Raw genomic sequence first — 143,759 nt, forward strand, 5'->3', positions numbered from 1 at the left:
ATCAAAGGGGGTTGGAGTCAGCAGCTGAGGATCCCGCCACCCCCAGTCCCGGAAGAGCGTGAAGAGGTTGGGTTAGTGCTGTTGTGAGGCCGCTCGCTCGGGACGACGGGAACGGACGGGGCTCCCTCCCTGGTTAGTGCTGTTGTGAGGCCGCTCGCTGGGGATGATGGCGTTGGGGAAGAAGAAAATTACCAAAGCAGAAGAAGCCGTGGAACAGGACGAGCCTCACCTGTGCCTCGCCGCGCCGAGGGGGAGAGGGGGGTCGATCGGTCGGGGGCCGTTGGCCAGATCTGCGGTTGCGACGACGCGAGGAGGCGTGAAGGTGGGGTGGGATCGGCCCTTGTGCTGGAGCACCGTGTCCAGCCGCATCTCCACGCCGAAGCTGCCCGTGTCGTTCTCCGCCCGAAACTCACCCACCCCGGGTCTGGTCAGCTTGATGGGCTTGCCCACGCCGCCGACTCTCACGCTCTGTGTCGCCGTCTTCCGCGCCTTGTGCTTGAACCCCGGCACGGACGCAGAGTCGTCGAAGCGGGTGCCGTTGAAGGAGAAGGTCACGGCGAGCGCGCCGTACTCGATGGCCCGGTACATGTTGGGGTTCCGGAGCGACACCGTGGCGGTGACGTTGAAGGAGATGATGGAGTTAGACGCCGGGTCGGCGGGCGCCAGCGCGAACCGCTGTAGCACGGCGTCGTCGGCCGTGGCCTTGGGCGGGAACACCACGCCGAAGGCGAGCACCAGGATGGTGATGAGGCTAGGGTTTTTTGGATCTGAACAGGAGAGGAAAAACAAGGATCGCGAGCGGGTGTGCAGGGGGGGCGTGTATGCATCGGACGACCGAGGGACTCTATAGCGTATCGGACGGACCAGATCACTGGAAGGCAGAACATGTCAGAGGCAGCCTACCCCTTACCGCCTTAATATAGTAGTATAGATGTTTGCCATACCTCTAAATCAATCGCGAATGAACCTCGTCAGTCAGACATCTCCTCCCTGAGACTGACCCGACTGGCTCAACCATGACCAAGGCCTTATAAAACCATCTGCACCAGGCTGCAAGGACTCTTGGAAACTGTACAGTTTTGTAGCTTTGTGTGTTGGAAGAACAAAAAAGATAGATCAGGTGATGGTCATGGTTTTCCTGCATTGGCCATTTTTAGGTCTTCTCTATCCCTTAGTTTTTTCTTCCAACTCTGTCTTTGCTGTTTCAAGACCCCCTTGTTTTAGATTGCTCAATGCCAAGTCAAAGTGAACTTTTTATCCCTTGTCGAACAATATTTGCTAAAGCAAAAAAAAAAGAGTGGGGGGAAATAATTAGATGTGCAAGAATAGTATGAGGCTGTCCTTGCTCCTGCGCCATGGCATTTAGCTGCAAGATGTCGGGGAAGGAGAAGGCCAGGGCCTGCAGGACACAAAGGTTGAAGGCAAGGGAGAGAGAGGAAGAAGAAAGGCAGGAGGAGAGGCGGAACGACCCGTCTCCCTCCACCTCTCTCTGCCTTCTCCTCCTGCGCCGCCATCCTCACATCCCGTCGTCGCACCACCCACTGACCGGCCGGTTGCACCCTTATAGTACCGGACGGTGGCGCGATGCAAGGAGGCCCACTCAGCCCGGACGAGTACCGGGTGGCGTCGCCGCCGGCGCTGCTGCACCAGCCGGCGCCCGTCATCGTCGTGGCCATCGACCGGGACCGCAACAGCCAACTGGCCGCGAAGTGGGTGGTGGACCACCTCCTCTCCGGCGCCTCTCAGATCGTCCTCCTCCACGTGGCCGCCCACTACCCCGCCAACCGTACGTCGTTCGTTTCCCCCATTGGATGATGCAGCAGGACAGGAGGAGGAGAAGCTGAGCTCTGGCTTCCTTGAACTGAACGTATGCGCAGATGGGTTCGCCATGGCCGAGACGACGCAGAGCGCGCTGGAGGCTGAAATGAAGGAGATCTTTGTCCCCTACAGAGGATTCTTCAACCGGAATGGGGTAAATGTAATGTAACAACAGCGCAAAAAACATTCGAAATTTCTATGGCCTGCTGCATAAAGCGCATCAACTAGATGACTGTACTGTGGGTGAAATCGTTGCTGCGAGCAGGTGGATGTCTTCGAGGTAGTGTTGGAAGAGGCAGACGTGTCCAAGGCCATTCTAGGTTACATCACTGCAAACAAGATCCAGAGCATTGCGCTCGGCGGAGCCAGCAGAAATGCATTCACCAAGTACGCAAATCACCGATTTTCTCTCTCTCTCTCTCTCTCTCCCGTTATTTAGATCGCACCGTCAGTTGAAATGCGTCTCTCGCCTCGGGCAGAAAATTCAAGAACGCGGACGTGCCGTCGACCCTGATGAAGTGCGCGCCGGACTACTGCAACATCTACGTCGTGGCCAAGGGCAAGTCCGTCAATGTCCGGCTCGCCAAGTGCGGCGTCCCGCCCATGCACGGTGGCGCCGACAGCCCTTCGGACACCGACTCCGTCCGGGAATCGGGGCTGTACATTCGGCGTGGCTCCAGGGGACACGGACACCTGCCGCCGGTGATGCCTGACGCCAGGCGCTCCATGGACGGGCGCAGCACCCTGCCGGAGCTCACCACGCGCCCACCGTTCCGCGAGCGCTCGCTCCCGTCCTCGGCCACCAAGAACGTCGTCGTCCTGCCGGGAAAGGACTACTCCGAGGCGCCCTCCCGCTCCGCGAGGCACGACTCGTTCGGCGGCGACCTCGACTTCGGCCCGAGCACGCGCTTCTCCTCCATGGACTTCGGCGACAACCTCGACCTCACCGCCAGCCCCGCTCGGGAGCCCATGTCACCGGCCACCGGCGTGAGTGATTTCTGTGCTATCCAACCCACCGGACACCGTTGCCCCTGACCTACGCATGCGGGCGCAGGCGCAACGGGATATTGAGGTCGAGATGCGGCGCCTCCGGCTGGAACTCAAGCAGACCATGGACATGTACAACGCGGCGTGCAAGGAGGCCATCAACGCCAAGCAGCGGGCCAAGGAGATGCAGCTGATGAAACTGGAGGAGGAGCGTCGGCTGGAGGAGGCCAGGCACGCCGAGGAGACTGCTCTGGCACTGGCCGAGATGGAGAAGGCCAAGTGCCGCGCGGCCATGGAGGCAGCCGAGGCGGCGCAGAGACTGGCCGACCTGGAGGCGCAGCGGCGCCGCAACGCCGAGGTGCGCGCGCGCCGGGAGGCCGACGAGAAGGTGCGCGCACTGGATGCCATCTCCAACCACGACTTCCGGTACCGCAAGTACCACATCGACGAGATCGAGATGGCCACGGAGCGCTTCTCCGACGAGCTCAAGATCGGCGAGGGCGGCTACGGCCCCGTCTACCGCGCCTCCCTGGACCACACCCCCGTCGCCATCAAGGTGCTCCGGCCCGACGCGCACCAGGGGAGGAAGCAGTTCCAGCAGGAGGTGGAGGTGCTCAGCTGCATCCGCCACCCCAACATGGTGCTCCTCCTCGGTGCGTGCCCCGAGTACGGCTGCCTCGTGTACGAGTACATGGAGCACGGCAGCCTCGAGGACCGGCTGTTCCGTCGGGGCGGCACGCCGCCGATCCCGTGGGCGCAGCGGTTCCGGATCGCGGCGGAGATCGCGACGGCGCTGCTGTTCCTGCACCAGACAAAGCCGGAGCCGCTGGTGCACCGGGACCTGAAGCCGGCCAACATCCTGCTGGACCGCAACTACGTGAGCAAGATCAGCGACGTCGGGCTGGCGCGTCTGGTGCCGCCGTCGGTGGCGGACAGCGTGACGCAGTACCGGCTGACGGCGACGGCGGGCACCTTCTGCTACATCGACCCGGAGTACCAGCAGACGGGGAAGCTGGGCGTCAAGTCGGACATCTACTCGCTCGGCGTGCTCCTGCTGCAGGTGGTCACCGCGCGGCCACCCATGGGGCTCACGCACCACGTCGAGAAGGCCATCGACGCGGGCACCTTCGCGCAGATGCTCGACATCACCGTCAAGGACTGGCCCGTCGAGGAGGCGCTCGGCTACGCAAAGCTCGCGCTCAAGTGCACGGAGATGCGGCGGAGGGACCGGCCGGACCTCGCAACCGTCGTACTGCCGGAGCTCAACCGGTTAAGGAACCTCGGCCACGCGTACGAGGCACGCATGAGCGCCGTCGGGACCAACAGTGGAAGTGGCGAAAGTAATGACCAGGTCAGCGGGAGCTCGCCGACGGCGGGTGGTTCATGGAGAACGGCGGAGAGCTAGCGGGTGGTACGGCGTGGCCATGAGTCAGTTAGAGAGCGAGCTTGTGATGGGGAGAGTTCTTTTGTTGGACGGAGAGTTCAAAATCCAAAAATCTTGGTGTATGTACAGTTGTCTATGAGGAATACTAACACGTCTTGCAGTGCTTCTGCCTCTCATCACTTCGACTTTTGATCCTGTACGTCGTCTTCCACGGCTCCATTCACCTCATCGACGAGATTTGTCGCTGTTGCGGTGGGCCATTTGCCGGCTGCACGGGCGTTCTTGCCGGTCGGCGGCGTGGTCGTCCGCTATAGTCGTCTGTCGTCCCTCCTGTCCTGTTCCACGGAGTCGCCCCGACGGAATGGTCGCGTCGCTCCGTCCACCCGCGCTTCATCCTCGAGGCTGCGGTTCTACCCCTGCTCTGGTGCCCCCATGTCCCATGCGACCCCACTTGCAGTTGCTCCGAGGGTGGACCTAGGAATTGGCCTGGTCGGCTGCCGGTGTTGGTTCTGTTCGCCGAACTCGTCGACATGGCGTCACACGTCACAGCAGTCCACGGTATGGGCATAGGTGCCGTGCTCCTGCCATTAGAGGCCGGTGAGACTTTTTTACTTCTTCCAGCCCCCCTGCCACCTGCTTCTTGCTCGGTATTGCAGATTTGGTTTTCTCGGTGGTCGCCGTTGCCGTCTGTGGTGGGATGGTTCCGTTCTTGCTCATGTCGTTCGTCATCTAGGTCGTGTGGAGGCAGGGGGCAATGCCCCCTAATATGCTTCCTTAATTCTATATGGGCTGTTAGTTTCTTCGGCTAATTCTCATATAAATGGTGTAAAAAAATGTTTCTAACAACCTCCCTAATCTAATTTGGTCTTCCCTAATCTCAGATCATGGCTTTGCCCCCGGAGGCAAGCGTGTCTCCAGGTTTGTTTGGCATATATACTTTTTCCTGTATATAGCGTGATGAAGCACGATATGTGGAGGATGACATTGGGATGAAGGTTCTGGATCTCCACCTGGTAGTAGTGGAGGAGCCCGTGCACGAACGAATGAAGGGGCGATCCGAACCCACGCTCGTAGAAGTACGCGAACACAATCACTTCATCGTCCCTATGGCGGGGCACTTCGCCCTCGGCTTCTAGCCTCCACCTCGAGACATCTTGGCGGGGGGAGGGGGGAGGAACCCCTTCTTCTCCAAGCTATGACGGCGACTCTCATGGATCGCACGGGGGGAAATGACACCATGCAAGCAAAATGGAGAGGTGCAAAGGAGAGAGAAGGCAAAAGTAGTCCAAGAGGGCAGACTCACAAACCCGAGAATGCGGTGAGCAAAAATAACCCCGAGCACACTCTGTCGGTACCCTGAATCAGGGGTACCCTCTTCTACGGTATGAAGGCATTGCACCCGTACCTCCAGGTCATACGGAGAGCGGCTCCCGACCCCACCACATGGGCAGGACTAGGGGCACCACGTGGCAAGGGAAGATAATACACCCCGAGGTGCATCGATGGGTCCGGACCTCCAAGGGACACCGGACCCCTGTACGAACGGGTTTGGGGTTCTCAGAAGGACATGCCGAGTCCCTCGAATAAGCTCCAGGCTCCCCCCAGTAAGGTCCGGGTCTTGGCAAGGTTCCGAGACGAGGAGGACCCTGGCATGGGTAGGGGTCCGGTGCCGGCACAGTGTCCATGCCTTGCCCTACGCTTCCCGCTCAGGCGAAGGCCCGCTGCTGCCGCGTGGCATGCGACCCGTGATATAAGCAAGCAGGCCGAGCCTGAAGCAAGGTCCATACAGCCATGCAGCCTTTGCATTTATTGCGGAGAGGACGCGCCGCCTGCCACCACGCTGACGGGCGACGTACCCTATCGGCATTTAATGCGCCCTGTCCCATTCGCTGGCAGACGGTGTCAGACCCATCCAGCAGACGACACGTTTGATTAGTCTCCTGGCAAACAGTGCGCCCGTGCCGAGCGGCGCGCTGTACTCATCTTTCCTTCTACAAGAAGCTTCCCCTGCACGCCGAGGATACAAAGATCTCGTGCGTCAGGGCACAAGAAGATTGTCTCGGCAACAGACATTAGCGGCTCCGTCCCTGGGCCCACCTATCGGGGCCTGGAACCTTTGTGCATCCCCCCTTCAGCTATAAAAGGGGAAGCATGCGACGTTACACACACACAATCTGAGATCACACCTTAGACTTACAAGCTCACAAGCAATACACCTCACAGTGGAGTAGGGTATTACGCTCCAGCGGCCCGAACCACTCTAAATCCTTGTGTGTTCTTGAGTATTTCCCGTTCATTCCAATGATCAAGCAAAACGCCTAAGCCCCTCCTCATCTCAGGATTTAGGGTGGGTGCACTCCGCCACCCGGCCGAAGATTTGCTCTCCGACATTTGGCGTGCCAGGTAGGGGCCTAGGTATTAGGTTTTTGCTTTATCCCTTGCCCAAGCATGATGGTGCAGATCATTGAGCACCGCGCCGAGACTTCGGTAGACTTTGCGGTGGAGGGAGAAGCTGCTTCCTCCACACCACAGGTTCCTGGTCGCCCAGTACCAAGTACTCCTGTTGTGCACGCCGCACGGCAGCACACAGCAGCGCAAACGTCCCGGACTCCATCAAGGGCGTCTCCGGGGGCGTTGTCGACAGCCAGGGAGTTATTGTGACACCCTCCAAGCTCCACGGCTTCACCAAGAGCCATGAAGCAATGGCGGGACGACGTCGACCGACTGCTCGGTATGGCACATTCTACCTCGACCAGGTCGAAGACACGGTCATCCCGGCGCCAACACGAGGCGTCAGCATCTGTGCGCTCGCCCTCAGTAAGGGGCGCCCAGACCAACGACCTCCGGGCAGAGCTCAACCACAGACGTGCGGGAAAGGATGCCCGGGTCTCCTTGGAAAGGGCCCGTGAGCGCCGCCAGAACATCGATGGTCGCGACCTCGATCAAGACTTCGCTGCGGTTGCACCGCAGACACCAATGGGCACCCAGTCCCAAACGGGTGTCCCTTTGGCCGGTGTGGGCTACGCCGCTCTTGCAGATCATCTCCGCGTGGCATCCTGGCCACCCAAGTTCCGGCCGCACCTGCCGGAAAAATAAGACGGAACGACGAACCCGTCGGAGTTCCTGCAGGTGTACGTTACCGCCATCACGTCAGCAGGTGGAAACACCGCTGTGATGGCAACATATTTTCATGTGGCCTTGTCTGGACCTGCCCGGACCTGGCTCATGAACCTCACCCCATGATCAGTCTACTCCTGGGAGGAACTCTGCGCGCGGTTCGTGGCGAACTTTACCAGTGCTTACCAGCAGCACGGTGTGGAGGCCCACCTCCATGCGGTGAGGCAGGAGCCCGGGGAGACCCTCCGGAAGTTCATCTCCCGCTTCACCAAGGTGCGAGGTACGATACCTCGTATTTCTGATGCTTCTATCATCAAGGCCTTCTGACAGGGAGTACATGATGAAAAAATGTTGGAGAAGTTGGCCACACATGACGTGGAAACTGTCCCCACGCTCTTCGCTCTGGCCGACAAGTGCGCTAGAGCCGCCGAGGGCCGTGCATGGCACTCGACCCCACAAACTGGAGCTGTCCAGTTGGGTGGCTCGAGGGCCGTCCTCCGGGACGGAAAGAAGAAGAAGGACCGCGACTACCAGAAGTCGTGGTCCACCGCTCTGGTGGTCGCAGCCGCGACCGGAGGCCAGGGCGACCGCAACAAACGCCCGCGGCCGCAGAAGGGTAGCAGCGGTTCATGCCATGTGCACCCGAACGGTCGCCACAGCGACGCGGAGTGTCGCGAGATCATTGACCTCGCAAAACGCGTCAACGAGCGGCGCGAGCAGTCTCCCCGCCTCGCCGTCGGCCCGACAAGGAAAAGGTGGACGACGGCAAGGTGGTCGCGGCTGAGCGGGACCTCGGGTATCAGTCGCCCAAGGGGGACCAGAAGGATATCTTCGCCGGAGGTTCCTACTCCGGTGAAGACAACTAGACGGACCCCAGAGGGACCCCGCGTTCCCCGGTCTACGGAGCTGAAGCACGCCTTCCTCCGGAGGCCCTTCCGGATTCCCCACGGGTCCGGGCTGCGGACAGGTACATGCAAAAGTGGCCACAGCCAGAGACGAGGGCTCCCGTGTCAAATGCATGTGGGAACCCTGTAAGTGCAATCAACCCCAAGTGAGGGTTTTGGTGATTTAATGACAAAACAAATAAGGGTACTAACAGTTTTTGTTCTCAGTGTTTGATTAGAAAGAAACAGGAACTTAAGGAAGCACCAAGGACTTCATGCAACGGACGTATAAAAATTTATGTAAAATCTTGTGTTGCATGATGTAATTCTTCCTTATTCTTTTCCGCACAGGTATATGTGTTTGCTATAGCTCAAGTCCCCAAATTCAAAAGCTATTTTTGAAAACCAAAAATCACTCTAACATTATTTGGTTGACCATGGTTAGGGTTGAGAAACCTAGAGTGTTCTTGCTGAAAAGCAGCTGAACTTCTTCAACTGCAGCTAAGCTTTCCAGCTGAACTTAACTTCAGCTGTGATGAGCTTTTCAGCTGAGCTGGACTTCAGCTGAGTTGAACTTTCAACTCCAGCTGAACTTCAACTTCAGCTGTGGACCTCTTTGACCATACCCAGCTGAACTTGCCCCCGGGCAGCTGAGCTGGGGTTTTCTCTCCAAAACTCTCTGGTCTAGACCAGTTAAACTGGTCCTGGGGGGCAGCTCAACTGGTCTCTGACCCCTCTGACTTCTGATCTGCAGTCTGGCAGTCAGACTGGCAGTCAGGTCACCAGGGGTGTCAGGGGGCGGTTCAACCGGTCCTGACCTGTCTGACCCGCCTGCAGGTCAGTCTGCCAGTCAGTCTGGCAGTCAGACTGGCAGACAGTCTGGTGACCTGTCAGGGGGCGGTTCAACCGCCCTAGGGGCGGCTCAACCGGTTTTCTGCGAGGTTTCTGGTCAAACGGCTAGTTTTTGAGCCGTGACTATAAATAGAACCCTCTCTCTCCCTTCTTCAATGCGACTGGACACTCACACATTTATTGCTCACCTAACTTGAGACAAAGCACTCATCTCTCCCATCTCTCTCACACTTAAATCTTCCTCAAGATTCAACCTTGTTGGAGGAGCTCTTGGGTGTGAGGTTTGTGCTTGTGCTCACGATTTGGCTTTCCTCTCCCATCTCTTTCTACAAAGACTTGAGCTTGTGCAAACCCCTCTTGTGCTTTCTTGGTGTTCTTGAAACCCAGGTTTCAAGATCTTTTGAGGTTGCTTGGGAGTCTCCAAATTTGTGGACGACCCCAAGAAGTTTGTATCACCCGCTCTTTGAGCTGAGATAATAAGAGATTGCCTTGACCTTTGTGGTCGGCTTTTGGAGGATTAGGGTTGAAAAAGACCCGGCCCTTTGTGGGCTCCTCAATGGGGAGTAGGACACCTTTGTGGTGTGGCCGAACCTCGGATTAAATCTTGTGTCTTGTGTTCTTGCTTGTCTTTAACTTAAAATATTTTTACTCGCAAGATTGACATAAAGATTTTTCCGTAGAGTTTATCTAAAAGTGAAATAGCCTTTACATATTCATCTTTTCATTCTAACTTAGCTATATCTTACTTCTCACAAGAACTCGCGAAATACTTTTTCGAGTAGATTTTAGTCCAAAGTTTATAAAACAGTTGGATTGGTTCAGAGTGGTTCAACTTGCGCACGTAGCTATTGAACTGGCCTGCACCAGTCGAACTGTGTATTTAACAATCTTTCGAAGTTTGTTGTGAAAATTTTCAGATTAGCCTATTCACCCCCTCTAGGCTACTTTCAATTGGTATCAAAGCTTCGTACCTCGTTTTACGCTTAACCGCGTGAGGAAACGATCATGTCTACTCAACGGGACCATGTGGATCCTCTCCTCGAGGAAATCCCCATCACATCTTCCGGTGAGGAAGTGGACCCCAAGGTCCTCGACCTCGCCATGAAGATTGCCGAGAAGATGTTCCTCAAAATGAAAGAGGAAGATGCTAAGAAAAAGGCCGAAGAAGAAGAATCAAGAAGAAAGGCCGAAGAAGATAAAGGTAAAGGAAAATTTGATTACAATGACGATCTAGTGAATCTTTTGGTGTCGAAGGTGTTGAGCAAGGTAAGTCTCAACACCGAGGGATCATCTACCAAAAGCAAAGGTAACGAATTTAGTAAAGTTCAATTCGATTACTCTAGAAATTTTATCCCCAACTTCTCTTCCGCCCCACTTGGAAAGTTACCAACTCTTAGTGAGTTGAACTATGACGAGTGGGCCGACAAGATGAAGTCGCATTTAATCGGTGTGCATCCTAGTCTTTGGGAGATTGTTAATGTAGGTATGTATAAGCCCGCCCAAGGAGAAGAGATGACTCCGGAAATGATGCAAGAGGTTCATCGCAATGCTCAAGCAGTGAGCATAATTAAAGGAAGTCTTTGTCCGGAAGAATACCGGAAAGTTCAAGGAAGAGAAGATGCCCGTGACATTTGGAATATTCTTAAAATGTCACATGAAGGAGATCCTAAAGCTAAGAGACATAGAGTTGAAGCTTTGGAGAGTGAGCTTGCAAGATATGATTGGACAAAGGGTGAGTCGCTTCAATCACTCTTTGATCGGTTGATGGTGTTAGTAAACAAAATAAGAGTGCTTGGGAGTGAAGATTGGAGTGACTCCAAAGTCACAAGATTATTCATGAGAGCATATAAAGAAAAGGATAAGAGTCTTGCAAGGATGATAAGGGATCGTGATGACTATGAGGATATGACGCCTCATCAATTATTTGCAAAGATTCAACAACACGAGTCCGAAGAAGCCCCTATCAAGACAAGAGACTCTCATGCCTTGATCACTAATGAACAAGACACCCCCAAGAAGAACAAAGACCACAAAGCAAAGAAAGTGGTCGAGACCTCAAGTGATGAAGATAGCTCAAGTGATGAAGACACAACTATGTTCATCAAAACATTCAAGAAATTTGTAAGGAAAAATGACAAGTTCCAAAGGAAAGGAAAGAAGAGGGCATGCTATGAATGTGGCCAAACCGGTCATTTCATAGCGGATTGTCCTAACAGGAAGGAACAAGAAGCCAAGAAGGAATACAAGAAGGACAAGTTCAAAAAGGGAGGCAAGACCAAGGGATACTTCAAGAAGAAGAAATATGGTCAAGCCCATATTGGTGAAGAATGGAACTCCGATGAAGAGAGTTCTAGCTCCGAGGAAGAGGAAGTGGTGGCAAACGTGGCCATCCAATCTACATCAAGCTCGCAACTCTTCACCAACCTACAAGACGACTCCTACACTCCAACTTGCCTCATGGCAAAAGGAGATAAGGTAACCTTATTTAGTAATGATTTTCCAAATGATGACGATGATGAACAAATTGCCATGAAAAATAAAATGATTAAAGAATTTGGCTTGAATGGATACGATGTTATCACTAAATTAATGGAGAAGCTAGATAAAAGAAAAGCTACTCTTGATGCTCAAGAAGACTTGCTTATCCTTGAAAAGGAAAGAAACCTAGAGCTTCAAGAATTGCTACACAATAAAGATGAAATGCTAGATGTCTTGACTAAGGAAGTATCTTTAGTCAAGATAACTATAGAGAATAAAGATAAAGAAGTAATTAATATGAAAACCTCTATAGCTAATCTTGCAAATGAAAAGAATGCACTTGAAACAAGCATGTTAAGCTTGAGTGTTCAAAATCAAGAACTTCAAGTGCAACTTGAAAATTGCAAGAACATCAATGCCTCATCTTTAGTGATTGAATCTAAGTCTAGCTCCTTAAATGATAATTTTTGCAAACATTGTGCCAAATATCATGCTTCTTGTTGTCTAACTAACCATGCAAGGAAGAATAGCTCACAGGTGAAGGTCAAAGGAATATTGAAAAGATGCTCTAGCAATGATGGGTTAAAGAAAGTTGAACCCAAGTACAAATCCCTAAAGCCCAACAATGGAAGAAGGGGGCTTGGGTTCAACTCATCCAAGGAAAACCCTAGCACAGTGCATAAGGGGTGGAGATCCCCCAAGTTCATAGAGGGAACCACCCTATATGATGTCTTGGGGAGGATTCACTCCTCAAATGACAAGTTACCTCAAGTAAAGGTAAACTTGAGTTCCACAAAGAGTAAGATGAAGGAAGTGGGATCCTCAAGTGGACAACAATTTAATGCTCCCATTTCACATTCTTACCTTTGTGATTATATGTTGACTTGGGATTCAGGGAAACTAGTTGTTAAATATGTGGGTGCCTACACTAAAAGAAAAGTCATGAAAAGAAGTGTGTGGGTACCTAAGGCTATAACTAACACTGCAGGACCCAATTCAATTTGGGTACCTAAAAGCATAGCCTAAATTTGTTTTGCAGGTCTACTCCTCTGGTGGGTCAAGTTGGGTGCTTGACAGTGGATGTACAAATCACATGACCGGGGAGGAAGACATGTTTCATTCCTTGCAACTAACTCAAGAAGCACAAGAAATTGTGTTTGGAGATAGTGGCAAGAGTAAGGTGATTGGTATTGGTAAAATTCCTATCTCTGACCAACAATCACTTTCAAATGTTTTATTGGTAGATTCTTTAAGCTACAATTTGTTGTTCGTTTCACAACTTTGTGGAATGGGTTATAATTGTTTATTTTCTGATGTGGATGTGAAGATCCTTAGAAGGGAGGACTCCTCAGTTGCCTTTACGGGTCGCTTGAAGGGCAAGCTTTATCTTGTTGATTTCACAACAAGTAAAGTGACGCCTGAGACTTGTTTAGTGGCAAAGTCCGACAAGGGTTGGCTATGGCATCGCCGGCTAGCCCATATCGGTATGAGGAACTTGGCCAAACTTTAAAAGGATAATCACATCATTGGACTAACAAATGTTGTATTTGAGAAAGATAGGGTTTGTGGCGCATGCCAAGCAGGAAAGCAACATGGAGTCCCACATCAATCAAAGAATGTGGTCACAACAAAGAGGCCATTGGAGCTTCTTCACATGGACCTCTTCGGACCTGTGGCTTACATTAGCATTGGTGGTAGTAAGTATGGTTTAGTCATTGTTGATGATTTTTCTCGATTCACCTGGGTTTTCTTTTTGAGTGATAAAGGTGAAACTCAAGAAATATTGAAGAAATTCATGAGAAGAGCTCAAAATGAGTTTGAGCTCAAAATCAAGAAAGTGAGAAGTGATAATAGGACGGAATTCAAGAACACATGTGTCGAAGAATTTTTAGGCGAAGAAGGAATCAAACATGAGTTCTCTGTTCCTTACACTCCACAACAAAATGGTGTTGTGGAAAGAAAGAACCGAACTTTAATTGAAGCAGCTAGAACCAGGTTGGATGAGTACAAGACACCTGACAACTTTTGGGCAGAGGCGGTCAACACCGCCTGTCATGCAATCAACCGTCTCTATCTTCACAAGATCTACAAAAAGACTGCTTATGAGCTTCTCACTGGTAACAAACCTAAAGTTGATTATTTTAGAGTATTTGGTTGTAAGTGTTTTATTCTTAACAAGAAAGTCAAGAGCTCAAAGTTTGCTCCTAGAGTGAACGAGGGTTTCTTGCTTGGTTATGCATCAAATGCGCATGGATATCGCGTTTTCGAAAATACCACCGGTCTTGTTGAAATAGCGATAGACGTAACATTTGATGAGTCTAATGGCTCGCAAGGGCATGTTTCTAATGGCACTGCAGGAAATGAAGAACTACCTTGTGAGGCCATAAAGAAACTTGCAATAGGTGAAGTGAGACCTCAAGAAAAGGATTATGAGGAAGGAACTTTGTGGATGACCAATGAGGTTGTTGATGTGGGTGCAAAGGTGGTGGGTGACAAATCCTCCACCCAAGCAAACCCATCAACCTCAAGTCATCCAAGCCTTGAAGAAAATAATCAATTCCAAAGGATGCCAACTGTGGTAGAAGATGAACACGAAAGTGTTAATGGTGAAGTGCCTCTTGATCAAGTGAATGATGAGGAGGAGCTAATACAAAGACAATCATCAGTGCCTCATCCTAGAGTCCATCATACCATTCAAAGGGACCATCCGGTGGACAACATCCTGGGTAGCATCAGGAGAGGGGTAACAACTCGATCTCGTTTAGCTAATTTTTGTGAATTTTACTCGTTTGTTTCCTCTCTTGAGCCACTTAAGGTTGAAGAAGCATTGGGTGATCCGGATTGGATAATTGCCATGCAAGAGGAGTTGAACAACTTCTCCCGGAATGAAGTTTGGTCCTTAGTCCAAAGACCCAAACAAAATGTGATTGGGACAAAATGGGTCTTTAGGAACAAACAAGATGAACATGGCGTGGTTACAAGAAACAAAGCACGGTTCGTTGCCCAAGGCTACACTCAAGTGGAAGGACTTGATTTTGGTGAAACATATGCGCCGGTAGCAAGGTTAGAGTCAATTAGAATATTAATTGCCTATGCTACTAACCATGATTTCAAGCTATATCAAATGGATGTCAAGAGCGCATTTCTAAATGGACCACTACAAGAGAGGGTCTATGTGGAGCAACCACCGGGCTTTGAAGATCCAAAGAAGCCAAATCATGTTTACCTACTTCACAAGGCACTCTACGGGCTTAAACAAGCCCCTAGAGCTTGGTATGATTGCCTTAAAGATTTCTTGCTTAAAAATGGTTTTGAAATAGGAAAAGTAGACTCTACTTTATTCACTCGCAAAGTTGACAATCAATTATTTGTTTGTCAAATATATGTCGACGATATTATATTTGGCAATACTGATGAAACTTTTTGTGAGGAATTTAGTAGGGTTATGACAAATAGGTTTGAGATGTCCATGATGGGTGAGCTCAAGTACTTCCTGGGTTTTCAAGTTAAACAACTCAATGAAGGAACCTTTCTGTGCCAAACCAAGTATACACAAGACATGCTCAAAAAGTTTGGCATGGAAAAGGCAAAGCACGCCAAGACACCAATGGCTTCAAGTGGTCATCTCGACTTAAATGAAGAAGGTAAAATTGTAGATCAAAAGCTTTATAGATCAATGATAGGATCTCTACTATATTTGTGTGCATCTAGGCCAGATATCATGCTTAGTGTGTGCATGTGTGCCCGTTTTCAAGCTAACCCAAAAGAGTGTCACTTAGTGGCCGTTAAGAGAATTTTGAGATATCTAGTTCACACCCAAAATCTAGGTCTCTGGTATCCTAAGAGCTCCTTTTTCGATTTATTTGGCTACTCTAATTCAGACTATGCCGGTTGTAAAGTAGATCGAAAAAGCACCTCGGGGACTTGCCAATTCCTTGGGCGGTCCCTGGTGTCTTGGAGCTCTAAGAAGCAAAACTGTGTTGCACTTTCCACTGCCGAGGCCGAGTACATAGCTGCTGGTGCTTGTTGTGCCCAGTTGCTATGGATGAAGCAAACCTTGAGAGATTTTGGCTGTGAGTTTAAAAGAATCCCACTACTTTGTGACAATGAGAGCGCCATTAAACTAGCCAACAATCATGTGCAACATTCTAGAACCAAACACATAGATATAAGACACCATTTTCTGAGGGACCACGAAGCAAAAGGAGATATCAAATTATGTCATGTAAACACAGAAAATCAACTAGCCGATATCTTCACAAAAACCTCTCGATGAGACTAGATTTTGCTTTCTTAGGAGTGAACTAAATATCTTGGATTCTCGTAACTTAACTTGAAAATGGACACACAGATTGTTTGATTCACTATTTTTTTGATTGATAGTTTTAAAGCTTTGTGATGATCTTTCAAAACTTGGTGGAAATGTTAAAATTTGAAAGAATTTTAGTGCTAAGTTTTTTTAATTTTTTCACTTGAAGCAACTTGCTTGGCCAGCTGAACTTCGGAGCTGAACTTTAGCTCAGCTGTTTTTAACCAGAATTAACCAGGACTATCCTGGCCAAAACCGGTTGAACCGGTATTGAGGACCGGTTGAACCGGTCTGGCTCTGACCGGTCAGCCGCAGGTCTGTCCGCGTAGATTTTTGCAGCCGTGTCAGCCGTGTCAGCACTTTTCTCAGCCGCGCAGCAGCTTTTGCAGCCGACTGGTCACCTCTGCGCAGTACTTTTTTGAGTTTTGTGGCCCTTTTGGAATCTGATGCTTTAATTAATGTCATGTCAGGTCGCGTCAGTCACTTTTTGGAACACCTTTTCAGAAACCTGTGCAGTACTTTTTCAGCTTTTACTGTTTGAAGAATCTGCTTTTTACTGCGCAGTCGCGTCAGAAATTTAAATTTTTTGGCATTTTCCCTCTGACCGTTTCTGGCCCTCTGGCCGCGCTGGTCAGATGCGGTTGAACCGGCCCTTGGAGGGCGGTTGAACCGGTCCTGTGGACCAGCTCAACTGCCTATTTATATGTCGCTCCCCTTCTCTTCCCTCACTCCAACCATTCTCGCCTTAGTCTCTCCGCAGTGTTTAGAGCCTCCTCTCTCACTCACCTCAACCGGTTCATAGTTCCAAAACCTCTCCAATCATGGTGCGTCGTCGCAACCCTTCCGTGATTGAGTTTAGCAGCGACTCGGATGAGATTCAGGAGGAATCTCCCGTCCCCTCTCCTCCGCCTCGTCGCTCCCTCTCTAAGAGAGGACACGGCTCTGGTAGGATGGATGGAGAGGGTTCTTCCATGCCCTCGCAGCCGGCTCGTGGGAGGCGCCAAAAGGTTGGCGCCACTCGACCTCGTCGCAGCACTTTTTCCTCTAGATATGCTCCTTGCCAGGAGGAGGATGGGACTTTCGACGACTTCATCGACCCTCCGGCGCCGGATGCACTCTACGTCACCGGTCTGCACATGCATCCGGCGAACGTTACCCGAGGTCCACATGAACCTCCTGTCGACTTCTCTCTGAAGGGAGTAGACACCCTTCAGCGCCTGAGGTTCACCAATCCTTCTCTCACTCCTCGTCATCCTGGTGTCCAGGACCCTCGGTTCTGGAATCTTTTCCAGGCTGATTTCTACAATTCTGTCATTTTATCCAAGAAACACCCAGTCGTCAGGCATAGGTTTATAGACTGGGAGGGTTGTGAGAACATGGGCGATGCTGACATGACGTCAACTCTCCAAAACTTAGAGAGAAAGGGTTTAAAAAATATTATGACCATGGAATACCCCTGGAACGACGAGGTGGTAGCTCAGTTTTATGCCACCCTCTGGATCAAGAAAGTAGATGAGGAAGCTGTTGGGTATGATTACCCTGTCATGTATTTCTTCATCCAGGGTAACTGGCACAAAGTCAGTTATCGTCGTTTTGCCCATATTCTGGGCTTCTCTGATGCTGATATTCAGGGCAGCAACATGCGAGTGCATAACATTAGGCTGCCCATGCGGGAAGAGACTGAATTTATTCATGTCTCTAATGATCGGGAGTTCTGGACAACCGCTAACATGCATAGGTACTACAGGTACCTTAACTCTTCGTCCAGGATGACCGTTCTCCCAAAGGGCGGGAATCAAATGAACGTCCTTGGGGAGAGTCGGGTCTTCCTTCTCCTCCTTGCTCCCAACAGTCTCGCCCACATTAATGTGTTTGACATGATCTGGGAAGAGATCATCTGTGCTTCCTGGTCTCCTCTCAAAGGGTGTCTTCATGCACCCTTTATCATGAAGATGATCGAAGTGGTCACCCAGACTCACTTCAAAAAACCTGTCAAACACTCCCGCTACGTACCCTACTGGGTTGATTCCTCCAACCCAGCTGCTCGTACGAAGCGGGCTCCCTCAGGGTCTGGAGGCCCTACCTCCTCTGCTGAGCCACCTCCCCAGCCTCCTCATCATCCATCTTCCTCTCGCACCACCGCTGCCTCGCGTCCCTCTCCTAGCCGCGGATCTCCCATGCCACGTGGTCGTGGTCGTGGTCGAGGTCGTGGCCGAGGGATGGGTGCTCGCTTGGTCCATGGGATTGCGGCATTTTTCTCTATGTGCCGAAACATCTCTACTGATGTACATGAGCTGGCAAGGCGTCAGCGGGAGACTGACGACAATCTTCGTCGTCAAGCTTCCACTATGGGTATGCCCTTTGCCCCTCGCTCGCCTGACGTGCCTCTCCATCCTCCTCCCCCGGAGATCAATGAGTGGCACCGGCAGGCCTACGGGGTGCCATTTATGTCAGCAGACAACGAAGAAGAAGAAGAAGCCTACGTTGATGATCGCGAGCAGTTTGCCCCGCCTCCCTACGATGGGGATCCGGGTCAATCATCCTCTCACCCTCCCCCTCCCTACTCGAGTCAGGGACCCACTCCCGGTGACCCTAGGCCATCCGGCTCTGGTTACCATCACCACCCTCCACCTCCTCCTCATCATCGTACATCTTCGGCATCTATTTTTTCTGCGGCTGATGAGCCACCTAGGGAATCCTCATTCGAGGAAGACGTGATGAGGACCCTCTTCCCTGACTACACATCATACCCTCCATCATATCCTCCGTCCTATCCTCCTCCTGGAGGATATTGATTCATGTATCCATGTCTCTCTCTTCGTTTTTGGTACTTGTTGCCAAAAAAGGGGAGAAAATCCAAAATTTCTAGTCATTCTATTTGTGGTTCTTTCGGTTATGTATTTCTTTTGGATTATTTTTGTTTTGGCCACTGTTGTGGCTTGTATCCTCTTATCATTGTATGAAATAAAACTGCTGGGTTATTATTCAAAGTGATATGATGGTCTTCTGGCCATCATCTTTTGTCCCATCAGTTTGTAATGATTGCTTTGCTATGAAGTAAAAATGATGTGTATTTAGAGATAGTCATATGCATCACAACTCCTGTTATGACACTCTTGCACCCCTCGGATGGTTGTATTCAGTATGGTTTTTGTCACTATCTCTAAATGTGTTGCTCACATGACATATTATGTCAAAACATTGGATTCACAATCGTGCACACATTTAGGGGGAGCCATCTACATACAATCATTCAAAAGAAATTTTCTATTGCAATTGTTTATCTTTTTGACCTTAATTGTTTTGGCATCAATGACCAAAAAGGGGGAGATTGTAAGTGCAATCAACCCCAAGTGAGGGTTTTGGTGATTTAATGACAAAACAAATAAGGGTACTAACAGTTTTTGTTCTCAGTGTTTGATTAGAAAGAAACAGGAACTTAAGGAAGCACCAAGGACTTCATGCAACGGACGTATAAAAATTTATGTAAAATCTTGTGTTGCATGATGCAATTCTTCCTTATTCTTTTCCGCACAGGTATAGGTGTTTCCTATAGCTCAAGTCCCCAAATTCAAAAGCTATTTTTGAAAACCAAAAATCACTCTAACATTATTTGGTTGACCATGGTTAGGGTTGAGAAACCTAGAGTGTTCTTGCTGAAAAGCAGCTGAACTTCTTCAACTGCAGCTGAGCTTTTCCAGTTGAACTTAACTTCAGCTGTGATGAGCTTCTTTAGCTGCAGCTGAGCTTTTCAGCTGAGCTGGACTTCAGCTGAGTTGAACTTTCAACTCCAGCTGAACTTCAACTTCAGCTGTGGACCTCTTTGACCATACCCAGCTGAACTTGCCCCCGGGCAGCTGAGCTGGGGTTTTCTCTCCAAAACTCTCTGGTCTAGACCAGCTGAACTGGTCCTAGGGGGCAGCTCAACTGGTCTCTGACCCCTCTGACTTCTGATCTGCAGTCTGCTAGTCAGACTGGCAGTCAGGTCACCAGGGGTGTCAGGGGGCGGTTCAACCGGTCCTGGCCTGTCTGACCCGCCTACAGGTCAGTCTGCCAGTCAGTCTGCCAGTCAAACTGGCAGACAGTCTGCTGACCTGTCAGGGGGCGGTTCAACCGCCCTAGGGGGCGGCTCAACCGGTTTTCTGCGAGGTTTCTGGTCAAACGGCTAGTTTTTGAGCCGTGACTATAAATAGAACCCTCTCTCTCCCTTCTTCAATGCGGCTGGACACTCACACATTTATTGCTCACCTAACTTGATACAAAGCACTCATCTCTCCCATCTCTCTCACACTTAAATCTTCCTCAAGATTCAACCTTGTTGGAGGAGCTCTTGGGTGTGAGGTTTGTGCTTGTGCTCACGATTTGGCTTTCCTCTCCCATCTCTTTCTATAAAGACTTGAGCTTGTGCAAACCCCTCTTGTGCTTTCTTGGTGTTCTTGAAACCCAGGTTTCAAGATCTTTTGAGGTTGCTTGGGAGTCTCCAAATTTGTGGACGACCCCAAGAAGTTTGTATCACCCGCTCTTTGAGCTGAGATAAGAAGAGATTGCCTTGACCTTTGTGGTCGGCTTTTGGAGGATTAGGGTTGAAAAAGACCCGGCCCTTTGTGGGCTCCTCAACGGGGAGTAGGACACCTTTGTGGTGTGGCCGAACCTCGGATTAAATCTTGTGTCTTGTGTTCTTGCTTGTCTTTAACTTAAAATATTTTTACTCGCAAGATTGACATAAATATTTTTCCGTAGAGTTTATCTAAAAGTGAAATAGCCTTTACATATTCATCTTTTCATTCTAACCTAGCTATATCTTACATCTCACAAAAACTCGCGAAATACTTTTTCGAGTAGATTTTAGTCCAAAGTTTATAAAACAGTTGGATTGGTTCAGAGTGGTTCAACTTGCGTACGTAGCTGTTGAACCGGCCTGCACCAGTCGAACTGTGTATTTAACAATCTTTCGAAGTTTGTTGTGAAAATTTCTAGATTAGCCTATTCACCCTCCCCCCTTTAGGCTACTTTCAAACCCTGGATCAGGACCTAGCCCCACGACAAGAACCAAGCCAAGAAGGGCTCCGCAACTCTCCCCCAGCTGGGAAGGACCCTTTGAGGTAACGGGAATGCACCGACCCAGGGGCAACCATCTAGCTACGACTGGAGGAGTACCTTACCCCGATGTCGAACATCTCTGTAAGTTCTATCCATAGAGCAAGACTAAGGGGTCGAATCTGTTTCCCTTTTTTGTAACTAGATAACGCATACGTGTACGACAACCCGGTGGAGTCTGCTCCCATGAACCCGACCTATTGGTCTGCACACATGCATGACAAGTTATAAAGAGAAACTACCCCCCTCAGCTGTGCTCTTGCGATAATTCCATCTTGCTGCTCCAGGGTCCTACCTTGCAGTCTTTTAGATAGTACTTTTTAGCTAACCCACCCGTACGGTTTCCATCTGTCTGACATAGCGACATCCAAATTGAGCAGCCAGGCTTGCAGTTTAGGGCCCCTGATACGAAAGTAGGGAAGTCCGACAGCCTGGGGGCCGGCTCTAGAGAACGGGACCCCGTTCCATAGGGTGGTCCGGAGCCCGTGTAGCCGCTCAGCCAGGTCCTGTACCGTGGGCCTGCATGCTCCGCCACCCCGTGACAGGAACTTAGTATCTGGAGTTATAAGTCCTGCGGGTCCGACAACCTCGGCACCGGAGCTAGAGAATGGTCATTAGTCTCCTGGGGTGGTCCGGAGCCCATGCAGCCGCTCAGCCTGGTCCCGCACCGTGGGCCTGCACGCTCCACCGCCCTGCGACAAGTGTCCTAGTATCTAGAACCGCGACCCAAGGGGGTCCGGACACGCAACTTGGCCACCCGGACTAAAACCTGCGGGTCCCGAGCATGTATCAAAGGATGACTAATGTCAGACGGAGAACCCTATGAGGTGTACTACTAATGCTTCCTAGCTAAAAGTTGTGTACAGATCCAGATCCCGGCGAATTTGCCTCCCGAGTATTGTTGACAACCTTTTCAGAAACGCTGGTATCCAACCTCAACACATCAAGCCTGCATCCCAGGCGAGGGGCCAATAACTAAGGAGGAGTCAACAATATCGCACACAGCAGGAACAGGCGATACACATATAAGTGTTAAATGCTGCTCAGAAGACAATATTTATTACTTTACAAAAACAGGGGAAGGCCTGGGGGCCGGTTCTAAAGAACGGACGCCCGTTCCATAGGGTGGTCCGGAGCCTGTGTGGCCGGTTAGCCTGGTTCTGTACCCAAAAACCTGCACACTCCACCACTCTGTGGCGGGTGTCCTAGTATTTAAAACTATAGTCCTGTGCGTCCAACAACCTGGAGGTCCGGCTCTAAAGAACGGGCACTTGTCTCCTGGGGGGGTCCGGAAACCATGTAGCCGCTCAGCCTGGTCCCGTACCGTGAGCCTGCATACTCCACCGCCCTGCGGCAGGTGTCTTAGTACTCGAAGCCACCATCCAGGGGGTCCGAACACACAACTTGGCTTCCCAGGCTAAAATCCTGCGTACATATGTTATTACATTCTGCTCTCAAGCAAATGTCATTACATTCCCTTACAAACGGGACCCCTAGCTCCATTTCTGCAGGAATGAACTACGCTGCACCAACAAGTTGCGCTGGAAGCTGGCTCCAGACAGCCCCACCAACGACGCCGACCACCTCTGCATCGATGGATTGCCGACGACGGCGACCACCTCTGCACCAGCAGCGACAACGACCTCCGCTCTGAGCGGCTCGCCAGCAGCAGCGATCACCACAGGGTGAGCGCTACTGCGGGTAGGTCCTCGCCCCCGTCCTCCTATGGGGGACGACAGCGAGGCCATTAAAGCCAAAGAGCCGGAGGTCCGACGGCAGGTGGCACTGACGGTCTCACCAGCGGAGGCAACCACCTCTGCAGTGGGCAGCCTCACCAGCGGAGGCGACCACGTCAGCCCCACCAGTGGCAGCGACCACCTCTGCACCGATGGGCAGCGGCTGCCCCGGCACCCATAAAGAGGTCCTCACTCCCGTCCTCACTGCGGGAGTGAGGACAAGACCATCCAAGAACGCCACCGCCGCCCCCGCGACGTACGACGTCTTGTACGACCTCCCGGTGCGGGAGGTGGCGCGGGAGAAGCCGTGGATGTGGCCGACCCACGCACGGCGCTACCGTCGCCCGTGCGGTGGACGGACAGCCGCGCTCCACTCCAGCGATAGGAGGCAGCGCCGGACGCGACACTAGAGCCACCCAGGCCGGAGAGCCAGACACGCGGTAGCTGACAGCGCCACAGACGGCCGGCCCCGCGTACCCGGAATTCGCCTCCCCCGCAAGGCTGGCGAACGCCCTTCTCCCCCAAATGCTGGAGGAAGAATCGGACCGCCAGCCCACGCGGAAGGCGAAGCTCCCACTCGGCTCGCCCTCCTCCCCAACGCGGATGATGAACATCCTTGAAGCTGAGGGCAGGGGGGAGGCCGCAGCCCGGCTCGCTTCTCTCCACCACAAGGCTGGTGGTCATCCCTCTAGATGACCACCGGCCGGAGGTTGCAACCGGGCTGCGTGATGAAAATCCTTGAAGCCAAATGATGGTGGAAGGATGCCAACTCCCATGGGGTTGCACCCCTCTAACAGCAGCAAGAAGAAGACAAGATCGGCGACACCACCACGAGCGCGCGCTCTCCGACGGTGAAGTCGCCGGAATGGACGACCTTGACGCGGATCCCTCCAGGGAACACCGGCGCACCTCATCTGGAGGCCCGAAATGCGAAAGGGCGCGATGGTCGCAAGAGGAGCGAGGCATATATACTACCTGGGAGATCGACCCCTTTTTAAAGGCAGACCCCCCCACTCGCGCCCCTGAAGCGTCACAGGTGGAGTCTCCCCCGGCGTGCACCAAGGATCCCACCTTATGACATGGGGGCCAGGCCCCACATGTCATACAGACTAACCCGAAGAAATCATGAGCACGTTCTCTATTTGGACTATCTTGAAACCGCAAATGATTAGCCTCTGTATTTTTTTTGCTATTATTATTGATATGATCATTGAAAGAGAGAAATCATGTCAGTATTGCAAATTATGAACAATAGTACATATACATTATTTAGTTGAAACTTAGTTGAATATCATATTTTCAAATAAATTATTTATACTTGGTATATTTATATTTTGGACTCTAAATATAATATTTTTGTATATTAAGTATATTTGTATTTTGGACTCTAAAACTCCAATAATCTAATGTATTCAAAATTAGACTTTTTAAATATTAATTAAAATTTATCATTGTATATCAGTAGTAATGTAAGATTAACACAGTCATTTGTTTATGATATAAATATTTTTAACATTTTAAAAGGGGTACTTCAGTTTTTAGTATATTATTTAATGTTTAAAATCACTTGTAATTAGTAATTAGTAATAAAAGTAAATTTATATTGATTTTATTGAATACTTTTTCCTTTCGGATACGAATAGTATCGGATATTTCACGGTTTTGTCGAATGTTGTCGAATACGAATCTTAAACCGGATAGAGAAAAAACGAATTCGGATATGTCAATTTAACATTCATAATAAAATCGAATACGAATACGGATATCCATATTAACACTTTATCCGAATACGAATACGAATAATTCGGATCTCCAGACATCCGAATCCATCTCTACACATAGATGTGTAGATCCAGGAACAAGGCAACCACTTCAGCACGTGCTCAATCATAGTCTCCATCCCTGCCACCTCCTGGTAGTAGAGGGCTACGACTGCAAGCGCCGGACGGGGAACCAAGGCAGTGGTCGCGTGAACGACACCTCGTCCTTGGAGTCAACGAATGCCATGAGGTCCCTAATGACGCCGGAGCCAATGAGGCAGCGGCCCGTGGCCGCCGCGCCCGCGAAGTCGTCCATGACAGTGTCGTAGTCGGCGAGTTCTAGGCTAGGGCAGGGCCACAGCGGGGGCTGGGAGCCTACGGGCGTGGGCAAGATCCACGTCCATACGCGCGGGAGTGAGATCCGCGGGCACGACGAGGGCAGTGCACGACGGGGTCTAGGAGCCTGCTGGCGTGGGTGAGATCTGCGTCCATCCGCGTGCTTACGCGGTGCTGGCGACGCGGGCGTGTGAGGGGGACAGAGGCGAGGGGCACCGCGGAGGTGTGGAGGTGGGGTCGGGCAGAACTGCGGTAGGGGAGCGATGTGCGTGGCGGCAGGATTAGCGACCAACGCGGGGGAAGCGGGCGCGGTTTGGAGGCTGGGGTGTCGCGGGGGCGAAGGCAGGGCGGGAGCTTGTGAAACATTGAGGACGCCCACATTAGACCCTTATAGAGTTTAGAGATATATCAAATTAATATAGCGATTTTACAATTCCATTTTTGATAATTTTAATTAAAACATTTTTTATTTTATTTATTCTGACACTTAATTATTATAAATCCTATTTTAGTTTTATTTTTATGTTATTATTATCATTACTATTAGAGCAATGGAATCATCCATACGCCTTATGGTTTATCAAGATAACATGTATATTATGTGATTAATTCAACACCACTAAATGTTAGAATTATAGGCATTTTCCGTACCATTTTAATTCCATAAATTAACATTATGATGATGACATATAAAAGATAATCAAACATAGATAACATGATCTCAAAAATATCCATAACAATATGGATCATGAGAACACAAAGCATATGAAGCATGTAAATCATATAAATAAAATAAGTATATAAACATGGTCCATGGATTATTGCGGAACAACTGGAAATAAACAGATAACAATATAAACAGGATGACTGTAAAATTAAGACAGACAGATATAACATATTATAATACGATAGAACAAATCTACATACGACATAAATAATATGCAGAATATAAAACTGTAATGAACTGAATTGATTATACCCTCCCATGCGCTCCGAGGATCCTGATCCTTGTCCAACTTCTCTTGTCATCCGATTGAGATGAAGACGCCAAGAACCAGCGATGAAGACAACGACAGACGTTGGGCAGTCGCGTAGACGCTCCCCAAAAACCTAATTGCTGATCCCCCGTGCAAGGTCTCGAACGGCACCGGCTTCGGAGGCACCTGCCCTCTCGCTTCTCTGTGCGCGCAGAGTCACGAGATGAAAATACCCTCACTCGGCGGCTGGACTGTGATTCTGAAAGTGTTCTCGCGTGTACCGAGTGACAGGGGTGCTCCTCTATTTAACCTATCGCAGAGGGAAGCTGAAGGAGAAAGGTCGCCGAGTCACGCCAAGAGTCGGCCAGCTCTAGCCGAGTTATGCCATGAGTCGGCCAGCTCTCGCCGAGTCACGCCATGAGTCGGCAGCTGAAGGAGAAGGGTCACTCGGCTGGCTGACGAAGTGACAGGGTCACTCGGCAGACGAAGAGACAGGGTCACTCGGCTGACGTACGCGGTTAGTGAGTGCTAAAAATTAACACAACCACACCACGCCCGCTCGCCTGCCTGCCTGCCTGCCTGCCTCGCCTCGCCTCGCCACGCCACGCCACGCCCGGCTCGGCCCGGCCGCGCCACACCACGCCCGCTCGCCTGCCTGCCTGCCTCGCCTCGCCTCGCCTCGCCACGCCACGCCACGCCCGGCTCGGCCCGGCCGGCGGCGGCGGCGGCGCGCGCGCGCGTGTGGCACGCCCTTGTCCATTTCTTGACTTCTCAAGTTAAGTGGAATAAATCCCACCATATAAGTCAAGGCAAAAGACCCTTGGACTTCCAATGTGGTACTATTGGTATTCTCCACCATTACACACCATAGAGTTTATTCAATAAATGGGCCAAGCCCATAAAAGATCCAACAATCCCCACCAAACTCTAGGGTTTGAAATGATGAAGTATCAGAATCACAATCCTTTGATATACCAGTGTTTCGATGGAGACTGTTAAGTTGAACATCCATCTAGAATAAGAGTTTCACTCATTCACAACTGAACAATGGACTATGCCTTGAATTGACAGTTTTGTGCGAAATAAGATTCACTCAAATCCTTTGCTGATACTAGGCTGCAAAAGGGTATTCCCGCTGTTTAGAAGCATATAAGTCACACTTCAGTGCCTTTCATGAGTATTTAGGGATTACCCAAGTCCCATAGACTGTGACTAGCAGTCTGACTCATATAGGTGTATTCCTCAGAAGATGTTCTGTAGGACAACATCTCACCTTTATAAGACTCTTGGAATACATTAAGGTAAAAACCATCCTGCCTTACAGATAGGAAAGATGTGCATCAGAAATGAGTTAAAGAAGGGATCTTTCCTCACAATCTACTCCTAGCTTGTTTCTCCACTCTACTTCACGGGATCTCCGATCACATAGAGCAGGTTACCACTAGAGTAGATCTCACATGGGTCTCATACCCATTTCCCTCGATGCACTTTCTATCACATTGCGTGATAGACCCTTAGTGAATTGATCTGCCAGATTATTTGATGTGTGGACATAATCCACGGTTATAACTCCGGAGTTTTTCAACTTTCTGACAGATTTCAATCTCCTCTTAACATGCCTTGTAGACTTCATGTTATTCCTAGAACTGTTAACCTTTGTAATCACCGTTTGGTTGTCACAGTTCATGGAAATAGCCGGTATCGGTTTTTCAACTACCGGTAAGTCCAATAGGAAATCACGAAGCCACTCGGCCTCAGCCCCAGCAGTGTCTAATGCTGCGAGTTCTGCTTCCATTGTAGACTTCGTTAAGATAGTCTGCTTGCAAGACTTCCAGGAAACAGCGCCACCTCCAAACAGAAACACATATCCGCTTGTGGCATAAAGCTCATCAGCATCAGAAATCCAGTTGGCATCACAATAGCCTTCCAGCACTTTTGGGTTTCCGGTATAATGAATACCGTATGTCATAGTACCTTTCAAATACCGCAACACTCTCTCAAGAGCACGCCAGTGATCATCTCGTGGTTTCGACACAAACCGACTTAGCTTACTCACAGCATAAGAGATGTTTGGCCTTGTTGCACTTGCAAGGTACATGAGCGAGCCAATGATCTGGGAGTATGTCAATTGATCCCTTGCTATTCTCCGATTCTTTCTTAATAGCACACTAGGGTCATAAGGTGTTGGAGCAGGATCACAGTCACTAAAACCAAAGCGACTCAATACCTTTTCCACATAATGGGATTGTAACAAAGTTACCCCACCATCAGCTTCTCTAACAAGCTTGATGTTTAGAATGACATCAGGCTCTCCCAAATCTTTCATCTCGAAATTGCTCGATAGAAGATTTTTAACTTCCTCAATCACATTGAGATTTGATCCAAAGATCAAAATGTCATCAACATAAAGGCACAGCATAACAGACTCACCCCCACCATACCGATAGTATACACACGTGTCAGATTCATTTACAACAAATCCAGCTGCTGTAAGAGTATTATCAAACTTTTCATGTCATTGCTTAGGTGCTTGTTTTAGGCCATACAATGATTTTATCAACCTGCACACCTTGTTCTCTTGACCATCCGCAATGAACCCTTCTGGCTGATCCATGTAGATCTCCTCATCCAACTCTCCATTAAGGAAAGTTGTCTTAACATCCATCTGATGAATGATAAGACCATAAGAGGCTGCCACGGCTATTAATGTGCGAATCGTAGTCAATCGAGCCACTGGTGAGTAGGTATCAAAGAAATCTTCACCTCCTTTTGGGTATATCCTTTGGCCACAAGCCTTGCCTTGTACCTCTCAATTGTACCATTAGGCCTAAGCTTTTTCTTGAAGATCCATTTGCAACCTATAGGTTGACAACCATAAGGACGGTCAACGACCTCCCAAGTTCCATTAGACATAATAGATTCCATCTCACTCCTTACTGCTTCCTTCCATAAGTCAGCATCAGGAGAGGAATATGCCTCACTAATGGTAGTTGGTGTGTCTTCCACAAGGTACACTATAAAGTCATTACCAAAGGATTTTGCAACCCTCTGTCTCTTGCTCTTTCGAGTGACTATAGTGTCATCCTCCTCAGGGATGTGCACGTGAGAATCCTCAGCATGATCTATAGGAATCGACAGTTCGTGGTCATGGGGAATTAAAGTCTCATGACTTGTATCACTAGGTGTATTCTTCATGGGAAACTCATACTCAAAAAATGTTGTGTCTCTTGATTCCATGACAGTATCAACATACATATCAGGCACATCAGATTTTATAATTAAGAACCTATACCCAGTGCTGTGAAAAGAGTACCCAAGGAATATGCAGTCAACAGTTTTAGGCCCAAGTTTACGCTTTTTGTTGATTGGCACATTTACTTTAGCCAAGCAACCCCAAGTGCGCAAATATGAGAGATTTAATCTTCTCTTTTCCCATTCCTCAAATGGTGTGATCTCTTTGTTCTTTGTCGGAACTCTATTTAGGACATGACATGCTGTCAAAATCGCCTCACCCCACCATGCCTTGGATAATCCCGCTGTACTCAACATGGCATTCACCAAATCTGTTAGAGTGCGGTTTTTCCTTTCAGCAATCCCATTGGATTGTGGTGAGAATGGCGGTGTCCTCTCATGAATAATACCATGTTCCACGCAGAACTCATCGAACACATTAGAGAAATATTCTCCACCTCGGTCGGACCTTAAACGCTTTATTTTCCTCTCAAGTTGGTTCTCTACTTCAGCTTTATAGGCCTTAAAATAATTGAACGCTTCATCTTTTGTTTTTAAGAGATACACATAACAAAATCTAGTGGAGTCATCTATAAAAGTGAGAAAGTATCTTTTACCACCTTTGGTCAAAATTCCATTCATCTCGCACAGATCAGAATGAACAAGTTCTAGAGGTGCCAAACTCCTCGCCTCAGCAGCCTTGTGAGGCTTGCGGGGTTGTTTTGATTCAACACACACATGGCACTTAGACTTTTTGACCAAGTTAAATTTAGGAATTAAATTTATATTTGCTAACCGCATAAGACAGCCAAAGCTTGCATGACAAAAACGTGAATGCCATAAATCTGACTCATCAGAAAAATTAACAGAATTCACCAGTTTATTACACACATCATGCAGTGATAAGCGGAACAAGCCTCCGCAGTCATATCCTTTACCAACAAAAGTACCATGTTTCGACACAACACATTTATTAGACTCAAGAACAACTTTGTATCCATCTCGACATAGCATAGAAGCGCTAACGAGATTCTTCTTGATAGAGGGCACATGTTGCACGCTCTTCAATGGCACCGTCTTTCCCGAAGTAAACTTCAGAATGACCGTACCAACACCAAGAACATGAGCACGCGACCCATTTCCCATCAATAAGGCGCCAGACCTCCCGACCTGGTAGGAATTGAACATAGAGGCATCAGCACACACATGAATGTTTGCACCACTGTCCATCCACCACTCAGGTGAATTACAGACTGAAAGAACAAATGGTAAAGAATTACCATACCCAGATGTTCCTCCTTCAGTTTCAGTGGTTACAACATTAGCTGATTTCTTGTCTTGAGTGAACTTGCGATCAGGGCACTCTCTTGCCCAATGTTGATCACTGCCACAGACAAAGCATCCTCCCTTTCCCTTGTTATTGTTGTTCTTCTTTTTAAATTGTGTTGTTTGAACAGGTTTATTCGCGTTCTCTGGTTTGTTCTGGTTTTTCTTCTTGTTAAACTTGCGGAAGTTTCTCTTCTGCACCACATTAGCAGTAGAGGTCTCAACACCTTTTCCATTGTCCTTAGTTCTAGCCCTTTCCTCAACATCAAGAGTACCAATGAGCTCTTCCACATTGAACTCTTGTCTCTTATGTTTAAGAGAGGTAGCAAAGTCCTTCCAAGAAGGTGGCAACTTGGCGATTATACCGCCAGCCACAAACTTGTCAGGCAAAGGACAAGGAAAAAGTTCGAGTTCCTTAGCTAGTGCCTGAAACTCATGAGCCTGTTCCACTACAGATCGGTTCTCAACCATCTTGTAGTCATACAGCTGCTCCATGAGATACAGCTCACTACCAGCGTCAGTTACTCCAAACTTTCCGACAAGTGCATCCCACAGCTCTTTCCCTGTGGGAAGGATGATATAGCTTTTCTGGAATTTTGTATCAAGTGCGCTAATCACTGCACCTCGAAAGAGGTTGTCTTCAGCCTTAAACTTAGCCTCATCCTCAGGAGGTAAGTTGGCAGGCTTGCCCTCAGCGGCATGAAAACAAGACATTGCAGTTAGCCACAATTCCATCTTAGCTTTCCATATCAAGAAGTTTTTACCATCAAAAGGATCAGGCTTTAGCACAGCAGCAAAACCTCTGACAGAAAAATACCTAACATTAGGTTTTTGGATTGTTAGAATTATAGGCATTTTCCGTACCATTTTAATTCCATAAATTAACATTATGATGATGACATATAAAAGATAATCAAACATAGATAACATGATCTCAAAAATATCCATAACAATATGGATCATGAGAACACAAAGCATATGAAGCATGTAAATCATATAAATAAAATAAGTATATAAACATGGTCCATGGATTATTGCGGAACAACTGGAAATAAACAGATAACAATATAAACAGGATGACTGTAAAATTAAGACAGACAGATATAACATATTATAATACGATAGAACAAATCTACATACGACATAAATAATATGCAGAATATAAAACTGTAATGAACTGAATTGATCATACCCTCCCATGCGCTCCGAGGATCCTGATCCTTGTCCAACTTCTCTTGTCATCCGATCGAGATGAAGACGCCAAGAACCAGCGATGAAGACAACGACAGACGTTGGGCAGTCGCGTAGACGCTCCCCAAAAACCTAATTGTTGATCCCCCGTGCAAGATCTCGAACGGCACCGGCTTCGGAGGCACCTGCCCTCTTGCTTCTCTGTGCGCGCAGAGTCACGAGATGAAAATACCCTCACTCGGCGGCTGGACTGTGATTCTGAAAGTGTTCTCGCGTGTACCGAGTGACAGGGGTGCTCCTCTATTTAACCTCTCGCAGAGGGAAGCTGAAGGAGAAAGGTCGCCGAGTCACGCCAAGAGTCGGCCAGCTCTAGCCGAGTTATGCCATGAGTCGGCCAGCTCTCGCCGAGTCACGCCATGAGTCGGCAGCTGAAGGAGAAGGGTCACTCGGCTGGCTGACGAAGTGACAGGGTCACTCGGCAGACGAAGAGACACGCCTGCATGCATGCATGCATGCCTGCCTCGCCTCGCCTCGCCTCGCCACGCCACGCCCGGCCGGCGGCGCGCGCGCGTGTGGCACGCCCTTGTCCATTTCTTGACTTCTCAAGTTAAGTGGAATAAATCCCACCATATAAGTCAAGGCAAAAGACCCTTGGACTTCCAATATGGTACTATTGGTATTCTCCACCATTACACACCATATAGTTTATTTAATAAATGGGCCAAGCCCATAAAAGATCCAACACTAAATTCAATTGAACTAGCTATTTAATTTTATAAAAGTTAAGTTGCATGTATATAATTAATCCAAAATTTAATTGGGACCCCATGCAAACCATAGAAAAGTATGAGGAGAAAAGGGGCAAAAAAGAGCAGATGATTGGAATCGGTTCCATGAGACCATGACCCTATATACGCTTGTAGGCACTAGATAATATAACTTCAGATTTAAATATTCTAAAATTCAATAAAAAGATAATTTCTAAACACAGGTTGCACTTTTTGTTCGGATCTGAAAAGTCAGGTCAATGAATTTGTAGATAGAAATTCTTTGAAATTGTGTGATTCTTGACTTTGTAGCTTAATTATATGCGCAGCTTGTAGATGGAATTCCTAAATAATTAATATATTAGCTGATATAACTGCAGATCGCAAACGAACTCCTCAATATATCAACTGGTAATTGTAGACAAACGAACTACTTATTAATGTTTCAATGTTTCAGACCCGAAGATAAGTGCAGACGAACAAACTAGCCTAGAGATCGAATCTAACAGTAATAACCAGAACAAACTAGCACAAGAGATCGAATCTAACAGTAATAACCACCGAGGTCCGCGGACGGGGAGACTACATCAGTCGAAGGCCCAGGAGTTCTCCCTGCGGATCTCCTCCTCCTCCTCTTCGGTGAAGTCGTTCTTGATGTTGAATGTCCTGCGGATCTCCTCCGGTGACTTGCCCTTCATCATGTCGGCCACCGTCTGGCAGGTCAGGTCCAGCAACCCCTTGATGTCGAGATAGTTGGCAGCCAGGATGAGGTCGAAGAGCGTCGCCTGCTCGACCTTGACGAACTCCGCGTCCCACTTCTTGAGGTCGACCTCGCCGCCGCCCCCAGCTGATGAAGCGTTGCTGGTCTCCGCGGCGGCGGAGTCGTCGGCGGCGACGTGGACGTGCTTGTTGCAGTACTCGATGACCAGGGCGAGAGTCTTGGAATCCACGTTGGGAAGCGGGATGGCGTTGTCGGCGCAGTCGTCCTCGATCAAGAGACGGATGATCTCTGACTTCATCGCCACCGCCTCCTCAACCTCGAACTCCTCGTGGTCGGAGCTCCTGAGCGTAACCATCTTCTTCTCAGCCATTGGTGTGGATTGAATGCTAGTAATGCGGGTGCAACGACAGGACGAAACCCTAGCTACGTGCGGCGCGCGGCAAGATGATTGGGAACGAGGAAAACGAGTTAACGAATGGAAGACCGTGACTTGGCCCTGACGACGTGACCTCCTTTATATATCGGCTGTGGTTAGACAGGCGAATGGCGGCGGGATGCAGCGAGTGTGGCCCGCGAGAACAGGATTTTCTGGCGTATCCATACCATACATGCAGCCGGAGAATATATTTTTGACATGCGTTGCGTGGAGACTGCGGCAGACTCACCCTCGCTATATTTAGTTAACCAAACAAGAGATATTGCTTGGTCAATACACGCACTCATCAGTCTAGATCGACTCATACAGCATCGGCAAAACTAGGTAGAAGGTAGGGGGTGCATATGCACCCGCGAAATTTTACAAAATTAGTGACTCAGACAAGATTTTTACCATATATGCACCACGTATCGGTTATTACCATGCACCCTTAAGCTATTTGCACCCTCCTCTATTTTACTCTAGCTTCGCCACTGTCATACAGGATACCAATCAGACGGCTCTATTCAAGAACACCATAGATAACACATTACATATCCCATTACATGGTCATCAAATAATTGTTAATCTTTTTACGACATTATCGTCTAAAAGGTTGTTAAATAGTCAAAAGAGATGAATGGTTAAAGCCTAAGTTTATGCTTTGGGGGCTAAGTTTATACCGGGTATTTTATACTCACGGGGTTAACGGGTATGATGAGGGCGAAACGTTCTCGTACCCGTTAACTAGTTAGTTGAAAGTTTTGTTCAATAAAAGACACATAAATAAACAATTATCGTATATGCATATCCTTTCAATACCACTAAATTCAATTGAACTAGCTATTTAATTTTGTAAATGTTAAGTGAGATGTATATAATTAATCTAATTTTTAATTGGGACCCATGCAAACCATAGGAAAATACGAGGAGAAAAAGGAGCAAAAATGAGCAGATGGTTGGAATCGGTCCCGTTACCCAATGTGCGCGGACGTGGATCGCCTGACTTAGCGTTTTTACTGCACCGGCTTGCAGTACAGCTACATCCACCGTTCCTTGCATCCAACGCTCCTGCTTGCCTAACCAAATTTTATGGACTTCAACGGGCTGAAATAATGGAAAACAGGAACACAGCCCAGAATATGTCAATGCACGCAGAATTAGTTTTGGAGGGAAACCGGACACTGCTACTCTGTTTTGCCGCCATAACTAATAAATAAGCTATTTGTCTCTTGCCTTTCTCTTTCTCGGATGTTCCTTCTTCTCATATCTGGCCAAAGAAAACAAAGCATCAAATTAGAAGACACAACCACAGAAAGAGTCAATGAGTTGAAGGTTGTTCTATCCGAGCCATCAAGTTCTGCCCACAAGATGGACAAGGCAAATGGAGAGCAGAATGGTTCCAAAACGTAAGTGATGATACCTCCAGAATTTTTTTCACGTCAATCTGAGTCCACATAGTTAAAAGTAAACTAGCTACAAATTTCAAAGGTTAAAGTAGTAGTGTTGTCGCCAAACATTTCTTTCCACTTATTAAATGTCTCTCCATATCATTTCAGAGAAAATGGCGTGCTTAATTTGGAACCGTGTGTTGGGATGAAATTTAGAGATGAGGTTCAGGCTTGGAAATTATGGGTAGAGTATGGAGGCTATATGGGATTTTCAGTCAGAAAAAGGTACAACAATAAAAGGAAGGTTGATGGCAAAATTACATCATGTCGTTATGTTTGTTCCAATGAAGGTCATCGAGCACGAGACAAAAGAGATCATCTAGTAAAATGTCCTAGAGCTGAAACTAGAACTGATTGTGAAGTCCGCATGTGTCTTAAAATGGAGGGAGAGGGTTATGTAGTATATGAGCTATTTCTGGAGCATAACCATCACCTTCACTTGGCAGAGACCTCACATTTAATGGTATCACAAAGGAAAATCTCAGAAGTACAAGCTTTTGAAATTGAGACCGCCGATGATTCTGGAATTGGGCCAAGAGCCGCACACGAGTTAGCTAGTCGTCAAGTTGGTGGATCATTTAATCTGAGCTATACACGTCTTGATCATAAAAACTATTTGCGGACCAAACGTGAGCGTGAGATGGCATATGGAGAAGCTGGGAGTATGTTAAAGTATTTTCAAGATAAAATTACCGAATGCTGAAGAACCGTTGGCGTAATGAAGCTTATATTTAAGAGTAGTAATTTTGGATAATGTGTTCTGACGAATGTGTTAGCTGAATGGTGATGCTTGGCATGTTCAGTTCTGCTTCTTTTGGCTGAGGCTGTTGCTGCTTCATATTTTGTTGTATATAGTAGAAAGCTGTTTGTGGTGGGTGCTGCAGCAATAGCTAGAATAAGCTGAAGTGAACATCTTGATTTTATTTTGTAACATGTGACCATAACTCGAGAACTTATACATGGATTTAGCCATCTCAATTATGATTTCTGGGCATTCGTTTTCTGGTAAGATGCTCCTGCCACTGATTGCAAAGAGAACTAAGGGATTAGCATGTTTTGCACTCTTCAAACTGGTAGCATAAAAAAAAGGATTATTGGGAGCCATGTCGGCGAACAGACCAAACAATTAAGCAACAGATTAAATAAAATTCAGAAGTATAGAGATCCAAAATCTGCAATCCCCCAATGTGTCCTGTTCTTCTGCACATCAGTTTTATAGCCAGTGTCACATGTATTTTGGATATAGCTGTACTTCTCCCAACAGAACGCTACCAAGCGTTGGATGCAAGGAACGGTGGATGTAGCTGTACTGCAAGCCGGTGCAGTAAAAACGCTAAGTCAGGCGATCCACGTCCAATGTGCGCTTAGCTTGTAGGACGCTAGGCGGACCAATATAACTTCAAACTAGTTGATATGTCTCTTGCTACAGTTTATATATTATAATGACATGACCTGCAATTTAACTCTCAGTCTAGTATCATGATATCATGAACTATAATTTAACTCTAATCTAGCCACACTACAATTTGGTGTGATGCGTTGAAAGTGGAGGCATGAGGGGAGAGAAAAGAGGCTGTAGGGCGATCGGGTGACGGTGGATGAGACGCGCGGAGGGCTATCATCTTTATCCACAGCGGCTTGCACATAGGCAGGGCTAGGGAAGCGGAGCGGAGCATTAGGTTGTTCACTCCAGATTAAAGTCAGACTGCTATAGTTGTAATCTATAGGGACAAAACACTATAAAAATAATAGAAAAGTCATTTTGGATTAAAGCCAAGCGAGCAGCTTGTCGGCTTTCACGGATGGTACGAGTCTGGAGCATCTTCCTCATTGAAATTTTCTCTGCTTTTTGTAATCAGTTCAGTTCGTAGGTTAATGGACTGGGTAAGATTATTAGTTCTTTGTCATGTTATTTAGATTCTAGAATACCAATATACATACAGTAGGAAAATTACCCAATGCCACCATTAGTGCAAACCCATCGTCCAAGCTTTGTCAGATCAACCAAACTAGTAACCTCACCAAGCTAGTAGCTTTGCTCTAACCAACCATGAGAGTTTGTAGCACATAAGTGCATGTCTGACCCCCTGAATCTATATCCTTTGGCTCATACAAGAGTTAGTGGCAGTGGCAACTTCAGTTTCCATCAAAACACTCTTCCAACCATCAATTTTCCTTGCATATGTGCATCTTCTCGGATGCACCTCCATATCCACTCCCTGCAGCTTCTTCCACTCGGCAGGGTCGGACTCTTCCTGGTGACCTGCTTGGGTAAAGTGGCTCCATGTCTTATTAATCATAGCCAATCTAAAAAATCACAACCCCTGCAACATATTAGCAGAAATGAAAATATTACAGCATGTCATCAGTCTTCAACAACTACTTCTAGAGGAGAGTCATCACAATATACAGTTTAAACAATATTAGAAGGAACAAAAACTCATGGTCCAGTGAATCAAATGTCATCAAGCAATCTGTAGAAATGCTCGGACTAATCCAAAGCTCCCTTTGACCCTAAACGTGGGGAGGCAAGCTACACATGGAACATGTCCGGCCTTCTATTGTTTATTTTAACATTCATCAGGCCTTCAAATTTGAATGTACAAAGATCTGCTGGTAACTGCTAGCAAGAGAGTGCCGATGAATGTCTTGCTGCAGGCATAGATTCCTACATATCTAAGCCCGTGAACTTCCAGAATACAAAAGAATGTCGCAGCGGTATTTGATGTCTCAATGACATTTCAATAATTTAGTTCACAAGTATTACAAAATTTAGGAGTAAAATTACCAGTGCTTGGTAGCCTATCAAAAGGGCCAAAAGCATTGCGCCCTAGAAAGAGGAATGGATGCATAAGCTTCAAGACTGCTCTTTATGCTTACACAGAAGAAAAACAATATGTTGATACCAGTAAACTCAAACAAAAATAATATGTTATTCATGGACAAAGTAAAGAAACTAATCAGTTATCAGTGGTTGGATAAATGAAGTACATGCATGATATCAATTGACTTTAGATAAGAAGCATTCGATCAACCAAGTGAATTACTAAAATAGCACATATTACTCTGTAATCAAACTACCTCAAGGGCTACAGATTGTAGTACATTGACTGAAGATTAATGAAAGACAAACTTCGTTCTTTGCTCTCTCAGGGCGTATCCAACAATATAAGGTAGCACTACCATCTAAGCTGCCAAACAGGGAGGAGACAAACATCAAAATGTCTAGTTTGCAGTTTGTTTGTCCACCTAAATTTAGTAAACAATACAAGGAACATGAAGTGCCAAGTGTTGGGGCGAAGGCGAAGACGCTACCCTTCGCTCCAGCCTTCGTCTATCTCGCTGCACCAACGGAAGCAAAACGACTGGCGAGGTCCACCCTTCGTCTTCTACACTACAAGACGAAGGGCCTACGACGACGTCACCCCGTCCTACGTCCTCACCCGACCTGGAGGCCCACGTGGGATTCGGCCCATTGTAACAGGCCCCGCACGGAGAAGTGTGTTACGGGCCCGATTTGTAATGGCTTTTCTGTAATGACAGTCTGTAACCCTCATTTATAGGAATATTACGGGGATAGTCCAGGTGCCTGAGGGTACATGCGTCCTTACATCGAGACGTTGGGCACTCAGGCACCTATAAATACCCCCGTACAGTGCCCTTGAGAGGCTGGATTAACAGAGCAATCGCCATCTCGAGTTAAAACCTTATTTACGTTACTATCCCTCCCCCATTGGATCAACTTGCCCAGGAGAGCAAGTTCCAACATTTGGGCAAGCTGATCCAACAGGGGAGGGATAGTAACGTAAATAAGGTTTTAACTCGAGATGGCGATTGCTCTGTTAATCCAGCCTCTTAAGGGCACTATACGGGGGTATTTATACTTTATAGGTGCCTAAGTGCCCAACATCTCGATGTAAGGACGCATGTACCCTCAGGCACCTGGACTATCCCCGAAATATTCCTATAAAGGAGGGTTACAGACTCTCATTACAGAAAAGCCATTACAAATCGGGCCCGTAACACACTTCTCCGTGCGGGACCTGTTACAATGGGCCGAATCCCACATGGGCCTCCAGGTCGGGTGAGGACGTGGGACGGGGCGACATCGTCGTAGGCCCTTCGTCTTGTAGTGTAGAAGACGAAGGATGGACCTCGCCGGTCGTTTTGCTTCCGTTGGTGCAGCGAGATATAGACGAAGGCTGGAGCGAAGGGTAGCGTCTTTGCCTTCGCCCCAACATTTGCCCTCCGAGGGATCAGTTCGACTAAGTCATCTGGTGCCGAAGACGTCGCTAGATGGTGGGGACGCTGCCCTCGCTCGAAGTGGTTCCGCGGGGGTTTTTGATGTGACCGTTGATGGACGCGGTACTGTTGGACTGCGGGTTTCCCGAAGCGTCGCGTCCTGTGTATAAAAAGGGGTGGGGTGGCGCGGGTTAGGTTCTCTTTCTATGCGTCGCAAAACCCTAGCCTCCTTTTGAAACCGTTCGCCCGCTCGCCTGCCCTCCTTGCTCCTGCTCGTCGGAGATCTGGCCCGCGTCAAGCAGACCGCTCGCCGCCGCCGGCGGTACGTAGTCATGCCGTCTTCTTCCTCGTCTGCTGCAAATACGCTGTCGGCCGACGCATCGTTCGAGGATACCTTGAGCAACGTGGCGGCGGAGGAGCTACATCCGGGTGATACGGTGGAGTTCGGCATTTCGCAGATTTCCTCGGTCCGCGTTCAGGATATGCAGCAGCTTGGATATTTTAGCAGCGGAGTGGGGCGTGTCCCGGGGGCGGAGGAGGTTCCCGAGCCCGAGGGCGAGTTGGTCGTGTTTGAGACATTTTTCACCGCTGGCCTTCGTCTACCTGCACATCGATTTGTGACGGAGGTCCTGCAGAGATTTGAGGTCCAGGTCCACCAGCTGACGCCGAATGCCATGGTGGCCCTAGCAAAGTATGTCTGGGCGGCGACTTCGTATGGTGGTCAGCCTTCTATGGAGGTCTTCGCCAAACATTACTGTCTGCATTGGCAGAAAAGGAAAATTAGACATAAGATTGCACAGTTTGGATCGTGCACGTTTACGCCGAGGACCGGAAAGACATCGATGGAAGTCGTGGAGTTGGTTCCCTGTGCCCGCAATAAGTGGGGCAACTGGTGGGATTTCTGGTTTTATGTTTCCAAAGGCGAAGTCGAAGACCATCCAAGGCTCCCCGTGGCCGTGATGTGCTCCCATTATTATGTGGCGTACCCGCAATTTGAGGTGGCGGAGGATGATGAAGACGAAGGATCCCTTTGGTGCGCTGCCCGCATGAGTAGCGGGCGCGATTTAGTTAAGGAATTTATCGGGTATGGGGTATGGCCCTTGGCACATGGCTGGGCGTTGGGCGAAGTATGCCCTCGCGAGATGCCCTCCCTGGGCGGGCAGCGGGTGCGAAGTCCAGCCTTCGCGTTGGATCTGCATGGCCAGGATCCCGCCGCATTCGTGCGTGAAGCGGAAGACGGTGCGGCGAGGATTGTGGGGCGCTATGTGCCGAGGACAGAGGGTCTGCGAAGCTGGGATATCCGTTGGTCCAACGTTAGATTGAATCGGGTCTTCGAATTGAACTGCTTGTCATACGGTGGTTATCCCGGGGATGACGCTGCCGACCGCCGCGGAAAGAAACCAGTGGGCGTGACCGAGGAAGGGCCTTCGCGGGAGGCTGCCCCGGCCACTAAGAAGAGAAAATTAGGTACTGCAGTGGGGGAGTGGGGGTCTCTGATAGTTTTGTTGTGAATTTGATGGGGACGTGCGCAGCCCTCGAGGGAAGGATGTCTTCGCCCGAGCTCCGGGAGTCTTCGGCGCGAATGCTGGAGGTTACCTGGGGTCGATGGCCCAAGAATGTTCCGATCCGATTAACAGAGCAATCGCCATCTCGAGTTAAAACCTTATTTACGTTACTATCCCTCCCCCGTTGGATCAACTTGCCCAGGAGAGCAAGTTCCAACACCAAGCAAAGAACTACATACTCATAAATGGACCTATATCAACAGTGTTATTCAAAGGTACATAGATATACAGCTAGGATACTTCACATGTTAAAACTTAAATGCAGCTAACAAAATTTAGTAAGCATCAATGCAGCATATATCCATCAAGAAAGAGCAAAAAAATGTTGCTGCTAGATGATGGGAGGTTGGCTCTTTATCTAGCACCAAAAGGTCTTCTGTTCATTCTTGATCCAAGAACAATATCTTTTGCAACACTGGATATGGGACATCTTGATTCAGTCAGCGTGTACACATGAAATCTCTTCAGTAGTGGTTGAGTTTGTAGGTTGAGATTCAAATTAGATCATGTTTAATGTACTTTATAAATCGTTCTCCTAGTTTCTGAAACCGCACTTTGTAGATATTGAAGATTATAGATCGGATTATTGTAAATCCATGCAAGCATTTGATGCTCCCATTTCACCAGCATCGTTTGATATTAAAAAATGAGGCATGCTTGACCCTAATATTTGAACATATGCCCCCTTTGTTGGGAAATAACGGTATGCAGTAAGAGCTATCCCTTTTGGAATTCTTGGGGTAAGACATAATGTTGATGCATTTAAATGATCCTTGATTATGTCTGGAGGCGATATTGCTCACTAACCAACAAAGGGGCATGAAGGCTACTTTGCATATTGTGGTTGAGCACAATGTCAATACATTCTTTTAGTATAGCACTGAGTAGTAAAGGTTATTAAGGCTATGAACTCATGAATCATTTTTTCAGAACCTGGAAAATACATTACCAAACCTAGAACAAATAATTCCCTAATGTAAGTTAGTTGATGATGTGAAGATGTGGCTAGTATAGCAAACAGTCACTGTAAATATTATACTACAAGGCTAAAAGTCTGCATGACAAGATGATACTTAGAAACAAGTAGACCAATTTTACTCTTGATTTTACCCAAAAGAAGTACAATTTATCTTGAACCTACTACGAATTAACAGACAGTGTTAGAGGTTCAGAATAAGACAATTAGTAGACAGATTGTTATGTATGCAGCAATGGGCAAGTTTGATTCCGAAGTTAACAGAGCCCATCAACCCAATCGCAAGACGCCATTTGGCTGGCTACACTAGAATCCAATCACAAATTCTCAAACAACAACCATGTTGTAAGTTGTAACAGCCTGTTAAGTTGTCGACCAAATGCGAGTAAATTAAGTCAGCTGTACGATCGTCTGTAAATGCAAGATCAATTTTCAGGCCCGCTGCGATGGTGTAATCCATGGGTACTATATTTTTTAGAAATTAGGAAAATCATTTCAAACTTCAACTTGAATCACAATATAATTGTTGTGAAATGGCTCATAGGGTCCGAGGATCTTCTTACAGAGATCACTTTCTCGTAGATTTGTACCTGGTGTGTACACTCGTTGTACGAGTACTCAAACGTCACCATCTCGAGCACGCACATTACAAACAAGTAGATGTCCACCAGCTAGTTGTACTCCTCGTACACTTCTGGTGCCATAAACTCTGATGTGTCCAACCGACCCAACACATCATTGCACAGCTACTACAAGTAGTGATCGGACAACACAATTTCTGGCTAGTGTTCTAATTAGTTGACTTACCTACGCAGTGGACGGTGTGGGACTTGTGGAGGATGGCGGTGAGAGTGAGAACGATGTCGCCAATCTTGACCTCTCCCTGGTTGTCGTGCACGCGGGATAATGCCAGGTCGTGGTAGAGCAGGCCTCGCTGGAGTGCAAGGCACCGAGCGCCGTGAAGCGTAGGGCCGTCGTCGCCGTGGAGGTGAGGTGGAAGGGGCCCAAGGCCTCCACGCTCGGTTCGATGCTGTGTGCCGTGACACTGGGCAGGGCCGCCATCGTCGTGCCACTACCGGAATCCAAGGCTTTGCCGAGTGTTGTATTTTTTGCCGAGTGCCTTTTGTCGGGCACTCGGCAAAGACGGCTTTGCCGAGAGCCGCACTCGGTAAAGTTAGGCTCTCGGCAAAGAGCCCCTTTACCGAGTGCTGAACACTCGGCACATGTAGGCACTCGGCAAAGACAAATTTGCCGAGTGTTACACACTCGGCAAACGGGGCTCTCGGCAAAGGGCCGTCAGCGGCCGTCCCAGAGCTGACGGTCGTCAGTCTTTGCCGAGAGCCAACGGCTGGCACTCGGCAAAGATGCTTCTTTGCCGAGTGCCACGTAGTAGACACTCGGCAAAGCCCTCTTTGCCGAGTGTCATCTCCAGACACTCGGCAAAGTGTATTTTCATTTTTTTATTTTGTCTCCCAAACTTTTTGTGGTATGTTCCTACACTATGTAGACCTACATGTATCATTTGTGGACAATTATAACATAGTTTCCATAGTTAGTAGATTTAGTTCGTTTATTTGAATTTCTTCGGAAAATTCAAAATTGAACTGCAGGTCACTCGAAACTTGGAAAAACGTGCATGAAAAAATGATATTCATGTTACTTAGCACAAGTTACGACCGATTGCAGAAGCGTACCGGAAACTTCGAGCAACATGCTCACTAAACATGGCCGTGAACTTGGCATCCACATGTTTAAAAATTGTATAAAACACAAACAAAGTCAGAAAATCATGAAACTTGTCCACGTGTCATGATATCATATGTACAGGCTGTGATAAAAATTTTAGAATGTTTGGAGAAAGTTGTGAGACACTATGTGTAGAAACCTAAGAGATCCACATGAAATCTAAGAGTTATTTCATGTGGATCTCTTAGGTTTCTACACATAGTGTCTCACAACTTTCTCCAAACATTCTAAAATTTTTATCACAGCCTCTACATATAATATCATGACACGTGGACAAGTTTCATGATTTTCTGACTTTGTTTGTGTTTTATACAATTTTTAAACATGTGGATGCCAAGTTCACGGCCATGTTTAGTGAGCATGTTGCTCGAAGTTTCCGGTACGCTTCTGCAATCGGTCGTAACTTGTGCTAAATAGCATATTTATTATGTTTGCATGCACAGTTTTCCAAGTTTCGAGTGACTTGCAGTTCAACTGTGAATTTTCCGAAGAAATTCAAATAAACGAACTAAATCTACTAGCTATAGAAAAAACTTTTCTAATTGTCTCAAAATGGTACATGTAGGTCTACATAGTGTAGGAACATACCACAAAAAGTTTGGTTGCCAAAATTTAAAAAATTTAAATGTACTTTGCCGAGTGTTAAATTATGACACTCGGTAAAGATAGCTTTGCCGAGTGCCAGTCGGTTGACACTCGGCAAAGAACATAGAAAAACTCTTTGCCGAGTACCTGTCAGTTGACACTCGGCAAAGGCGCCTTTGCCGAGTGCCAGCGATCTAGCACTCGGCAAAACATATTTTAAAATTAAAAAAAATCTTTGCCGAGTGCCAGATCGCGGGCACTCGGCAAAGAGGAGAAATAAACGCCCCGCGCGCCTTCTCCTTTCTCCTTCCTCTCCTCTCACTCGTCTCTGTCACCCGCTGCTCGTCGTGCGCCGCCGCCTCGTCGTGCGCCCCTCGCCCGCCCGCGCCGTGCGCCGTTGCCTCGTCGTTCCCGCGTCGTGCGCCCCTCGCCAAACCCGTCCGCCCGCCGACGCCGCCGCGCCCCTCTCCCTCTCCCTCGCCCGCCCACCGCTCCGACACCGCCGCTGCGCCCCGTCACCGCCACCGCCGCGACCCGGCCTCAACCGTCGTCCCCACGCCTCGCCCTCAACCGCTGTCGCGCCCGGCACCACGCCGCCGTTTGGTAAATCATTCTTTATTTTTGTTGAGCATGTGATTGATAATGTGATGGATAGTTAGAGCTATATTATATCTAGCCATTCTGTACTTAGAATTTGCATTGTGTGGATAACCTTTTTTCTAGTAGATTAAAAAAAGAATGCCAAACTCTAAAACATGCATAGATTGAATATATATATATATATATATATGTGTGATTGCTGGCCATCGTGCCGTTGAATTATGCGTGGAAGACAGCCATCGTGCTGATAGTTTTATTTGCAGGATTTCGAAACCTCCCCGTGCAGGGGAGGTGCTGCCGAAATTTTCTCGGACCGTGGTTGCAGACTTGGAAAGATTGGCCCCCGTGTTACTGTGTAAGCTTGAGAAGATATTTCCACCCGGCTTCTTCAATCCAATGCAGCATTTGATTCTTCATCTCCCCTATGAGGCACGAATGGGAGGCCCCGTGCAGGGACGTTGGTGCTATCCAATCGAGAGATGTCTAAAGACTATTCGAAAGAAATGTAGAAATAAATGCAAAATCGAGGCTTCCATTGCAGAGGCATACATTCTAGAGGAGGTCTCAAACTTCACAACAACTTATTATGGTGACAAACTGCCGAGCGTGCATAATCCATCCCCTCGTTACAATGATGGCGACAATGAATCGAACCTTAGCATATTTCGAGGCCAACTCGGAAGCGCAAGTGGCTCGACCACGAAGACCCTGACACATGAAGAGTGGCGACATATCATGCTATACGTATTGACCAACCTTGAAGAGGTGACGCCATACATGGAACAATTTCTTCATGAATTCTGGCGTCGATCAAGGGACCCCACTCCACAGGAATATGACGCTCTTCTTAGAAAGGGTGCGAGAAATGGGTTGCCCGATTTCATTTCCTGGTTCAAACGTAAGGTACGTGCTTAGTTTGTAAAAGAGATACGTCTTTGAACTCAATTTAGTGTCTTTTAACTTGCGAATACTTGCAGGGCCAAAGAGATCCGTCTATGAGTGCCGAGTTGAGACAAGTAGCCAACGGCTTTGCTTATAGGGTCAAGAAATATTCTGGGTATGACGTCAATGGATACCGTTTTCGCACAACACACTACGACCAAAGTCGGCCCAATCGGAAAACAACGTGTTCTGGAGTCTTTACGCCGGGCCTTGACAATGTCGATTATTTTGGACGAATTGAAGAAATATATGAGCTCAATTTTTATGGTTCCAAACCTCTTACTCCAGTGATATTCAAATGTCATTGGTTTGACCCTCAAGTGACGAGACGGACACATTCTAATCTTGGGATAGTCGAAATTCGACAAGATTCCACCTTAGCAGGAGACGATGTCTATATCGTGGCCCAACAGGCCACACAAGTGTATTATCTCCCATATGCGTGTCAAACGAAAGAACATCTTAAGGGTTGGGATGTTGTGTATAAGGTATCGCCGCATGGGAGGTTACCTGTTCCTAACGATGAAGATTACAACTTAGACCCGGACACATATGATGGAGAGTTCTTCCAAGAAGATGGGCTAGAAGGGCGATTTGAGATAGACTTAACTGAAGCTATCGGAATGGACGTAGATATTGAAATGGTTGTTGATGAGGAGGATGATGAGGTGCAAAATGATAATGACTTAGTAATCCTTGAAGGCAATGATGAGGTTGCGTCTTCCGATGGTGTTGAGATTGAAATGCTTGATAGTGATGATGAGAGTTATGATCCGGCTAACCCCGACACATATGAAGATTATTTTTAATCGATGTAATGCTATATGACTTTTTATTTCGCACCTGTTTTTAAATACATTATTTTATATGTGCTTATTTGTTTACTCTTAATTGCAGGTTGTTGAACAAATATGGTGGACGGTTTCCTGAGGAGGAGGAGGGGGAGGAGGAGTAGGACGGCGGACGATGCAGAGCAGGCAGCGCAGCAGCAGGCGGCGCCTCAGGATGACGACGACCAGCAGCAGGACGACGACGACCAGCAGCAGGACGCCTCAGGTTCAGGCGGCTCTAGTTCGAGGAGCATCTACCTGCGAGGCCCCGCGAGTTTCCCGCCGCGTCCCATACTTCGGGACAGACGGCCGTTGATTCGGCCGGAAGGGGAGAGGTATGTAACTTTATGTTCTTCATTCTTGTTCATATTATGTGTTCAAAATCATAATATAAACTAATACTTTTTATTTATCACTTGGACAGGTCTTGGACGGTTTTGGATTATGCTGGGGGTCATCATCGCCCCCCAACAACATCCTCGGCCTGCCGTGCAGGGAACACTTCCCTGAACTTGTGGAGTACGCCGGAGTGACGGGCCCAGCCTTCACCTTCGACCACTACGCCGTCGCCCCCGATGCAGTAGACCGGGACGGTAGGGAATTCAATAACAAGGCGGAGCGGGTGAAGCAAGAGCTGTGGGTAAGTCTTAGTATAATATAAAATATGTCGCATTCGTTGCAAATTCTTGAAATAATGTATGGATACATCGTTTTTGTATGCAGGATTTCTTCAGATGCGATGCTGGATACGAGGCTAGGGTGGATGTGGTGGCCACCACGTGCTGTAAGAAGCTCGTCGTGGACATGCACTATGAGGCCCGCATCCAGGCCATCATCACCTACCACGGCTCCGTCCTTGGGGAGAAGGTGACCAAACCTCAAGCCCGAACCATGTCATTGACCAGGGAGCAGTACCTGCAGGTAAAGTCATGCATGTTTGGTACCAGTACTCCATGCATGAATTTTATTTTATCTTCTGATATGCACTTTATGTGTTTACTTTGCAGGTGATTCCACATTGGTGCGCCGCACATCCTCTGTGCTGGGAGCAGATGGTGGATAGGTGGTGTTCGGCTGAGTGGGATGAGGTGCACACAGCTAGCCGGGAACGGTGTTTGCAGATGCAAGGCCCCTCGCACCACCAAGGCAGCCGGAGCCTGGGCCAATATGCCGAAGCATGGGTACGCCACCTTTTTTATTTAGATATATAGCACTAAGTTAGATATTATTTCTAACTTTCTCGTTGGTTTTCGTTGCAGTCGGCGTCACATGGTGGCAGGCCTTGTTCCACCTTCTCGGCCTATGCTATGGCCCATAAGGGTAAGGCGACGTCCGACGTCACCTACAACCCGGATGACGAGCCCGAGGCCTACACCAACCCCGCCGTCTACAGCCGCCTCCATGACTACACCGCCATGGCGCAGGAGGTCCATGGCCCAGACTATGATCCGAGCACCGAGCCTATCGACCCCGAGGTGCTCATGAGGGTCGGAGGAGGCAAGAGACATGGGCGGTACTGGATTGCCGACGGGGCAATCAACTCGTCCTCCACTCCCACTCTGTCTCAGGTGAGAGCAAGGAGCACGGGCTCGAGCCCAGCCATTCGACCTCGGCACGACAGCTCACAGCATCGCATACAGCAACTCGAGGTTAGTGCTTCTGTAACTCGTCCTTCCTTTAGTTATATACCTAGTCTTTGAGTTACTATAACGTTGGCTTGTAATATTACAGACCCAACTAGAAGAGATGGAGGCGAGGATAATGGCGAAGCGGGCGGCGGCTGATCAGAGGATGGCGGAGATGTTCCAGTACATGCAGAGCCTTGGCGCCGCACAGGGCATCGCTCCGCCACCTCCATTGTTCCCCCCAGTTGACCCTACTCTCTTCCACACTCCTGTGAGTATCAAAATTGTAGTTAGATGTTTGTAATGCATCTGGTATAACACATGCTATCTCTTCTCTGTGCAGGGCCAATCTGGGGCGGCATCCAACAACCCTCCGGAAGGGTTCAGCCCAACGCAACCCCGGCCAAACCGCCCACCTCCATGAGTCATTGTTTTAGACTTCAGAACTTATGTATAATACTTATGTTTCTGTTTGATACTTATGTGAGAGCTTGCGACGTTTGAGACTTATGTTTGTGTTTAATACTTGTGTTGAACACTTATGTTTGTGATGGATATTTATGTTTGTGGTCACGGTTTTATGTTTGTGTTGGCTATTTATGTCTGTGATGATATCTGTGATGTATATATGTGATATATATGTGATATATATGTGATATCTTTTGTTTGTGTGGATGGAAAACAAAAATCAAATAAAAAAGGTACATACTGGTCACTTTGCCGAGTGTAACACTCGGCAAAGAGGCTCTTTGCCGAGTGTCTGGGTCATAACACTCGGCAAAGAGCACAGACCTGGGCACCGGCTTAGGTTCTTTGCCGAGTGTTATGTCGCTGGCACTCGGCAAAGAGGTCGGCTTTGCCGAGTGCCAATTGGGACACTCGGCAAAGAGCCTGACATGGGACCCTCCCTGGCGGGCTCTTTGTCGAGTGTCCCAACTGGCACTCGGCAAAGAAGGCGGCTTTGCCGAGTGCTGCCAGGAGGACACTCGGCAAAGATATCTTCGTTGCCGAGTGTCACCGTTGACACTCGGCAAAGCCACCGTCTCCGTCTATCGGCGCCGTAACGGTCGCTTTTCTTTGCCGAGTGCTCCCTGACACTCGGCAAAGATATTTGCCGAGTGCCCGAGAAAAGTACTCGGCAAAGAAGTCTTAGCCGATGCACTGTTTGCCGAGCCTTCTTTGCCGAGTGTTACACTCGGCAAAGCCTTTGCCGAGTGTTTTTAAGGCTTCGCCGAGTGCTTCCGGCACTCGGCGAAGCTATTGATTCCGGTAGAGTGAGGAGGATTTGGACCGCGAGATGGGAGTGAGATTGGATTTGAGGCGAGGTCGGGGTGAGGAGGACTAGAGTTGGAGTAAGCCCGCAGTGGATGCACTGGAGGAGAGAAAGGCGGCGCCAATGCATCTCAGGGGCACAATTGATGTGGAGGTGAGGTGAAAGGGACCTAGGGCCTCCGCGCTCGGCACGACGACGCCCTTGTGCTCCTCCTCGCAGGTGGCAGTGGCGCGTGGGCAGCACCGCCGCCGCACCTGAGCATCACGACGACGACATTCACGGGGATTTAAGGACGAGCACGGCCGAGCGAGGATGGAAGGGGATGAGGGCAGGGCCGTGCCTGAGGTAGGGCGGGAGGGGCGGCCGACCTGGGCCCCAATCTCCCAGGGGCCCCACCGCACACAAAGTCCAATAAGAATATAGGATAGAAACAGATATTATTTACTATAACAATATATTTTTGAGTTTGTTAGGAGAATGGATTGCTATCTCAATATATTTGTTGCTTATCAGATATTATTTACTATACTAATAACTGTGGCATCAGCTGAAAGGAGCTTCTCAAAGCTTAAGTTATTGAAGAATTATTGAAGGTCTACAATGTCTCAAGGAAGGTTAGACGGGCTAGCAATTTTATGTATTGAGAAGAAATTATTAGATGATGTCAATATTGAAGCCATCATTGATGATTTTGCATCTAGAAATGTTAGAAGACATTTTTAAGTTGATCTCTACAATATATTTGAGGTAATAATCTTACTTCTATTTTTTACTGTTCAAGTCTTTCTGTGGTACATCAAGTATAATTAGTTGATATATATAATAGTAAAAAATAGTTTTTATGGTGTTGGGGCCTGTGTTTATAATCTTGTCCCGGGCCCCTCAAAAGTCAGGAACGGCCCTGGATGAGGGGCAACATCCACGACGGCTGGAAGGCAGAGCGCAGGCGACCGAGAATGGAAGGGGCGCACGACATGTGGGCAAGGATCGAAGGGGAGCGCGACACGAGGGTGAAGATGGATGACAAGGGCACAGAAGGACGACGACGGGCGCGAGGTTCGTCGACTTCCACGCCAGCACAAGGGCGCCCATGGAAGGCAGCGCGGTGATTTTGCATGCGCCGGAAATTTTGCTGGGAGGTGGGGTGTGCATGCGCGGCGTCGAGAGAGGAGAATTTTGCAAACATGGCACCGTCCATGGCGGGCTTTAGACTTTTGGCACCGCGGTCATGGCAATTGAAAGCGTGACATCAAAATCTTTCTCGTTTTGAAGATTTAGCATCGCGCGCACGTAATGGTCATTAGGCATTGTCCAGTTCCCATCATGCCCTCGCTCCGTTACATTCCTTGTCGACGTCTTCTTCTTCTACCGTCTCTCGTATTCCATTCTCTCCTCCAAGGGCTCTGCATCTGCTTCCTCCTTTTCGTCATCGTCAAACGCCAATGCTGAACTCGACTCCCTCTCTGATTTAGCTCTGTTGCTGGCAGCAGCTCGCTTCAAGATGATTTGAACATCAACAACCGCACAAGGGTTCCCCACCACAGCGAGCCTGTTCCACACCTTGGCTGACACTGCTTTGCTGAGAACCACGAGACGCTGGACGATGTCGACCATGGAGGGTCGCTGCTCCCTGCACGAGCGCACACAGCTAGCGGCCAGCGCAGCAAGGTCCTTGCGGGTGAGCGGGTCGCGCGGCGGCGCCACACGCGGATCGAACAGCGAGGCAACCTTGCCTTTCCACAAAAGTGGGATGGCCCACTCGACGACGAACAGCGGCGAGTGCTGGACGTCGATGGCCTTACGGCCGCTCATGATCTCCAGCAGCAGGATCCCGAAGCTGAAGACGTATGTCTTGGTGCTGAGGCTCTCGGGCGTGACGTAGGTCGGGTCGAGGTAGCCGAGCGTGCCCGTGGGCGCCGGTGTGGCGGCGCCGGCGGCCTTGGGCACGCGGAGAGGAGGCCAAAGTCGTCGAGGTGAGTGCCGAGGTTGGCGTCGAGCAGGACGTTGGCGGACTTGACGTCGTGGTGGATGACGGGCGGGTCGGTGTCGTGGAGCGCGCGCAGCGCCCTGGACGTCTGGAGCGCGAGGCGGAGGCGGCGAGGCCAGCCCGGTGGGCGCGGGTTGCGGTGGAGCAAGTCGTAGAGCGTGTTGTTGGGCATGTACTCGACGACGAGCAGGCGCGCGGCTGGGGCCGGGGCGGGGCCCAGGTCGGAGAAGCCGAGGAGGTTGACGAACCGCGGGCCGCTGACGGAGGAGAGAATGTGGATCTCGTTGTCCACCTCGGGGCGGCGCGGGGAGGGCCGCTTGACGGCGACGGCGTGGCCCGACGGGAGCACGACCTTGTACACGGCCCCGTGGTTGCCCCGGCCCAGCAGCGCCGCGTTAGCGAAGTGGGACGTGGTCGCCTCCACCTCCGCGTAGTCGAAGCGCTCGATGGCCACCGGCGCTGGAGGCAGCGCGGGCCTGGACGAGGCGGCCCCCGGCCCCGAGCGGCGCGAGGTTGGTTGCGCGACGAACAGAGCCGCTCGAGGAAGATGACGGCCAGGGCGAGAAAGAGGAGGAGAGAGGAAGAATGGAATACGGGAGACGGTAGAAGAAGAAGACGGTGGCAAGGGTGTAACGGAGCGAGGGTACGACGGGAACTACACAATGCCTAATGACCATTAAGTGCGTGCAATGCTAAATATTCAAAACGAGGGAGATTTTGATGCCACGCTTTCAATTGCCACGACCGCGGTGCCAAAAGTCTGAAGCCCGCCGTAGACGGTGCATGTTTGCAAAATTATCTCGGGAGAGGGAGGCGGGGGGCACGGCACACACTACCCTTATAGAGTAGTCCCTACTACTATTAAGACTATAGTGTGGGCGCCGGGCGACACCATGCCCCGCCCCCGCACACCGCGCTAACATCACGATGCACGCTCCGGTACCCACGATGTCGGCCCCTGCGACCCCGTCTGCCCCTGTCTCCGCGACCCCGTTGACCCGTCCTGACCTAGCGCGCCCCCGCCCCATCCCTGCGATGCTCACACATCCCTGCACAATTCCCGAGTCACACTCGCCCATCCCCGCGCCATCGCCCTTGACCCTTGCGATGCCGCCCCACTCATCTTCAAGGTCCTCGCCCTAACCTCCAGGGCCACCGCATGATGAATCTTGCCTCTGCTACGACATATCTCGCGGACGCGACGCGACGGAGGCTCCTTGGACAAGCGAGCCCAGATCCCACAGGCAAGTGAGCGTGAGTCTGTCTTCCCGCAGTGGCGCAGGAGATGGCAACGGGGAGGTGAGCGGGCATAGCTTTACGAGTGAAGGACATCGAGGCACTGGTGCTGCTTGTCCGAATTGAAGCAGCATGTATGAGTGGAGTCGAGGCCATGTATGAGTGGAGTTGAGGTCGTTGATTGATCTGGAGGGAGAGGAGATAGGGAGGAGTGGCGCTCGAAACTGAGGCGTGGAGGGAGAGGGTCTGGTGGGTAGGAAGGCGCCGACGGACCGAGCAGTGTTGTGCCCCGAGGAAAAGAAGACGAAGAGATAGGTATGTCGTATGTTCCTTTTGTCCTTTATTTTCTTCCTTTTTCTTTATTAATTTTGGGGATAACGTTAATGAAAAAATGATAATATATGAGAATATAATGTTGGTAAATAAATTATTGAGAATGGTATACTCTAGGTGTCGTTTGGTTCGTGAAATGTAACGTAAATGGTAATGGTAACAATTCACACTCGAATACCTGCGGTAACAAATTTGAATAAGGTGATATCCATTTGTAGTGTGGTATCGATAGATTACGGTTAGATTTAAACAAACATGATTTAACGTTATCGATTACCCATTACGTTACCAATATGTGAACCAAACGACACCTAAGTTGATTCACTCGTTGGTCCGAGACTTACATTTTTGTGTACTATATTATTATATTAATTAAACTGCATATATAATTATAAATACCTTACAATATTAATCGTATTTGTTAATTTGGTAACGAGAGACAGTAGTTGCAGCCAGATGGATAAAATATTAGGTAATTGGGTACATCGAAAAGATATAGCGTACACTAAGTGCCAAAGAAACTCATATTTAGCAGAGTAGCGATGGAAAACAAGAAAAAGAGTATTGTTTTACTTCTCATAGTAACATAGGCAATTTGGCTACGCAGTGGCCGGATAGCGGATAATTGATAGCTATTGGTTGACCCAATCCCCAATCGTTGATGATCCAAACCCAAGATTGGGAAAAAACAATATGGCAAAGTATTAATATTGTTTCCTTTGTGTTTTTTAAAGCTCGACATTGTTCAGTGTCTCCATATAATAGTATATATTTATATTGTTTTACTTCTCTTTGCTACAACAGGCTTATATCCAGCAACTCGACTCTAGCAGAATCAGGCTAGCTCAGCTCAAACAAGAATTGCACACTACTGGTAATCCTATTTTTGTGTCATCCATAATTTGAAACAATTTATTGTGTTTTGCAAACAACAGTGTCTGGATCTATTTGTACTGTTGGGTGAACATTTTGTATTGCATAATTTGTAAAATGGAAAGGTATAAAAGATGAATTACAGATCTAAAATGACTGAATGAAACAAATGTTGGGTATTTAGCCTGTGCACATCCCTGGTCCTAAAAAAGTGTATGCTCAGTGTCAACTTAAATCACTACAAAAAATCATATTGTAGATTAGTTGATATGTAAGGCTATCCACATTGTACGTACACAGTTCTTAATTATTTAAGATTATTGTATGAAACAAAAAAATGTCTTGAATCAAAACTAACTTGGAGAACAATGAACTTGGTATTCAATTTTTGGGAGTTCTGCTGAATATGATATGTAGCATGCCTCTGAAAAACAGCAACAACAAATAAGCATGTTGTATATTGATATTAACGTGTAGTCAGGAATAGTAATAATACACAATGAAATACATAATCTTGCAAATCATGAAATAAAACTGGGATTATTTTTCTTATAGACATAGCTGCATTAGGTTCATATTTTCAATTATTATATCCTTCTTTTTCCATGTTCATACTTGCTTTGTATGTACTTAAGAAAAAAATATTGGTAATATATTTGTGATGCATCAGCATACATGTACTTAAGAAAAATATTGGTAATATATTTGTGATGCACGTTATTAGTTATTAGTGTTTCTAATTGTGAAGTGGATCCCAATGCGTCACAGATTAATTCCATTTTTTACTGGTATGGTTAGAATTCTGCAGTATGATAGCCTTACCATTGGAATAAAATTACTGTTTGAGGACACTATAAGCTTTAATAAAATATGCAATAGAAATTGACACCTCTTTCTTTCATCAACATGGTGATTGTTCACTGTTCTGTATTCTAGCTGGCTGCTACTTGTTCATAGCAGTGAAATGGTCTAGAGAATAGCATAAATTGATGTACCATAATCATTTCAAAAGGCATGCAGAATTCTAGCTGTGCCGGTAAAAAAGTGAAACTAAATGAAAAAAGGTGATAAATGCCTACAAATCTGAGTATTGCACTGGTTTACAGAGCACAAACTTGTGTTGTCATTTCTTGTATTATGAACCAAGGCTGTTGGGTTGGATTTTGAGGGAATGATAGCTAACATTAAAGTACTTGGATGTTCTTATTTGTCCCACTACTGCTATTTTTGCTAGGTATCTTCCATTTTATGAACTTTGTTGGGTCTGAGGAGTAATGTTTTAATATATTAGACCTGAATTCATCTAAATAGTTTTTTTGTTCTGCAAACGAATAATTTGCTTTCAAGAGATTATTTATGCCATTATCTATTCATTTCCCTTCACAATAGGCTGCTCCTGAATGATCTTTTGTTCTGCTACATGGTTGTGATCACAACCCAACTGGAATAAACCCAACTCTTGAACAGTGGGAGAAAATTGCAGATGTCATTAAAAGAAAGGCATATGTGAAAGGGAAATGTGCCCTTGGGCCATTTCTAGTATATTTTGGTGATTAAGTGCCCAACACATATTGAGTGAGTAATTATATGCCAAATGATGGATGAAGTGCAAATCGACAAGAAGGTATGGTTCTAGACTTAGTACATTGGTTTTTATGTACTAATATATTTGTCTAAGTGCTAGAATCAGGAAAAGAAAAGGATTGGAAAAGAGTTGGCTGTGTACAACCAACTGCTGCTCAGTCTGGGTGCACCGGACAGTGTCCGGTGCGCCAGGCTGGGCTCTAACGAACTGGCCACTCTCGGGAATTCATCGGCGGCGTACGACTATAATTCACCGGACTGTCTGGTGGTGCACCGGACTGTCCGGTGAGTCAACGGCCGCCAGTGCAACGGTCGGCCGCCAAATCCGCGGGCGACGCGTGGCCCGCTCCAACGGTCGGCAAGGTGCACCGAACTGTCCGGTGTGCAACGGACAGTGTCCGGTGCGCCAACGGCTACAATTCTACAACGGTCGGCTGTGCCATTTTAGGAAGGCGATCTGCACCGGACACTGAACAGTGCATGTCTGGTGGTGCACCGGACTGTCCGGTGCGCCACCCGACAGAAGGCAAGAATTGTCTTCCCAGATTGCCTCCAACGGCTCCTAGCTGCCTTGGGGCTATAAAAGAGGCCCCTAGGCGCATGGAGAAGATAACCAAGCATTCTTTGATCATCTCTAAGCACCAAGACTTCACTCTCGCGCATTCGATTCTTTGAGATAGTGACTTGAGCACCATTTGAGTAGAGAACTCCTCGAGTTGTGTTGTGAGCTCAAGTTGTGGCTTTGTGTGCGTGATTGTGCTCGTGCTTTGAGTCTTGTGTGTGTTGCTCTTCCCACCCTTACTTCTGTGCTTCTTTGTGATCATCAATTGTAAGGGCGAGAGGCTCCAAGTTGTGGAGATTCCTCGCAAACGGGAAAGAGTATAAGAAAGAAAAATATTGTGGTATTCAAGTCGATCATTGGATCACTTGAGAGGGGTTGAGTGCAACCCTCGTCCATTGGGACACCACAACGTGGAGTAGGCAAGTGTTATACTTGGCCGAACCACGGGATAAATCATCGTGTCTCTTGTGCTTGTTTTCTTTGTGACTATTGTGTTTCACAAGAGCTCGGTCCTTAGCCACTTGATTCCATTGTGCTAACACTTAACCAAGTTTTGTGGATACAAGTATTTGGTTTTTTACAGGATCACCTATTCACCCCCCACCCTCTAGGTGCTCTCAATATGCATTTCTTTGATGTTGCATATTAGGTGAATTGTTTTTGCTTGAGTACCTTGTCTCCTACGTATGTATCGCAGTATGTCTTCCGCTGATTGGTAGGTTTTCCTTTTAGGGTTTTGCTAGTGGAAGCCTTGATGAAGATGCATTTTCTGTCAAGCTTTTTATTAAGCGTGGCGTGAAAGTGTTTGTTGCACAATCTTACAGCAAGAACCTTGGTCTATATTCTGAAAGGATTGGTGCAATAAATGTGTGTGCTCAGCACCAGAAGTTGCAAATAGGTATTCTTTTTTTACTGATTGCTTGCGTGGTACCCTCGGCCCAATGTCATTCATTAGTTGCAAATGCTTAAGCAAGCACAATAGGCAACCCATTTGTATTTTTCCCTTCATTAACAATCATTTTTTCCAACAGTTGCTTCAATTATAGAATTGACACGTAATAGTCTTACTGTTGCTACAATTAAGGTCATGTTTGGTTTCTTTAGTCTAGGGACTAAAGTTTAGTTAGGGGACTAAAGTTTAGTCCCTAACATGTTTGGTTCTAGGGGCTAAAAATAGTAAGAATATACTAAATGACTTATAATAAGACTAAATAGCCTTTAACATTCTCCTGCTATTAGTACAATTAAACTAAATGAGGGGTAAATGTTGAATTAATATGGTTTAGTCTCTTTTAGCACATATGTGAAGGACTAAAGATTAAATCATTTTAGTCCATATTTTAGTCCTAGTGTTTGGCAAAAAAGGACTAAATAGGACTAAAAACTAGAGACTAATCTTTAGTCCCTCTAACCAAACACCCCCTATCTTATCTTCTTACGACATTCCACGACGCTTCCTTTCAAGGTAAAAAGCCAGCTGAAAAGATTGACACGACCCATGTACTCGAACCCCCCCCCCCCTATTCATGGTGCCAGGATAGTTGTTAATGTCGTTGGTGATCCAACCATGTTTGGTGAATGGAAACAAGAGATGGAGCTAATTGCTGGGCGAATCAAGAATGTAAGATGGAAGCTCTATGACAGTTTGTTTGCGAAGGACAAGAGCGGCAAGGACGGGTCTTTCATTCTAAGGTAGATTACCATATTCTCCTACACTACTGGCTTGAACAAAGCGTAGGTAACACGGCTTCCACGTCTGTTGTTGCGCAGACATCACACGCTAAATTAAGTTCCAATCACCGGTTGCACACTCTTTGTTATCTGCAGAGTACCATCATATGCGTAATTTCAATTTTTTGTCTGCAGAGTGACAACATGACGGATAAGTGGCATGTTTACATGACCAAGGATGGGCAGATCTATCTCTGAAAAAGTGTGATTACATGAGTGCCCTGCCACTCTACAAGATGCAGAGATTATTGCTACCCAAGGGTCAACAACACGTCAACACCCATCCAAATCCAATGTGACCGCTCAGGGTTACCGCATAGCAAGAAATTTTCGTATGATCGCTGAGTAGTACTCCTCCCACCTAAACATGCACTAACTAATTATTTTTTGAAGATTTTGTATGCCAGTTGCAACATACGGGCACCTAACTAGTAGAGATTTAAATACTCTAAAATTCAATAAAAACATAATTTCAAAACACAGGTTACACTTTTTGATTGGATCTGAAAAGTCAGATCAATGAATTTGTAGATAGAAATTCATTGAAATTTTGAATCTTGACTTTGTAGCTTAATTATATGCGCTGCATGCATGTAGATGGAATTCCTAAAGCCTGCGTATACTTTAATATATTAGCTGGTAACTGCAGATCACAAACGAACTCCCCAATATATTAGCTGATAATTGTAGACAAACGAACTAGTACTTATTAATGTATCAGAAGATAACAGAAGACGAACAAGCTAGCACTCAAGAGATGAAATCTAACAGGCAGACGACGGAAGACACATCAGTCGAAGGCCCAGGAGTTCTCCCTGCGGATCTCCTCCTCCTCCTCTTTGGTGAAGTCGTTCTTGATGTTGAATGTCCTGCGGATCTCCTCCGGTGACTTGTCCTTGAACATGTCGGCCACCGTCTGGCAGGTCAGGTCCAGCAACCCCTTGATGTCGAGATAGTTGGCAGCCAGGACGAGGTTGAAGAGCGTCACCTGGTCGACCTTGACGAACTCCGCGTCCCACTTCTTGAGGTCGACCTCGCCGCCGCCCCCAGCTGATGAGGCGCTGCTGCTGGTCTCCGCGGCGGCGGAGTCGTCGGCGGCGGCGTGGACGTGCTTGTTGCAGTACTTGATGACCAGGGCGAGAGTTTTGGAATCCACGTTGGGGAGCGGGATGGCGCTGTCGGCGCAGTCGTCCTCGATCATGAAACGGATGATCTCTGACTGCATCGCCACCGCCTCCTCCACCTCGAAATCCTTGTAGTCGGAGCTCCTCAGCGTAATCATCTTCTTCTCAGCCATTGGTGTGGACTGAATGCTAGTAATGCGGGTGCAGGACGAAACCCTAGCTACCTAGGTGCGGCGCGCGGCAGGATGATTGGGAACGAGGAAAACGAACGGAAGGTCTCCTTTATAAAGTCCAGGAGCAGTCGTATCCTACTCCTACTCCACAATGTACGGAAGGATTTGCAACGGCAGCTATCGCTCCGGCCGGGACAGTTAGTAAATGAAATCAAATCGCGGAGGTGGCGCCATTATTTGACCAAGCATGCGGACAATCCCGCACGCACGAACCCACCTTCCGATCCCGCCGCCCCCGATCCCAGCAAACATCCCAGCAGCTTTGGATAAACTTTAGCTGGCTAAAGTGTAGTTCAGTTATGATGAATTGAAACAGGCCTGAGTTGAGAATGGGAGCAGATCACAGTTCAGACGATCAAAAACGAGTCTCTGCCTGCAGAAACTACAAGGTATGGGAGACATTTTTTTTGGTTTAGTGGAATTAGATTCATAGTATTGCTGAATTGCAGGGAGATCGCCGCCGCGAGCCATCTTCGCCAGCCGTGACGCCGTCCCACCAAGCCGGAAGCAGCCATTGCGCGGCATCCCGCCCGCGCCTAGCCGCCAGCCAAGGCCGACCATCGCCAGACAAGCAGGACGCGGCGACACGCTCCTCCATCGCCTCACCCCTCCTCGCTATGTATCTAATTAGGACGGCCTCCAATTAGAATAAGGGCCAATTTGTTTCGTTGGAATTGAATTTCATTTTAATAATTATAATTTAGACAAAACTAATTAAGTTTATATATTTATATATGTAATATATTTGTATATTATCCTAAATCATATGAGAGAGATAGTTATATACTACATTTATGTTATAGAGGTGTAAGTAGAAGAATGTGCTATAAGTTGTACATCGGAAAAATAGCATGTAAATCTATAGAATCAATTTATATCGCTCACCCCATGAATTTGAGTTAGGATTATATGATAACTTTGGAAAGTGGTGGAATATCATATTCTAAAAAAATAGTTTATTCCATTAGTAAGGTTCTAATTTCTTAAAACGAAAGGAAACAAACGAGGCCTAAGTGAATATTCTGCTTTTCTTTATTAGCTATCGCTCTAACATTCTAGGTATATTTTGCCTCTATTAGTTATCACTCATATGTGTTGTCAATGTCGGAGGCTCCCACGTCGTGAACAACACCTCACAACACCCCGCCAGGTCCGATAAGTACCTATAGTGGTACAATCAGATTTTAGTTTAGTTCTAAAACATCACTGTGATATGCGTTTGTGTTTGTAGAATTGCCTTACAAACATTGGTCAAACTACTTCTAAAACATTGGTCAAATTACTTCTAAAACATTGGCTATTTTAAATATTGCAGTGTGGGAGCCAAATGATCGATGACAACATCTTAAAAGTGTATCAACCTAAGTAGTACTGAGGAAGGTAAATAATTTAATGCAGGCTATAAGTTCTAAGCATGAATTGGATGGAACCATACATTCAAATCAAGAGCATAATACATAAAACATCTTGCTTTTGCATGTGTTCATTAGCATGTGAACATGATTGGAACGCACTCTTGGTAGTGCATATATAAGATTAGCACGTGTTTGTAAAGGATTCGGCCGAATGTTCATCGAATTGTGAGTCTTTTCTTAAAATCTAAATTATATCCAGATTTTTAGTGACAAATGTCGATTAAATTGTGTTGTTCAAATCTTCTTCATTATAGAAAGTGGTGCTTAGGTAGCTGCAGCTATGAGGTTGATACACACATCAGAGTGTAAAATATAAAGAAGCAAACTACCATTAAACAGATCAAACAAATGCACTTTTAGTTTGCTTGCTTTCTTAAGTTCATTAAACAGTTCTGAGCCCCTTCCTATTGGCATTAAATTTCTTTGCTTTGTGCGGTTTACCAAGCTATTTCAGGTGTTGATATATAGCATGTTGTTTATTTCTCAATTACACATATCAACTGAGCACGTTGTGCTTCTACTGCTCAATTAATTCAGATTGGTGGAGGTCTCTGTTTTTGCTACCTGGGATAGATTTCCTCTTTGCTTTGTGTTGTTCCCTACAAAACATGGCTTTGTGTTGTTCCCTACAAAAAATGGCAGAAGCCTAGGTGGACGCCCAAGGTGACCGAGCGGTGAGTCCACCACTTACAATGTGAGGCTATGGAGTATGAGTGATTTGAACTTATGTCTTGTACTCACGTGACTATTTTATTATGCATATTGTTAATCCGTGTCGGGCGCTTACCGTTGAGGGTGTGGATAAAGTTTTCTACCCGTGATCGACAATGAGTATTATGTCGGATAGATTTTTATTTTTACGGGTATAGATAAGGAAAGGTAATACCCGACGGCTACGTATTGTTGCCATCTCTATATAGGATAGATCACCTGTGTTTATGTCGGTAGGTCCAAATTAATATGCAAGAGTAGTATAATGCCTGTGCAGCACGTAAATTATTTGGTAAAATGTTAGTGTACAATGATTATATAAAAATGAACAACATAAAAAATAAAGCATCGAGTAAATATATTAGATGGGTTACATTATAAAATATATTTTAATAATATACTTATTTGAAGATATAAATGTTGATAATATTTTTCCTATAAACTAACACACTGACTAACTAAAAGCAAACGAAGCATGCTCTCTCTGACATTGTCTCCCGAGTAGAAAAGGAGGTACAAGTTTTGTTAGCTTATTGCTTGATAGTACAAACTACAGTGTGAAGCTTAAGCGAGTACTGGTAGAAGATTGGCAAGCAGAGGACATCTCTTTCAAGTGCAAGCAGACCAGACGCTACACTGCAACACACAGCACCGAGCACCTCCACTTCCAGTTACTCCCTTCACGTTTTCCACACAAGATTGAGACTGGTGTTGCTCCTCTTGCTAGCAAAGTTGTAAATGAAAGGAAGGGAGAAAGAAAGAAGGGATATTGCTGAGTCCAGGTCCTAGACTAGAAGGAGAAAGAAGGCTACACCACCAATTTAGTACCACTGTGTTGAACCCCAAATTGAGCAGGCGGACGGTCCGGCCCTGAGGCCGGACGGTCCGCGGTCCGGACAGTCCGCGCCTGTGGGCCGGACGGTCCGCGTATGCGCAGAGCAGTTTAGGTTTCCGAGTTTTGTGCTATGTTTGTTGGCTAGATTTGCGGGATTAGCTCGGAATCCAGTCGTGTAAAGGGTCCAGCCCCCCTCCTCTATAAAAAGAGAGGTCTACGGCCGATTAATCATCAACAATCGAATCAATACAACATCTATTTCGCATTTTATCCTAGGAGTAGTTCTAGTCTAGTTTAGGTTTAGCCACTCGATCCCCAAATTCTCCGCCTCTCCTCGACTCTACGTCGATTAGAGGAGTCTAAGTCGGCCTGCCCGAGCCTAGACACCACCTAGGATCTCTACTCCCCGACGGGGTCCCTCCCGGGAGCGAGATCCAGGCGCCGTCGGCGATCTTCCGTCGTCCCTGCGTACGTGCGGACCGTCCGGCCCCAGGGCGCGGACCGTCCGGCCGTCAGGCAGAAGTCCCAGCAGCGCACCAGGCCGCGGACCGTCCGGCCCCAGGCCGCGGACAGTCCGCCCTTGCGCAGAGAGCACCACCGCGCCTCGCACCAGGCCGCGGACCGTCCGGCCCCTGCGCGCGGACCGTCCGCCCCTGTGCAGAGGGCACCGCCACGGTTCTTGTTGAGTGTTTGGCGCTCCAAAAAAGCGTCAACATACTTTTGGCGACTCCGCTGGGGACAACACATCTAGACTCATCAAATCGGCCCTCAATGGCCGGTTCAAGGGAGAGCTCTGATATTTCTCCAAGCAACATCATAGAGCCGACTTGGGAAACCTTGCCGGCTGACGAGCAGCTCCAGTTTGAGGAGCACAAGGAGCGGATGATCCAGGAGGCGAGAGCGAAATTCTTGGCCAACTTCAAAGTGGACAAGAACAACAAGGTCGTCCGACATCGGGCGACGGATCCGGCTTCGCTCCAACCCACGCCAGATATCCCCAATGTAAGTAATACCAACGAGCTACAATCTCTTAGAAATTATGTAGAAGAGCAGCGTGAACAAATGCAGAGCATCATAGGGGGTATGCAAAGCGATGTTAAGAGACTAGTACGTGCATTCGATAAGTCTAGCATCGCAAATTTTCCTTCACACGAGGTTGGGTTAGGAGATAACGCGTATAACACATCGGCTACAGGTTGTCACGACCAGTCACAACCCCTTTATGGGATGCCGATGGACACATACCCTAAGCAACCGCAAATCGGCAGCAAACCAGCCGATCTGCACATGCCCGGACCGTCCGCACGTGAGCGCGGACCGTCCGGGCCAGCAACAGTCGGGCCTATTTTTAATGAGTTACCTAGATATGCGCCCGAGCCACCACACACGGCACAGAACCCAAACTACCCAGTCGGACGGTCCGCATATAACCACGGACGGTCCGCGCATGAGTATTTTGAGGAGGATTATTACATGAATCCTCGCCCGTCCCAGCAACACTTCCCATCACACTATGCGATGCACCAGCCCATTAATTCAGGATCCAAAGCACAGGAAAGCTTTCCGGCCCCACCTAGAAGGCCGGAAAGAAACGATCAAACCAATGACCCATATAGGGCAAATGAAAATGCACCACGTAACTCAAACCAATGGGGGGAAAGACAACATGCTAATATCCAGCCAACCCCACCTATGTTTGACCAGAGAGCCGGTGGTCTTGCACCGGCTGCCATTGATATAGTAAGGGAAGAAATAGCCGGGGCGTTCCGAGATAAGCTCGGAGTAAGCATGGTCCCTGGGGGGCAATCATATCGGAAACCTTATGACAGCCGATTTGATCACCACCCATACCCACAGGGAACCAGGATACCCGAATTCGCAAAGTTTTCGGGTGATCAAGGGAAAAACACACGCGAACATATAGGCCAGTTCTGAGCACAATTGGGAGAATTGGCCGACACAGAGGCATTTCGCGTACGTTTATTTTCATTATCGCTAACAGGAACCGCGTTTGCATGGTATGCCACTTTACCTCCTAATTCCATTTCATCATGGGGGGATCTAGAACAAAAATTTCATGATCATTTTTTCTCCGGTGACTATGAGTTGGATTTGGTAGATTTAGTGTCGTTGCGACAAACAAAAGATGAATCGGTTAATGATTACATCCGGAGATTCCGGGATACAAGAAACCGATGCTTTCAAATTCATTTAGCAGAGAAACAGCTAGTAGGATTAGCCTTTAATGGTCTGCGATATTATTTAAAAGAAAGATTAGAAGGCATCCAATTCTTTACACTAGCACAATTACACCAGAGAGCTTTGGCTTGTGAAAGCCGAAGCAAAGAAACTGCTAAAACAATCCGTCACAACGTACATGTAGTAGAATGCGACCAAAGTAGCTCAGAAGACGAATCAGCAGAGGTGTATGCTGCTGAAATGGTTTGGCCAAAGCAGGCCAAATCTTCAGCATGTGCCTCCTTACAGCCGGTTCAAAAGAAACGGCAAGAGGAGGTTAAGTTTACATTTAATGTTGGTAAGTGTGATAGAATATTTGATGAATTACTTAAAAATGGCAACATTAAAATAAATCACACTGTTCCATCCGCCGACGAGCTAAAACGTCGTGCATATTGCAAGTGGCATAACTCATTTTCTCATGCCACTAATGATTGTAATGTATTCCGTCGACAGATTCAATCGGCCATTAACGAAGGACGATTGAAATTTCAGGAAATGCAGGTGGATACAGAGCCCTTTCCGATAAACATGATTGACTTCGAGGGCAAGAAAGTCCTAGTTCGGCCAAACACAGCCGATAAAGGCAAAGAGACAATCATCGGCAATGCTAAAGAGGCCGATGGGGATCGTAAAGTTTCTTGCAGGAAAGTGGTGGCCGAGAAGACTCCCGATGGAGGGGAGACCCTAAAGGTGACCATCACAGCCTCCAGTACCGGGGGGCAAGCGCAGACAGGGGGACAGATGCAGGAGCCCGTGCTGCGTATCCCGGACGGTCCGGCACGTAGGCGCGGACGGTCCGGGACACCACCGGACGGTCCGGAGAGCTCCGGCGGACGGTCCGGCCATACTCAGGATTCACAACGTCCACGTACTTTCAAACCACGACGACCAGAGATAGGTACGTGGAAAACAAATACATTCAAAGCAGCTGGTCGGTTGGTTAAAGCCGGCCCAACTTTTGATCAATTATTGTCTAAATACGTAAAAAAGAAGGCCGGCCCCAGTGACCGGCCAGCAAAGCGACCCCGCTCACCCATTCATGAGCAGCATCAGGTCAGGCCGATTGGACCACCCCACCAATCGGAAGAAATGAGAGGTCATACTATACAAGTGAGACCTAACGTACCTGCATGGACACCTCCACCTCCATATCCACCTATGTCATATCCATACACATATTTACCTCCGCCATATGTCCCAAATCAAATGTGGGGCATGCCACCATATCCATTTGGGATGCCACAGTACCCCGCCTAGGGGGCACCCCAAACATCTGTTTTTGACAGGTTGACGCCACCAGTACAAGACCGATTGAGCACTGCTCAATCCGGTCACCAGGCACAAACCCAACAGGATTGCCGGACTACTCGGCCTTCCAGGCCGACCAATCCGGCAGGGGGGCATATGCCTGTAGCAGCTCAAAGAACAACAAAAAAGGACATCATCAAAATAGGCACTGCAGATGTTGTCATACGGGGAGACAATAAAGGGCCGATGATTTTCGGTGAATCGGCCAACACAACCGAAAAGGATACGGCTACCATCAAAACAGCCGATCCAAAATACTCCATGCCTCGATGGTGCCCAGCGGGATTGACACGATCCCAAAAGAGAAAATTACAGCGCCTAAGAGCAAAGGAGAGCCAGGAGAAGGAGGCGGAAAAGACATTTAATGACACACATCCACTATACCCGCCACCACAAAAGAAATGGAGACCGAAGGCCGTTGAGAAAAAACAAACGACCACGGAAGTAGAAAGTCAACCTTCACCAAGCGCGGACCGTCCGGCCTCTGCGCGCGGACCGTCCGTCCCTCACCAGGAAGCGTCTGGACAACCTGCACCAGGCGCGGACCGTCCGGCCTCTGCGCGCGGACCGTCCGCCGTTCACCAGGAAGCCTCCAACGACACGACAACATCAATGGAAGAGGACGACCTGCTGGGAGAAGACCTGGTCGACTACGAGGCTTCTCCAGAACGCCCAGGTATGGATGTAAATATCATTACATTTTCTGCCGATTGTACTATTATCGGCGACGATGAACCTGTTGTTGCCCAGTTTGATTTTGGTCCTAAAGAAGCCGCCTTTACTAAACCAAAGGAATCGGTAAATCATTTAAAGCCGCTCTTCGTGCGCGGTCACATTGATGGGATACCGATTGCTAAGATGTTGGTAGACGGAGGGGCGGCTGTAAATCTAATGCCTTATTCATTATACAGAAAATTAGGTAAACAAGATGACGAACTTGTCAAGACCAACATGACCCTCAGCGGTGTTGGAACTGATAGTTCGATCAAAGCCAGGGGAGTCACGTCCGTTGAATTAACCATCGGGACTAAGACCCTTGCTGCTGCATTCTTCGTCGCTGATGTAGAAGGAAATTACAGTTTAATCCTAGGCAGAGATTGGATTCACGCCAATCAATGTATACCTTCTACATTACATCAAACGCTGATACAATGGGTAGGCGACGACATAGAACAAGTACATGCTGATGTATCGGCCTGCATCGCTGTGGCCGATGCCCCTGTACTCTGGACTTATGAGACTGCTACATGTCTCACAGGAGTAGACTTTTCTGATTATCAATTCATAAGTATAGATAAGAAAGGTTTCATTCCTGTAATGCTAGAGCCGATGGAGAATCGGCTAAATCCTAAATAAAGTTAAATGATGAATACACACAAAGTTCATGAGTTTTTGGTCACGGACAGTTCGGCCGCCAAGGCCGGATGGTCTGGTCTTTCACAAAAGAGTTCGGACTTTAAGACCGAACCTCTTCCACTGCGAAAAGACAGTATTACGGATGATCCGGTCCCCAAGACCGGAAAGTCCGCCATCACACAAAGATCTTCTAATTCCTCTGTGGGGAACATGATAGAGGAATTTAGAGATCTTGATAAACTAGGACAGGGGTTTACATCGGCTGATCCTTTGGAGGAGATTGACATAGGAGATGGTAAAACTCCAAGGCCGACTTTTGTAAACAAGACCCTGGAGACCGATCCTAGAGATGAGATGATCGGTCTATTGAAGGAATATTCAGATTGCTTTGCTTGGAATTACACTGAGATGCCTGGGTTGAGCCGAGAGATCGTAGAGCATCGGCTGCCTATTAAATCTGGTTTCAGACCTTTCAAGCAAAGAGCTAGAACATTTCGTCCAGATCTTCTCCCACGCATCAAGGACGAAATCCATCGGCTGCTAGAAGCTGATTTTATCAGACCTTGCAGATACGCAGAATGGGTCTCCAATATTGTGCCGGTGGAGAAGAAGGAGTCAGGTAAACTTAGAGTATGCATTGATTTTCGCAATTTAAATAGAGCAACTCCTAAAGACGAGTATCCCATGCCCATAGCCGATACATTAATCAATAATGCATCAGGAAATAGAATTATTAGCTTCCTTGATGGTAATGCCGGATATAATCAGATTTTCATGGCCGAAGAAGATGCGTCTAAAACGGCCTTTATATGTCCAGGCTTCATTGGTTTATTTGAGTGGGTTGTCTTGACATTTGGTCTGAAAAATGCTGGTGCTACTTATCAGAGAGCTATGAATTTGATCTTCCATGAATTGTTAGGAAACACTGTGGAAGTTTACATTGATGATATTGTAGTCAAATCGGCTGAGTTTAGTTCTCATATAGCTGATTTGCGCAAAGCCTTTGATAAAATGCGTCAGTATGGCTTGAAAATGAACCCACGTAAATGTGCTTTTGGAGTGTCGGCTGGTAAGTTTTTAGGATTTGTCATACATGAACATGGTATAGAGATAGACCCTGACCGAATCAAGTCTATTCGGAATATAGGACCTCCGACCTGCAAGGTCGAGGTACAGAGGTTTCTCGGCAAGGTGAATTATTTGCGAAGGTTTATTTCTAACCTAGCCGGGAAGATTGACGCGTTCACCCCTATTCTTCGGCTTAAGAATGATGCCGAATTCGCTTGGGGGGCAGAGCAGCAGAAAGCATTTGATCTCATCAAAAAATACTTATCTTCAGCTCCTGTATTAAAAGCACCACGAGCAGGAGTACCATTCCGATTATACATTGCAGCTGAGGATAAGGTCGTTGGGGCTGTTCTGACACAAGAAACTGAAGGAAAGGAGCATGTGGTGACATATCTAAGCCGAAGGTTGGTGGATGCTGAAACAAGGTACACTTTTATTGAAAAGTTATGCTTATGCTTGTTTTTTGCATGCACTAAATGTAGATGTTATTTACTGTCTAGTCATTGCACTGTTTTTGGTCAAGCCGATGTGATCAAATACATGTTGCATAACCCAATTATGAGTGGTAGAATTGGTAAGTGGGCTTATGCACTCATAGAATATGACTTGGCCTATGAACCATTGAAATCTATGAAAGGCCAAGTCATAGCGGATTTCATTGTAGAACATCGGGTTAATGATATTCATGAACTAGACATGTCATACCTCACTATTACTCCTTGGACTTTATATTTTGATGGATCGGTTTGCAATGAAGGGCAAGGAATTGGCATTGTGCTTGTTTCACCAAGTAATGTCTCCTTTGACTTCTCTAGCCGATTGAAAACTTATTGCACTAATAATCAAGCTGAATATGAGGCCCTCCTATTCGGTTTAGAACTTTTAAATGGTATGGGAGTAAAACATGTGAAGGTATTTGGTGATTCTCAGCTGGTTGTTCAACAAGTGTTAGAAGAATATCAATGTTTTGATGGTACTCTGAATAGTTACCTTGAGAAATGTTGGAGCATAATTCACTCTTTTGACGAATTCAGTATTCGGCATATCTCTAGAGTTGAGAATCATAGAGCTAACGATTTGGCACAAGATGCATCAGGTTATCGGTTAAAGAGAGGAAAGTTTCACAAAACTGAAAATCTGATAACCGGTGCAAAGCCAAATTCCCAGGTCGCGGACCGTCCGCGTGATGACGCCGGACCGTCCGGGGTTAACAGAAACATTCTTTTGATCAATTCGGCTGACAATGAGGTCGATGCAAGTGATTGGAGGACACCTATACTTAATTATCTACGAAATCCCAATATCAGGACAGATAAGAATATTCGGCGAACATCTTTCAAGTATGTTTTGATGAGTGATGAACTTTACCGCCGAACAGTCAATGATATCCTACTTAAGTGCTTGGGCCCAGATGATGCTATATTAGCCATGGCCGAAGTACATGAAGGAATTTGTGGTACTCATCAATCAGCTCCAAAGATGAAGTGGTTGTTGCGAAGGTCTGGTTTTTATTGGCCTAGTATGATAGCTGATTGTTTCAAGTACTACAAGGGTTGCCAAGTGTGTCAAAAATTCGGCGACCTACAGTTAGTCCCTGCAGCCGAATTACATCCTATCATCAAGCCTTGGCCGTTCAGAGGATGGGGATTAGACTTTATTGGAGAAATTCATCCTTCATCATCAAAGGGGCATCGGTTTGTGTTAGTGGCCACTGATTACTTCACCAAATGGACTGAAGCCGTTGCTCTAAAGAACATGACACACAAGGAGGTGATTGAGTTTATAACTGAGCATATTATTCATAGATTCGGCATTCCCCAGACCTTAACTACAGATCAAGGTACTTCTTTTATGTCAAAGGAGGTACGTGAATTTGTTGAATTATACAGAATTAAGTTGCTTAATTCGTCTCCATATTATGCTCAGGCCAATGGACAGGCCGAGTCTAGTAATAGGACATTGATTAATTTGATAAAAAAGAAGATATCTGATAACCCTAAGCATTGGCATAAGATTTTGTCTGAAGCTTTATGGGCTCATAGGATATCTAAACATAGGGCTACTAAAGTATCTCCTTTTGAGCTTGTCTATGGGCAGGAAGCAGTGTTGCCTGTGGAAATAAGTTTGAATGCTGTCAGGTTCGCCAGACAAAATGATCTAACTGCTACTGATTATTATGATTCAATGATTGATAATATTGATGAGGTGACCGACAAGAGGATGATAGCTTTGGGAGCAATAGAAAAGGACAAGATCATGGTAGCCAGAGCCTACAACAAGAAGGTCAAAGCAAAATCATTTCAAGTAGGGGACCTGGTGTGGAAGACCATTCTGCCTCTAAGGAATAAAGACCGGAAGTTCGGGAAATGGTCACCAAGCTGGGAAGGTCCTTAGAAAGTAAAACAGGTGATGTCTGGCAACGCCTATTTACTACAAACATTACAAGGCAAGGACTTGCCTAAGGCTTTGAATGGGCGTTTCCTCAAACAGTACCATCCTAGTATGTGGCAAGATGCCTAAGAGAACCGATGTAATCACATCGAGTTAGTTGCTTTTGGTTTGCTCAGCTCCACCAAAAGGCAGGGGGGCATATGTTGAACCCCAAATTGAGCAGGCGGACGGTCCGGCCCTGAGGCCGGACGGTCCGCGGTCCGGACAGTCCGCGCCTGTGGGCCGGACGGTCCGCGTATGCGCAGAGCAGTTTAGGTTTCCGAGTTTTGTGCTATGTTTGTTGGCTAGATTTGCGGGATTAGCTCGGAATCCAGTCGTGTAAAGGGTCCAGCCCCCCTCCTCTATAAAAAGAGAGGTCTACGGCCGATTAATCATCAACAATCGAATCAATACAACATCTATTTCGCATTTTATCCTAGGAGTAGTTCTAGTCTAGTTTAGGTTTAGCCACTCGATCCCCAAATTCTCCGCCTCTCCTCGACTCTACGTCGATTAGAGGAGTCTAGGTCGGCCTGCCCGAGCCTAGACACCACCTAGGATCTCTACTCCCCGACGGGGTCCCTCCCGGGAGCGAGATCCAGGCGCCGTCGGCGATCTTCCGCCGTCCCTGCGTACGTGCGGACCGTCCGGCCCCAGGGCGCGGACCGTCCGGCCGTCAGGCAGAAGTCCCAGCAGCGCACCAGGCCGCGGACCGTCCGGCCCCAGGCCGCGGACAGTCCGCCCTTGCGCAGAGAGCACCACCGCGCCTCGCACCAGGCCGCGGACCGTCCGGCCCCTGCGCGCGGACCGTCCGCCCCTGTGCAGAGGGCACCGCCACGGTTCTTGTTGAGTGTTTGGCGCTCCAAAAAAGCGTCAACACACTGTAAACTGTAGCTTGCTGCTTGTAAGTCATGCTGGTCTGTTTGATGATCTAGGATAACCTAACCTGCATTTGACGGTCCAAATAAAATGAAAATATAGCTCTCGTTTTTTAGATGAATTTTGACTAAGTGTATATAAGATACATGACATTTAGAATAGCAAATTACGTTGTCTTTTTTCGTTTTGTGGGTGGGGTGAGGGTGTACGACCGAGACAGTAGGTCAGACAAATTGTTGTTGTTGTGCACACTTTTGGGCTGGTACAGAGGGTCGGTCTGTCGTTTAAAGGACGAGAAGAGATCAGCCCATCTGTCATTCATATGAATTAGATATGGCAAACAGGACAACAATTGATTGGAGGCAGGCAAGCAGTCAATTGTTGTCCTGTTTGCCATATCTAGTTCATATGAATGAACTAGATATCTCCTCACATCATGCTTGACTGCTTGCCTGCTTATAATTATCTTATAAGATAATTATCTTATAATTACGGAGGCTTGACTGCTTATAAGCATGGAGGAACAATATGAACTAAAGATATCTTATGGAGGCTTGACTGCTCAGAAGAATTATCTTATAAGATATCTCCTCACATCATGCTGGGAATGCAATGAGGAACAATATAATTATAAGCACCAAGCCTCCTCATCTGTTTCTCATGCCAATTATATATCAAGTGACATCAAGATTAAGGGGGGTGTTTGGTAGATGGACTAAAGATTAGTCTCTAGTTTTTAGTTTCATTTAGTCCCTTTTTTGCCAAACACTAGGACTAAAATATGGACTAAAATGATTTAGTCTTTAGTCCTTCACATATGTGCTAAAAGGGACTAAATCATATTAATTCCACATTTATCCCTCATTTAGTTCAATTGTAATAATAGCAGGAGAATGTTAAAGGCCATTTTAGTCTTCTTATGAGTTATTTAGTATATTCTTACTATTTTTAGCCCCTAGAACCAAACATGTTAGGGACTAAACCAAACATGGCCTAACATTATCTTTCCTGTTGTATTGTTCGCACCAAAAGAGGCACGCCACTTTTAAATAGCTATTTGGCACCAAGAATGCTAAATAGCACTGATATTTGTATATATACACACACCCAAAAACGTTATTCATCACTTAGTATGATAGACCGGAGGTTCATCACCTGAGTCGTCCTGTTCGAACCAGACAGCCACACCACGCAAGCACTTGTCCGAACCAGGCAAGCACTCGCGCACGCATCAACCGCATTAAGTTCTCTCATGGGTCCACACATGCATGCTTGATTCAGTATTCACTTAAAAATAATATCTACTAAACCGAGTGTCGAAATTAAAAATTGATTCTATTATTGTGTTTGTCGTGATGGAAGGTTAACATGTTTATGGCTGAACAAAAATCGAGGTGGCCGACATCAGTTCCATGGAACAACCGAATAAAACAGGAATGGTTGCCAGGGGATTGCCGACCAAAATACAAATGGCTAACATCAGATTCGTAGAATGGTTGAAATTGTGCATGTGTGGCTCAATCGCAACTAAGCGCATGGCGCGGATAAAAGGGGTGTGTGCAGGGGCCGAGCATGGGTGCGCTTGGACGCTTGGTCGGGCCCATGGCTAAGTCGGTTAGTATAACACATATAATCGAACAACAATACCATGGTTTAGAATCCAAAAAACAACGATGGAACGGAGCCGTTCTACTCCAAATTACTAATTTGTTGTTTGGATTAATTTCATGTAAGATAGAATGACTTAAAAAATTATACTCAAATAATAAACCATCCGGCTCCTCAAAATCTCTCGGGACTCCTCAAAATCTCTCGGACATAGCGACTCCATCCAAATTAGCTCCAGAACCAAACACTACCTAACAAACTAGGAAGGCCAATTACTGTCTATTCCGCTTCTTAATAAAAATAAGGAAATTGAGACAAAAGCTATAGTGTCAACTTCAGCCAATCGGCTCCTTGAAGAAACGGATATTAAATAGCTAGTGATACAGAGAGCTGCTTTCACAGTGAGCTTATAACCAATCTATTGTACAATTGCATTTACAGTGTAAGCAATCATGACACATGCCAAAAAGGAAAACACTAGTCCACAAACGGTCACTACCAATCATCTGCGCGCAGTCCCAAGACCATGCCAAAACTGCATCATTTCCAGTGTTTCCAACCTGTTAAGATGCACCGGAATTTTGCAATGTTCAGGGCTAGTTTGGAAACTCAAATATCCTTAAGGAAAATAAGAGGCAGATACTATTATGTTAACGAGAGCAACTGGAAATTTAAGAGAGGTGGTCCCGTACCGTCCAGGGTAGGTAAGGACGTAAGGAGCATTGACATAATTTGAGTTAAGCTTTCCAATCAGGTGAGAGATCTGCCTGCCCATTCGCGCTCTCTCCGCTTAAGCTTTGCTTGCATCTTGTTGAATTTTTCTTTTCCTTTCTCCAGAAGTGGGTCTACCACTACATAGTCATCTGGATCATCTTTCCTAGTCATTCCATCCTATGAAAACCAGGTTTAATGTCATTCCTAATCTTTACAAGATGCATAAACTTCCTGTGTGATAAAGGGCAAGAAAGGTCTAGCAATCAACCTTGGAAGAACTGGGTAAGAAAGACAGTAGGTTTGTGTGCCACCCTTTGTAGTCATCCTCCTCTTCATCTTCCTTTTCCGCCTTATCAGTAGAAGGATTCTTCTCTTCGACATGATTGGTAGCAAGATTCTTACTGAGGAAAGAAGACTTGAACTTCTGTAACTTCGCTAGAGTCTAACACCAAGAAAGGGCATGTAAGAAGCATTGGACACCCAATTTGAGCAACACAAAAGCTAAGAGATCAATTCAATGTCATGACATAAATCTTCATGAACTATCTCAGCATGAGAAATGTTGAAAGTATGATATTATTTTAAAATATATATATTCACCTCATCTTCACGGCCTTGGAGCCGACGTTTTTTCTGTTTTTGCAAATGTCTCTCTTGTTCAGCTGGATTTAGTAGCTGCAAATTAGCATCTGCTTTGGACATCCTCTCAGCACTCGCTTCTGAGCCAGCACCTTTTTTCTTCAAGGATAGTTTTTTAGCTTTTTGTAGCTCATGCTCCTGATCATCGTCCTCAGTGTCCCTCCTACAAACCAACAACCAGGAATCCCTTTAGAAAAAACTGTTACACAAATATACGTAGAATACAAGTCTAAAGTTCACATCAATTGAAACATGCAAAGACGCAGGAACTCTTCTTCCATTCTCACAATGATAAGATATATTTAACATTTGCTATTCAATACACAACTTCACCTACGTTGTCTCAACATAGCAAATCCCAAGCCCTGGTAAAAGAGGGTTGTGACAGGGTTGACGAGCCAACGTTGAGCCTAGCCATTCTAATGGAAAGACATAGATAGCATGGTTAGAACTATACCTACTAGTGAGAAGCTTTTCATATATCTCAATAAGCATTAAGTACAAGTGCAGGTTTCAAGCGTTTCATGGAGGTTTTGGATATGGTGGTAGGAATCAGGAGAGAGAAGAAATCTTGGACTCTGCGGTAGCTTTTGACCTGTTGATAGCCAACACTTCCTTTAAGAAGAGATAATCCCATTTAATGACCTATACATAGTTATTAAGGCGGTAAGGCGGGCACCACCTTTTAAACTTTTAAGCAAAAAAACGTAAGACGACGCGACGCCTTAATTATATATATAAATATATAAAAAAGATCAAATATTGTTTATATATCACAAATTCGAAGATAATAAGCACACACACTAGCACAACTATCAGGCCTAGTAGGCCCATTTTAACCTAGTACAAAAGAGAAACAGAAAAAATAAAGAAGCACATGACCAATCAGCTAGTCCAAAAAAATTATGGTTACTCAACTAGCACAAATATCAATCTCCCTCTACTATCAGCCGCCAGCAGTCCTCATTCTTCCCCTTCTCCCTCTCCCTCCCTGCAGTCCTCACCCATTCTCTCAGCCGCCAGCAGTCCTCCATCTTCCTCTTCTCCCTCTCCCTCCCCGCAGCTCTCCTCCCTCCCCGCAGCTCCTTTCTCCCTGCACGCCGCCGCCTGAGATAGGGAGGAAACGCGCCGCTGAGACCGCACCCACGCTCTGCGTGCTGCCATACCCACGCTTAGCTTCCCCCAAGCGTCGCCGCGAGGACGCCTTACACGCCGGGGAGCAAGGCGAGGTGGACACCTCACCCTGGCAGCACGCTTTACCGCTTAGCGACGCCTTAATAAGGATGGACCTATAGTAGTCAAATTGATGTTGTCCTTACAAGAGAGGATAAACGAGCATGCTGAGCATGCTTTAATTGCAAGGTGATACCTGGAGAATGTGTTGTCTTTTTTTTCTCGAAAGCGCAGGAGAATTGCGCCTCATAATATATTAAGAAGAGGTGGAGAATGTGTTGTCTCTCAACATAAGCTTGTGGTGGCGATCTTTCATTTTTAGATGCATGTCTTAGGAATAAACAAGGCAAGATTGCGAGAACTAAGTGGTGAAAAGTGAAAACTAAAAAGGGAGACGTCAAAAGTCTTCCAAGGAAAAGGGTCATTGAAGAGGGCACTTAGAAGAAAGAAGAAGCAAACAACATGTGGGGGAGATGGGAACATGCTTTCGGAAGGTGGCCTCAGAGGTGTGGAGCAACCAAAAGGAGTGGAGGCGAAGCTAAAGACTTGGTAGTGAAACAAGTACAAAGTGCTATTAAGGAGACGAAAGAATATTATAAATGAGTGTACCATGATAAGAGTGTGGACAACATAGAGAAGTACATGGTAGCAAAGAAGACCATAAAGTGAGTGTTAAGTGTGGCAAAGATGTGACTCTAGAGTCTCCTGCCACAACTCTAGTTTCCTATTTACTTTTGCACGACTTTTATCAATTAGCACTACATTGTCCACAAAAACCATACATCAAGGGATGGCCCTTGTATGTCCCTTGTGACCTCATCCACCACCAAGGCAAAAAGGTAAGGGATCAAAGTTGACCCTTAATGTAGTCTTATTCTAACCGGGAAGTCATCAATGTCCTTATCACTTGTTCGAATACTAGTCACAACATTGTTGTACATATCCTTCATGAGTTTAACGTATGTTGGGGCGAAGGCGTAACACCCCCCTCGCTCGATCGTCTCCACAGCAGAAGCGGAATGCGACGGAGGGAAAGCAAGAGCAAGCGAAGACTGGAGGAGCGAGAGCCCCATGACGGAGGGAGCATACGGAACGGGCGAAGGCTTTGGCATTTCTCGTCGCAGCCAGGAATGGCGAAGGCCTCCACGGCTACAGAAGGCTGGGCGCATGGAGCGCGAAGACTACGTGTCGTTACCCGAGCGTTATTGTAATGGGGGGCCCGTGTGAAACTGCCCCGTGCCGCAGGGTCCCACTTGTAAGCCACTGTGTAGGCAGAGTTGTTAGTGTGTCCGTCCATGGGTGTACTTAATCACGTTGTAATGACCCGTGATAACCCCTAGGAGGGGAATATTCCGGGGATAACGTAGCTAACCAGGGGCATAACTGTATTTGATAGGGTGGAACCGTCCCCTGGTTACCTATAAATACCCTTGTACAGCACCATTGCGGGGGACGGAAAAAAACAATGTTGCTCTAATACATTGTGTTAGCAGGCATCAAATTGTTTTCGTTCTCCCACTGTTTGAGCTAGCTTGACCACATGTCGGCCAGTTCCAACAACGTACTTCAATGAAACTTTATGCTTGTCGAAAGCCCATAACATAACATTTATTGGTATTTTGTCATGAGCCTTCTACAAGCCAATGAAAACCATGTGTACGTCCTTATTTTGCTCCCTATAATCCCTATATTGCTCCATCACTTGTCTTATTAAGAAAATGGCTTCTATGGTTGATCTTTCGAGCATGGAAGTCAGGCAAAGAAGAACATAAAGTCGAGCAAGGAAGACCATAAAGTGAGTGTTAAATGTGGCAAAGAGTTGTAGAACTAAAACCAAGATGTGACTTCGGCATTACTACACCAAGGAAGATGTTAGTTTGAAAGGTCAGGTAGTGCCCACAAAGCAAATCTTTCGGTATTTAGGATCAATGCTACAAAGAGATAGAATATTGATGAAGATGTTAGCCATAGAATCAAAGCAGGCTGGAGGAAGTGGCACCAAGCATCTAGCATTCTATGTGACAAGAGTACCACAAAAGCTAAAAGGCAAGTTTTATAAGACTACGATTAGACCTGCTATGTTGTATGGTGCAGAATGTTGGCCTAAAAAAGACATCATGTTCAAGAGATAAGTGTTGTGAAAAGTGTATGTTGCGTTGAATTTATGGTCATACAAGAAGGAATCAAGTCCAAAACAATAAGATATGTAATAGGCTAGAATATGCACCAATTGAAGAAAAAAAAAGCTTGTCCAAAACCAATGGAGATGGCTTGGACATGTCCAACGGAGACCTCCAGAGGCACCAATGCGTAGTGGGATCTAAGGCGCAATAGTGATGGGAGGAGGCAGGAGAAGGCCGAACTTGACATGGGAAGAAGCGGTAAAGAGACTCGAAAGGATGGAATGTACCCAAAGATTTAACCTTGGATAGAAGTGAATGAAAAACAGCTATCGACGTGCCTGAACCTTGATTTGTGGTTTTAACTCTAGCCTACTACAACTTGCTTGGGACTGGTTTTATCGTTGTTGTTGATGCTATCAGTACATGGTAACCCTGCTTTTGACAAGCAATATGTTTATACAGTGCAAAAAATAGAATCACTTTTCACCACGACAAGATTATGAACTATAAACTATAAACGAATTGTTCCTTCTTCTTAAAATAAGAATAAGAAACAACTGCAATATGAAACAGATAGTACAAAACCCTAAGCGACTTTTTGTGTAATAATTGTATATATAGCTATATACTGGTAACTGTCTTACCAGTCAGGTTTTTAGAAATCAGTCACCTCTTGGATTGTAAAGAATCAAGACTTTCCAGTTAAGGGTCATATAGAAAGGAAAAAAAACTAAATGCTGCAGGGTGTTCACCAGATCCAGGTAACTAATTGATCAGCGCTATATATAATGGCTACTTATAAGTTTGAAATGTGTTTCTATCATTACATTTTCTCGTGTTGGGGTGGGATAGGGGGAGCATGATAATTTGGGGAAAATGTATGTTCCAAAGAGGATAAGCATACCTATGTTCAATATTGGACCTGCGGTCTGATAATTCCTTATCCTTATGATGAGGTTTATCTGTTCCAAAGAAGACAATAGCTTTCTAATCAAGATCCATGAGTACAAAAGGATTGTATCTCATTTTCTAATTTCAGGACAACCATGATTTTATAGAAACTTGAATAAATTATGCTACCTGCTTTAGAGGTTTCATGAGGGCAAACATCACCAAGCTCTCTACGTTTTTTAAGGATTTGTGCGCGCATCCTGTTATCAAAATCCTCTTCATTCTCGTCTTCAGGAAAATCATCAGATAATGGAGCATTATCTTGCTCCCTTGATTCAACTTTCTTTGAGATCAAAGCATCCCTGACAGTTTGAACAGTAACCTTTTTCATCTCCTCTTGCTCCTTGGACTGCAAAATGTGAGTAAGCACAATGCCATTCAAATTTGGCAGAGCATAACAAGTTACAGCAGGTAACACTATAATTGAAAAAACTGACCAGATAAAAAGATGCAGATCGCACCCTAAACCAACTAAGGGGATGCCTGCCCACAAGAAGTTCACCCAGCAAACAGGACTTAAGTACCAAGAAAGTGTGATATAGAGGGTGTTTGGTTCTTGTGTATTCTCAGAATCCTGATTCTTCTCGATTATCTCCCGTTAGCAGGGATCCGCAGCATAGCACAGATAACCATTATCTGGTGCAAGAATGAGTTAAGTTTGGTTTTTTACTAGATATTCTGCACAGTATTATCAGAATCTCATGAAACCAAACACTGATGTAGCAGACTGCAAAGTTCAACATAGCCTAGCTGCTACCTGGATAAGGTTGTCCTGTCATTTTCAACATGATATATTCACTAGCTAAATATTTGTTCACCTGGTCAACATTTTTATCACAAAAAAGAGAAAAATACCAGCTGGCTAAAGTAAAAGATACATATAAAATCCTAAACCAACCCAATACTAGAGGCTGTAAAATTAATGAGCAGAACAAAGATGACTTATATAGAAGAAAAAAAGGCAAGATGGTATGTGTAATGATGTGGCAGAGACAGCACCATTCTAGATAGCATAGTTGCCGACTGGATAGGGTATTGTCTTCTTGTTTTCAGCATGGCATGTTCACCAGCAAAAGTTTGCTTAATAGTTAATATGATGCTGAGTGAAAGGGCCTCTAGCTGAGTTGGTTAGGTGGTCTGAGTCTCAGGTCATGGGTTCGACTCCTTGTGGGAGCGAATTTCAGACTGTGGTTAAAAAAATCCTCTCGTCTGTCACATGCCAAAGCACAGGTCTAGTCCCGGTCATTTCTCACGTGGGCTACGGTGTCGTTGTGTATGGGTGGGGCAGGGGTCAGGAGGCTCTTAACCCCCGCAGGTCAAGTTAGTATGATGCTGAACATTTTTTCCATCACAAGTGATAAAACTCACCAACTGTACATCCTCCGGTTCCCCTTTAAGAAAACGGGGATCGTCCAACACATCATGAATACTTTTTATTTTGGCCTGAACAGAGGTAGCTGCTTCATTCTCCTCCTCTTCTACTTCATCACCAAACGAGAGGACGTTAAGTTGCCTGAAAGATTAACAACTTTGGTCAAAACTACTCCAACATGCATTGCACGGTCATCCTAAGAACAGTGTGGAGGAAACTACTTACTTAACTGCCTTCTTCTTGGGTTTCACCTCAGCATCAGCCTTAGCAACAGATTCAGCCTTCTTAAGTTGCCTTGGAACAATATCCTCAAATGGGTCCCAGAGAACCTACAGAAACAGAAAAAGGAACCAGAAGAGTAAATTAGTTGGGATTGACAAGTAATGGAGAAACTATAAGGTAGGTTATATATCACCCAATGACCCAAGTAAAATATGGGTAACTATCATAATTTGAAATAAACACAAAATATGACATTTCATAATAGGCACCTCGACTGAAAGAATCTTCTGCACGTACACAGGTCGATCATCCTTATCAGTCTCAACGTCGGCCAAGGAAAGAAGGTTGAAAATAGAATCACCAGTAACCTGCAAAAAAACATGTAGCCAACCATGATAATTCCAAAGGAACGGCACACTGTACCATGACATGCACTGAAAGAAGCTCTCGAGTCTCGAGCTAGACCACATTACCTTCCCAAAGATGGTGTTCTTCTTATCAAGCCAATCACAACGGTCAAGGGTGATAAAGAATTGGCTCCCATTAGAATGAGATGTACCAGCATTGGCACAAGCCACTAAACCCCTGTGGTTAAACCTCAGCCGCGAGTGGAACTCATCCGCAAATGGAGCCCCATAGATGCTCTCACCCCCTGCAGGAGTGAAACCAAAAGGATGTCATCAGCTCCAAATCGAAGCACTTCACCCCCCACCACCCCTCAAACCCACGACAAAACGCCACAGCCTTATTTAACAAAACAATCAGATGATGTCACTCAGGCGTGAATACATCAAATTTGAGATATTAGTAATCTGATCGAGATCTACGAATCAATTCAGTAAACATCAGCATCATGGTGTGGAATCAGAAACCCTAGATACGTACAGGTAGGTATGCTCAAGGGCGAGGGGGGGCGGTCGATTGGGTTCGTACCAGTGCCGGAGCCAGTGGGGTCGCCACCCTGAACGAGGAAATTCTTGATGACGCGGTGGAAGAGGGTGCCGTCGTAGTAGCCCTCGAGGCAGAGCTGCACGAAGTTGCGCGCCGCCTTGGGGGCCTCCTTGGGCCACAGCTCGATATCGAGCGGGCCGGCCGTCGTCTGCACCACCACCTTCCCCTTCGTCGGGGGCTCAAGCACGTATACCGAAGACATCCTGCCTCACTCCTGCCGCCGCCGCCGCTGCTCTACCTCGCGCGCGCGTGCTCCCTTCCCTTTGGAACGGTCTAGGCGTCGGTCGGACCTCCGGCCGGGCGTGGCGGAGCTTTTTCGGAAGTCAGGTACGCCCAAGCCCAACACTGGGCTTCACCCCGAATCATGCAATTGGGCTTCAAGTTTTACTAGGAACGTGCCCGTGCGATGCAACGGAACACAAATTGCGACCCTTCACGGTACAGAGATTTGTTTGTTTGGGTTAAAAAAATATTTAATCCCTTAAAAAATACTCCACCGACTGTACTTCATTTTTTCTTGCATCGATGGTACAGAGATTTCTCTGCTGGTCTTTCTTCCTCGCGGGGTAAATTCCAGGAATCTTAGATCTAAAAGCTTGAATTTGATCCTTAGATTTTTTTATGTCAGTATATTCTCTCTTCTTATTTTTATGTGTTGATTTAATCCATGTTAGGTATATTTTGCAAGTCTAGCTTCTAGATAGATATGGATTGAATCGATTTTGACTTTTTTAAACACTAAACAGGATTCCATTAAACACTTGTGCCTGGCATATCACCGGTCACCAGCAAAGCTACAGAATCTGGCACACGATCGAGCCGCCACAACAGCGGACCATCCAAACAGTTCAAGCCAATGGCCGCCAGAGTATCAGCTACAACATTACAAAATCTGGGTACATAAAGGTTTTAATCTCCTCCATCAGAACTCATAGCACAGACCTATCAACACTTGAGTTAGACAGCGCTTCGGCTAGAACAGCTGCATCAGTCTCCAAAATAACATTTCTGATTCCCAGAACAGCTGCATACTACAAGAGAAAATGTAGAGCTGACAGCAGAGCATATGCAGAACCTGCTCCTGCTGCTACAACTATACCAATATGATTTCTGATTACAAAGCCCCATCTGGCATTTTTAGAAGTAGGAGTAAAAGCACCGTCACAGTTAATCTTGTACACATCTTTGGGAGGAGCCCTCCATTTTGGCTTTCTAGATGATATAGTAGGAAGCTTGCACAAGTGTGTTGCCTTTGTCCATGCCTGAAAATGGAAGAAAACACCATTAATCACTTCTTGCGCCGATTTTCTCCTTTCACCGAAAATGATCTTATTACGTGCAGACCACCGGGACCATAAGAATAAAATTATTTTGCATTGTCAATCATTGTCAAAATTCCAGATTTTATGCAGCACTGCCTGAGGAGAATTCTTTCTCATTAACGGCTAGTTTGACAACTTCATTTTCCTGAGGGATTTACCTTAGGAAAATGAAAATCCCTTGGAAAAATAGAGTGGTCAAGCTAGCCCTAAAATGATTCTTTTATCCTCCATGTTTAGCAGTTGCCAGCCTTGCCTCCTTGCATTTAAAAAATAGATGATTTGGATCTTCATCAAACCTTGAGCACATTGGGCAAAGAGTGTCCAGATCCCCTCCCCTCATTACTATATTCCGCTTCACCTGCAAAGCATTGTGAGCCATGCGCCATACAAACATTTTGACTTTATTCAGGACATCCATTTTCCATATCCTACCCCAATCAAATGCATTCTCTTTAGAATCTGAGGTGGAAGCATCATTATTATCTAGGTGACATCTGATTTTTGTGCTTAGGACATATGCAGATTTAACTGGCTTCAATATACTAACGAATGGCTCAACCGTAGGTACAATTGAGGAAACACTAATGGTGCTGAAAATAGAACCTTGCAAAAAGTTATACTATATAATCAGAAACTTGTGCATGAACAAGAGGCTGAAACGGAACTTACAGAGCTTGTGAATATAATTGACTCAGTTTTTCGTAGAGCAGTGTTCCTGTCTGAGCATAAATAGAAAGTCAGCGTCAGGACTAAAAGTAAAATGTGTGCTGATATTTAATTAACAAACTATAGAATAAACAAACTAAACGGAGAGAAAAAGTAAAAAAAAACTACCTTCATCAATGTCTTCTTTCTTCCCAGCAAAGATCTAAGTGCCGCATGGATTTCCTGTATTTTCTCAGCACCGTCTTCTAATCTTGTTTCTGTATAGAGGGGCAATAGCATAAGTTACCCATCCAAAATGCATTTAGGTTTAACAAGCAATTTAGCTAAAATCAAAACGCAAGATATGCAGGCTGCAATTGAGTTTTCAAATTAGCTAACTTATCAAGTGGAGATCACTAATGTTTTCACAAAATGCTGAGTTTTGAAATTTCATGAAGTTCATTATTAACTGCTATGTTGGTGGCCACGACCACCTTCCTCTTAACAAGAGCCGGTTCAATTATCTTTGACTGAACTTCATTGGGAAGAGCACTATACACATGACAAATTATCAGCTCTGGTATGTCCCCACCGAATGGCTTCATCCTCTCATGGAGAGGCTCACAAGCATGATCGAGCTCTTCCTGGCCGGTCAGGAACAATAGGATATCTCCTTCGGGTTCAGTTAGATGGATCTGCAATACCATGATCAGTGCATCGTCGCTCTCTATCTATTTTTGTATATAGTATCTCAATTGGAAACGTTCTTCCATGAATCCAGAAAATATTGCAATCATGAAATTACCTTGAAGCTTAGGAGTGGGGACTGTGTGCCTGTGTCAGGTGGGAGCGCTAAAGAATGGGGAGACGCGCTCGCTGGGCAGTCGCTCGCCAGCTCATTGCTGAATCGCTGACGCAGTGACACCGAGCCGCTAAGGACCCGTCATTCGGACCCGTGAAGCAGGCTGACTATTATGGGAACAACTAAAAAAATAGAGTTCAGTTACTGGAAGTGTCTGCAGAAATACGTACAAACCAGTCAGAACCAAGAGCTACCTGTGCACCGCCATCTAACAGTGATTGAAATGTGTAGGAGCTTTGCTCAGCCCTTTCCACCCTAATCTTGCTTCCAGCACGATTGGCATCATCTAATAGATGATCTGGCTGTCAACAGTAAAGGAGATACTTGAACTTGGAGATTTTTAAAAGGAATTCAGAAAAGGGTTTTCAATTCACAATCTGCTTTGTAAAGCATAAAGACGAATATACAGTAGCAATGGAATGAAATATTTGGCCTGCACAGATGCAATGATACCATGCTTGCCAAAGCGGTTTGCTGCGCCTGGAGCCAGATGTTGAGCATGCTCAATCTGATTCCATATGCAAATTTTCGATACAGATTCTAATTGTTTTACTGTGATGCTGCAATGCATTACCTATTTGTCCCCTGCAGATTTTCAATCTCGGCTATAAACCGAGCGAAGCAACGGACTCCATTACCACATATCTGAAAAATAAAAAAAATAATGGATGAACCTTACTCTATGGGAACCATTCAGATTAACAGACTGTATTAAACATTTTCTGATTGTCCATAACCTAGAGATAAAAAAGGAAGCAACATAGTGAGATATTTATATCTACTTTTCTTTAGCAGTGCAAAAAAAGAAACATATATATCTCGTCCGTTTGTTTAGGATTGAAAACATGATAGCACTTCAATTGTTTAACAGCCAGAACATAGCAATATTGATTAACAGCCATTCAATACACAAAACTTACAGATCAGAATTTAATAAAACATAGCCCCAGTCCATGAGAGTGAGACATGTATGGTATACAGACTAAAAATCTGGTATGCCTGTGAAATAGTGAATATGATAAAGATACACCAAGTGACCTAAAATACTCTGATGGTGCTTAGATTGGTAGATGTCCCGATCTATAGCTAGACAAATTATAAGAGCTCAAGCTACCAAGTTGATTTGAAGGCTGAAATCTGCATCTTCAAGTATTTGAAGAACCTCACAAGTCACAACTACACATGGTAAACTTGCACCGACTTGGCAACAGAGACTGGAAAACGGTAACCCTCGAGTGCCATCGCACTATGCATAGCTTAGCACAATTTGGTGGCGGAGAAGAATGACTACCAATAAGAATTACGACAGCCTCAAAGATAACATTTACAATCGTGCTATAGAATTCAGTATAGTGATGAAATGGTGGAGACACACACACCTCTGGTTCGCTGCCATCAGAGTTGAAGATCCTCATGGTGTAGTCGGCACCATTGACCCCCGGCATGACGAAGATAACACCGTTGGCGCCAACGCCGAAGTTTCAGACGCACAGCTTCGCGGCCTCCTCGGGCGTCACCTTCGGCACCGACGAATCCCTATTGTCCACCTACGAATCGAAACATGAACAAGCAAACAAAACTTAAGTGTCTTCTATAGCAGAGCTTTCAAAAATCAGAACATCACGGATTGCACAAATTCTCGACGTGGGGTCACCACCCAAATGAACACTGCATGACGCGGAATAGTTGAAGAGAGTTGGGAAACGGAAACAGTCGCACCATTATGGCATTATGAAGTCGTTGCCGAGGCCCTGGTATTTGACAAAGTGGAGAGCGCGCTCCGACTCACGGCGCTCGAGAAACAAGGTGGCGGCGCCGGACCTGGGGGCAGACACTGCCATAGATGCGACGGCGCGATGTGGAGCAGCGAGGACCCCGCGTAGCGGAAGGCACACGCGACCGCGGGATGGAGCGGTAGGGTTGGGGACGGCGATGGAGATTGCGACCAACAGCATAATTTCAGTAGCTGAAGAGATTAAAAATACAACTTGTAGGGACCAGTTTCAGTTTCCAGTCTTACAATCAGCAAGGCGCTAAACGATGACATGGCTACTGAGCATATTTGATGTTCATACCCAAAACTGGCAATATGATAAGGAATACAGAGGCGAACAATAGAATATACCTTGTCGATCATGCCATCATCAATCACCGAACCACTTATGCTCTTGAACAGCTCGAATAGAGCCTCAACCTCAGTAACGCTGACTACAGAAGCAAAACAAAAGCACGTACTTAGCTAGATCTAGTGAGGGAAATTTAGAAATTACAGAAAACACAAGAATCATGCAGCATGCATCCAGTGCTCCTACACAGATATCTAGACGAAACATTTGGCATCTCCAATCCCATTCCAACAACGGCAATCATTGAAAACTAAATAAGAAAAAAAGAACTCACGCGAGTACCTCGTATGCGTATGGCAAGGAAGATTTTTTTGGAACCGTGGTGTCTCCATCTCTAGACTTCTTAAAAATAGTATTCCCAAGCTTGTAATTAGAATAATAGTATTATAACAGCTGGCTCTTTGTTCTTTTGCTATCCTCACAAATTTTAACAGCTCTAAACAGGCATCAACCGTAACCATGGAGCAAAACGGCTCTTCCATTCCTCTGTGTTTCACTCCCAGTTGCCGGCTCCCGGCTCTACCTCGTCGGCAATGGATCCTCCACCGTCGGACCCGACGTTGTTTGTCCAACCCCACGAGTTCGTCGCCAACCTCCATGGTGAACTCCGCAGAGCAGACAGTGGGCGGCTGGCCGCAGTAGCACCGGGCGGACCGGCGGAGTCGTTCCCGACGGCGGCCACGAACTCCGTAGCGGTGGAGACGCCTGCGCAGTAGGACGAGGTGATGGCAAACTGGCTGAGGTCCGGCCGTCCGGGCGGGAAGGATTCCACCATCAAGGAGGAACCTAAGAGGCTCGCTGGCGCTGTGGAGATGAGGTTCGTGAAGCTCTCAATGCAGGCCGTAGAGGCCGCCACGGACGAGAGGCAGAAGTCTGCTGCAGGCCTTGAGGCCTTCGCGGAGCCAGAGCCGGAGCCGCCGACGTCGTCCTCCTTGTCATCGGAGGACACCGGCCTGCTGCCGATGGCCTTCACAAGACCCCTCCGTCGCACCCGCCGGCCGCTCGCGCGGGAGAACCCAACCGCTCGCGCCAGATGCGAACGAGAGGTGTGTTGCCGATGGCGAGATCTACGGCGGGGACGGAGTTCGGGGTGGGGGAGGAAGGTGACGGGGCTGCGACCTGGGGTGCGTGCGCGCCGCCATGGCGAGATCTGCGGCGGGTGCGGGGGGGTGGTCTGGCGGATCACGGCGGTGGGGAGGAGGGTGAGGGGTCCGCGGGCGTTGATGGCGGCTGCGGGCGTATGCGGGATGCGCGGCTGGGGCGGCTGCGGGATGCGGATGCGCGCGCGGCAGAACGTGCGCCATGCGGTGTTGGACGCCTACACTACTAACATAATTAGTAGTAGAGATAACACCCGTGTAGTTTTGTTATCGTCACTGTTTTAAACCCGATTGCAGTGCCATCAACTCTCACGTGGCGTCTAAGGGGGTGTTTGGGAACAAAGTTTTTCTGCAGTTTTGGAAGAATACTGCAGTATTCTCAAATACTGCAGTATTATATACATAATGGTGTTTGGCAAGCTGGGTAAAATCTCTGTTTCCAAAACTGAAGTATTGCAAATACTATAGTTGTTTTAAGGCATTCTAAACTTAGCTCTGGACCTCAGTTTTCAAAACTGCGGTATTATAAACTACGGTATTGTCATAACTAAAGTATAGTATAGTATTTCAAAAACTGTAGTTTTCAAAAACTTTGTTCCCAAACAGGGCCTAAATGAGTTTTCTCCCCTCTGCTCTCATGATCCCGTTCTTGAAAACGGATCCTAGGATGGTCTTCCACTCTGCCGCTCTCTTCCACTGCTCCCGGCAGCTCTTGGTTCACACTCGTCGGAAATGGAGGCGTTGCCTGACCCAACCGACCTTATCCCGCTCGACGAGATCGTTGCCGACATCCACTGAGTGCCCTCGCGCCAACCAACGCAAGTTTCTCCTCACTGTTGATGATGTAGACAACACCTGGTTGGAGGCACCAACATCATCTGATTCAGGGCATATTTGGTTTGTGGTTAAATGTGTCACACTTTGCCTAAGGTTAGTCGTTCGAATTGAATAACTAACTTTAGGCAGAAAAGTTAGGCCCAGGAGGCCAGGAACATGGTCACTTGGTAAGAGATTTCTATTTTAATTTACAGAACTATAATTCGTTCTTGCTATTTTACTGCATCTATCAGTCACTACTGGATTTAGGCAGAATTCAATTGGATTGCAGCAATGTTTACGAGGTATTTGTCGGGTACCTGAACCGGATATCTGAATAAGGCTCAAAAGGCCTCCCAAAGACGACCCACTATGACCGGACGGCCCACCTGTCGAACAACCTGGCGAGGCGGGACTGTCGACCAACCCGTCCGTCGAGCAACACTTCCGAGCAACCTAGTGAGACTGGGTTACCGATCAACCTGTTTGCCGAGCAACCCGGTCATGCGGAGCTACCAATCAACGTGTCTGCCGAGCAATCCTGCGAGACGGGGCTACTGATCAACCTGTCTGCCGAGCAACCCAAAAGGCGACAATCGACTCTCTGACGAACACCTTTATTTAGAAAATTGTAATGACACATACATAATTACTTAATTTTGTTTGACATATATCATGTATATACTATGAAATTGTATATATTATTTTTACTCCTTAGCGATTTTTAATACCCATCTTTCAAATCTTGAGATTGTCACTGTCTCCACTGATAACTGACATTTCATTTTGCAGTTGCCATTTCCTTTGTATCGCTGATAGAGGATGAGGCTTTGAAGGCGGAGATGCTTCTGGGAGAAAGAAAAACAAACTTTGATTAATCTGGAGCAGTTTATAAAGGTCGAGGTAGTTGTTGGAATATAATATAAGTATATTGTCCGCTTCTTCCTATCAACTTAAACTATTAGGTTGAATAGGTTGGTGCATACAACTTAATATGATATAGGAGCTAGAGATCTTGAGTTCTATTCTTGACTGACGCTATTAAATAAAATAATTGTTGTTCGCTTCTATATTTCAGGTCGGAGACCTAACAGAGGCTCGACGTGAGGGAGGTGTTATACTATCAGCTTAAGCTTTCGAGTTAGATTGGTTGATGCATGCAAATTAATAGTGATAACTTATAAGCACGTGTTCTTATTCAGTTATTACCCATGGTGCATTCGATTCTCCATTCTTTTCAAGTTTATTGTTTGAGAAACCCGGAGGCCAAAAGCTAACTATTTGAGTTATTGATCCTATTTGAGTCACTTAAAAAAGAATGTGAAGCAGCAAGACAATTTTTCTTTGAGTTACTAATCCTATTTGTTGTAAGAAAAATATGTACATGGTTTGTTCATTTAAAGTTGTGTTGCTTCAACTGTAGCACACCATAATACACCTCTATGGCTCTATCTCCCGGTACCTTCGATTGAGTCTTGTCAGCTGAACATTTGAATTTCAGGTTCGTTCTTATTTCTCTTACAAGTTCATTTCCTGCTGTATTGACAGCTTTTACAGTCTGCTTGCACTCGTTTACTCCAATTTCTAGGTTAATGACTTTTCCAAGAACATTGGATATGCCATTGTCAGTCAGTTCTCAGCACCGTTGTAAGCTGCATGTAGTCATCTAAAGGCAATTTTAGTTAATGTGTTCCTTATAGTTAGCATTAGCGCATTAAATTTCTAAGCGACGTGTGGACTGCAAGGTGTGCGATCATATATGTACAGTGCTTTCACTGTTGTTGTACGCTTGTACTCGCAACTTGCCAACTTCATTGTCCACTGTCAAGAAGATAGACGAAAAGCAAGAGCAGTGAAAGGGAAGTTCAGGTGTGCTCTCAGCTTTTGTTGCTGTAGATGAGATGTGTTTTGTGAATATGTTGACGAAAATTTTAATATAATAAATTACATTCTTATAACTTTTAGTGGACTGAATCTTGAGTGTCACATTTTCAGGTCGATTTAATTCATGCGGTGCTGAATCAGTGGCCGTGACATAGACAGGGGGCTAGCCCCCTGACAAAAAGAAAATTTGTTTTGTAGTTGTTTTTTATGACTAAAATAAAAAAAAGTTAGTGTATAATAGGTTAAAATATAGTCTGTACCGTATATTTATGTTGATTTTTATGACTAGTGACTGTTGTATATTGTGAATGTAGATATATTTTATTTATTAATATTATAATTGTAATTATATATGTATTGGCCCGTAATGAAAAATCCTGGCTATGAGGCCTTTAATTTGGGCACTTCAAGACCATGCAATTTTGAGTCTCTTATGCACATATTTTCTTCTTTCATCGTTACTGAATTCAAATGAAGCAATGTCCTTTTACATATTAATCAACATGATCACTTGGCTTTAATACGAAACGGTTTTTTGCTGTTTCTACAGAGTTTTTTCTATGCATTGCAGCTGCAGTAGTTTGAATAACTAATTTTAATCCGAAACGAACATGATGTGAAATTTTTATAAAAAATATATTTCATATACAGATAAAATCATAGAATTTGTTATATGTTTTCTCCTGATTTTTACACGTCATATTAGATTTATCCTAACTCAAAGATTGTTGTCTTTGACTGTCAATTAAAAAACAGTATAGTGTCATAATGTATATACATTATATATTATCAAAATATTCTCATAGTGAATCTAAAAACATAAACCTTATATCATAAACATATAAATATTTTTGAAATCAATGGCCAAAGATACTAATAAAGGCAAACCTAATACGACATGTAAAAGCGGAGAGTATATATATGAACTTTAACACAACAATGCCCAAAGGATGCAAGAATGGTATTTCTAAGTTGAATGGTGATAATGCAATATGAAATGCATTCCATTATACTAACATTTATTGTCGTGTTTACAGTAACTTTTTCTACTTTCCAAAATCTTTAGAAAAACAATCTAGACATAGAGATTTAAATTATTACCAGCTACTATCATTGGTTATGAGAAAACAATTTAGACTCTGAAGTAGAGCTACTTCATCCAAAGTTTTAAAGTAGGACTGCTCTAGAGTGGAACAAAGTCATGCGAAATACGCTCTTAACTAAGGGATTCATCCTGGATGACCAACTTCAATAGTGGGTCTAAGATCTACCATGAATCTAATAGTGAAGTGTTTGGCTACGTAGCGGACCTAGATCCATAAAGTGTATTTTGATTCAATTGTCTATTTGCACTAGGGTAGACTCAATCATTGTCTTTTCCCCTCTACATCAAATGTTTAATATAGCATCATATGAATGAATCATAGACTAATTATGCTTAATAGGCTCGTCTTACTATTTAGTGGATATTTATGTAATTAGTTTTATAATTAGACTATGTTTGATTCTTCTAATTAGTATTTAAATATTCGATATGATGAGGCTAAAATTTAGGTCTCTTTTGGAACAAAGGAAAAGTGAAGAAGTTTTGAAGGATTGAAATACTACATGAAATTTCCATATGTAGCCCTTTGGAACAAAGGATTAAATTCCTGCCAATCCTATAAGAATGTTTGCAGCAGTCTACCCACTGTTTACCCAAAAGGACTGTTTTGTACTGTAGACTGCAATGTTCACAGGCTGAAGTTTGAATATGGGTATATGGATGGGTAAATTGCTAGAGATAGCCTAAAATTCCTACGGAATAGACCATTGTAGTGAGATTTTGAAGATTGTAACATGACGTCTAACCTATTGGAAATTTTTCTATTGAATTGCAAGTATCATGTAACTCTATTGCTTTGTTTTACCAAACGTGCATTCCAAAGGAGGTCTTATTTTTTAAGATCCAAATGGCCCAGAATTCCTACGGTGCCAGGTCCGAGAGGTGCTTGTTGTTTGCCTTCCTTCCTAGCTCTTAAGAGTAAGTATAATAAGGTTGAATAGGCGGGCTCCAAACACCTTCATGTCACCAAATCTTAGATGGTAGGATGAGAATAGATGAGAGAGAAGAAAATAGGTGCTTCATGAGGAGCCCGACCCTCATCACATTTTATGAGAAATAGCCTGCTTGCATCTTGCTGCAATGATTTTTTCTCTTTAAACATTAAATATTTTCAGCTTTAACTTAATCGACTTAGATTCAGTTAAGAATAAACTTACTATATACTATCTTGGTTTTATTGTTGACTCTTGATAATATAGTAAGAATATAGAGCTTACAATTGCTTCCTCTGTGTTAAGAAAATTGTAACATTTCATATAATCAACCTAAGGGGTGCCTACCAAAAGACACACCACTTGGTATTACACCTTTTCACGTGTATATAAACTAGATCCCTGCAACGTGAACAATAGTCATTTGCACTATCTATAGATCTCGTTTCATTGCTATGTAACAAGATCGACCTCACCCCTGCGCGTCAGCCTCGTGTCATGCTGACGAGGCCGCGCCCAGGCGCCGTGCTTGCCTCGTGCGGTTTCCCTCTTCCCGTCCTCCCTGTCGTCATCCATTACGCGAGCGCGACGCTGACAGCACGTGGGTACGGTGGGTTGCCCAATGCCCGGGACCAGGACCCGACGATAGACGCTGTGACGGAATGGAACCGCCTCTCCAACAGTTGGGTTAGCTTAGGCCAATTTTGGTTCATACAAAAACACCAGATTGACTGAGAGATTACTGTTAATTATGCATTTGGTTCGTAGGACTGGAGCGTAGAATCGGTATAGGAAATTTTCCTCTTTGTCTGTTAGTCTCGAGAAAACTATGAAGTTTGATCTCTTGATAAAATTATAACGTTTCGATATGAACTATTCAGACGATCGTTCTTTCAATATCCCAATATTTTCTAATCCTCTGTTTTATAACTATATTTTTATAGATTTTTTTGTAACTTTTTTCCTTTTTCCATGCTTTTTGCATTCCTAAGTTGGAAAGTCAAACAGACGTTGTGTTCGCTTTACGGCGTCGACGAGGTCGTTTTCACATTAGTAAGCCGTGAAAAGTATGTGTTATGTTGGTTGGCTCGTGTCACCTACAATGTATAGTGGTGTTTAATGTGTAGACTCTTGAGGTGTGTAAAAGGGGTATATATAAAAAAAAATCGTGTAGTCGTCTCTCCATGAAGAGACGTTTCTGACTCGTAACACAAGTAGCAACAAACGTCTCACTATACGAATTCGTCGTATGTTTTATCGATCCGATGCTGTACAGACACATTTACTTCTTTATTTATTAATGGATTATATTTATAGACACTCCATTATATAATAGAGTTTCTTAGAGCAACACCAACAAACTAGCTAAAGAGCATGCACTCGTTAAAGAAAAGAAAAACCTCATAAAATTAGCTTGCAACAGCCTTGCCATCTGCCTCGCCATTGTATTTGGCTCGGCATCGCCTCCATGTTCCTAGCTATTTTTGGCTAGCCCTTGGACTCGCCATCTGTTGGTGCCCTCCCGCTCCTATTGGCGTTAAGACACATCCCATGGAAGCATGCAGAAATTCCTAGCGTTCAGCCCTCACGACTTGCCTGCTTGTTCGAGTCAACATGCACAAACACTGGTCAAATGCTAAATATAGAGAGACTGTTGGTACTCCACCCTTAATAGGATATTGTTTATTTTAAAGAGTCCTCTCTAAACTCTACATTTAACTAGGATTTATACATTAACTCTTGGAGTTGCTCTTAGTTGTCTCTTGTGCTTGAACCTTGAAAAACCCGTTTTGGTGTCTCCACTATACATGTCCTAAACAGGTGTTTGAATGCACTAGAGCTAATATTTAGTTAGTTAAAAAAATCTGCTATTGAAATTAGCTAGCTAACAAATAGCTAGATAACTATTAACTAATTTATTAAACATAAGCTAAAACTGTCCTTAGTTGACTTTGAAGAATTTCTGTCACACGGCCCAATTTGAACCCGTGCGATTGGTTTGACTTGTCCTGGAACTCGTCCGGGCCTCTGTCTCGCTGTGCATACTTCGATTGATTCGATCTTTTTGCCTTTTTGTCCCATTCAAACCAGCGTCACTAGCTTTATTATTTTTTAAATAACAACAACTACCACCACCGCTAACAACACTAGATCACTACCATATTTTTGCACAAATGACCAAAAAAGAGGAGGGGGGGGGGGATGGGGGGGGAACGTATATGCTCCGATCCAAGGTGTCTGGTTGAAGTCTCCGGCAGTTGGATTACGTACACTGTATGACACATGACACTTCCGTTAAGTGCCGTTGCTACTATGCTTTAATTAATATATAAGAAGACGAGTAGTTGTTGTTAGGAAGAAAGCACTAAAGGTTGGAACAAATCATTTGGATCAAAGAGAACAAAGAGAAATCGGGGGGCGTGGATTGGACTCTCCGAACAAACATAAGGGGATCACATAAAAACATTTCGCTTTCATTTTTTTGGGGGTGCTTTATTATTCATGCCTAATGAAATAAGAATAAAATAGACAAACATTTCAAGCATTTAGCAAGTTATGGGTGGAGCTAAGATAATCTAGAAATCGTTTTTATTTTTTTGCCAGTGGAACTCAAGTACTCAACTAAAGTACTATGGCTTGGCAGCGGTGTGTGCCTAGAAGGTTGGAAGATGACGAGGCAGGCGAGCGAGCTCACCGGAAAATCTGCTAGGGAAATCGCCTGAGCGCGCGGACTTTGGAGGTCGGGCTCGGGCACACCATTCGTCGCCGCCGCCTGCGCACAGGAACATGGCGGTTCCGCATTGCCCGGGCCTAGAAACGTCAGCCCACCCACCGCATGTGCGAATCCGGTCTTGGCATGTCGGCGACGGCGAGGTGCGGGAAGGGACGCGAGAGCATGCAGCACCCCGTTTCCTCGGTTCCCTCACCCTCCTTGCTCTCGTCGTCCTCGCCCGCGCCAGCCACTTGCTTGCAGGTTTTCCCACATGCCCATGCGGGCCTCCCCCCATTGACCGCGCACCGCCGAGGGTGACCCGCTGGGCCGGGCGCTGGTCCCGGCCTCCCGGGCCGCGAGGATCCCCATCCGGCGGTCCACGCGGTGTCGTGTCGTGTCGCGCCATCCTACCGGGTACCTACCGACCCCAGCCAGAGCCAGCCACCTTCCCCCACCTGCGCGAAACCGCGTTATCCCGCGGCGCGGCACGCAGCCCCACGCTACGCATGGTGTCAGATCAGATGGATGGAACGCCAGCGAGGAGCCACACGCAGCAATGGCGCAACGCGCAGGTCGATCCCCCCTCCCCCCCCCCTTCTTGTCCAAAAAGCAACTCCCCAACCGCGTTCACACCTCCCGCTGCCCCGTCACATCAGACCACCGATGTTTATATATATATCGCCCCCCTTTCACACTGGTCTCCCAGTATCGCCTTTGCCCGCACACACGGCTCCCATTCCATTTCCGCTGCCTGCCTCTGACGCGCACCCACACCACCTCGCCTCCCTCAGCCCTCCGCAGCTCGGCCTCTGCTTGCGTTGCGTTGCGTGTGTATGTAGTGGCCGCAACACAAAAATCAAGAGACGTGTATGTATATGCGACCCCCAACAGCCAACGACCGGCCTCCAAGCGGTGGGGGTGGAGGAGCAGCAGCTGGTGCAGGTGCAGCAGCAGGGGACGACGACTTCGCCTTCTACTGCTCCTACCTCCAGGACGCCGACGCTGCCGCCGCCTCAGCGACGTCGACGCTCGCCCTCGCCGTCGACGACCCCAACCCCAACCCCAGCGCCGCAGGGATGACGAACGGCCGGCGCCGGAAGCAGCGCGGGGCAGAGGACGCCGGAGCCGCCGGGGAAGGGGAGGAGGAGGCCAAGAAGGACGGCAAGAAGCGGTCCATAGCCAAGCTGCTCACCTCGCTGGCGGCGCTGGAGGCGGAGGAGCACGCCGACCGCGCGGGCGCCGCGGACGCGTCCAGGCGGGAGCTGGCGCTGCTCGAGTCCAACGCCGACACCCGCTCGCAGGCCACCATGGACTACTACGCCAAGATGGAGAGCAGCTTCGACGCCACCGCCGAGTCCGAGGCCGCCGCCAGGTCCAAGCGCTCCAGGCTCGCCGCGTCGGCCGCCACCGCGGCCGTCGTGGCCGGGGAGGAGGCGGCAGCGTCAGCGGCGGCGTCGCCCTCCGCGTCGGCCTCGCCGACGCGCGCCGCGGGGCAGGGGCAGGGAGGCCACCACCAGCGCCGGCTGTGGGTCAAGGACCGGTCGCGCGCGTGGTGGGACCGGTGCAACAGCGCCGACTACCCGGAGGAGGAGTTCCGGCGCGCGTTCCGGATGGGGCGCGGGACCTTCGACATGATCTGCGACGCGCTGGGCTCCTCGGTGGCCAAGGAGGACACCATGCTCCGCGCCGCCATCCCCGTCCGCCAGCGCGTCGCCGTCTGCGTCTGGCGCCTCGCCACGGGGGAGCCGCTCCGCCTCGTTTCCAAGCGCTTCGGCCTCGGCATCTCCACCTGCCACAAGCTCGTCCTGGAGGTGTGCGCCGCCATCAAGTCCGTGCTCATGCCGCGCTTCCTGCAGTGGCCCGACGCCGACGCCGCGGCGCGCTTCAAGGAGGGCTTCGAGCGCGCCTCGGGCGTGCCGGGCGTCATCGGCGCCATGTACACCACCCACATCCCCATCATCGCGCCCAAGATCTCGGTGGCGGCCTACTTCAACCGCCGCCACACGGAGCGCAACCAGAAGACGTCCTACTCCATCACTCTCCAGGGCGTCGTCGGCCCCGACGGCGCCTTCACCGACGTCTGCATCGGCTGGCCCGGCTCCATGCCCGACGACCAGGTCCTGGAGAAGTCCATGCTCCACCAGCGCGCCGCGGCGGGGATGATGCACGACTCGTGGCTGGTGGCTGGCGCCAGCTACCCGCTCATGGACTGGGTGCTGGTGCCGTACACGCACCCCAACCTGACGTGGACGCAGCACGCGTTCAACGAGAAGGTGGCCGAGCTCCGGCGCGTCGCGGTGGAGGCGTTCGCGCGCCTCAAGGCGCGCTGGGCGTGCCTGCAGAAGCGCACCGAGGTCAAGCTGCAGGACCTCCCCGTCGTGCTGGGCGCCTGCTGCGTGCTCCACAACATCTGCGAGATTCGGGGCGAGGAGGTGGACCCAGCCATCCGCTGCGAACTGGTGGACGACGAGACCACGCCGGAGAACCCCGTGCGCTCCGAGACGGCCAGTCGCGCCAGGGACAACATCGCGCACAACCTGCTCCACCGTGGCTTGGGCGGCAACACATTCTTCTGATCTCATCCGTCACCTTCTTCTTTTTTATGCTTTGCTAGTACAGTAGTACAGAATTGGGCTGGAACAAGAAAGAAATAGGCATTCTTTTCTTTTAATTACACTAGAAGATGATTTTGGTAGGATTCTTATAGAATCTATCTATCTATCTATCACCGAGCGTTTTTAACCTTTTCACGCTCGATTTTCAATTTCTCTTTGACACCTTTCTCCTTCCGACGCGCCGTCGCCGCCTAGTCGAGTGCCTCGCCGGTACTGTACCAATAGCGACTTTAATCTTTCCCTTCTCCCGCCGCTATCAGGGCCATACTCGCCTTCGCCTTGGGCTCGACTCAATGTCTCCGCCGTCTGGTCTACTTTTCTTCCTAAAATCTCTTTTAAACTCGTTAAAGATGGAGAAGTAGAGAGGGAGAGGAAGAAGAGAAGATTTAAATGTTGAACACTGATCAATTGAAATGATATGTAGCTTTTTTTACTCCTTCCGTCCATAAATATTTGTCGCCTCCACTATGGTATTCGTGTTAGTTAAATTTTTTAAATTTGACTAAATTTATAGACCATATTACCAAAATTTTTTGTATCTTTGAATATTTTTAATATGAAAATAGATTAAAAGATCTAGCTAATGATACTAATTATCTACTATAGATATTAATATTTTCTTGTATAAATACAGTTAAATTTAGAAATACTTGACTCTAAAAAATGAGAAAGACTAATATTTATGGAGGGAGGGAGTACTGCTGTTGGTGAATGGATCGCTTTATCGATATGCAATTTTATGATTCTTAGCTGAGAGTTCCCGTTCTTCCTTTAACTATCTTTCTTTTTTCACTAAAGGTTATGAATGTTTAAATATATCGAGTCAGAATAAATCAAATCGCTAATTCATAAGAGTTTTTCAGGTTTGTGTTGAAAATTGTGTCCAGTAAAACAGAAAATTATAATTTTCTATAAATTATAGATAGGATAGATGGCAAATGACCGACCGACACAAGACCATGTAATTAATTCACGCGATGTAACCATCATCTCTTACGTAACCATCGTCTCACTCTCACGCGATGTAAACCATGTAACTAAAAAACGGAAACGACACCAGATACTCAAGTACTGGTAACGAATCAACCAGGAGACCAGAGCGAGTACTAGCGTTGTAGAGTAGCGGTGGTTCTTCGTATGAAAGCAGTCAACAAAATTACAAGCTAAGGTGAAGGAAGTCATTTCCTCAAGAGCAAAAGGCGAAGATGAGCTAACAACCTTCCCTTCCTACCTGCTTGGATGAACTACTTTCAATTCTTTTGTCTAGAAGTTAGTTGTATGAACTATCTTTTGTCTAGAAGTTTGTTATATGAACATGAATTAAATGTTGTTCTAGGTGTCATTTTCAGGAGGGTTAGGATCTGGTGTATCACCAAACTCGACTCGACGCAGAGTGGAAATACTGAATCACCACCACCACCACCACCACCAGCGTTGTTGACATTAGACTAGCTAGGTCTAGTGTTGAGTTAATTAATGGAATCTTGATACTTGTTAGATCTCTAAGATATAAAGTCTAATTCCAATTGTGAGCGTCAGTAGGGGAGGAAGAAGAAATGGGGACTATAGTTGTGGGTGACAATAAGATAGATAACAAGGACATGACTGAATTCTTAGCAATGCTCAGTTCTTGCATGCCTACAAAAGAAAGAACTATCTCCTACATAAAGCATGGCTCTCAAGATGGCATCAACACATATCGATTGGGCACATGCAACAATCTATTAGGCTAGACCTTTAGTTGGTCCAATCTTGTCCAGACCAACATGTATTGTGCTTTTCTAGAGTGGGTGCTACACCAAGAAAAGTGCTCCTCTTTCGTGTCCGACAATTATAGATGGTCATTCATGTTTCCCGTCTAGGACAACCACAGGCTTCTAGCAAGCATGATATGCTAGAATTGGGCCAGGCATGTGAGAGCACCTAGAGGGGGGTGAATAGGTGATCCTGTAAAACTTGAAACTTAAGCCACAAAAACTTGGTTAAGTGTTAGCACAATAATCGCCAAGTGGCTAGAGAGGAGTCTCAACAAAACACAATAACCACAAAGATATCAATCACAGAGATGGCACGGTGGTTATCCCGTGGTTCGGCCAAGACCAACGCTTGCCTACTCCACGTTGTGGCGTCCCAACGGACGAGGGTTGCAATCAACCCCTCTCAAGCGGTCCAAAGACCCACTTGAATACCACGGTGTTTTGCTTTGCTTTTCTTAATCCCGTTTGCGAGGAATCTCTACAACTTGGAGCCTCTCGCCCTTACACTTGAATATCACAAAGAAGCACGGAGTAAGGGAGGGATTAGCAACTCACACAAGACACTAAGATCACAGCAAATACACACACACAAGACCCAGACTTAAGCTCAAAAGACTAGCACACTAGATCGGAGCTCAAATCACTAGAATGTCGAACAAGTGCGCAAGAATGGAGTGTGAGTGATCAAGAGTGCTCAAAGAATGCTTGGTGTCCTCCTCCATGCGCCTAGGGGTCCCTTTTATAGCCCCAAGGCAGCTAGGAGCCATTGAGAACATTCCTGGAAGGCAGATCTTGCCTTCTGTCGACTGGCGCACCGGACAGTCCGGTGCACCACCGGACACTGTCCGGTGCAGATATCCTTCCTTATTTGGCGAAGCCGACCGTTGGAGTCTGAGAGCCGTTGGCGCACCGGACACTGTCCGGTGCACACCGGACAGTCCGGTGCACCAATGTGACCGTTGGCTCGGCCACGCGTCACGCGCGGAATCCTCGGCCGACCGTTGCCCCGGCTGACGGTTGACTCACCGGACAGTCCGGTGCACCACCGGACAGACCGGTGAATTTTAGTCGTACGCCGTTAATCATCTCCCGAGAGCGACGAGTTCGCCTGTGAACGGCTCACCGGACAGTCCGGTGCACCACCGGACAGTCCGGTGAATTATAGCCGTACACCGCCGTCGAAGTCCCGAGAGCAGCCTGTTCGCCAGAGCCAGCCTAGCGCGCCGGACACTGTCCGGTGCACCACCGGACAGTTCGGTGCACCTAGACTGAGCAGACTTTGGCTGAACAAAGCCATCTCATTTCCAATTCAATTTTTCCTGTTTCCAGCACTTAGACACAATACATTAGTCCATAAAACAATGTACTAAGTCTAGAAACATACCTTTTGATATGATTTGCACTTTGTCCACCACTTTGCAATGATTAACACAAAAGCACTTGTGTTGGCACTCAATCACCAAAATACTTAGAAATGGCCCAAGGGCACATTTCCCTTTAAATCTCCCCCTTTTTGGTGATTTATGCCAACACAACATAAAGCAACTAGAACAAGTGCAATATCAATGCAAATGAACACTCAAAATTGTTTTGATTCAATTTTGACATATATGGATCATACTTTGCCACCACTTGGTTTGTTTTTGCAAATCAAACTCAAATTACTATCTCTAAGTCAAATCCTCATGTAGAGACATAAAGAGAGGTATTCCAACAGGAATTGATCAAGGATTTCAAAAACTCCCCCTTTTTCCCATAATCAACACTTTTCCCACAAGAGGCCTACTTTTGACAAAAGAGACAATAAAAGAGTTTTGATAAACCAAAGGCTCTATTCTACTATTTTCAAAAACTCTCAAGTGGTAGCTGATCCATTTATTGCTTTGGCCTTTATTTTCTCCCCCTTTGGCATCAAGCACCAAAACAGGATCAATCTTGGCCCTTTAACCCCATTGCCTCACCAAAATCTTCAAATAAGAGTACAAAGGCAATAAGAGTACATGAGATGAACTTGGAATAAGTTACCCTCTCATCGGAGTGCAGTGGAAGTCTTTCATGGTCCAAGTCCACCTTTTCCCTTTCAAACCTCCTTTGAGACCAAATCAAGCAAACTCAAGCAAACGGTTAGTCTCAAAGGGTCAAGTTGTAGCACAACTCCCCCTAAATATGTGCATCACTTGCACAAGGACTTGTGAGGTCCGGGGAGTGATTGTACAACTTGAGCACCACAGTAAGCAACAAAATGCATAAGGAACATGATCAAAGGCATAAACACATGTATGCTATAAATCAATCCAGGTTCCGCGAATCTAAGACATTTAGCTCACTACGCAGCCTGCAAAAGGTCTTCTCATCTAAAGGCTTAGTGAAGATATCGGCTAGCTAGTTCTCGGTGCTAACATGAAACACTTCGATATCTCCCTTTTGCTGATGGTCTCTCAAAAAGTGATGCCGGATGTCAATGTGCTTTGTGCGGTTGTGCTCAACAGGATTTTCTGCTATTCGGATAGCACTCTCATTATCACATAGGAGTGGGACTTTGCTCAGATTGTAGCCAAAGTCCCGGAGGGTTTGCCTCATCCAAAGTAGTTGCACGCAACACTGTCATGCGGCAACATACTCGGCCTCAGCGGTGGATAGGGCAACGGAAGTTTGTTTCTTAGAGTTCCACGACACCAGGGACCTTCCTAAGAATTGGCACGTCCCTGATGTACTCTTCCTATCGACCTTACATCCAGCATAGTCGGAGTCTGAATATCCAATTAAGTCAAAGGTAGACCCTTTTGGATACCAGATCCCGAAACAAGGCGTAGCGACTAAATATCTAAGAATTCGCTTCACAGCCACTAAGTGACACTCCTTACGATCGGATTGAAATCTAGCACACATGCATACGCTAAGCATAATATCTGGTCTACTAGCACATAAATAAAGCAAAGAGCCTATCATGGACCGGTATGCTTTTTGATCAACGGACTTACCTCCTTTGTTGAGGTCGGTGTGTCCGTCGGTTCCCATCGGTGTCTTTGCGGGCTTGGCGTCCTTCATCCCAAACCGCTTTAGCAAGTCTTGCGTGTACTTCATTTGGGAGATGAAGGTGTCGTCCTTGAGTTGCTTCACTTGGAACCCAAGGAAGTAGTTCAACTCGCCCATCATCGACATCTCGAATTTCTGTGTCATCACCCTGCTAAACTCTTCACAAGACTTTTGGTTAGTAGAACCAAATATTATGTCATCGACATAAATTTGGCACACAAAAAGATCACCATCGCAAGTCTTAGTGAAAAGAGTTGGATCGGCTTTCCCAACCTTGAAAGCATTAGCAATTAAAAAGTCTCTAAGGCATTCATACCATGCTCTTGGGGCTTGCTTAAGTCCATAGAGCGCCTTAGAGAGCTTACACACATGGTCGGGGTACCATTCATCCTCGAAGCCAGGGGGTTGCTCTACGTACACCTCCTCTTTGATCGGCCCGTTGAGGAAAGCGCTCTTCACATCCATTTGGTACAACCTAAAAAAATGGTGAGCGGCATATGCTAGCAAAATACGAATTGATTCTAGCCTAGCCACAGGAGCGAAAGTCTCCTCAAAGTCCAAACCTGCGACTTGGGCATAACCTTTTGGCACAAGTCGAGCCTTGTTCCTCGTCACCACCCCGTGCTCGTCCTGTTTGTTGCGGAATACCCACTTGGTTCCCACAACATTTTGCTTGGGACGAGGCACCAGTGTCCAAACTTCATTGCGCTTGAAGTTGTTGAGTTCCTCCTGCATGGCCAACACCCAGTCCGGATCTAGCAAGGCCTCTTCTACCCTGAAAGGCTCAATAGAAGAGACAAAGGAGTAATGCTCACAAAAATTAACTAATCTTGAACGAGTAGTTACTCCCTTGCTAATATCACCCAAAATTTGGTCGACGGGATGATTCCTTTGAATCATTGCTCGAACTTGGGTTGGAGGTGCCTGAGGTGCTTCTTCCTCTTCACTTTGAACATCCTGTGCTCCCCCTTGATCATGCGCCTCCACTTGAGGTACCTGTTCGTCATCTTGGGTTGGGGGATGCACCATTGTTGAGGAAGATGGTTGATCTTGCTCCAATTGTTCCTGTGGTCGCACATCGCCAATCGCCATGGTGCGCATTGCAGCCGTTGGAACGTCTTCTTCATCTACATCATCAAGATCAACAACTTGCTCTCTTGGAGAGCCATTAGTCTCATCAAATACAACGTCGCTGGAGACTTCAACCAAACCCGATGATTTGTTGAAGACCCTATACGCCTTTGTATTTGAGTCATAACCTAATAAAAACCCTTCTACAGCTTTGGGAGCAAATTTAGAAGTTCTACCTTTCTTCACAAGAATATAACACTTGCTCCCAATACACGAAAATAAGACACATTGGGTTTGTTACCAGTTAGCAGCTCATATGAAGTCTTCTTGAGGAGGCGGTGAAGATAGACCCTGTTGATGGCGTGGCAAGCTGTGTTCACGGCATCCGACAAAAAACGCTCGGGGGTCTTGAACTCTCCAAGCATAGTCCTCGCCATATCGATGAGCGTCCTGTTCTTCCTCTCTACCACACCATTTTGCTGTGGTGTGTAGGAAGCGGAAAACTCGTGCTTAATTCCTTCCTCCTCAAGGAACTCCTCCACTTGAAGGTTCTTGAACTCGGACCCGTTGTCGCTCCTTATCTTCTTCACCTTGAGCTCAAACTCATTTTGAGCTCTCCTGAGGAAGCGCTTGAGGGTCCCTTGGGTTTCAGATTTATCCTGCAAAAAGAATACCCAAGTGAAGCAGGAAAAATCGTCAACTATAACAAGACCATACTTACTTCCTCCTATGTTTAGATAGGCGACGGGTCCGAAGAGGTCCATATGAAGCATCTCCAAGGGTCTTGATGTGGTCATCACATTTTTGGTGTGATGAGAACCTCCCACCTGTTTCCCTGCTTGACAAGCTGTACAAGGTCTATCTTTTTCGAAATGCACATTGGTTAGACCTATCACGTGTTCTCCCTTTAGAAGCTTGTGGAGGTTCTTCATCCCCACATGTGCTAAGCGGCGATGCCACAGCCAGCCCATGCAAGTCTTAGCAATTAAGCATGCATCTAGACCGGCCTCTTCTTTTGCAAAATCAACCAAGTAAAGTTTGTCGTCTAGTACACCCTTAAAAGCTAGTGAACCATCACACCTTCTAAAGACAGACACATCTACATTTGTGAATAGACAATTATATCCCATATTGCATAACTGACTAACAGATAACAAATTATATCCAAGCGACTCAACTAAAAACACATTAGAAATAGAGTGCTCAGATGAAATAGCAATTTTACCTAACCCTTTTACCTTGCCTTGGTTCCCATCACCGAATATTATTGAATCTTGGGGATCCTTGTTCTTGACGTAGGAAGAGAACATCCTCTTTTCCCCCGTCATGTGGTTTGTGCATCCGCTGTCGATAATCCAGCTTGTACCCCCGGATGCATAAACCTGCAAGGCAAATTTAGGCTTGGGTCTTAGGTACCCAACTCTTGTTGGGTCCTACAAGGTTAGTCACAATTGTCTTAGGGACCCAAATGCAAGTCTTGTCTCCCTTACATTTGGCCCCTAACTTCCTAGCAATCACCTCCTTATTTTTTCTACAAATGGTAAATGAAGCATTGCAAGCATGATATATTGTAGAAGGTTCATTAACTTTCCTAGGAACATTAACAACATTTCTCATAGGCATATTATGAACAACATTTCTCCTTGCAATATTTCTACCATGCATATAGGAAGAACTAGAAGCAAACATGGCATGAGAATCAAAAGCATCATAAGCATTACAACTTCTATAAGCATTTCTAGATTGTCTCCTATCATGGTACATAAAAGCATGATTCTTTTGCACACTACTAGCCATAGGGGCCTTCCCTTTCTCCTTGGCGGGGATGGGAGCCTTATGACTTGTTAAGTTCTTGGCTTCCCTCTTGAAGCCAAGTCCATCCTTAATTGAGGGGTGTCTACCAATCGTGTAGGCATCCCTTGCAAATTTTAGTTTGTCAAATTCACTTTTGCTAGTCTTAAGTTGGGCATTAAGACTAGCCAATTCATCATTTAATTTGGAAATTGAAACCAGGTGTTCACTACAAGCATCAATATCAAAATCTTTACACCTAGTGCAAATCATGACATGTTCTACACAAGATGTTAATTTACTAGATTTTTCTAACTTAGCATTTAAATCATCATTTATGCTCTTTAAGCTAGAAATTGTCTCATGGCAAGTAGATATTTCACAAGAAAGCATTTCATTTCGTTTAACCTCTAGAGCAAGTGAATTTTGTGCACTAACAAATTTATCATGCTCTTCATATAAAAGGTCTTCTTGTTTCTATAAGAGTCTATCCTTTTCATTCAAGGCATCAATTAACTCATTAATTTTGCCAATTTTAATTCTATCTAAACCTTTAAATAAACTAGAATAGTCTATTTCATCGTCATCACTAGAATCATCATCACTTGAAGAAGCATAAGTGGTATCCCGAGTACATACCTTCTTCTCCTTCGCCATGAGGCATGTGTGATGTTCGTTGGGGAAGAGGGATGACTTGTTGAAGGCGGTGGCGGCGAGTCCTTCATTGTCGGAGTCGGAGGAGGAGCAATCCGAATCCCACTCCTTTCCGAGATGTGCCTCGCCCTTGGCCTTCTTGTAATTTTTCTTCTTTTTCCTCTTGCTCCCTTGTTCCTGGTCACTTCCATTATCAGGACAATTAGCAATAAAATGACCAATCTTACCGCGTTTGAAGCATGAGCGCTTCCCCTTGGTTTTGGTCTTGCTTGGCTGTCCCTTGCGACCCTTTAGCGCTGTCTTGAAGCGCTTGATGATGAGGGCCATTTCTTCATCATTGAGCCCGGCCGCCTCAACTTGCGCCACCTTGCTAGGTAGCGCCTCCTTGCTCCTCGTTGCCTTGAGAGCAATGGGTTGAGGCTCATGGATTGGACCATTCAATGCGTCGTCCACGTACCTCGCCTCCTTGATCATCATTCGCCCGCTTACGAACTTTCCAAGGACTTCTTCGGGCGACATCTTGGTGTACCTAGGATTTTCACGAATATTGTTCACCAAATGTGGATCAAGTACAGTGAAGGACCTTAGCATTAGGCGGACGACGTTGTGGTCCGTCCATCGCGTGCTTCCGTAGCTCCTTATTTTGTTGATAAGGGTCTTGAGCCGGTTGTATGTTTGGGTTGGCTCCTCGCCCCTTATCATCGTGAATCGTCCAAGCTCGCCCTCCACCAACTCCATCTTGGTGAGCAAGGTGACGTCGTTCCCCTCATGAGAGATCTTGAGGGTGTCCCAGATCTACTTGGCATTGTCCAAGCCGCTCACTTTATGGTACTCGTCCCTGCACAAGGAGGCTAACAACACAGTAGTAGCTTGTGCATTTTTATGAATCTGTTCATTAATAAATATAGGACTATCCGAGCTATCAAACTTCATTCCATTCTCAACAATCTCCCATATGCTTGGATGGAGAGAAAACAAGTGACTACACATTTTGTGACTCCAAAATCCATAGTCCTCCCCATCAAAGTGTGGAGGTTTGCCAAGAGGAATGGAAAGCAAATGTGTATTTGAGCTATGCGGGATACGTGAATAATCGAAAGAAAAGTTTGAGTTAACCATCTTTCGTTTATCGTAGTCGTTGCCGTCGTTGTCCTTTTGGGAAGAAGTAGACTCATCGCTGTCGTCGTAGTAGACAGTCTCCTTGATGCGTCTCGTCTTCTTCTTCTTCCCATCTTTGCGTCTGTGGCCCGAGCCTGAGTCGGTAGGCTTGTCATCCTTCGGCTCGTTGATGAAGGACTCCTTCTCCTTATCGTTGATCACGATTCCCTTCCCCTTAGGATCCATCTCTTCGGGCGATTAGTCCCTTTGTGAAGAGAATGATTCCGATACCAATTGAGAGCACCTAGAGGGGGGTGAATAGGTGATCCTGTAAAACTTGAAACTTAAGCCACAAAAACTTGGTTAAGTGTTAGCACAATAATCGCCAAGTGGCTAGAGAGGAGTCTCAACAAAACACAATAACCACAAAGATATCAATCACAGAGATGGCACGGTGGTTATCCCGTGGTTCGGCCAAGACCAACGCTTGCCTACTCCACGTTGTGGCGTCCCAACGGACGAGGGTTGCAATCAACCCCTCTCAAGCGGTCCAAAGACCCACTTGAATACCATGGTGTTTTGCTTTGCTTTTCTTAATCCCGTTTGCGAGGAATCTCCACAACTTGGAGCCTCTCGCCCTTACACTTGAATATCACAAAGAAGCACGGAGTAAGGGGGGGATTAGCAACTCACACAAGACACTAAGATCACAGCAAATACACACACACAAGACCCAGACTTAAGCTCAAAAGACTAGCACACTAGAACGGAGCTCAAATCACTAGAATGTCGAACAAGTGCGCAAGAATGGAGTGTGAGTGATCAAGAGTGCTCAAGGAATGCTTGGTGTCCTCCTCCATGCGCCTAGGGGTCCCTTTTATAGCCCCAAGGCAACTAGGAGCCGTTGAGAACATTCCTGGAAGGCAGATCTTGCCTTCTGTCGACTGGCGCACCGGATAGTCCGGTGCACCACCGGACACTGTCCAGTGCAGATATCCTTCCTTATTTTGCGAAGCCGACCGTTGGAGTCTGAGAGCCGTTGGCGCACCGGACACTGTCCGGTGCACACCGGACAGTCCGGTGCACCAATGTGACCGTTGGCTCGGCCACGCGTCACACGCGGAATCCTCGGCCGACCATTGCCCCGGCTGACGGTTGACTCACCGGACAGTCCGGTGCACCACCGGACAGACCGGTGAATTTTAGCCGTACGCCGTTAATCATCTCCCGAGAGCGACGAGTTCGCCTCTGAACGGCTCACCGGACAGTCCGGTGCACCACCAGACAGTCCGGTAAATTATAGCCGTACACTGCCGTCGAAGTCTCGAGAACAGCCTGTTCGCCAGAGCCAGCCTGGCGCACCGGACACTATCCGGTGCACCACCGGACAGTCCGGTGCACCCAGACTGAGCAAACTTTGGCTGAACAAAGCCATCTCTTTTCCAATTCAATTTTTCCTGTTTCCAGCACTTAGACATAATACATTAGTCCATAAAACAATGTACTAAGTCTAGAAACATACCTTTTGATATGATTTGCACTTTGTCCACCACTTTGCAATGATTAACATAAAAGCACTTGTGTTGGCACTCAATCACCAAAATACTTAGAAATGGCCCAAGGGCACATTTCCCTTTCAGCATGGTCTAACGGACAATCAAACTATATCGGTGTAGGCTTCATTCATAACCAGCAGCCCAGACACAACCTATTAGACCATTTTCAAGTTAGACTGGTAAAAAAAAGCACGACACGAATAATGGGACAGGCTAGCCCGAGGCCCACTAATGATAGAGAGAGAGAGATAGGAAGAGAGGAAATTGGATGCCAAGGGGGAGTTGGAGGCAGATACAACGTAGGGTAGCTATGTGATCGTGATAGGGGCATGGAGGAGGTCATCGCCGCTATGCTCGAGGACGATGCATATGGTGCGGGCGTGCGGCGTGGGAGTAGCGCGGAGTAGACCATTGATTGGTAGTGCAGAGGGTCGAGGAGGTGTCGATCGTCGATGGTACAGATGTGGATGGCATGGAGGAGGTCATCGCCGCTATGCTCGAGGATGATGCATATGGTGCGGGCGTGCGGCGTGTGAGTAGCGCGGAGTAGACCATTGATTAGTAGTGCAGAGGGTCGAGGAGGTGTCGATCGTCGATGGTACAGATGTGGATGGCATGGAGGAGGCGAGTTCGCCTCGTGAGTCATGATTGCAAAGTGTGTCCGTGCTAGTCGAGTGCGGCACGTATGAGGGAGGGATGGGATGAAAGTTGGGGTTATAGTGAAATAGGGTGCAACGCTTTAGGCCTCTAATAGGCTATGATGCTATGTATTGGGCCTAATACTGAGTTGCGGGGTCAGGCCGCATGATGTGCCTAGCAGTGGCCCATGCTTGGCTCTACGCGTTGGGTCGAATTGGTCCAAGTTTGTGAAACATCGTGCCATGTCATGCTCGCACCATGCTAAAACGACGGGGCTTCATGTTAGGTCAACAGACTGCATATGCGTGTGTAGTGACAATGTAGGAACTACGAGCGCGGATGGATCATCCTTCACACCTTTGTCCTGATCTAGCTATAGATCTAGGGATCTCGACCTCATAGCCTGTCCAAACCTTCTTTACCAGAGTCCTCTACCCACTTAATTGCGCATTAATGTTTGATACTAGCCTAAAACCTAACCGGTCTGTAGACCTTGAAGGAAGCTATCTCCTCATGCTCTCTCCAACAGAGCATGTAAAGGCTTCTCTACCTGTCGGCGTTCTGAGACCGGGGGGTCCCTGGGCCAACGAGTGAATGTCGTCGCGTGCCCTAGCCCAGATGGGTCGAGCGCGAGGGCGAGCGCGAAGGGGGGAGAGCGAGGCGGCCGGAGACCGGCGTGAGAGAGGTGGGAATCCTGCGGCCCTCGTGTTCGTCCCGCGCCCAGGTCGGGTGCGCTTGCAGTAGGGGGTTACAAGCCTCCACGCGGGAGAGGGAGCGAGCGGCTCCATGCGAGCGCCTGTTCTCGTCCTCGTCCCCGCGCGGCCAACCTTCTCTAAGAGGGCCCTGGTCCTCCCTTTTATAGGCGTAAGGAGAGGATCCAGGTGTACAATGGGGGTGTAGCAAGGTGCTACGTGTCTAGCGGAGGTGAGCTAGCGCCCTAGGTACATGCCGCTGTGGCAGTGTCACACCCGGTTTTTAGAAGGCAAACCGAATGTGAACCATGTACGTGCCAGGATCAGTTATTCACGTACACAGCAGTTACATAACATGGACATCATCACACAGTGCTCAAAATAGTATTAAAAGGGGAAATAGTAGTCGATTACAGCATGCGTCTGAGACGTCCATATAGTTCTTACAATAAATCAAAGTGCGGAAAAGAAACGTAGATAACGCGGCCTTCACAGGCAGCCGACTGGGGGTTGCCGCTAACCCACACCTAGAACTCGTCGTAGTCTTGGAACTCCTGGAAGTCTCCTTCCACAGCTTCATCTTCTCCTGAGCAGTGGTTGCAATGCTGACAACCTGGGGGGGGGATTTGGTGTGTAGAGCAAGGGTGAGTACACATCAACATACTCAGCAAGCATCCCGTTTGGCTGTAGTGTACTAGCTTTATGTGGGGATAAGTCAAGCAGTTGCTTTTAGTTGGTCAGGTTATTACTTACTAGTAGAGAGCCAGGTTTTAACATTAACCCAAGTTATTAGCCCAATGTATCCTTTCCAAACGGAAAGAATACCACTTACCAACACCATAATCATAATCAGAACCATCAATCTCATTGCCACCTGTACCAAAGTATCTCTGATCAAGTATCACTAATCTCTGGAGCTCCCTTGGCCGCTCATAACCGTGAGCACGGCTGATATATCAGTTTCATAACACTCTGCAGAGGTTGTGCACTTTACCCATAAGCCGTGATTCCCTCTTGCCTCGGGCCGATCAAACCCTTAAACACTACCAAGGTGAGTAGGCAGGGTCTCACTACGTAGCCTTTACAAAGATTCCTCGGGGCTGTAGCCACCCGTTAGGTTTCCTAAATGTACCGCACTCCTCCCCAAGGGACAAATCAACCTTGGCAGAGCGAGCCGCATACACCGAGCCCCATTGACGGCACGATGGCTAAGCGATCTACACCCCGGTTCCTCCAATTATTCAGCTAAGGGCGTCCCATTCCACCCTCATGGTTGCACTGTTTTCCCGGGCGGTCATCCATTGAACAGGTCCTTACGGAGAGGCACTTGAGAAACCGCTCGAGTCCCCTTGAAGGTCACAAATATAATCATAAATAAGAAGGGAAAACAGCGTATCACAGATAACCACATCATGTTCATTGATTAGAGTTGAGCAATAGCATCAGACTAAGCAGTAATAATCCGACCCAAATAGGTAAACAAGGACATGGATAACAAAAGCTAGTCAATCCTTAGGTATAAATGTGTAATGCGGGAGGTGAATTAAAGAATGAATAGGACAGAAATAGGTCAAAGGACACTTGCCTCCACCAACCGACTGCTGCTCAGGGGCTTCTCCTGTGAATTCCTCGGGCTCTTCGACCGGATCGTTCTCTATGCGATTGCAAGCATACATACATCCATATATTTAATACAAAAGAACAGTACACCATACAAGAGAACAAGTAAAGTGAATATGCATCAAGTATGACATTCGATATCGCATTTATTATGATTAAAAAGAAACGGGAAAGGGTCTCGCAGGGGGGGTTAAAGCTTATGCACTAATGATCAGTTACAATTGGTTCTTAACAAACAAATACTGTTATATACACTAATGGAAACCTAGTCATTTTTAGTTGATCAACATTGAATGAGATAAACAATTAATTACGTGAATCAACTAGCGTAACGGAATTTTTAAATTGAGCTTCCTATTTCAATAGCATGAACAATGATTAGCCTACCTAAAATAAAATAACTATGATCACAGAAAGTAAAATAAAATAAAAAAATAAAAAAAATAAAAAAAGGGGGCGGTTGAACCGGCCCTGGGGGCGGTTGAACCGGCCGAGGCGAGGACGCGCAGGGGGGCGCGGCCAGGGGCGGCCAGGCGGCCAGGCGCGGCCAGGGGGCGCGCGGCCAGGCGGCCAGGCGGGGCGGCCAGGGCGCGGCCAGCGGCCAGGGCGCGGCCAGGGCCGGCTGGGGCGCGACCAGGGCGGGCTGGGGCGCGGCCGGGGGCCGGCTGGGGGCGCGGCCATGGCCGGACGGGGGGGGGGGGGGATAGGAGGGGAGAGGGAGCGGGAGGGAGGAGGGGGAGGGGGGCTCACCGGGGACGAGCAAGCGACGGCGAGGGGCGGCGGTTGGGCCGGCGGCCAGGGGGTGGCCGAGCAGGGGGTAGGGGGCGGCGGCGGCTAGGGTGGGGAGAGGGAGAATGAGAGGGAGAGAGAGAGGGAGTTGGGGAAAAGGGGAGGGGGGTGGGGGCGGTTGGGCCGACTAAGGCCCAAGAGGGGGCGCGCAGGGGGCGGCTGGGCCGGCCAGGGGCGGCCCACGGCGCGGGAGAGAGAAAAAAAGAGAGAGAAAGAAAAAGAAGAAGAAAGAAAAGGTTTTCTCCTTATTTTCAAAATCCAATCTTCCTAGATGAATGCATCCACGTTCTCAATCAATCCAAAAGAATGCATGGTTCGGCATGGTGCATCAAACAACATAAAGTATTTAGGGTTTTCTTTACACAGGAAATCCAAACCGAATCCCGCTAGCTTTGGAAAAGGTCAAGGTCTAGCGAGGGGAAAAAGAAAAAGAAAAGGTAACGCCCGAATTTGGCGAGTAAAGAAAAGAGAAAAAATTCAACTGCAAAATTCGGGGCGTTACAAACCTATCCCCCTTAAAAGAATCTCGCCCTCGAGATTCAGGGCTGGCTAGCAAAGAGCTCTGGGTACTTGGCCATTAGATCATCTTCACGCTCCCAGGTTGCTTCTTCCTCAGAGTGGTGATTCCATCTGACTTTGCACATTCTGATGGTCTTCCTTCGGGTGACTCTATCTGCAATCTCAAGGATCTAAGCTGGCTTCTCAACATAGGTCAAGTCTTCCTGGACCTCAAGACCTTCCACTGGCAACTGCTCTTCTGGCACACGCAAACACTTCTTCAACTGAGACACATGAAAGACATCATGCACAGCAGACAAATTCTCCGGCAGGCTGAGCTGATAAGCCACCTCTCCACGCTTTGAGAGGATCTGGTACGGACCAATGTAGCGGGGTGCTAGCTTGCCCTTCACTCCGAACCTTCTGACTCCTCTGATCGGTGAAACTTTCAGATAGACAAAGTCTCCGACTTCAAAACTCAGCTCTCTTCTTCTTGTGTCTGCATAGCTTCGCTGCTTGATTGCGCTATCTTCAGATTCTCTCGGACCATCTTGATGTTCTCTTCGGCTTCAAGCAGAATGTCTGGCCCAAACACTTGCTTCTCTCCAGGTTGATCCCATTGCAACGGAGTTCTACAACTCCTTCCATAGAGCGCTTGAAATGGTGACATCTTCAAACTGGCTTGGTAACTGTTGTTATAGGAAAACTCTGCATAAGGCAATCGCTTGTCCCATCCGGACTGATCTTGCAACGCACAGGCTCTCAACATGTCTTCAAGAATTTGATTGGTCCTTTCAGTCTGGCCATCTGTCTGCGGATGATAAGCTGAACTGAAATTCAGATGTGTGCCCAAGGCTTCATGCAACTGCTGCCAGAAATGAGAGGTGAACTGTGTTCCTCTGTCTGACACTATTTCTTTGGCACACCATGAAGACAAACGATCCGAGACATATACAACTCTGCCAATACTGCACTGTTGTAGCTGGTCTTGACAGGTATGAAGTGGGCTGACTTGGTCAAGCGGTCCACTACTACCCAAATAGAATCGTAGCCGGCTCGAGTGCGAGGCAATCCGACTATGAAATCCATACCAATTTCATCCCATTTCCACTGAGGGATCTGCAACGGTTGCAACAATCCAGCGAGTCTCTGATGTTCGGCCTTGATCCGCCGACAACTATCACACTGTAAAGCTCTAAAATTAGGAGATATATATATAGGATAAAATAAAATAAAATAAAGTAAACAAATATATCTATGATAGTGTTTCTAGAACTTTTGAAACCTTTGTAACTCCTTAGGATCCTTCCTCTCCATTATCAATTGAGAAGTACTAAACTAATCAAGTGATCAATAAGTAGATAAAGAAAGTATTGATCTAGTGATGATAAATTTTGGTAATGTATTTTATGGGAGACATAAAGTAGACCTCCAATTTTAAATGAAAACATAAAATAGGAATGAGAAATGAAATTCAAATGAAACCCTTTATTCCTACCCTAAATGTATGACAAGAAAAATAATATAAATAGTGGATGTTACATTTTCATTAGGGAGATGATTGGTATTTGGAATTTGGGGAATTTTAATCTAAAATAAATAATAGACATTATCTTCACATTAGAATTTTATAAGACATATTTGGAAAACTGAAGTTCAAACATGATTTAAAATTTGAATTGAAGTTCAAATTTGGGGAAGAAATCAGAAAAAGGATAAAAACAAAAGGATGACCACACGTGTGGGCCAATTCCTCACCACCGGCCCAGCGATTTCTCTTTTGGTCGGCCCAGTGCGCGCCCCGCGCGGCCCATCTCCTTTCCGCTGAGTCAGGCGCATACAAGTGGGTCCCGCGTGTCATCTCCTTCCTTACCGAAACGGCCGCGCGCGCGTGGAGCTCAACAGACCCCGCGGGATCAACCAGCGCAGCAGAGCCGGAGATCTTGGTTTTTCTGTTAAAATCCCAACAAATTCTCCTTTCCCCGCCCGGCTCTGCGATGGAGTATAAATTCGTGACCGGCTTGCACCCCTTGGCCATCAATCATCTCGGCCATTACCGAAGAAAGAACGAGGCAGGAAAGAATCTGATGCCGCCGTCGTGGACCTTCTTGAAGCTTCGTTAGCCATGGATGGACTCCCCTGGACGCACGGGCAGGGATTCGCGCCGTCACCTGACCAACTCGTTGGCCGGAGCATCACAGGAGCTCGCCGCAGTAGGGTGCGGACTTCCTCGTTGGTGATTGCTGCAGCCGCGGAACACCGTCACTGCTCGAACCGTCTGCCGGTAAGAAGCCCATGACCACGTTCGTCAAGCTACTCCTATTCGAATAGCACCATAGGAATTCGTTATGGGGCACTGGAACCCGGAATCACTGCGTGCCGGCGGCTAGCGCCATCGTGGGATGCCTGCGCGTCTTTGAGGATCTGGCCGGAGGTCAGTGATGGCCTTTTGGCCGTTCGTTCGGCAGTGGATGGCTAGGATTGAATCGGGTGGGGGAAACGATCCTGGCATCGTTGGATTGCAGAGGGGTGGTCACGATTAAAGTTGGTAGTGACCTGTTGGCCCTTCCGATCCTGGCCGCCGATCAAGCCATCAACGACCAAGATTAGACGGACCTGTACCGTTTCATCCGGGCGATCTTGGGCCGTTGGATCGAAATCCAGTGACCCCGGGAGCGTACCGATTCATCATTTAATCTGGGCCGTTTATTGTAATCGGTGCGGCCGAGATCCCACGATACCCTTTCGGCTGCGTAGTATTGCAAAAGAGTCCCTGATTAGTTTAAAAATAAACCCGCCGTCCGTGGCGGCTGTACACTGAGTCTGGGAAATATTTCAAGTTAGCCCCCTGCGCTTTGCAGTAATTGAGGCCCAGTCCAGAGTATTATAAAACAGAGAAAATAATTTATAAATGGATTTTTAATAGATAAATAAATGCTAGAACTTGTTTAAATCATAGAAAATCCATTTTTAGCCCAAATTAATCCATTCCACTTTCTAAAATTTTGTAATTTAATTCTCTATCACTTTGATCCTCTGTTTTGTCATGAAAACAGAAAGAAATTTAATCTCTCACTTAATCCATTTTAAGCACATAAAACCTTTAAAAATTCATAACTTCAAATCTATAACTCCAAAATTAATGATTCCTGTTCCTATGATCTTATTTTAATATGTAAATTAATAATGTGTATTTTGTTCTTATGTTTGGTGTAATGTTAATTTTGCCTATACCATGTTTGTTTGAATTGCTACGACTAGCGTGAGGTCACGAGTCACCTGAAGATCATCCTGGTACCTGGAATCTCAAGTCCCAGGCAAGTTGTGCCCTTGATCACTTCTTTTCACCTACTCATGTTCTAATTAATCATAATGATCTGCATAGGTTAATTTTGATGGGACCCAATAGGTTACCCTAGTTTGTCTATCTTTATACCTTGTTTACCACTGAACTTTCTGGGTAGTACTTGCTAGTGCTATATGTGGTTTTGGGTATGAAGATTACACTATTCATGATTATACTTTTGTTATCAGTTGTTATTTATGGTTCATGTTAAGATCATTATGTTAATTGGAACATGGAGAACCACCCGGGAAAACAGTGCTACCACAAGGGTGGAATGGGACGCCCTTGGCTGATTAATTAGGAAAGCTAGTGGAAGACTACCTTACCCGAAAGGGGCAAGGGCAGTAGGGGAGTGGTCAGTGTAGGGAGGCCCTCGGGAGGATTTTGCTGCGATGGCGGTCCTGCAAGGGATTCCTGCATTGGAACTTCCTATAAACTGTAGCGGGTTTTCGGAAGCTAGTGGAACTTTGTAAAGGCCTCGTAGTGGATCCCTAGCCATTCACCTCGGAAGTGTCTAAGGGCCTTGCAAACCCTGGCGACATGGGATACACGACTTGTGGGTAAAGATGCGCAACCTCTGCAGAGTGTAAAACTGGTATACTAGCCGTGCTCACGGTCATGAGCGGCTCGGACACTCACATGATTAAAGTATGGAACTAAATTCAATTTGTCATATGCATTGCATCGCAGGTGAAGTGGTTACTTTTGTTCTACTACTTAATTGGGTTGGTATTTACTTATACTTAGTAATTGCTAATAAAATTTTGACCAACTTTAAAAGCAATGCTCAGCTCTAACCATCTTCTTTGGTAAGCCTTACACTTCACGTGAGCTCCCACCTTTGGCGAGTTCATGCACATTATTCCCCACAACTTGTTGAGCGATGAACGTATGTGAGCTCACTCTTGCTGTCTCACACACCCCACAGGTCAAGAACAGGTACTGCAGGATGAGGCGCTTGGAGGATGTCGTGGTGTATTCGAGAGAGGTCTAGGCCATCGTCTCCCAGTCAACTTTGGGTTGCTGGACCGTTGTCTCCTTATAATGTAATTATTTATTTTGTATAGAACTCCTGTTATATATAAAGATGTGACATTCGATCCTGTGCCACTATACATCATATGTGTGAGACTTGGTCCCAGCACACCTGGTGTTTATGTTAGCGCCCGGGTTTGGACCCCTAAAATCCGGGTGTTACACACACATAGCCACATGCTCTGCGATTTCCCTCTTCATTCCGTACCACCAGAATTTCTTTTTCAGATCCTGATACATCTTCTCACTGCCAGGGTGAATCGAATAAGCTATCTCATGAGCTTCCTTGAGAATCAACTCCCGAATGGACTGGACATTGGGAACACACAAGCGGTCTTTGAACCATACCACACCTTCAGCATCTTCTCGAAAATCTTTGCCTTTGCCTTCCGAAATCAGTCGCCGAATCTCACTGATCTTCTCATCATTCTTCTGTGCTTCTTTGATTTCTCGCTCCAAGGTAGGTTCCAATTCAACTGTGACTCCTCGCGAATTGTTCAGAAATCCGAGACTCAACCTGTCAAACTCTTTGGCCAACTCATAAGGCATCGGACGAGCGACCATCAGATTGACTTGACTCTTTCTGCTCAAAGCATCTGCCACTATGTTTGCTTTGCCTGGATGGTAATGAATCTCCAACTCATAGTCTTTGATCAATTCTAACCATCTTCTTTGCCTCATATTCAGCTCCGTCTGAGTGAATATGTACTTAAGACTCTTGTGGTCTGTGTAAACATCACATTTCTGTCCATACAAATAGTGCCTCCATGTCTTCAGTGCGTGAACCACTGCTGCCAACTCTAGATCATGGATTGGGTAGTTCTTCTCATGAACCTTCAGCTGTCGGGACGAGTAAGCCACAACTCTTCCCTCTTGCATCAACACGCATCCCAAACCTGTGTAACAAGCATCACAATACACAGAGAAGGGCTTGTGCACATCAGGCAAGACTAGGACAGGCGCTGTAGTCAACTTCTCTTTCAGCGCTTCAAAGGCCTCTCGACATTTCTGGGTCCACTTGAACTCAACCTTGTTGCCTAGCAACGCTGTCATTGGTTTCGCAATCTTCGAAAACCCTTCAATGAATCGCCGATAATATTCGGCCATTCCAATGAAGCTCTTGATTCCTCGAGCATCCGTTGGCGCTTTCCAGTTCAGAATGTCTGCCACTTTCTTCGGATCCACAGCCAATCCTTCTTTGTTGATTATGTGACCCAAGAACAGGACTTCACTGATCCAGAACTCACACTTGCTCAACTTTGCATACAACTGGTGCTCTCGCAGTCTCTGCAATACCATCCTCAAATGATCTGCATGCTCTTCTTCACTTTGAGAATAAATCAGAATGTCATCAATGAATACCACCACAAACTTATCGAGATAATCCATGAATACACTGTTCATCAGATTCATAAAGAAGGCTGGTGCATTGGTCAAACCAAAAGACATCACTGTGAACTCATACAAACCATACTTGGTAATGAATGCCGTCTTCGGAATGTCCGAAGGTCGGATCCTGAGCTGATGATAACCTGACCTCAGATCAATCTTGGAGAACACACTGGCTCCTCTCAACTGGTCGAATAGATCTTCTATTCTGGGCAAAGGATACTTGTTCTTGATCGTGACTTCATTCAAAGCTCGATAATCGATACACATCCTCTTGGTGCCATCTTTCTTCTCCACAAACAGGACAGGGGCGGCCCAAGGCGAGGTGCTTGGCCGGATGTAACCTTTCTCTGACAGCTCATCAATCTGCTTCTTAAGCTCAACCAACTCTGGTCCGGATATTCTGTAAGCTCTCTTAAAGATAGGGGCGGTTCCAGGAAGAAGCTCTATGGTGAATTCAACTTTCCGCTCTGGTGGCATACCCGGTAAATCCTTTGGAAACACATCTGGGAACTCGGACACAACCTTGATACTCTCAATTGGGTCTGCTTCACTGCTATCGACAGTCATCTGATAACAACTTCCTCTCTTTGGCTCAGGCGGGACTAAATCGGTCACCACTTCCTCTCCTAGTGGGGACACCAACTTGATTGTCCTTTTATCACAACTGATAACTGCCTGATACTTATCTAGCCAATTCATCCCTAGGATGACATCTATTCCCTGAGTACCCATTACTATAAGGTTAGCGGGAAACGCTATCCCCCTTATTTCCACACTTATATTCAAACAAATGCTATCAGCTCGAATTCTACCACCGGCTGAGTCAATTTGAATGGGGGTTGACATGGTAGTAATTGGAAGATTATGTGCTTCTACCCACGATGCAGTAATGAAAGAATGCGTTGCTCCAGTATCAAATAACACTTCTGCAATATGGGAGTCGACTGGGAACATACCTACTATCATGCCGGGGGTCTCCTGAACTGCTTCAGCCTCCAAGTGGTTCAGTCTCCCATGATTATAGCGCGGTTGAGAGCGGTTGCCTCCTCCAGGCTGAGACACATTCTGCTTTGCTGGGGCATTGGGGCCTGACTGCTGCTGGGCTGCCTTCTTCGGACATTGCATCACCCAATGGCCTTGCTCTCCACAGTGGAAACATGCCCTGTTTCCAACCTGAGCTGGTGCTGCCTGACTGCTCTGCTGAGTTGTGGGGGCAGGAAGACGAGGTGCCTGCTGATTCTGCCTCTGAAACTGACCTCCTCCTGACTGATTGCTCTGACGATTCTGGTACTGATGCTGAGGATACTGCCTTTGGGACTGCTGATGCTGCTGACGCTGCTGATGTGGACGCTGGTTCTGCCTGAACTGCTGAGGTTGATTGCCTGAAAAACGAGGGCGGCTGCTGCTTCCAGGCTGGGGTCCACTGATCTTGCGCTTACGATCCTCCATCTCCTTACGCTTCCTTTCTGTCATGATTGCTCTGTCAATCAGGTGCTGGAATGTCGGGAAGGTGTGATTCATCAGCTGGTACTGCAGGGGGTCAACCAAGCCTCTCAGAAAACGGTACTGTCGCTTGGCGTCGGTGTTGACATCTTCGGGAGCATAGCGGGACAACTGCAGAAACCTGTCCCGGTACTCACTGACTGATGATGACCCTTGCTTGAGGGCCAGGAACTCCTCCTTCTTCACTGTCATCAGACCTGCAGGCACATGGTACTGACGAAAGCTACCTCTGAACTCTTCCCAGGTGATGGTGTCGGGGTCGGCATGGGTGGCGAGGTAAGACTCCCACCATGATTGGGCTGCTCCTCTCAACAGACGGGGACCATACAAGACTTTCTCCCTATCATCACACTGAGCGGTATGCAACTCCCGCTCCACAGTGCGCAGCCAATCTTCAGCATCCATGGGGTCAGAAGAGTGAGCGAACGTTGGGGATGACCTCTCATGAATTCAGCACGCTTGTCTCTGGGCATCTGAGGCATCTGAGGCTGGGGTGGTGCTTGCTGCTGCTGCTGCTGAATGGCGGCCAGAGTCTGACCGATGGCTTGAACTGCCTGAGTCTGCATCAGAAACATCTGCTCGATCGACATCGGGGGCGGGGGCGGCAGCTGCTGTTGCTGGGGCGCCTCATCTTGTTGACCGGCTTGCTCCTGCTGAGCACGCCTTCCTCCTCTGTGCCTGTTCTCTGACATCTGTAGAACGCAACCACACATCAGGACTGATCTGGCAAATCTTGCAGCATAAGAAAAGAGTATAGAATTCCTCAACAGCACTGAACAGACGAGCATCTTCACTGATCTCCAACACAGACCACATAGCTTCTCAGACAAAGAGGAAAGTAGAATAAAAGGTTTCCCAACTATATAACTAACTCCATTAATATAATATGTAAGCCAAAATGCAGGGGATACCCACACTCTGGTGACAATCATTACAAAGATCCAAACCAAGCATAGTTCATCATGACAAACATAAATGCACAGGATATAGCAAACTACCCTGTCTAACTAAGACTAACTAAGACCGAGACTAACGCTAAGACTGAAGCTTCTATGTATATATATATTTCGTATTAATTACAAGATCCAACTCTAACGATCTATGGTTCTAGATTTATCTTGGTCTTGCAGTCGGGATTGCCATAAGACTGGAGTCCACGCCGAGGTGAGCGGTACGGGTGCTGAGTCCCAACGGGAGCGGGGGAACCATCATCCAAGTGACGACGTTCCGCGCGCTCAGTCCGCAGCAGGGCGATCTCAGCACGAGCCCTACTCAACTCGTCCAGTGCATGGTCCAGCTCCGTGTTTAGCACGGCGGCTAGGTTGACTGTGCTGCTCAACCTAGGATTGTCCTCACCAGCAGGTGAAACAATCACGCCTCCTGTGCTGCCAGATGGACGGCGGGGGTAATACTTCAGGTCGAGACCGTCAGCTACCCCACCGAGAACCGAGCAGTAGTGCGATAGCGCACGCCGTGCAGCATCCTGCATGGCTGCCTCAGCTGAGTCCCTCTCAGAGATAGAATAGTGCTCTGAGCAAGCCTCCGCGCCCTGGAGACTGTTCTCCGGACGGCGCACCAAGCAGGTCGCCTCCCAGCGGTCCGGGTAGACCCCGCGACTATGCTGGTAGACCACACAGCGATACTCGATGGACCAAGTACGCCGGTCAAGTGCCCGACGTAGCAGGGTGTCGAGCGCATCGTGGAAGTGACACCCGCGAGCAGCGTCGCGAGTGATGGGTCGAGCAACCCATCCTTCCGGCTCATGGTCAGCAGAGAAGTCGATGTCGTGGCTCAAGCTGTCATCGCCACCTCCGTCGTCTGGGTCTCCTCCAGCAGCTACTCCAGAAGCTGGGGCGCCCAGTGGTGGTGCAGGGGGCGCCTCCAGGGGAAGCACAGGAGAGCAACTCCTCATAGACTCTATCTCCTGCTGGAGCGAGAAAGAAGAGCCCTGCTGCTCCTGTCGTCGACGTTCCTGCTCCTCATGTAGGCGGTGGTGCAGTCTCTCCAAGTGGCTGGACTGTCCGGCCACGGGACGGCGAAGCGGACGCTCAGCAAGGCGGGAGGGTAAGAAGGGGATGACGGACTTTCGTGCAGTGTGTCTAAGTCGAGCCATCTACAAAAGACATCGCAAGCAAAAGGGTGAGAACAGAATTAATATGACCAGCAAGTAATGAATCATAAATAAATGAAGGATCAGAATAAAACATAATTTTCAGCAAGGTATAATATATAGTAGAACATAGGTTCGGTCGGTATGACCAACTTTTGAAGGGATATCAAAGTCAAGGCAGTGACAGAGGTCTATAATCCTTAGAACGACCATTCTACTCTAGGTTAGCGGTCCTACAGTCAGCACGGCTTTGATACCACTTATGTCACACCCGGTTTTTAGAAGGCAAACCGAATGCGAACCATGTACGTGCCAGGATCAGTTATTCACGTACACAGCAGTTACATAACATGGACATCATCACACAGTGCTCAAAATAGTATTAAAAGGGGAAATAGTAGTCGATTACAGCATGCGTCTGAGACGTCCATATAGTTCTTACAATAAATCAAAGTGCGGAAAAGAAACGTAGATAACGCGGCCTTCACAGGCAGCCGACTGGGGGTTGCCGCTAACCCACACCTAGAACTCGTCGTAGTCTTGGAACTCCTGGAAGTCTCCTTCCACAGCTTCATCTTCTCCTGAGCAGTGGTTGCAATGCTGACAACCTGGGGGGGGGGATTTGGTGTGTAGAGCAAGGGTGAGTACACATCAACATACTCAGCAAGCATCCCGTTTGGCTGTAGTGTACTAGCTTTATGTGGGGATAAGTCAAGCAGTTGCTTTTAGTTGGTCAGGTTATTACTTACTAGTAGAGAGCTAGGTTTTAACATTAACCCAAGTTATTAGCCCAATGTATCCTTTCCAAACGGAAAGAATACCACTTACCAACACCATAATCATAATCAGAACCATCAATCTCATTGCCACCTGTACCAAAGTATCTCTGATCAAGTATCACTAATCTCTGGAGCTCCCTTGGCCGCTCATAACCGTGAGCACGGCTGATATATCAGTTTCATAACACTCTGCAGAGGTTGTGCACTTTACCCATAAGCTGTGATTCCCTCTTGCCTCGGGCCGATCAAACCCTTAAACACTACCAAGGTGAGTAGGCAGGGTCTCACTACGTAGCCTTTACAAAGATTCCCCGGGGCTGTAGCCACCCGTTAGGTTTCCTAAATGTACCGCACTCCTCCCCAAGGGACAAATCAACCTTGGCAGAGCGAGCCGCATACACCGAGCCCCATTGACGGCACGACGGCTAAGCGATCTACACCCCGGTTCCTCCAATTATTCAGCTAAGGGCGTCCCATTCCACCCTCATGGTTGCACTGTTTTCCCGGGCGGTCATCCATTGAACAGGTCCTTACGGAGAGGCACTCGAGAAACCGCTCGAGTCCCCTTGAAGGTCACAAATATAATCATAAATAAGAAGGGAAAACAGCGTATCACAGATAACCACATCATGTTCATTGATTAGAGTTGAGCAATAGCATCAGACTAAGCAGTAATAATCCGACCCAAATAGGTAAACAAGGACATGGATAACAAAAGCTAGTCAATCCTTAGGTATAAATGTGTATTGCGGGAGGTGAATTAAAGAATGAATAGGACAGAAATAGGTCAAAGGACACTTGCCTCCACCAACCGACTGCTGCTCAGGGGCTTCTCCTGCGAATTCCTCGGGCTCTTCGACCGGATCGTTCTCTATGCGATTGCAAGCATACATACATCCATATATTTAATACAAAAGAACAGTACACCATACAAGAGAACAAGTAAAGTGAATATGCATCAAGTATGACATTCGATATCGCATTTATTATGATTAAAAAGAAACGGGAAAGGGTCTCGCAGGGGGGGGGGGGGTTAAAGCTTATGCACTAATGATCAGTTACAATTGGTTCTTAACAAACGAATACTGTTATATACACTAATGGAAACCTAGTCATTTTTAGTTGATCAACATTGAATGAGATAAACAATTAATTACGTGAATCAACTAGTGTAACAGAATTTTTAAATTGAGCTTCCTATTTCAATAGCATGAACAATGATTAGCCTACCTAAAATAAAATAACTATGATCACAGAAAGTAAAATAAAATAAAATAAAAAAAATAAAAAAAAAGGGGGGCGGTTGAACCGGCCCTGGGGGCGGTTGAACCGGCCGAGGCGAGGACACGCAGGGGGGCGCGACCAGGGGCGGCCAGGCGGCCAGGCGCGGCCAGGGGGCGCGCGGCCAGGCGGCCAGGCGGGGCGGCTAGGGCGCGGCCAGCGGCCAGGGCCGGCTGGGGCGGGCTGGGGCGCGGCCGGGGGCCGGCTGGGGGCGCGGCCATGGCCGGACGGGGGGGGGGGGAGAGGAGGGGAGAGGGAGGGGGAGGGAGGAGGGAGGAGGGAGGAGGGGGAGGGGGGGCTCACCGGGGACGGGCGAGCGACGGCGAGGGGCGGCGGTTGGGCCGGCGGCCAGGGGGTGGCCGAGCAGGGGGTAGGGGGCGGCGGCGGCTAGGGTGGGGAGAGGGAGAATGAGAGGGAGAGAGAGGGAGTTGGGGAAAAGGGGAGGGGGTGGGGGCGGCTGGGCCGACTAAGGCCCAAGAGGGGGCGCGCAGGGGGCGGCTGGGCCGGCCAGGGGCGGCCCACGGCGCGGGAGAGAGAAAAAAAAGAGAGAGAAAGAAAAAGAAGAAGAAAGAAAAGGTTTTCTCCTTATTTTCGAAATCTGATCTTCCTAGATGAATGCATCCACGTTCTCAATCAATCCAAAAGAATGCATGGTTCGGCATGGTGCATCAAACAACATAAAGTATTTAGGGTTTTCTTTACACAGGAAATCCAAACCGAATCCTGCTAGCTTTGGAAAAGGTCAAGGTCTAGCGAGGGGAAAAAGAAAAAGAAAAGGTAACGCCCGAATTTGGCGAGTAAAGAAAAGAGAAAAAATTCAACTGCAAAATTTGGGGCGTTATAGGCAGCCGGAGAGATCTTGGCACCCAGCTGGTGTGATGTCGTGGCCGTCGAAGGAGCGATGGAGCTTGGCGGAGGGACAGCTGTCGGAGCGGTTGAGTCCTTGCTGACGTCCTCTTGCTTCCGTAAGGGGGCTGAGAGCCGCCGCCGTCACAGAGCATGCGGGGCGCCATCATTGCCTATCTGGCGGAGTGAGCCAGATGGGACGCCGGTCTTGTTCCCTGCGGCTCGAGTCAGCTCGGGGTAGGGTGATGATGGCGCCTCCTGTTGACGTGGCTGGTCTACGCCCTAGGTTGGGCGATGTGGAAGCTCCTCCGAAGCCGAGGTCGAGTCTGAGCCCCCGGGTTGGGCGAGGCGGAGATCGTCGTCTTCTGGGGCCGAGCCCAAGTCCGAGCCCTGGGTCGAGCGAGGCGGAGATCGTCGTCTTCTGGGGCCGAGCCCAAGTCCGAGCCCTGGGTCGGGCGAGGCGGAGATCGTCGTCTTTTGGGGCCGAGCCCAAGTCCGAGCCCTGGGTCGGGCGGAGTTCGCCGTCTTCCGGGATTTAGCCCGAGTTCGAGCCCTGGGTCGGGCAGAGTTCGCCGTCTTCCGGGACTTAGCCCGAGTCCGAGCCCTGGGTCGGGCGGAGATCGTCGTCTTCTGGGGCCTAGCCCAAGTCCGAGCCCTAGGTCGGGCAGAGTTCGCCGTCTTCCGGGACTTGGCCCGAGTCCGAGCCCTTGGTCAGGCGAAGCGGAGCTTCCTATGGTGCCTCCGGCAGGGCCTGACTGCTTGTCAGTCTTACTCTGTCCAGTGGCACTGCAGTTGGTGCGGCGTAGGCGGCGCTGTCCTTCTGTCAGGCCGGTCAGTGGAGCGGCGAAGTGACGGCGGTCACTTCGGCTTTGCCGACGGGGCGCGCGCCAGGATAAGGGTGTCAGGCCACCTTTGCATTAAATGCTCCTGCGACTTGGTCGGTCGGTGCGGCGATTTGGTCAGGGTTGCTTCTTAGCGAAGGTAGGGCCTCGGGCGAGCCGGGAATATGTTCGCCGCTGAAGGGGGGCCTCGGGCGAGACGGAAATCCTCCGGGGTCGGCTGCCCTTGTCCGAGGCTAGGCTCGGGTGAGGTGTGATCGTGTCCCTCGAATGGACTGATCCCTGACTTAATCGCACCCATCAGGCCTTTGCAGCTTCATGCTGATGGGGGTTACCAGCTGAGAATTAGGAGCCTTGAGGGTACCCCTAATTATGGTCCCCGACAGTAGCCCTCGAGCCTCGAAGGGAGTGTTTGCACTCGCTTGGAGGCTTTCGTCGCACTTTTTTGCAAGGGGACCAGCCTTTCTCGGTTGCGTTTCGTTCCGGTGGGTGCGCACGAGCGCACCCGCCGGGTGTAGCCCCCGAGGCCTCGGAGGAGTGGTTTCACTCCTTCGAGGTCTTATTGCCTCACGTAGTGCTTCGGCTGGTCTGGTCGTTCCCTCATGCGAACTAGCCGTAGCCCAGGTGTACGGTCGGGTCCCAAGTTCTCGGGCTGGTATGTTGACGCTGTCAACGGTTCGGCCGGAGCCGGGTTTGCGAGAGCAGCCCCCGAGCCTCTGCACAGAGCGAGAGGGCGGTCAGGGGTAGACTCGGCTTTTTTACATACGCCCCTGCGTCGCCTTTCCGCAAGGAGGAGGGGGGAAAGCGCCATGTTGCCCTCGATGGGCGCCGAACATGGTGTCTCCGACGAGCTGCAAGCGGGTAATCCGAGTGGACGTCTGTGCCCCGTTCGTTAGGGGTCGGCTAGGGGCCCAGAGGCACGCCCAAAAGTACCTGCGGGTGATCTGCCAGACCCGGTCCCCTGGCGACGGGGTCCGAGGGCTCGATGCCTCCCTCTGGTGGGATTCTGTTACAAGATCGTTCCCACCGGTCTCGGAAATGTCCTAGGGTACCTCGGGAGCGCAGCCCGAGCCTTGGTTATGTATCGAACGTACCCATGGTCATCCCTCGCTCGGCGTCTGAGGCGGCTGTGAACCCTTCGGGGGCCAGCCTTCGAACCCCTGATCAGTATTGGGCGCGGAGCCCGAGTAGCCTGAGGCGGTCGTTGAACCCTTTCGAGGGGCCGACCTTTGAACCTCTGACCAGTAGTGGGTGTAGGGCCCACATGATCTGAGGCGGCTGTTGAACCCTTTCGGGGGGCCAGCCTTCGAACCTCTGATCAGTAGTGGGGCTCGGAGCCTGGTTCCTTCTCGGGGTAGGATCCTTTTCGGGGTATCCCCCTTTCCCGGTCCCTGTTGCAAGAGAGAGAAAGAGGAAAAACGGAAAAGGATACGAAATCGAACGACGCGGCGTACCTTTTTGGACGCGTTCATTTTGGCGAAGGGGAAGCGTCGCCCGCTTCTCCTGCCAGAGGCGCCGCGTGTCCCGTCGCGGAGTTAATGCGACGGGGCTAGTGGTTGGAGGGGCCTGGACATGTATGTGGTTTCGGCACGGAGCCGTGTATTTTCCTTCTTTCCGAGCACTGAGACTCGCCTGTTGGTTGTCTGAACCGCTTCACCAAGCGCGAGTCGCCCCGTGTACAGGTGACGAGTGAGGTATCCATATCCCGGAGGCGTAGGAGTTCCTCGGCTCGGTCGGCCTTGTTGTCCGAGGCTTCTCTAACTTAGTTAAAGGAACCCCTCGGCCGCTCTTCGATAAGCCGAGGCCAGGGGTAGCGGCGTCAACATGGACAGAGGCAGAGTTGGCTCGAAAAGGAAACCTGGTTGGCCGGAGCCTGGCCGGGTCGTCCGTTAGCGGGACCGACGCCGGAATTGACCAGCCGAGGCCTCGGGTCGGGCTGACGTCCTCGGAGGGCAGCTGGCCGAGGCCTCGGGGTGACCGACCGAGCCGCCTGCTCGGGCCGGATCGACATCCTCGGAAGGTAACTGGCCGAGGCCCCGGGGTGACCGGCCGAGCCACCTGCTCGGGCCAGATTCCTGGAGAAGACCCTAGCGGCGATGGCCCGGGCGTGGTGATGACGTCGTCCTCCAGAGTGGAGATCCTCGGACCACGTCGCCGTCCGAGGCTAGGTTGGCCCTTGCCGAAGGTGTCGTCGATGCCAAGGGTGCTGCTGCTCCCTTCAGCCGTCAAGATCCGAGCCTGCAGGATCGGATTGTCTTGTAGCGTGTGTTTCCTGCGGCCGCCGAGGCCTAAACACACCCTCGCCGTGTTGTAAAGCTGCGTCTTTTTTCCTTTTATTTCGAGCATCTGGACTGTTTTGTCGGTAACAGAAATGTTTGTGTGAGCAAGAGTTGCTTCTCGCGGAAGGTGATGAGTGAGGTATCCGTATCCCGGAGGCGTAGGAGTCCCTCGGCTCGGTCGGCCTTGCCGCTTACGCGCACTCTTACCCGTCCATGGGGCTCTGTCACCGACGCAGTCGAAAAGGCTCGAAGGATCGCTTCGGCAGAAGAGCTTTCGAGCGTGAAGACTTGTCCGGTCCGCAGAATCACTTATCCGAACGTGAGTTACTTATCGCAGAAGGTGATGAGTGAGGTATCCGTATCCCAGAGGCGTAGGAGTCCCTCGGCTCGGTCAGCCTTGGCTGCTTACGTGTACTCCGTCGTTTTCAGGATCCGCTTTTCGAAGTAGCCAAAAAGCGCGAAAGACATTCTGGCAGAAAAGATCTCTTTTTTTTTCTTTTCGAGGAAAATTTCGACGCAGAGGGGGCTCCCCCCTTTTAGCCCCTAAGGGAGGGTCGGGCTTTACCGAGGCGAGGCCGACCCTTCCTTGATGACTAAACTTTGCGCGGGTGCGAGGTATATGATCAACTTGAAAACATCTTAAGGGTAGAAGCGACGTAGCTGTTGGATGTTCCAGGCGTTGTCGTAGACCTCGCCTTGGCTGTTGGCTAGCTTATATGTTCCAGGCTTCAGAACCTTGGCGATGACGAATGGCCCCTCCCAGGGAGGCGTGAGCTTGTGCCGCCCTCGGGCATCTTGTCGCAGTCGAAGCACCAGGTCGCCCACCTGGAGGTCTCGGGACTGGACCCCTCGGGCGTGGTAGCGTCGCAGGGACTGCTGGTACCGCGCCGAGTGTAGCAAGGCCTGGTCCCGAGCCTCATCCAGCTGGTCCAGCGAGTTTTCTCGGCTGACTTGGTTGCTTTGGTCGGTGTAGGCCCTCGTCCTCAGGGAGCCGTATTCTAAGTCCGTGGGCAAGATGGCTTCGGCCCCATAGACTAGAAAGAACAGCGTGAAGCCCGTGGCTCGGCTCGGCGTTGTCCTCAGACTCCAGACCACCGAGGGGAGTTCCTTCATCCATCGCTTGCCGAACTTGTTGAGGTCGTTGTAGATCCGAGGCTTGAGCCCTTGTAGAATCATGCCGTTGGCACGCTCCACCTGCCCATTCGTCATGGGATGAGCCACGGCGGCCCAGTCCACCCGGATGTGGTGATCTTCGCAGAAGTCCAGGAACTTTCTGCCGGTGAACTGGGTGCCGTTGTCGGTGATGATGGAGTTCGGGACCCCGAAGCGATGGATGATATTGGTGAAGAACGCCACCGCCTTCTCGGACCTGATGCTATTTAGGGGTCGGACCTCGATCCACTTGGAGAATTTGTCGATGGCGACCAGCAGGTGCGTGTAGCCCCCGGGTGCCTTCTGTAAGGGGCCGACGAGGTCCAGACCCCACATCGCAAAAGGCCAGGTGATGGGTATCGTCTGCAGAGCCTGAGCGGGCAGATGGGTCTGCCTCGCGTAGAATTGGCACCCTTCGCAGGTGCGGACGATTCGGGTAGCGTCGGCCACCGCCGTCGGCCAGTAGAAGCCTTGCCGGAAAGCGTTCCCGATAAGGGCTTAAGGCGCTGCGTGATGGCCGCAAGCCCCCGAGTGTATCTTTCGCAGGAGTTCCTGACCTTCGGCGATGGAGATGCATCGCTGGAGGATGCCTGAGGGGCTGCGGTGGTAGAGCTCCTTCTCATCTCCCAGCAAGACGAACGACTTGGCGCGCCGCGCCACCCGCCGAGCCTCGGCTCGGTCGAGGGGTAGCTCTCCTCGGTGGAGATGTTGCAGGTACGGGGTCTGCCAGTTTCGATTAGGCGCGACCCCGCTTCGCTCCTCCTCGACGCGCAGTGCCTCACCCTCGGGGGCCAAGGGTACCTCGGATTGAACCGAGAGTGCCTCGGGTCGAGCCGAGGGTGCCTCGGGTTGAGCCGTGGGTGCCTCGAACTGGGCCGAGGGTACCTCGGGCTCGGACGTGTCGTCGATCTTGACGGAGGGTTGATGCAGGTCTCGGGAGAAGACGTCTGGGGGAACCGTCGTTCGCTCCGAGGCTATTTTAGCCAGCTCGTCCGCAGTCTCGTTGTAGCGCCGAGCGATGTGGTTGAGCTCGAGCCAGTAGAACTTGTCTTCCAGGCGCCGAACTTCATCGCAGTAGGCCTCCATCTTCGGGTCGCGGCAATGGGAGTTCTTCATGACTTGGTCGATGACGAGCTGCGAGTCACCACGAGCGTCGAGGCATCGGACCCCTAGCTCGATGGCGATTCGCAACCCGTTGACCAGAGCCTCATATTCGGCCACATTGTTGGACGCCGGGAAGTGGAGGCGTAGCACATAGCATAGATGCTTTCCGAGGGGTGAGATGAAGAGTAGGCCTGCGCCGGCCCCTGTCTTCATCAGCGACCCGTCGAAGAACATGGTCCAGAGCTCCGGTTGGATCGGAGCCGTCGGTAGCTGGGTGTCGACCCATTCAGCCATGAAGTCCGCCAAGACCTGGGACTTAATGGCTTTCCGAGGAGCGAACGAGATTGTCTTGCCCATGATCTCCACCGCCCACTTTGCAATCCTACCCGAGGCCTCTCGGCACTGGATGATCTCTCCCAGGGGGGAAGGATGACACCACAGTTACCGGATGAGACTCGAAGTAGTGTCGCAGCTTCCGTCGCGTTAGGATCACCGCGTACAGCAGCTTCTGAACTTGTGGGTAGCGGATCTTGGTTTCGGACAGTACCTCGCTGACGAAGTAGACTGGCCTCTGAACGGGCAATGCATGCCCCTCTTCTTGCCTCTCGACCACAATCGCGGCGCTAACCACCTGGGTGGTCGCGGCGACATAGACCAGGAGGGCTTCTCCGGCAGCTGGGGGCACCAAGATAGGCGCCTTTGTGAGGAGCGCCTTTAGGTTCCCGAGGGCTTCCTCGGCCTCAGGGGTCCAAGTGAAGCACTCGGCCTTCCTTAAGAGGCGGTACAGAGGTAGACCTCTTTCGCCGAGGCGTGAGATGAAGCGGCTCAGAGCCGCGAGGCATCCCATGACCCTCTGTACGCCTTTCAAGTCCTTGATGGGCCCCATGCTGGTAATGGCTGCGATCTTTTCCGGGTCGGCTTTGATGCCCCGCTCGGAGACGATGAACCCCAAGAGCATGCCTCGGGGCACCCCGAAGACACACTTTTCGGGATTGAGCTTGACACCTTTCGCCTTGAGACATCGGAATGTCGTTTCAAGGTCAGAAAGGAGGTCAGAGGCTTTCCTCGTCTTGACTACGATGTCATCGACGTAGGCCTCGACTGTGCGGCCAATGTGTTCGCCGAACACATGGTTCATGCACCGTTGGTACGTTGCGCCCGCATTCCTCAAACCGAACGACATGGTGACATAGCAGTACATGCCGAAGGGTGTGATGAAAGAAGTCGCGAGCTGGTCGGACTCTTTCATCTTGATTTGACGATACCCTGAGTAGGCATCGAGGAAAGACAGGGTTTCGCACCCAGCAGTGGAATCCACGATTTGGTCGATGCGAGGCAGAGGGTAGGGAACCTTCGGACATGCTTTGTTGAGACCAGTGTAGTCTACACACATCCGCCATTTCCCCCCTTTCTTTCTCACAAGCACAGGGTTGGCAAGCCATTCGGGATGGAATACCTCTTTGATGAACCCTGCCGCCATTAGCTTGTGAATCTCCTCGCCTATGGCTCGGCGCTTCTCCTCGTCGAATCGGCGCAGCGGCTGCTTGACAGGTCGGGCTCCGGCTCGGATGTCCAGCGAGTGCTCGGCGACATCCCTCGGTACGCCGGGCATGTCCGAGGGGCTCCACGCGAAGACGTCAGCGTTCGCACGGAGAAAGTCGACGAGCACTGCTTCCTATTTGGGATCGAACCTGGAGCCGATCCGGATCTACTTGGAGGTGTCGCCACTGGGGTCGAGGGGAACAGACTTAACCGTCTCCACTGGCTCAAAGTTGTCGGCGTGACGCTTCACGTCTGGCACCTCCTTAGAGAGGCTCTCAAGGTCGGCGATGAGGGCCTCCGACTCGGCGAGGGCCTCGGCATACTCCACGCACTCCACGTCGCATTCGAACGCGTGTTTGTACGTAGGGCCGACGGTGATGACCCCGTTGGGGCCCGACATCTTGAGCTTCAGGTAGGTGTAGTTGGGGACGGCCATGAACTTCGCGTAGCATGGCCTCCCCAGTACCGCATGGTAGGTTCCTCGGAACCCGACCACCTCGAACGTCAGGGTCTCCCTTCGGAAGTTGGAGGGTGTTCCGAAGCAGACGGGAAGGTCGAGCTGTCCGAGGGGTTGGACACGCTTCCCGGGGATGATCCCATGGAAGGGCGCAGCGCCTGCCCGGACAGAGGACAGATCAACACGCAGGAGCCCGAGGGTCTCGGCGTAGATGATGTTGAGGCTGCTGCCTCCGTCCATGAGGACCTTGGTGAGCCTGACGTCGCCGATGACGGGGTCGACGACGAGCGGGTATTTCCCCGGGCTCGGCACATGGTCGGGGTGATCGTCTCGGTCGAAGGTGATGGGCTTGTCGGACCAGTCTAGATAGACTAGCGCCGCCACCTTGACCGAGCAGACCTCCCGGCGCTCTTGCTTGCGGTGCCGAGCCGAGGCGTTCGCCGCTTGCCCACCATAGATCATAAAGCAGTCGCGGACCTCGGGGAACTCTCCTGCCTGGTGATCTTCCTTCTTGTCGTCGTCGCGGGCCTTGCCACCCTCTGCGGGTGGCCCGACCCGGTGGAAGTGGCGCCGAAGCATGACGCACTCCTCAAGGGTGTGCTTGACCGGTCCCTGGTGATAGGGGCATGACTCCTTGAGCATCTTGTCGAAGAGGTTGGCACCTCCGGGGGGCTTCCGAGGGTTCTTGTACTCGGCGGTGGCGACAAGGTCCGCGTCGGCGGCGTCGCGTTTCGCTTGCGACTTCTTCTTGCCCTTCTTCTTGGCGCCACGCTGAGTTGACGCCTCAGGAGTACCTTCCGATGGGTGGCCCTAGGGCTGCTTGTCCTTTCGGAAGATAGCCTCGACCGCCTCCTGGCCGGAGGCGAACTTGGTGGCGATGTCCATCAGCTCGCTCGCCCTGGTTGGGGTCTTGCGGCCCAGCTTGCTCACCAGGTCACGGCAGGTGGTGCCAGCGAGGAACGCGCCGATGACATCCAAGTCGGTGATGTTGGGCAGCTCAGTGCGCTGCTTCGAGAATCGCCGGATGTAGTCTCGGAGAGACACTCCCGTCTGCTGTCGGCAGCTTCGGAGGTCCCAGGAATTCCCGGGGCGCACATACGTGCCCTGGAAATTGCCGGCGAAAGCTTGGACTAGGTCGTCCCAGTTGGAGATCTGCCCCGGAGGCAGGTGCTCCAACCAAGCGCGAGCGGAGTCAGAGAGGAACAGGGGGAGGTTGCGGATGATGAGGTTGTCATCGTCCGTTCCACCCAGTTGGCAGGCCAGACGGTAGTCCGCGAGCCACAGTTCCGGTCTCGTCTCCCCCGAGTACTTTGTAATAGTAGCCGGGGGCCGGAACCGGGTCGGGAACGGCGCCCGTCGGATGGCTCGACTGAAGGTTTGCGGATCGGGTGGTTCGGGCGAGGGACTCCAATCCTCCCCGCTGTCGTAGCGTCCCCCACGCCTGGGGTGGTAGCCTCGGCGCACCCTCTCGTCGAGGTGGGCCCGTCGGTCGCGGAGGTGGTGCTCGTTGCCGAGGTGACCCGGGGCCGCAGGCGCGGTGTTGCGCGTGCGCCCGGTGTAGACCGAGGCTTCCCGCATGGATCGGGAAGTCGCAGCATGAGGTTCCGAGGGGTACCCCTGCCTTCGGGAGGCAGAGCTCTCGGCCCGTCGGACCGCGGCGCCTTCCAGGAGATTCTTGAGTTCTCCCTGGATTCGCCGCCCCTTGGTGGTTGATGGCTCTGGCATCGCGCGAAGAAGCATTGCTGCTGCCGCCAGGTTCTGGCCGACCCCACTAGATGCGGGTGGTGGCCTGAGCCTGACGTCGTCAGCGATGCGGTGCTGGAAACCCTAGGGTAGATGACGTATTTCTCCGGCCGGAGGTTGGCCCGCCCATGCCTGCCCGACGTCCCGACGGATCGGCTCTAGCGCTCCTGCTCCCTCGTCGAGCCTGGCCTGCACCCCGCGGATTTGCTCGAGCTATGGGTCATGACCCCCCGCCTGAACGGGGACCACAGCTAGCTCCCGTGGGATGTCAACGCGAGGCACCGGCCTAGGGAAGTCACCGTCCTCCGGCACGCCGAGATGGTTGCCTTCGGGGGGACCCCCTAGATCGACGTGGAAGCATTCGCGACTTGGGCCGCGATCCTCGTCGCCGAGGCTTCGGCTACCGTCGGAACAGTCGGAAAGGCAGTAGTCGCATGCGGTCATGAAGTCCCGCATGGCACTGGGGTTACTAAGTCCAGAGAAATCCCAACAGATGCTGGGTTCGTCGTCTTCCTCGGACCCAGAGGGCCCGTAGGTCGAGACGTCCGTCAGCCGGTCCCAAGGTGACCGCACACGAAACCCTAGAGGGTCTGGATTTGCCTCTACGAGAGCGCCCGCCAAAGCGAAGTCGCTAGACGGGTTGAGGCTAAACCCGAAAGATGCGGGATGGGAATCGATCGGTACCTTTTGGTCGACGGGCGGTGATAAGGTCGCGTCGGGGACTGACTGCGCCGTCGTCTCAGGTATGAGGGTGACGTCCAGCAAGCTTTTCGCAAGCGTGCTGGCGTCTTCCGCTTGCTCGGGATTGGCGTGTCGCGGGGAGACGGCGCTCGCCTTCGTCTCAAACGCGAGGTCGACGCCTGGTGCGCCCCCCGTTGGGGTGCCGGGACTGTCGACTCGCTCAACAGCCGACGAGGCGCTGCCTCCTGCTTGGCCTTGGTTGCCCCGCCTCATCCTCCGTCGGCGGGGGAGAGGACAGGGTGAGCTCGAAGGTTGCTCTTCCACCGTGCGGGGAAGACGTCGCCGATTTCGCCGCCAGCAGGCGGGTTGTCGGCCGCCATCGTTGTTGTCGCACGGCGGTGGAAGGAGTATCATGTCGTAGCTGCCGTCGAGGGATATGAACTCAAGACTCCCGAAACGGAGCACCGTCCCGGGTTGGAGAGGTTGCTGGAGACTGCCCATCTGGAGCTTGACGGGAAGCTGTTCGTCAACACGCAGCAGGCCCCTACCTGGCGTGCCAACTGTCGGCGTTCCGAGACCAGGGGGTCCCTGGGCCGACGAGTGAATGTCGCCGCGTGCCCCAGTCCAGATGGGTCGAGCGCGAGGGCGAGCGCGAAGGGGGGAGAGCGAGGCGGCCGGAGACCGGTGTGAGAGAGGTGGGAATCCCGCGGCCCTCGTGTTCGTCCCGCGCCCAGGTCGGGTGCGCTTGCAGTAGGGGGTTACAAGCATCCACGTGGGAGAGGGAGCGAGCGGCTCCATGCGAGCGCCTGTTCTCGTCCTCATCCCCGCGCGGCCAACCTTCTCTAAGAGGGCCCTGGTCCTCCCTTTTATAGGTGTAAGGAGAGGATCCAGGTGTACAATGGAGGGTGTAGCAAAGTGCTACGTGTCTAGCGGAGGTGAGCTAGCGCCCTAGGTACATGCCGCTGTGGCAGCCGGAGAGATCTTGGCACCCAGCTGGTGTGATGTCGTGGCCGTCGAAGGAGCGATGGAGCTTGGCGGAGGGACAGCTGTCGGAGCGGTTGAGTCCTTGCTGACGTCCTCTTGCTTCCGTAAGGGGGCTGAGAGCCGTCGCCGTCACAGAGCATGCGGGGCGCCATCATTGCCTATCTGGCGGAGCGAGCCAGATGGGACGCCGGTCTTGTTCCCTGCGGCCCGAGTCAGCTCGGGGTAGGGTGATGATGGCGCCTCCTGTTGACGTGGTTGGTCTATGCCCTAGGTTGGGCGATGTGGAAGCTCCTCCGAAGCCGAGGTCGAGTCCGAGCCCCCGGGTTGGGCGAGGCGGAGATCGTCGTCTTCTGGGGCCCAGCCCAAGTCCGAGCCCTGGGTCGGGCGAGGCGGAGATCGTCGTCTTCTGGGGCCGAGCCCAAGTCCGAGCCCTGGGTCGGGCGAGGCGGAGATCGTCGTCTTCTGGGGCCGAGCCCAAGTCCGAGCCCTGGGTTGGGCGGAGTTCGCCGTCTTCCGGGACTTAGCCCGAGTCCGAGCCCTGGGTCGGGCGGAGTTCGCCATCTTCCAGGACTTAGCCCGAGTCCGAGCCCTGGGTCGGGCGGAGATCGTCGTCTTCTGGGGCCTAGCCCGAGTCCGAGCCCTGGGTCGGGCGGAGTTCGCCGTCTTCCGGGACTTGGCCTGAGTCCGAGCCCTTGGTCAGGCGAAGCGGAGCTTCCTATGGTGCCTCCGGCAGGGCCTGACTGCTTGTCAGTCTTACTCTGTCCAGTGGCACTGCAGTCGGTGCGGCGTAGGCGGCGCTGTCCTTCTGTCAGGCCGGTCAGTGGAGCGGCGAAGTGACGGCGGTCACTTCGGCTTTGCCGGCGGGGGGCGCGCGCCAGGATAAGGTTGTCAGGCCACCTTTGCATTAAATGCTCCTGCGACTTGGTCGGTCGGTGCGGCGATTTGGTCAGGGTTGCTTCTTAGCGAAGGCAGGGCCTCGGGCGAGCCGGGAACATGTTCGCCGCTGAAGGGGGGCCTCGGGCGAGACGGAAATCCTCCGGGGTCGGCTGCCCTTGTCCGAGGCTAGGCTCGGGTGAGGCGTGATCGTGTCCCTCGAATGGACTGATCCCTGACTTAATCGCACCCATCAGGCCTTTGCAGCTTCATGCTGATGGGGGTTACCAGCTGAGAATTAGGAGCCTTGAGGGTACCTCTAATTATGGTCCCCGACACTACCCTAAATATAGAGGATCGAACAATCCTTTATTCCCTAAATATAGAGGACGTGATTTAGAGGACGTTGCTGGATCCTCTATATGTATAGCTTCTCTAAACGGTCATCTATCCATTTGAATACTTTAAACAACCAGTTTAGTAAAACTAAAATATGTACAATACATTTGAGAGTATGACAAATACGTATGTAAAAAAATAAACATAAAAAATGTCTCTAATATATGTATTTACGTATAGAGGACGTGATTTAGAGAACGTTGTTGCCTTGTTGGAGAGGAAGGAGATATAGAGGACGAAATCTTTTAGATGAGATCGTAAATAATAGATATAGAGTACGTTGCTAGAAAGTCTCACTCCTCAAACCATGGAAAGACACCGAACACGACGACGATGATGAACATGGTAAAAAAAAAGTGGAAAGCCATATGTCGAACCGGATGTCAACGGACATGTCTCTTCTGGTTTGTATTCAATGGTTGGTCCCCGAAAACCTGGTTTGTATGGTCGTTGTGGTCATCCGCGGGCGAGGGTGTTAATTCGACCTTGCCTGATCGAATGAGCAAGACCACAGAGGTTACAGCTTCTATCAAAAGCGCCACTTCTGGAGTTCTTGTTTCTGAACCGTGTGCTCTACTCTACCCACTTCCCAGCCATCATACAGTTGGGAGACAGGTGCACTTCCGAGCCCTGTTGATCTAGTGTTTGTACTACATGACCTTTGTGCTATCCTGTTCGAATCTTGTGCGAGGAGCCTCGTATTCAAGGGCTGAATAAAGAACCTTTGCAGATAATGTGTGGCCGGGCCCACAGTTCATCTCCAAAGATTGGGCGGTGCCAAAACTCCAGTGTGTTCATATCACACAAGTCGCCGTGTGTCGGGAAACCCATGGTCAATCCTGCACGTCTGGATCTGACCACCGACTTTCCGCACTTGCGGACCGATGGGGCGGGGGCGCCAGGCTTGTTGTGGACCGACTGCTGCTCCTGGCTTGCTGTTGCTGGCTACGCAGCTGCCTGACATTTGGCAGGCGCCTGCTGCCAAAGGAAAGGACGGTGGACGCGGTCAGCAGGAGCCGGACCCTGCAGATGGAGAAACACGTGACGAGTCAATTTGTCAATCCTGTAATGACAATCAAGAGGATGTAGACCAATACTGTACGTAAAGCACTTGCAGCTTCTCCTCCCAGCTGGAGAAGCGTTGTCGCCCATCTAAGACCCTTTTTTTTTCCCCCTAACGCGCTGTTCAAAGCCAGCCGTTTGCCTACAGCATTCTCTGATCCCTCCCTGTAGAACAACAGCAGCAGCAGCAGTAGGACGATCTGCCAAGTGCGCTTGCCAAGCTTGTCCTGATGACGCAAGTAGACAAGTAGTACTAGAACATGAACTAGAGCTATCTCTGCTTTGTACTGGCCATGTGCTGGCTGCAATCAGCTGGATCTCCTTTTCCTTTTTCAGTTGGAGTGGCTTAAAGGAGAGAAAGAAAGAGAGAGAGAGAGAGGATTATGCAGGTGGATTTGACTGATTTTGCAGTTTGGTCGTGGTCAGTGGAGCAGAGCTGCAAAGCAGAGGAGGCAGCAGCCGCCCAGGAGATGCGTCCACCCACGATGCTTCCTGAAAAAAGGAGGGTTCCTGCAGCCTAATGAATAACCAGACAGGCAATGCCAAATGCCAACCTCTCCGCGGACCCCCCCAAATGGATCTACCCTCGGCGGGGCCTCACCGGAGTTCCGCACGGCGGCTGGGCCACGACGGATTGGCGCGGTTCGAGGGGGCCGAAACGGGTTGCGAAAAAATGTCGTTGAGGAAAAAATCTCTGGCGGCGCCGTTTGCTCAAGTCGCGCGCGGCCGCGGCTGGCGGAGTCTGAGCGAATCGCTAGGCTCTCGTCTCGTCGGGCAAGGGCGTGAGTGGGAGGTGGCTGACGAATAGGGCCAGCATGTCAGCGGGGATAGGTGAGCTTGGTGGGTGGGACTTGGGAGTGGGACTGTGGGAGGCACCGAGGCAGGCTGACGACCAATTTTTTTGGATTTTAGCCCTTTTTGGGTTTTTTTTGCACAACTATACTCTTTACAATTTAATTTCAAAAAATGGACCCTAACCTCGGCGCCATCATCATTGGCGCCGAGGTAACACACATCGACGCCAGTATCATTGGCGCCAACTTTTCCTACGTGGCAGCCGATGTGGCAAGTCCCAGGGGGTCGGCGCCATAGATCTTGGCGCCGACCCCCCTTGACGGTGGGGTCCGGTGCTATCCAGGGGGGTCGGCGCCAAGATCTATGGCGCCGACCCCTGAGACTTGCCACATCGGCTGCCACGTAGGAAAAGTTGGCGCCAATTATGTTGGCGCCACTATGTGTTACCTCGGCGCCAATGATGACGGCGCCGAGGTAAGGGTCCATTTTTTGAAATGAAACTACAAAGGGCATAATTGTGCAAAAGAAATCCCAAAAGGGCTAAAATGCAAAAAAGTTAGGGCTGACGACGACGACTACACGCAGATGCAGGACGACGTGCTGCCTGCCTCAGTCGTGGGCCGCGGCTCATGTAGGGAGAGGCCGCCGCGAGTGGCTGCCCACTTGGGCAGTTGGGCCAAGAACCACGCGAGGAAAACAAAATGGGGGTGCGTGTGAGTGTGAGGCAAGAACCACCCGAGCTGATCAGGTCGGAGAAAGATAAGTCAGAGTGGGCCAGGCGGACAAAAACAAAACAAAACCAGGGAGACTGAAAGAAAGAGTTTCGGGGATTTTAAAATTTCCAGACTTTGCCAAATTCAAATGAACCCATTTTAGTACAGTGTTACTCGAATCTAATATTGGGTTTTCAAAATTAAAGTTTCCGAACAACATTTTTTTGCAAATTTCCTATTTAATTTTTTAAAACAATATTAACTAACAAAATACGTTAAAAATCAATTTTCGAATTTTAAGCCCGTTCCAAAGCTTAAATCAGTTTTGTAATTATTTTTACTTAGATTCAATTACATAGTCAACATGGGCTGGGCACAACAACTCTAAAGGAACTAATTGAGAAAGCCAAAATAACTATTTCTTTATTTAACAAACCCTAACAAAAAAAACTAGAGGTAGATAAGGTTTATAGAATTTATAAAATTACTTTCTTTATTTATTATTTTATAGTCATATCTCAAAAAAAAAAAAAGAAAGAGTCATCCGCAGACAGTTGTGAGGTTTTTGGTTTAAATGTTGTCAGATTCACTTCAATATATGTATTGGCTGGGTTGAAGTGAAAATTTAGTCTAAGTTTCGCTCTGATCCATCCAACATGAATGAATTGGTGCGAATGAGACTCGTGCCGAAGAATCCGTCCGTTGCGAGCGTAGCTTTTGTTCTTTTGCCACCGTCCTACGGTGACGTGCTGGTTCTCCCTCCACGTGTTGGGCGCGCACGCCACAGATCGTCCAATGCCGTCGCGTCGCCGGCCAAACGCTATTTAAAAGCCAACCGGACATGGGGTGGGGGCACCCAACCCTACCCAGCAGCCGCTTCTGCGGAGCCTGCGAGGCCGCGAGTTTTGACGGACGGAGCAGAGAAAACCACGTGCTCGGACTCCGATTGACGGCCACCGTTGCCGTGCTATGAAACTCGGCCCACTTTAAAGCACGAAAAAGGACTTCAGGGTTGAGGTTCCTCACTTGGCTCACTGACGTGTGGGTCCCGGTGCTCAAATGTGGATGACACTTCTCCAGACCTCCAGGATCCAGTGTGAGTGTGTGAGAGCTAGAGAATAAGAGATGGAGGGAGACGGAAATGTAGGGGGCATTTGCGTAAACTTGGCCGCTCCATTTCTTAACGCAGAGGGGCGGTGGCACGTGCTCGTGTCACCACCCTATTTGCCCGCTCGTCACGCTGCCAGGTTTGGCCACAAACACGTGGCAGCGCTGATAGCTGGTGTGTCATTTTCAGCGTTTGTTTTTCGCTCGCTACCTGGCCGGCTTGAGCCCCCTCTTTCTGGAAAGATGTGTTTGCGTCGCTCACGCAAAACAACTACGCACGCCACAAGATTACTGGTGTAAATTGTGTACCCTACCGCTATGTTTACTAGAAAAATAAAAATGGAGCAGCTCTATTCCACTTCGCTCCTCAACCAAATACACTCAGCTTACTCGCTATAGCTCGTTAGAATGCTATTACGAACCTGACTCCCTGCACCCTAAAATATAATTCGTTTTAGACTAAACATACATTCATTAATTAACATATAAATATAGTTTGTATGTGTGTCTATATTTATTGTCGTTCATTTGAATGTGGACGGAAAAAGAGACATAAAGAACTATATTTTGGAAAGAGTGGAGTACATTTTTAACATATTTGGGATTAGTTTAAAATAATTATACTTAGAAATATATGGTTGTTATATTACGGGTTTGGTCTATACGATATGTTTGATTAGATTCTAAAAGAATCATATTAAATAACATATTAAATAACATGTATTTTATGGTTTATTAGGTTATCTCCAGTAGCTTACCCATCCCCAAACCCATAATCAAACTGCACTATGCGAATACTACGGTTTATAATGCAGAACAATGTAAACAGTGCTTTTAAGTAAACTTTGAGTAAACTGTTGTAGACGGCCTTAGTACCATATGTGATGTTGACACGATATTATGATAACTTTTTATCCGGGTTTGAATCCAGGTCATGTTAGTCACTCTTTATATATGCTCATCATAGTAGATGATACATGCACTTTTTTATGTCACTGAACTATTGCTTACTTTTATCTAGATTAAACCATTATTAAAAATGCCTAAATTCCTAATAACATAGACCACTTAGTTTTTAGGATCCATTTATTTTTTTGCTAATTGTTATTTACTTAGTAGCTCATATCTAATATTACGTGAAGGGTGTTTATATGTATACTAAAAGGATCAAAATGTCTAGATAGGGACGAATAGGCATAATTTGATATTCACTTTTGCAGCGGATTAAATCACGAGTTTCAAAACCTTTCTCTCAATAGGTTGCTTTAGCTATTGGAAGGAACAAGACACCTCAAGTAGATAGTATGAGGGGGTATAAATAGTCCTAAAGGCTCAAACAAGCCATTAGAACCCCATTTACAAAAATTGGGCATATGCATCGGACGTGTCGCGTGCCACTTTTTTCCATTACAATGGATTTGATGGTGCCTCTCCAATAATTAGTTTTTAAACAAGTTGTTACTGTTCTATCATCCTATGTAAACACGAGTGCCACACTGGATATGAGTATATCAAGACATGACATAGTAAACATGCTATGCGAGTTCTCTGTTTAGTGGCACATATGTTGGCACGCTGAACATATCAACTGATTACTCGAGTCAAATGCACAATTCAAATGCTATCTAGGTGACTTATATAGTGCCACATTTGGTGCAGTACCGGACACGTCTTCGAGTGTAGATGTACTAGACATTTTGCAAGTGAAAGGGAAATGTGCCCTTGTGCCATTTCTAAGTATTTTGGAGATTTAGTGTCCAACACAAGTGCCTAAGTGTAAAATGGTGGACAAAGTACAAATCAAGGATAAAGGTATATTTCTCAGACTTAGTACATTGTTTTAGAGACTAATGTATTGTGTCTAAGTGCTGGAAACAGGAAAAATCGAATTGGAAATGAGATGGCCTTGTTCAGCCAAAGTCTGCTCAGTCTCGGAGCACCGGACTGTCCGGTGGTGCACCGGACAGTGTCCGGTGTGACAGGCTGGCTCGAGCGAACTGGCCGCTCTCGGGAAATCGTCGGCGACGTTCGGCTATAATTCAACGGACTGTCCGGTGTGCACCGGACTGTCCGGTGTGCACCGGACTGTCCGGTGATCCAACGGTCGCCTGGGCCAACGGTCGGCTGCGCGATCTGCGCGGGACACGTGGCCGAGCCAACGACTAGAAGAAGGCACCGGACTGTCCGGTGTGCACCGGACATGTCCGGTGCGCCAACGGCTCTCTGGCTGCCAACGGTCGACTTCGCCGTAAAAGGAAAGAAATCGGGCACCGGACACACTCAGCCAATAAAATGACCAAGTATTGGGTTCAACAAAGGAGCAAAGGGACAACCGAAGGCCCCTCTGGTCTGGGGCACCGGACTGTCCGGTGTACACCGGACAGTGTCCGGTGCACCAGAGGACTCCAACTCAAACTCGTCACCTTCGGGAATTTCCAGAGGCACTCCACTATAATTCACCGGACTGTCCGGTGTACACCGGACAGTGTCCGGTGCTCCAAGGAAGAGCGGCCTCAGGAACTCGCCAGCCTCGGGAAATCACAGCGGCTGCCCCGCTATAATTCACCGGACATGTCCGGTGTACACCGGACTGTCCGGTGCATCTACGGAGCAACGACTACTTCGCGCCAACGGTCACCTGCAGGTGCATTCAATGCGCGCCAGAAGCGCGCAGAAGTCAGGCACGCCCATGCTGGCGCACCGGACACTCTACAGTACATGTCCGGTGCGCCACCGGACATCCAGGCGGGCCCAGAAGACAGAGCTCCAACGGTCGAATCCCAACGACTTTGGTGACGTGGCTGGCGCACCGGACATGTCCGGTGTACACCAGACTGTCCGGTGCACCATACGACAGTCAGCCCCACCAAACGGCTAGTTTAGTGGTTGGGGCTATAAATACCCCCAACCACCCACCATTCATTGCATCCAAGTTTTCCAGCTTCCAACCACTATACAAGAGCTAGCATTCATTGCAAAGCACACCAAAAGAGATCAAATCCTCTCTCAACTCCACACAAAGCTTTAGTGACTAGAGAGAGTGATTTGTAGTGTTCATTTGAGCTCTTGCGCTTGGATCGCTTCTTTTCTTTCTCACTTGTTCTTGTGATCAAAACTCCATTGTAATCAAGGCAAGAGGCACCAATTGTGTGGTGGCCCTTGCGGGGAAGTTTTGTTCTCGATTTGGATTTGAGAAGAGAAGCTCACTCGGTTCGAGGGACCGTTTGAGAGAGGGAAGGGTTGAAAGAGACCCGGCCTTTGTGGCCTCCTCAACGGGGAGTAGGTTTGAGAGAACCGAACCTCGGTAAAACAAATCCACGTGTCTCACTTCATTATTCGCTTGTGACTTGTTTTCATGCCCTCTCTCGGACTCGTTTTTATTTCTAACGCTAACCCGACTTGTAGTTGTGTTTATATTTGTAAATTTTCAGTTTCGCCCTATTCACCCCCCCTCTAGGCGACTATCAATTGGTATCAAAGCCCGGTGCTTCATTAGAGCCCAACCGCTCAAAGTGATGTCGGGAGATCACGCCAAG

The 143,759-nt window shown here is 48.3% G+C and overlaps 6 protein-coding genes, 1 long non-coding RNA gene and 2 pseudogenes across 8 annotated transcripts in view; 4 read left to right on the forward strand and 5 right to left on the reverse strand.

Annotated features, from left to right (window-relative positions):
- LOC109945223 (uncharacterized) overlaps window positions 1–876 on the reverse strand; it is a gene marked incomplete at its 5' end in the record, with an annotated part of 1,202 nt that extends 326 nt beyond the window's left edge. The window contains one exon of the mRNA XM_020551062.1: window positions 1–876. This exon is cut by the window's left edge and continues 326 nt beyond it. Coding sequence (XP_020406651.1) covers window positions 226–876 — 651 coding nt within the window.
- LOC100272561 (putative protein kinase superfamily protein) lies at window positions 852–4,365 on the forward strand. 2 transcript variants are annotated; one of them, XM_008674130.3, is made up of 5 exons: window positions 852–1,786; window positions 1,878–1,972; window positions 2,084–2,205; window positions 2,298–2,805; window positions 2,873–4,365. In XM_008674130.3, exons 1-5 carry the CDS (start codon window positions 1,585–1,587, stop codon window positions 4,208–4,210), a joined length of 2,265 nt encoding a protein of 754 aa, XP_008672352.1. In that variant the 5' UTR covers window positions 852–1,584; the 3' UTR covers window positions 4,211–4,365. The 2 variants fall into 2 exon arrangements, with proteins under 2 accessions (XP_008672352.1, NP_001140500.1); NM_001147028.1 differs by having other exon boundaries at window positions 1,402–1,786; window positions 1,878–1,978; window positions 2,873–4,364.
- Window positions 4,366–32,622: 28,257 nt separating this feature from the next.
- LOC100283299 (uncharacteriized LOC100283299) lies at window positions 32,623–33,461 on the reverse strand. Its single transcript, NM_001156201.2, has one exon. It carries the CDS (start codon window positions 33,339–33,341, stop codon window positions 32,838–32,840), a length of 504 nt encoding a protein of 167 aa, NP_001149673.2. The 5' UTR covers window positions 33,342–33,461; the 3' UTR covers window positions 32,623–32,837.
- Window positions 33,462–50,586: 17,125 nt separating this feature from the next.
- On the reverse strand, window positions 50,587–52,287 carry LOC109945224 (serine/threonine-protein kinase-like protein At3g51990; annotated as a pseudogene).
- A 637-nt stretch (window positions 52,288–52,924) lies between these two features.
- LOC103652595 (aspartate aminotransferase, chloroplastic-like) lies at window positions 52,925–57,826 on the forward strand (annotated as a pseudogene).
- A 351-nt stretch (window positions 57,827–58,177) lies between these two features.
- LOC100285914 (uncharacterized) lies at window positions 58,178–58,924 on the reverse strand. Its single transcript, NM_001158803.2, has one exon. The coding sequence runs from the start codon at window positions 58,822–58,824 to the stop codon at window positions 58,318–58,320; it is 507 nt and encodes a 168-aa protein (NP_001152275.2). The 5' UTR covers window positions 58,825–58,924; the 3' UTR covers window positions 58,178–58,317.
- A 14,147-nt stretch (window positions 58,925–73,071) lies between these two features.
- LOC100282308 (peptidyl-prolyl isomerase CWC27) lies at window positions 73,072–81,147 on the reverse strand. Its single transcript, NM_001155220.2, has 11 exons — window positions 80,863–81,147; window positions 80,403–80,581; window positions 80,199–80,297; window positions 79,933–80,036; window positions 79,704–79,848; window positions 78,465–78,684; window positions 78,289–78,346; window positions 74,050–74,251; window positions 73,718–73,891; window positions 73,428–73,626; window positions 73,072–73,295 (listed from the first exon to the last, which is right to left on the reverse strand). The coding sequence occupies exons 1-10, from the start codon at window positions 81,080–81,082 to the stop codon at window positions 73,486–73,488; spliced, it is 1,542 nt and encodes a 513-aa protein (NP_001148692.2). The 5' UTR covers window positions 81,083–81,147; the 3' UTR covers window positions 73,072–73,295; window positions 73,428–73,485.
- On the forward strand, window positions 81,119–89,234 carry LOC103651529 (uncharacterized). Its single transcript, XR_564798.2, has 4 exons — window positions 81,119–81,207; window positions 81,627–81,786; window positions 88,544–88,654; window positions 88,830–89,234. It is a non-coding gene; the product is annotated as an uncharacterized lncRNA (long non-coding RNA).
- A 5,872-nt stretch (window positions 89,235–95,106) lies between these two features.
- LOC100191551 (PIF/Ping-Pong transposase family protein) lies at window positions 95,107–97,096 on the forward strand. The gene has a single exon (NM_001136981.1). The coding sequence runs from the start codon at window positions 95,255–95,257 to the stop codon at window positions 96,959–96,961; it is 1,707 nt and encodes a 568-aa protein (NP_001130453.1). The 5' UTR covers window positions 95,107–95,254; the 3' UTR covers window positions 96,962–97,096.
- Window positions 97,097–143,759: the final 46,663 nt, after the last annotated feature.

Source organism: Zea mays, chromosome 3 (genome assembly GCF_902167145.1).
Source record: "Zea mays cultivar B73 chromosome 3, Zm-B73-REFERENCE-NAM-5.0, whole genome shotgun sequence".
Lineage (NCBI taxonomy): Eukaryota > Viridiplantae > Streptophyta > Magnoliopsida > Poales > Poaceae > Zea > Zea mays.

Excerpts from the sequence above, each read along its gene's own strand:
- LOC100285914 (NM_001158803.2), bottom strand. The coding sequence starts at position 58,824 with ATGGCTGAGAAGAAGATGATTACGCTGAGGAGCTCCGACTACAAGGAT.
- LOC100191551 (NM_001136981.1), top strand. The coding sequence starts at position 95,255 with ATGTATATGCGACCCCCAACAGCCAACGACCGGCCTCCAAGCGGTGGG.
- LOC100272561 (NM_001147028.1), top strand. The coding sequence starts at position 1,585 with ATGCAAGGAGGCCCACTCAGCCCGGACGAGTACCGGGTGGCGTCGCCG. Across the intron at positions 1,979-2,083 it reads TCAACCGGAATGGGGTAAAT|GTGGATGTCTTCGAGGTAGT; the intron begins GTAATGTAACAA and ends TGCTGCGAGCAG. Across the intron at positions 2,806-2,872 it reads CCATGTCACCGGCCACCGGC|GCGCAACGGGATATTGAGGT; the intron begins GTGAGTGATTTC and ends ATGCGGGCGCAG.
- LOC100283299 (NM_001156201.2), bottom strand. The coding sequence starts at position 33,341 with ATGGCTGAGAAGAAGATGGTTACGCTCAGGAGCTCCGACCACGAGGAG.
- LOC100282308 (NM_001155220.2), bottom strand. The coding sequence starts at position 81,082 with ATGTCTTCGGTATACGTGCTTGAGCCCCCGACGAAGGGGAAGGTGGTG. Across the intron at positions 79,849-79,932 it reads CCCAAGAAGAAGGCAGTTAA|GCAACTTAACGTCCTCTCGT; the intron begins GTAAGTAGTTTC and ends TTAATCTTTCAG. Across the intron at positions 78,685-79,703 it reads AACCGGAGGATGTACAGTTG|TCCAAGGAGCAAGAGGAGAT; the intron begins GTGAGTTTTATC and ends CACATTTTGCAG.